Source organism: Halichoerus grypus, chromosome 9 (genome assembly GCF_964656455.1).
Source record: "Halichoerus grypus chromosome 9, mHalGry1.hap1.1, whole genome shotgun sequence".
In the NCBI taxonomy this organism is placed as follows: domain Eukaryota; kingdom Metazoa; phylum Chordata; class Mammalia; order Carnivora; family Phocidae; genus Halichoerus; species Halichoerus grypus.
Genome location: NC_135720.1, coordinates 70,777,005 through 70,910,209, shown reverse-complemented (window position 1 = coordinate 70,910,209; position 133,205 = coordinate 70,777,005). Strand labels below are relative to the sequence as shown.

At 37.5% G+C, this 133,205-nt stretch overlaps 2 protein-coding genes across 5 annotated transcripts; one reads left to right on the top strand and one right to left on the bottom strand.

The window, feature by feature from the left end:
* Positions 1–37,108: 37,108 nt before the first annotated feature.
* LOC144379064 (uncharacterized) lies at positions 37,109–39,397 on the bottom strand. The gene is made up of 2 exons (XM_078055021.1): positions 38,659–39,397; positions 37,109–38,281 (listed from the first exon to the last, which is right to left on the bottom strand). The coding sequence occupies exons 1-2, from the start codon at positions 39,119–39,121 to the stop codon at positions 38,259–38,261; spliced, it is 486 nt and encodes a 161-aa protein (XP_077911147.1). The 5' UTR covers positions 39,122–39,397; the 3' UTR covers positions 37,109–38,258.
* ZNF292 (zinc finger protein 292) lies at positions 38,817–130,262 on the top strand. Of its 4 annotated transcripts, none has more exons than XM_078055020.1 (10): positions 38,817–38,928; positions 41,866–42,032; positions 42,528–42,724; positions 86,743–86,897; positions 87,088–87,166; positions 89,392–89,527; positions 104,144–104,346; positions 110,533–110,669; positions 112,985–113,126; positions 121,431–130,262. In XM_078055020.1, the coding sequence occupies exons 2-10, from the start codon at positions 42,029–42,031 to the stop codon at positions 128,580–128,582; spliced, it is 8,205 nt and encodes a 2,734-aa protein (XP_077911146.1). In that variant the 5' UTR covers positions 38,817–38,928; positions 41,866–42,028; the 3' UTR covers positions 128,583–130,262. The 4 variants fall into 4 exon arrangements, with proteins under 4 accessions (XP_077911146.1, XP_077911145.1, XP_035950725.2 ...); XM_078055019.1 differs by lacking the exon at positions 38,817–38,928 and adding an exon at positions 39,426–39,608; XM_036094832.2 differs by lacking the exon at positions 38,817–38,928 and adding an exon at positions 39,426–39,834.
* Positions 130,263–133,205: the final 2,943 nt, after the last annotated feature.

Here is a 133,205-nt window from a genome sequence, read left to right as displayed (position 1 = left end):
AGACTAGCTAGATATTCACCAAATGTCTTTCCCCTTCCTGTGCACCCAAATAAACTACATTGTCCCGACTTCCTTGCACCTAGAAGTGGGATCATACGATCACTCTTTGGAATGAAATGTGAGAAGGGATGTGTTACTGCCCCATCATGGAAGTTAAGAGGAGCATGCCTTCCCCACGGGCTCTCGCTTTTCCCCTTTGTGCCACCTGGATGATGCCAGGGCCTTTGAGGTGACACATTGAAGCTGGCAGGGCCGCAGCGTGGAAGGAGCCTAATCCTGAAAGGTCTGTATAGAGGAGACCCTCCCCCACATGTGATGCACAGCCCCATACCTCCCCACCTCCCGTTACTGACTGCATTGATTTGTAAGGTGAGCCAGAATTAAATCGCAATTATGATAAGTCTCTGGGTTTTGGGAGATTGTTTATTAGACCGCTGGGTGTTGGCCTACCTACTAAATCTACATTGCCTTGAAAAGAAATTCCCACTACCACTATAATTCACAATGCAATGTCCAAACAATGTTGTTTCATGTCCTTTTGTATTAGTTGCCTATGATAGGAGCCTGTGGATCTTAACCTTTTTGGAGTCAAGGACTTTTTTGAACCTGATAAAAATTCAAAACCCTCTCCCTTGGAAAATAAATGCATATGTACTCAAAATTTTGCCTAAAATTTCAAAATGTCTTAAGAACCTCAAGAAGCTCATCAATAGATTCCCAGCTCAGATCCCTGCTATTAGTAGAGTGTATTAGAAATGTAGAGGGGCTCTGAACAAGTATTAAATGTGTATTATTCCAAGCTTTCCAATTGTATTCATCATTCCTTCATATACAGCTGCTCTGTCATATTCATGCCTGTGATCTTTGGATTTTAAAAATGCAGAAAATTAAGTGTTTCAACATTGGTATTTCTCTCCCAAAGCAAAAATGTCAGTGTAACAGTCCCAGTGCCAAACATCAATTCTGTGACCATGCCTTTTGATTTCTGGATCGATTGTGAGCAGCCTCTGCATCAGAACCATCAGCAATGTGATGGTCAATATTTTATGCCAGGTACTGTGCAATTGCTTCTGGAAACAGAATCTTAACTACCTAGCACAACCCTTGAAACCTTTTCAATTTTGCCTTGTCAAGCTCCCTAACTTTGCTGTCATCACTCTCCTACATCACTATTTGTTCTTTTATTTTTGTTCTTTTAAAAAAAAAAATTTAGTGATTTGAGAGAGAGAGAGGGGGGGAGAGAGAGCGCGAACGCACAAGTAGGGGGAGGGGCAGAGGCAGAGGGAGAGAATCCCAAGCAGACTCCCCGCTGAGAGCGGAGCCCATGCAGCACTCAATCTCACGACCCTGAAATCATGACCTGAGCTGAAACCAAGAGTCCCATGCTCAACTGACTGAGCCACCCAGGTGCTCCAACTTTTTGTCCTTTTAATATCACAGTGATCATGGTGCACTGAACCTACCATGCTCTTCTAAGTCTCATGACTTTGCGTGCAATGTCCTTTCTTTGACTGTCCAAAAACTCCTATTATCCTCTAAGATTCAGCCCTAGCATCACCTTTCTGGTAATCATCCCCGGCCCGCCCTCTCCTGAGGGAAGCATCCCCAAGAGTGCTCCTACCATGTTGTCCAACCCCTGCCATAGTCCTCATCATACACGGTGAGGATTTACTGCTCTGCTTCCCATTGAACTGTTGGCTCCTTTGGGGTAAAGACAATCTTCTATTGCACATTCTTTATGTAGCACAGTGCCTGACACAGGCTGAAGCATACCATCCATGTAGCATGTCTATGTTCCAGACAACATTAGGGACTGAACAGCTGTGAAGTTGTTTTGACTTGATTAAGCTATTAAACTCCCTTGAGTACTCTCAACAGCTAAGATTTCTTTATCGTAATATGACCAGTTGATAAATTAAAGGCAAGGATTCTAATATGTTGGCTTTCTGGGATATATATATTCTATAGATAGAAAATACATAGGTGTATATTCTAAAAAGAACTTTATCACATATATAAAAATATAACATTATAAGATGTAACTCTATATTCAGTAACTTTTATTGAATGTCTCCCACGTACCAGACACTGTTCATCCAGACACCGATGATGGACAAACCAAAATTTGTACATGAACAAAATATGTATGATCCCTGCCTTCCCAGTGCTTATGGTTGTATAGGGGTAATAAATACTAAATAAGCACAAATAAGTATATACTTACAAATTGTAATAATGTTCTGAAGGAAAAGAGGAGACAAAATGTGAAACAAAATTTAAAGGAAACAAAATTTAGCTGGGAAACAGGTCAGAGAACTTTCAGAGTTTTTTTCTTCAGATTAAAAAAAAAAAATCCATCAGAAAGAAAGATGAATTAGCCACATTTCCCTCATTCATCCTTAGGTAATTTAACATTCATATTTCCTTAACAAAGGGAATTTTGGACCCTGAATTTTGGATGTATAGCTTCTCTTTTATGTTCTTCTTTTTTTTTTTTTTTTTCCTAAATAGCCCATGAAAGATTGGTGGTGACTTCCTGGGGAGCCCTACCTTAAGCTTTCTAGTGAGCCACTCCCTAAGATTCAGATGTATTTATCCAAAAGGAAAAATTCTCTCTAAATGTATTTAAGCACAGAATTTGGGTGTGCTGAAAGGTAGCAAATTTAAGATAAATACAGAAAAGGTTTTGGCTGTATCTCTACCTTGGATATAGTTACAGATGATATCATGTTTATTTCCCCCTGCTTTCTTTCAAATCGAGTATTTGGATGAAGATGAAGTGATTATTTTTCTCCTTTTCCATTCCTTTACATAGTTTACCTAGAAGCTATTTACTCTGGGGATTGGATGGTAAAATTTAAGGCCCTGGAAAGGTTAAAGGATCAAGACTCTTTTCAATTCTATGGGTGGGTTCTTCTAAAATTCAGCATTGCTGCTTTAAGAGCAAGTTTGCTCCTCTCCGCTCTTATCTATGGATTGCTGCTCACATACAGGCCACATTCTCCCAACAAACTGGACTCTCCCAGCAAGCAGCTTGATAAAGATCGCAGGAGTCAAAAAGCCATAAATAGTAACATCTGAAACACATTGGACGATGCTATTGGCTTCTTATTCCCTAAAAATGATTAATCTCCTTAGTTCTCTTTTTTTTAAAAAAGGAGGAAAGAAATAACACACACATACAAATTCATCTTGGATTACAACAGGATCTAAGTTTAACTATCAGATAAGATTGTATAATGAGGGAAAGTTCTGGGGCCAAGTTGTTCAAAGTATAAATTTGTGAGTTAACCTGTGGAAACTCAGATCTTGGTTGATGAAACCATCATCATTATCATCACAGTTAAAAGTGATTTCTGAGGGTTAAAACCCAGGCTAAGCAGTTGATATACATCACATTACCATAATACAATCATAACAATTCTGAACGAAAAGAACAACCCTGAGAGATAGGAAATATTGTCCCCATTTTACAAATGAGCGAGACACTTAGAAAACTAGAAAGCAGTAGAGCCAACATTTGAACTCAAACCCCGACTTCCCACATCCTAGGATCTCTCCGATTAAGATTCAGTATTGTTTTTATCTGTTGCATATTGACTTTAAAAGCTCAACCTAAATGAATAAAAGAGTAGGAGCACAAGATTTTGTGACTGTAAATTGTCAAGCCTGAAGCATTGTTTTTGAATGCATGCTGCTTTGTTTACCTTCAATAACTCTACACATCGTACTTTAATCCCCCATTTTTCAAAGGGCAATTCTTTAACCTGATAACTTACTACATCTTCCATCCAATGTGTATGCCAATTCTGTGTTTTTTAAACTAATGCTGGCTTTCTCAAACCAATGTTTGCTGTGAAGAGCAGGCATTCTTTAGAGAAAGCCATTTCCCTATTAACATTATTAAGCTCTCCAATTATCTTGTGGAGAAATCTATTACAAAAATGTATAAGTGGGGGAGGGGAGGAAGAAAAGATGTATTAGTTGAAAGCCAATAGTGTATCATTTCCACCTCCCCCCCCCCCATTAGGTCCAACAGCAATTCCTATTGATTCAGCCTCCAGATTGGGCAAATCTGTTCACCTGTGTGTGTCTCTCCCCACCCCCACCCCCACCCCCACAAAACCCTACCAGTCTGTTCTTCAGCAGTGCCAATGCTTTTAAAGCACAGCCCCATCCACTGCCCACTTACAAGCCTTTCATCGCTGTCCTTGCCAACTGGGTAATGTCTCAGCCTCCTCCCATGGTCCCCTGAGCCCTGAGGGGTCCGCCTGACTTAGGCTCACCTCTTCAGCCTTCACTCTGTGCACCTGTTCTTGGAACATACCAGTGTCTCTCTTCCCTTTGCATGTGCTACCCTGTTAAACTTTAACTTGCATTTTGCTTGTCATTCCCACCACCCATCCTTCCCTTTCAGGGATGGAGTGAGACCATCCATCCAAACCTTTTCACACTGGCCCAACTCTGTCCTTCTCTGTTACCTGACCTTCTACTCTCTCCATTGTTGTCTACTCCAGCCATGTCCTTCTTGCTGATTCTGGAGATAGCAGGCAATTTTCCACTTCAGGGCTATGCCTTCTGCCCCGAACACACTTTCCTCAGACACAGCTCATCCTCTCCCCCACTTCACATCTGCTCGGGTGTTAACTTCTCAGTGAGGCCTTCCCTGAGCATTACATTTAACACCACATCTCCTTGCACCTCCTACTCCTCTCCTCTTTTGTTTCTTCCCAAGCAGCCATCACCACCCTCTAATACACTCTATCACCTACATTTTTTTTTAAAAAAGTATTAGTTGAAATGTATGGCATTACACTATGGTTACAAATTAATCCTGATTTCTCAATGGCTTAACATAATGCAGATTTATTTCTTGCTCGTACTACACATCCATCACAGGCCAGCAGGAGTTTCTACTCCACTCAGGGACCCAAGCTAAGGCCCCACCGTTGTGCAGATGCTCTGTATGGAACATGTGACATCGTTGATCAGAAGAAAAGAGAGACTGGAAAATCATACATAGACTTTTCACTGCCTCAGTCTGAAGATCACTTTTGTTCCCATTCCATTGGCCAAAACTAGTCACATGGGCTTACAAACTATAAGGAGACTGATAAATGCAGGAGCCCAAATGGAACATTTAGTGAACATTACTGTCTCTGCCACAAATAATAGTTTTCTTGTCTTTTATTCATCCATTTGGTCCTTTGAGAATAGAATAAATTATTGGTCAGGTTACATGAACTCAAATAGAAATCTGTTTTAAATTCTGTTTTATGCTCATTTAAAATCTATATATATTAGAGGTAGCTTGAGAATAAGAGTCTGAAAAAAAGAAGAGTGGTTCTTTTTTTTTTTTAAGAGTGGTTTCTTGATGTGTTAGCTAATAATTTCCATTGAGGCAAAATGGGAATCTGCAATGGCTTCCCCTTTTGATATTTTTTTGCCCTTGTGATTTGACACTTTTCCATGATCTGGATACACGACCCAACTATGAAGAAAAGAAAGATAAACACTCTCTTATCTAGATGATATATCTCTATTCAAACGTTCCAAGATTGGCTTCAAGAAAGAATAACCATCACTTCCCCAAAAAAGGGTAGAGACCAAGTATTCTAGAATTAAGGTCATTATTTTTGTTCAAAATCACCCAACATTAAATGGGTTCATAATTTAAAACTCTGTAAATCTATTTATCGATATTTCACAATCAGTTTAACTTAATATGTTCACCAGGAAATTATATTTCTTAAAGGTATACATCCTCTGAATCCTTCACTAAAATAGTTCTATGGCCAAGGCCAGTGTCTAGTTACAGCTGCTCTAAAGTTTTTCTAGGATGAAATAACTGGACATGATCAGGGTGAAGTACTTTGACCTTCTGAGACCGCATTTGTCTATGTTTTAGAGCTCACCAAATACCACTTTTGGAGAAGAATTTCACCCTACCTAAAGATGCTGCCATAGCTATCATTGTGCAGAGGTGAGATGGCCGCCTTATCAGACCCCTACATTGTACTTGCGACCACTATGCTGTTAAATACGAAAGCCTGTGTCTCTATGCATTTGCATCACCAGAGAGTCTGTTAGATTTGCAGAAACTGGGGCCCTAACTCAGTAAATCAGAATCTGAATTTTTAACAAGATTTATATGTCCAGTAACATTCAAGAAGCACTAAACCACATTCTTAATCTTGGGTCCATGGATCCCTGGATGGGCCTCAGGAAGACTCTAAATCCCTTGAAATTATACTTAAGTGTTGTGCTTTGTACATTTTCTAGGGAGAAACCCCATGACCATCATCAAATTTTTGAAAGGTTTTGCTTCAAACATATTCACTTAGGGCTAAGGCCTCTATCTGTAGATTTTCTTTTTTTTTTTAAGATTTTATTTATTTATTTGACAGAGAGAGACACAGCAAGAGAGGGAACACAAGCAGGGGGAGTGGCAGAGGGAGAAGCAGGCTTCCCGCGGAGCAGGGAGCCCGATGCAGGGCTCGATCCCAGACCCTGGGATCATGACCTGAGCCGAAGGCAGATGCTTAACGACTAAGCCACCGAGGTGCCCCTATCTGTAGATTTTCTAAAATATTTTCTAAATTATTCTTTTTTTTTTTTAAAAGATTTTATTTATTTATTTGACAGAGAGAGAGACAGCGAGAGAGGGAACATAAGCAGGGGGAGTGGGGAGGGAGAAGCAGGCTTCCCGCCGAGCAGGGAGCCCAATGCGGGGCTCGATCCCAGGACCCTGAGATCATGACCTGAGCCGAAGGCAGTTGCTTAACCAACTGAGCCACCCAGGCGCCCCTCTAAATTATTCTTTTGTCTTGACTAAAGAATCAGAGGTTTATACCTTAACCACTTCTATTAGTTATTTATTGCTGCATAACAAATTACTCCCAAATTCAGTGGTTTAAAATCTCAGTTTCTATGGGTCAGGAATCTGAAAATGGCTTGGCTGGGTACTTTGACTCAGGATCTCTTGTGAGGGTGCAGTCAAGCTGCTGACCAGGGTTGTAGTCCTGTGAAGGTCAACTGTGGCTGGAAAATCTACCTCCAAGCTCTCTCGCATAGCTGTTGGCAGAAGGCCTCAGTTCCTTACTGCCTATTGGCTAGAGACCTTAGGTGCTCACTCAAGTGGGTCTCTATATAACCTGCCTGATCCTCTCAACTTGGGGGGCGGGGCGGTTTGCAGTGCCTCTCCCCAAGTGAGTGAGCCAAGAGAAAGACAGAGTGAAGGAGGAAGCCACACTGCCTTTTATGACCTAACTCCAAGTCCCGTGCCATCACTTTGGCCTGATTCTACTCCATATCACAATGTTTTTGTAAAGATTAGTTGACATAATGGATGTAAATAAATACCTTAGTCAAGTGTTTCTCACATGGTAGGTTCTCAGGAAGTGTAATCATTTCACTGAAGGCTGCTATAAGGAGCAATCCTATAAAGAGCACTGTTATAGAAAACGTAAAGGCATTACTGAGGACATTGTCCACTATGCTCCTCAGAAAGCTCTTCACAAAATACTGGGAAAGGATTTCTATTTGGTCTCAGTGAAAGGAATAGGCGATCCATCTCCTAGACATTGTTAGTTAGATGATTGTGTCCTTCCTGTGTTGGCTGGTAGAAAGTATTTAACCACATCCATGGCCTGACCTAACAAGGGAACAAAGACTCTCTCAATAAGCATTTTGTGCTCTACTCTTACTACTTAGTTTACATTACTTTCCTACCCTACTTTCCTACCCTATCTACTCTGGTCCCCTCACATATCTAAAGTAATATTTTATTTTGTTTTATTATATATAGTTTTGTAAGCTGTTGAAAACTTTTTGGAACCATGCAAGGTATAAAATAATCTTTCAAATTTCACTAATAACAAAGAATACATGAATTACAGGAAATTTGACTTAGTACATTCTCTCCATAGTATGAAATTTAAACATTTTTAGTAGCAGTTACTTACTGATGAAAGCTATGGAAATTCTCCCTCCCTCCAAAATTCACAAAAACACAAAAAAATTTAGCAGTTTTAAGGGGCTTATGCACTACACTAAAGCCCATCCTCAAGTCCCAGCTTTAGAACCCATTCTCTGCAGGGTTTCCTTGATATGTAATTCAGAAGATTCCTCTTCCCCAAACTCCCTACAAGTAAAGCACAGTCTTTAAATGGGGTCTGCATGACCCTGGGAGTACTCTAAGACTTTTCAAAGGATAAAGGGACATGAATAGCTTTAGGACCATCAATTTTCAAATCCTCAAATTCCATAGGCATTCTTTTCTAAACTTGATCTGCCTGAGAACACATCACAGTCAAGACATGTCTGTTCTCCTTTCCCAATTTCCCTTTCTTTTCATAATTGTATTTCTCACATTACAGAATAAAATCATGTCTCTCATGCAGCCCAGAACTTGCCATATTGTATTGCCCTGAGAGTAAAAACCACAGAGTGAAAAATAGGGAGAATTCAAAATATCTGTATTGATGAACCAACTTTAATTGAGATACTGTAAGCCCACAGTATACCTTAGCACCTTTCTCTGTCTTAAATCTATTGCCATTAAGAGTGAAAGAAGGTGCTAGAAATCTTTGTTGAGATGTTTCAATTTTATTGTTTTAAGTAATCTCTATACATAAGGTGGGGCTCAAACTCACAACCCCGAGATCGAGAGTCCCATACTCTACAGCCTGAGCCAGTCAGGCACCCTGAGATGTTTCAATTTTGGATCAATAATAGAGTGGGGCAGCAGAAGTCATGGCAATTTTTGCTCAAAGACCTTATTACCTGGATCATCTACATAGTATTACAAAGTGCATTGCCCCTGAAAATAGATTCTGCTGAGAGCAAAACAAAAGAATCTTAGTAAAGCAAAGTAACAGTCTTTTCTTTCTTTCAGTAACAAACTCCTAGCAAAGCTCCATGACTTAATCTAAACACTTACCCCTAGCATTAGAATTAGGAAGGACAGTGATAGTTGATAGGATGCATATTAACTCATACATTTGATTCAAAAAAGAAATCAGATTTCTTCTGATAGAAAGTAAGCGTGATTTGGCTCATTGGTTAGACAAAAGGGCTGGTGTGGCCATTTTACATATTGGACATTTTTCATAGATTGAATGAATTAACCTGAAACTCCAAGGACTTTACCCCCCTCCAAAAAGAAAAAGTAAATCACAAGATAGAATATATTTGCAAAAGTGAATTGACATCAATAGTTTCTCAATTTTTCCAACCCTTACTGAATATATTGAGATGCCTGTAAGTGCACGAGTAAGAGTAACTAATACTCATTTGATAAATCCTAGTGAAGCCTCTTTGGGAGACTTCCAAGAAACCAAAGATCTCTAATAACTGAGTAACAAATACTTTGTAAGTTAGGTGGTTTCTAATTCTGTGCTTTCAACAAAATTGAAGGAGCCCCTAATCAAGTTGTCATTTGTAATATTTTTAGCATATAACCTGAAAGACATTTTTAAAATTGAGTAATATTGTCACAATAAAACTTCTTCCATTCCATTATTTATGGGAATAAAGATTTCTCAGAGCTTACCTTATTAAAATAAACAAAAATAGAATAGAACTGATGCTGAAAATCCCATCCTGTAGTGATAACAGTTACCCATAGATGCACCTAAAATGTGAGTGGTAAGCGTTGCCACACCATACAATTGGTGTAAAAAGTAAATAAAATACATGAAAAGGACTTAGGCAATGTGTGGCACAAAATGAATGGCAAGACACGTGAACTGTGACTATTACCATGATCGTCATTATCATCATCGCCCTTGTACTTGGCATAGAGTGGACACTTGTGAATCACAGCCATCTCTACACACATTGCCCGAATGTTTTGTGTCAATATTTATCAAATCATAATATATGTATGTTGCTTTGGTAAATTGGCACTAAAAATATTTTTTGCGGCAGAGAACGGTGTTAGGATTATCTACTAAAGATTTTTGAATATTGAAATATATTTCGTTGGGATAAAATTATGTGGGAAATGCAGTAGAAATGAGTTTGAAAAGAAAAGGCGACAATGTAAAACTCCTTTACTAAAGAAGAGTTCATATATATTTTTTAAATGGCTTATGATAGATATCAAATTGGTATAGCATTTGCATTACGTGTGATACATTTAAAAGAGTGATATAACCATTTTAATTTAAAATGTCAAGCTTAGAATATGCAGGAAATTACACACTTTGCAACTACTTAAACTTATAATGGAAATTTTTTAGAACCTAAAAAATGTATTGACTGGGCACATATATAATGAAAATATTATGAAGACCACTGCCCTGGAGCTCTGTCTTTGATTTTCCACTTACTCTATATCACCTGCTTAGTCACACTCATTGTTCAATTAGCCTCCTTATCATCAACTTTATTTTTATTTTTTTTTTAAAGATTTTATTTATTTATTTGACAGAGAGAGACACAGCAAGAGAGGGAACACAAGCAGGGGGAGTGGGAGAGGGAGAAGCAGGCTTCCCACTGAGCAGGGAGCCCGATGTGGACCTCGATTCCAGGACCCTGGGATCATGACCTGAGCCGAAGGCAGACGCTTAACTGACTGAGCCACCCAGGCGCCCTTATCGTCAACTTTAACTGTTAAAGGGAGATTCTCTGAGCAGACATCTCCACGCATTTGCATTTTAGTTTATACTTCCAAATGTCTGTGGAACATCTCCAGTTACTGTTCTAACAACCTCATGCACAACTTGTTCAAACCAAACTTATTTCTCTTCCAAATTCTTATTCTATTTTTGTTGGTATATGTATTTTTAAGTTACAAGAAAACTAATACAAATGGAGCTCATTTTAGAAGAGAATGTCCTGGCTCATATAACTGAAGCTTTCATTAAAAGGGATAGTTGGACTGGCTTCAGGGCTCAAACCTTGTCTTTGGAGCTCCGGATCCCTCCATAGACCGATTCTCCCTTCCACTGTGTGGGCACTAGTCGCAGGGGCCACATGATCCAGCTGGCTACAGCAGCTCCAGACCTCACAGTCTCTGAGTTCTTACTCAGCAGTCAAGAGTATCTGCCTTTCTCCTCAAGAAAGACTCCTACTGTCTTATGGGCTCCTTGGGGATCGGTCACCCCTAGATGACTAGGGCCAAGGGAACTGAAGGCCTCTCCAGGATGGAATCACCTGAATCACCAGCCTCCACGTCTCAGGGCCTGATGGAGTCCAATACATGAGAACTACAAGGACTGAGATTCTGAGAGGAGAGATTCCGAAACAAAACTTGAGGGCTATGACTAACTACAAGGGAGTTTAGATGCCAGACCACAACTCCATTGTCCACCCTACAACCTCACTTCCATTCCAACCTCATTCGCCATCTTGCTAATAGTATCACCACTTTTCTTGGGATTGTTTTTGACTTTTCCTCTTGTTTGATCCCTATACTCATTCACTCAGAGTGAAGGCTGGGCAGGCTTAAATACCACCTCTACTCTTTCCTAGCTCCGTAAATTTGGACAAATTTGCTTCACTGCTCTTCTTGTTAGTCTTTTCATCTATAAGATGTGGATATAGTATCTTTTTCATGGAGTTGCTGTGAGAAGTAAATAAGCTAATTTAGGGGTGCCTGGGTGGCTCAGTCGGTGAAGCGTCCAACTCTTGATTTCGGCTCAGGTCATGATCTCAGGGTTGTGAGATGGAGCCCACCTTGCGCTCTGTGCTGGGCATGGAGCCTCCTTAAGATTCTCTCTCTTCCTCTCTCTCTGCTCCTCCCCTGACCCTCTCTCTCCCTCTCTAAAAAAAAAAAAAAAAAAAAAAAAGGCTAGTACATATAAAGCACTTAGACAATGCCTGGCACATAAAAGAAGTTCTATGCAAATTTATTATTATTATTATTATTATCATCCACTACGCTTGGCACAAAGGTTACAAAGATTAATAATGGAGACACTTTAGCACATGCATATCAGTCCCTGCCTAGTCCCACACTGCTTTTCTAGCTTTCTTTTCAGTTACAATCCGAGATGGAGTTGCCCTGCAAGGCTCTTATCTACTTTCCTCACATTCCTTGTATTTCCTATCTTCTGCTTCTCGGCTTTGTTCACTCTATTCACTTTTCCCGAAATGTTCCTGCTTTTCACGACTGGGTTTACCAGGGTTTGGTGTTGGTATTTGTTTCTTTTGCTTTGTTAAAGGCTCAGGCTAAAACAATTACAGGTCAGGCTGCAGCTTTTGAAGCCATAAAGACATAAAGATCTGACTTCTAGTAATAGTCCACGCAGGATCTTTTTTAGCAGCATAATTGGGATCTTGTCGATGAAGAGAGAATGCTACTGGTGAGCAATAAAGTATACACTTTATCATAAAAGCTGAGCAGAATGTGTTCTTCACTATTTGGGGGCAAACTGGAGTTTGATGGCATGAGTTGGCATTCTGGGATGAATAAGCGAAGCAATCCAGAATTGAAACACCCTGGACTCCTGACCATCTGTGAGGCCCAAACAGGTGCTAATAAGATTGCCTACCTCCTCAACCTCATCAAAGACATTTGATAAACTTGTGGAACATTTGAACATGTCCTTCTGACCAGCATCACAAAGCAAGATTATTCCAGAGGTTCTGGGCACACCTGGTCTCTATGAGGAAATGCCTTCATAGTCCTCTCCTATGGGGGACTCCGTATCAGCCCATCTACTCTATACTTTGTCCAACCCAGATTCAATGACCTCAGTTATCATGGAAAAAGTATAACTTGGCATACATCACTCCATAGTTCTTAGCCAAAACTGAGTTTTGGCTTAAAAAAAAAAAGTCATGTAAGTTCATAATTCCACAGCCCTATGTCTGAAATCTAAAAATCTCTTAAAACTGAAATTTTATTCATAACTCTGTTGGCAGTAAAACCTGACCCAACTTAGATTCATTTGGCAGTAAATCCTGGCCTGAACTGAGGAGACCATTTATAATCTTTATTTTACTTTGTGGGAATATTTATGTTTTGCTGAGAAATGTTGGTACACTTGTTTTGAGTTACTTTCCCAAACTGTACTAAAGAGAGGTACCATATAGTATTATATTCTCTCTCTATATCTAAATCTATGTCTATAGCCTCTGGTAGAGCTGGGGAAAGTAACTTGTAATCAAGTAATCAAGCACCCCAATATTTCTTAGCAAAACATATATATACTTTTTCTAAAATTAATACATTTTTTAAAATGTCTGTGAATTCTGAAACACATCTATCCCCAAGGGTTGCAGACATGGAATTATGAACCTGAACAGATGTGAAAACAGTTACCAAATACAATCTTCCTTTTGCCATGTGTTTGACCTATTAGATAGGGACTGGGGTTGATTGAGGCTGAGTCTAAAAACATTTTAAATGAGTAATAATGGGCACCATACAATTAATTTTCATTTACCATTTCCTGCTGGCTAGAAAGTTTTCCAAATCCCCTTCACTTGCAGTCTCATGGAAATGCTGGGAAACTTGTTCCACTTCCCTGGAGATGGTACACATCCTAAAAGTTATCTTTTTTGTACTCCTGCTTCTTCACCCAAATGCTAAAGCCTTTCTGCTTTTATTACCCGGGACTTGTACTCTTGTCCCCAGAATCCCAATGTAGGCCTGAAGGGAGGCCCCAATTCACCTGTCCTTTAGAGGCATCCCAGTATCCTTTGTTCTAACAGAGGTAGCAGGCTGGTTCCAACGTCTGGCTTATTTTTTTCCATCTTTGTCTAACTCAAGATTTCTAAAATCCTGCTCTCCTCATCTGCCATCAACACTTTTGTCATTTTCTTCTTTTCTGTTTTCAACTCTCTCTTTCTTTTATTGCTCCCAAAGTAATTGTGCACCTATTTTGGAAATAAAATTTTCATGATTATCAAAATGCACATAGAAATAAAAGTGGGTACACTAGAATTTTGTATAGAAGGAACTTGCACCTAGGGAAGGATTGCTGACCCTACAAGACTTCAGATATAATTTCTAGACACCACTTTCATGCAGACAGCCCTGATTCCGTATATGCAGCATAGATAATAATTTATGGAATAATGTGACTTTCCCCCAGAGGCGAGACTGATAATTCTTGCTCCTGACATATGAGTGGCTTAAATAACTCAAGCAATTTCCTCCTGCACATGCCTTCACAGGCAATGCAAGCCGTTACCAATCTGGGATTAGTTTAATCATTCAGTCTGATTATCCTGAAGATTCTCTACACCACACTTTTCCAAGAAGACATTGCTACAGAGTCGGGCATTTTCTCTGGTAGATGGTTCCAATCTTCAGTAGTCAACTCTGCTTTTTAGGTTTCTACTTGTTAAACTAGAAGAACATATCAAGCAAAAAATCTTGAGCTCTGTGTATGCAACAATAATTAGCAGCACAGGATTATTTCTCCGTAAGACTCCCAGAGAAAGTCTGTAATCTGTACAAATTGGAACAGCATGGCCTGAACAGAGGAAGATGTGAGACTTCCTAATCCCTGAGACAACATGAAGGGCTTCTCTGTCACTTTTGCGTACTTTGTTCTCTAAGTGATCTTCTCTTAAATAAGTAACAGTTGGTATGTCTTTGCCACTGGCATTTTATGACTAGACTCAGCTCTGGCACGGATGGACGTGATGACATGTAAGTGGTAAGAAGCAGTGGTTTATGTGCATCCTAATGCATTCCTGGAGACTAAAAGTCAATAACCACTTGACATTCAGAAAGTGTCCTCAGGCCAGCGAGCCCAATTCTTCAGCCTTGGTTTGTTCAGGCTGCCATAACAAAATACTTGACTGGGCTTAAACAACAGAAATTTATTTTCTCCCAGTTCTGGAAGCTGGAAGTCCGAGATCGGGGTGCCAGCCTGGGTTCTGGTGAGAATCCTTCTCCTGGCTTGTAGACAAGCCGGTGTCCTCACATGGCAGAGAGGACGGGCTCTGGCATCTGTGCCTAAAGGGGCACTAAACCCATCACAAGGGCCCCACCCTGATGCCCTCGTCTAAACCTAATCACCGCCCCAAAGCCCCATCTCCAAACACCATGACATTGAGGGTTAGGGCTTGACCATTCATGGGGATGGTGGGAGGGACACCATTCAGCCCACAACAACTTCATAATACCTCTTCTGAGTGAACAATGGAATAGTTATGCAGAAGCTAAGCTTTGTGGCATCTGAGAAAATCCCCCAAACTATAGTGCTTGGTTCTTCACATAAGCCGCAATGCACTCTCTAGTTTGAGGATTCTATTAGGGAAATTTACATTTCAGAATAATTTTTGCAGTTTTTTGACATTCCACCTGAAGACTAGCCCCAGAAAGAAAAACAGGGAGCAGTAAATTTTCCCTGGCCCTCTTTCCTGGTGAAGTGGTCTCCTTGCATATCTGCATCCACAACTGAGTCTCCACAAAGGCACTCCTTTGCCCCATTACTGGATTGGACACGTTGAAGGGAAAAGGAGTTGTCATTTACTGTTCATTTTTAATTCTTCTCAGTTTCTGTACGGCCATGCTTCAGTGATTGGGTTTAACCTACAGGGGATTCCAGGAATAAAAGACTATTTGGGTTTTTTTTTTTAGATTGCATTTATTTATTTATTTATTTATTTATTTATTTATTTATTTATTTGCCAGAGACAGAGAGAGAGAGAGAGTGCACAAGCAGGGGGGTGGCAAACAGAGGGAGAAGCAGATTCCCCGCTGAGCAAGAAGCCTGATGCGGAACTCGATCCCAGGACCCTTAGATCATGACCTGAGCTGAAGGCAGATGCTTAACCAACTGAGCCACCCAGCAATCCCTAAAATATTGTTCTTTTGAAGACCTATTCCTTCCTTGCCTGGCTTTTGTGTTTGGGGTTTGTTATATTTTTCCTAAAAACCAATATGTCTCCACTTCCCACCCAAAACCTATCTCCTTCATGAAACTTATTTCATTCTACTCTGAATTTTTCCTTTCTCTGGCTCTTAAAACATGTGTTATGTGGGTTGCACAATTACTTTCTCAAAAATTTTTGAAAGTAGTCAGGACATTCAATAAATATTTGACTGATTCATTGACATTCTTTATAAATAGCTCTAGTCTATTAATTACATACCCACGGTGTACAGTTTTTAAAAAGAGAGAGGGAGCAGGGGAGAAAGCAAGTTGTGTGCAGTTGGACTTCCTCCTTGGAGTCGCTTTATTGTTTCTGCCACCCAAAGCATCTCATCTGATCCCTAGGGCCCCCTGGAGGAAGACGGGACACCAGACACACCCACTCTTGGATACCCAAATTTCTAGGATCTGGAGAGTCTATTAACATCCCTCCCCTAACCCAGAGTTTTGTTTGAAGAGATGCAGACCTCTTTCCAGGGGACCTGTCACTAACACCTGACTACTGTTTACTTTCCAATGTTGTGTTCCTCTCCCAGTGCAGGATGATGTTCCTATGGGGGTTTTGTTTTGTTTTGTTGTTTTGTTTCCATTGTTCTCATGTAGGAACAAAGGGAGGTTGGGGCAGAGTGGAACTCACTTATCAAGGATTCTTTCCAATCTTTCCGCCTTATCCTTGGTCCTGGAAATTTGAACTGAAAAAGCAAGCAAGCAAACAAAAACCAGAAGTTGCTGCCTCAACTCTCTGGTTCAGTTGTCCTTGGGGCAATGATGGCCTACCATCCAGTAGTGTGTTATTGGGGAAGAGTTAGGGGAACCAAAAAAAAAAAAAAAAATAGAAGGGGACCACATCCATTCATATTTTGAAACATCATCTAGTTGCAGATTATGGTAATTTGGTTCAATGTCAGTGGTACTGCAATAAGTATCAAAGAACTTATTAAAATGATACTTCCGTAGGGCGCCTGGGTGGCTCAGATGGTTAAGCGTCTGCCTTCAGCTCAGGTCATCATCTCCAAGTCCTGGGACTGAGCTCCACTTCGGGCTCCCAGCTCAGCGGGGAGTCTGTTTCTCCCTCTCCCTCTGCCTTTCCCTCTGCTTGTGCTCTCTCTGTCTCTCTCTCTCAAATGGATAAATAAATAAAACAAAATGATACTTCTGGGAAACAAGATTTTGTAATAAATTTAAACACTATTTTTAAATGAATCATAAAATTAAATTTATCCTGGATTCCTTCATATTTCCCCGAGTCTTAGCTCAGGCAACAACTTAACGCTATCAACAACCTTTCTCCTATGAAAGTCCATGTGCAATTTATATCTATAAAGTGGAATTTTGATCTCTGATTGCTGTGAAAGCAGTGAGTTGCTTTCAGCAAAGGTGACATTTTGCCCCTAATCAAGTAAGAGAATAGCTGTGTAAGGAGCTGTTATCTTGGTGTGAAAAAATGGAGACTGTGCATCTCTGACAAGGAATGTATTTGTAAGTTGTTGATCTCGGGGGAGATTTAGAGGAGGAAGTTAATATTTTCTTGCTAAAATCTCTATCACCATGAACTGTGAACTAATTGTAAATAATGCAAAGGCTTGTATGAGTGAAAATTATCTGTATACAAAGAGCTGTAGGAAAGTAAATTTAGCTGCTGAAGATATATGTTATAAAGGCTTTTTATTAAAAAGTGGTTAATATTACATTCTTCTCCCAATATTTTCTACAGTCTTATTACCACTAGTCAACTGTTTACAAGAGAAATTTATTGCATTTGTTGTATTCTTATTAATCTTTTTAAAAATAAATATTATAGGGGCGCCTGGGTGGCTCAGTCGTTAAGCATCTGCCTTCAGCTCAGGTCATGATCCCAGGGTCCTGGGATCGAGCCCTGCATCGGGCTCCCTGCCCTGTGGGAAGCCTGCTTCTCCCTCTCCCACTCCCCCTGCTTGTGTTCCCTCTCTTGCTGTGTCTCTCTCTGTCAAATAAATAAAATCTTTAATAAATAAATAAATAAATAAATATTATATTGTTTTTCATTTCGTCATTTCACAGCTATTGTTTTTCCACTAAGCAATGATTTTTACCATATGGCTGAAATCAATAGACAATTCACAAGTAATATACATAGGTTTATCATCAATCAAAAACCCCAAGGACCTAACATAGTACTTAGTAAATTGAGTCTGAATTCATCCTTGCTATTATTGTCTCTTGTGAAAGCTTTTTTAAAGGTCCTGGTTTGTTTTACTGAGAAAATAATGCAATTCTCAATGCTAATTGACAAAAATTTGAGGAAATATAATTCAGAAAAAAATTATTTACTTCACATAGCTGGAATGTGAAAATTTGGAAACTTTGTCTTCCATACTCGCTCTGCCTCTGGTAATACAGCGCAAGGTGTTTTGAGACTACTTTGATTTTCTGCAATTTTTGTATAGAAAGCCTTCACTTAAAAAAAGGGTTGGAGATAGAGTGTTTGCTTTCCAGGAAGGCAAAACCAAACTCCTCTCTTAGGAAAAGCTATATGAAACCATGAATTTCTTTGGGTTATTTGATTATACCACCTGCCCACAAGTCAAGACACTAAAATGAGAGAAACTAAAAACTTAAAGGGCCGGGGCACCTGGTTGGCTCACTTTGTACAGCATGTGACTCTTGATCTCAGGGATGTGAGTTCAAGCCCCATGTTGGATGTGGAGCCTACAAGAAAGAAAGAAAGAAAGAAAGAAAGAAAGAAAGAAAGAAAGAAAGGAAGGAAGAAAGAAAGAAAGAAAGAAAAGAAAGAGAAAAGAAAAGAAAAAAATTAAGGATCAAATTATTAAAGTGATTGTAGCACCTAAATTAGAATATGATATTGAGAGTAGAATGGGAAATACATAATTAAAATTAAAGAAATTTGAAAATGTGGCTGTGGGTGGGTACACATATCAAAAGAATCTAACTAGCACTTAGAGGTCCCGGTAAAGAAAACCGGAAAACTCCAGATACAGAAAATATGGAGATAACAGAAATCAACTGTTCCTACGCCAGGACCTCCAACTTTTCATACATCATTTTCCATGTCTGCAGAGTGTCTGGGAATTCCTGCTTCCTGTGTATAGTATAATCCTCCTTAGTACGGGTACCTAGTCCCTTATCATAGCCCATCATAGTCCAATCTGCACTACTTTGGGTTCTGGAACCCACCTGCAGGTTTCTCCCACCTGCCAGGAAGAATTTCATGGTTGAGTGTTTACCAATGAATAATTTCTCACTTATATTAACATGGCAGGGCAGTAACAGTGTATAAACACTCTCTCTCAATTTAAAGAACTTACTGCAATGATTTTTACACATCATCCTCATGAAATTGAACTCGGCGTTATTTGGAATGGCAGTACGCATGTATGTGCACACAAAAGTTATAAAGGAAACTTGCCAGGGAATGTTTCGATAGTAGAGAGAAAGAAAAGAAAGGAAGGGAGTAAACATTTTGGACAGAATTAAATTTAACAATTAACTATATGGACACCTGGGTGGCTCAGTTGGTTAAGCGTCTGCCTTTGGCTCAGGTCATGATCCCAGCGTCCTGGGATCAAGCCCCACATGGGGCTCCCTTCTCGGTGGGGAGCCTACTTCTACCTTTCCCTCTGCTGCTCCCCCTTGCTTATGCTTGCACTCCCCCCCCCCGTCAAATAAATAAATAAAATCTTTTTAAAACTTTAAAAAAACACAACAATTAACTATAAATCTCTGCAAGATACTGGGAATTTTGTAAATTAACCATAAACTCTCTGGGCTCACAAATCATTCTATAGTCATTCTGACCTCTCCATAAAAGCTGTCAGAGAGCTAGCCTTCCCCTTCTCCTGCCTTTTGGTTTAGAAATTAGAATCAGAGGTATTTTGTTGAAAAGGACCAACAAACCAAAAGGGGATAAGGACCATTAGAAATTTGCAGTTCGGAGAAAAGTCAGAGCCAGAAACTTCTTGACTTCTCTATGGCTAATATTATCTCTGGCTATATAGTAACCCATAAAATGTTAGAAGCAAAATTAGGGTAACAGTTATCCCTTCAAGCTTTAGTTAGTATTCCTTTAGAATAGGGTGGTTTTTGGAAACTTAAATGCTTGCAACTGAAAACAGCTTTTATGAATAAGAATAAGGTAGACACTTACCAGATCAATACCTTGTTTTCAAGGGGCCAGGTTCTCATTCCATGTAACTATGGAAATCAGATTACACAGGAAGGCAATCTTCTCCAGAGGGAGCTGGTTACAGGCGAACTTTCTGATACTGCCAATGAAATGAAAATTCTAGATCCAGCTATGTTCATTAAGTCCAACACACTCTAACAGGCATATACTCATTTTAGTAAATTTTATTCTGGTAAAGGGAAACAAAGCACAAATAATATGATTGAAAGACTTGTCTTCTAAGTATATGCTACTGAACAAATATGGAAACACTCTCTACATCAAAATCCCTATTTAACTACCTCCAGCAGAAACACATTAGCAATTGATTTAGATAAATCATTATCTGAGCCAAATTACTATCCTCTACCCGAAGTATGTCTATTTTCAAGTTTCAAGTTTTCCTCCTCATTATATTAAAATTGACCAGTTTAAATACTATCTTCCTTTTATGACCTAGCACTTGTGACTGCTATAATAAAGTTATCACAAACTTGGTGGCTGAAAACAATGCCAGTTTGTTATCTGATAGCTCTGGAGGTCAGAAGTCCTAAATGGGTCTTCCTGTACTAAAATCAAGGTTTGGACAGGTCTGCACTCCTTCTGGAGGCTCTAGGACAGAATGCCCTTTCTGGCCTTTTCCAGTTTCGAGAAGCCGCTGCATTCCTTGGCTTCCACCTTCAAAGCCAGCAATGGTTAGTCAAGCTCTTCTCACATCAAATCATTCTGACCTCTTCTGCCTTGAATTCTTGCACATTTAAAGGACACTTGTGACGACATTAGCTCCCCTCAGAATAATCACCTATCTTAAAGTCAGATTAGTGACTGTAATTCCATCTGCAACCATAATCCTCCCTGGCCTTGTAAGCTAACATATTCACAGGTTCTGGGGATTAGAGCATGGACATCTGTAGGTGAGAAGGCATCATTCTGACCACCACTGTATCCTAATGTTTATTGTAATTTATCACATCCTCAAAGACTCATTTTTGGACTAAGACATATTTCAACTTTTAAAAGATCTTTATAGGTCATGCTCTGTTACAGGTTGGATTGTGTCCCCCAGAAATTATGTCAAAGTCCTGACCTCTGTTACCTGTGACTGTGACCTTACTTGGAAATAGGGTTTGTGCGGATGTAATCGGGTTAGGATGAAGTCATCAGGGTGGGCTTTACTCCAGTATGACTGGTATCCTGAAAAAAAGTGAAGAATGCCTTTTGACACATAGATACATAGATGAACCACCACAGAGACACATGGGGAGGATGCCATGTGATGGCAGAGGTAGAGACTGGGATTGCAAACCACGCAACGTCAAGGACTTACAGCCACCATCACCAGAAGCTAGGAAGAGGCAAAGAAGGATTCTCCCTCACAGGGTTCAGAGTGAACATAGCACTGCCAGCATCTTAATTTTGAAACCCTAGCCTCCCGACCTATGAGACAATAAATTTCTGTTCTTTTAGGCCATGCAGCTTGTGCTATTAAAGCACTTCTGTCTTACAGCAGGCCTAAGAAACTAATGCATACTCTCTGTTCTTATCACCCCCATTAACTCTGTATGGATACTTTCTAGTCTATCAGCATCTTTCTTCTAATGGGCTCCAAAGTACACAAAGCTTTACTCAAAATGGAGTTTTACCAAAGAAGAGTTGAGATGACTTCTTTCATTTCTTCAATGTTCCCTGATTTAGACATGTTCAAGTATTTCCTTCATTTTGTGGCAAAATTTTCCATTGCATTGTGAGGTCCCCAGTCAAACCTGTATTGTTCACTGCATATTAAGTAAATTATCAATTTAACTTCACTTTTAATATCAGCACTGTTTCTAGCAACCTCACAATAGAAATTTTCAGCTCTTTCCATAACAACTTATTGAAGGGGTCTATGCAACGATGAGAAAATACAAAAATGATAAAACACTACTCAGGCTCTAATGACCAGATTTTTTGATACATTAAATATCTTTGGAGCATCTGACCCTGAAGAGACATTCTCTGAGAACTGCCCAGCCACATAGGGTGGGCCCTGGCAACCAGGTTTTTCTGAGATGACCTGACCTGCTGCTGTGACTGACTGACTGACTTAGAATGAGCACTGACCTGATTCTCTTTCCCCGAAATTTGGAAGTGGGATGTAAGGCTATTTGATCTGTGTGTGGAAGCAAGTGGATGGAAATAACAAGGCCTGAATGGAGAGATGTGTTGCTCCTGGGTATAAGGAGGAGTTGAGAAAGTCAAAGTGCAGGGGCAGAAAACGAAGCCCCTAGGTCCCCAAATCAAGAGCGTTTGAGAGAGTGCCTTCCACGGTCCCTGAGCGCTTTCCAGTTCCTGGCTAGCCCACACTTGTGAGTTAATAATTTCCTTCCTTTTTACTTAACTTACTATGAAGAGTGTAGGTCATCTGTAACTAAGAGAACATTGACTAAGACAGGGGAAATCACATAAATAGCTAGAAGACAAACTAGAAAGTAAGAAACATCTCAGATAAACAATATGTGTACAGAGAACAGTTCAGAGACTAAACTAAAGACTAAAGAGAGTTTTAGAAGGTCGATAAGTGGGATTCTGAGCTAGAAAGGTAGGTTAGACCCGAGCCGTTTGGCTGACATGGCACCATTGACAGTTTGGAGCAGCAAAGTGACATGATAATAACTGTTAACATTTATCGAGTGCTAATTATGTGCCAGGGATAAGAATTTCATGTGCACATTTCCATTCAGTTGCAACAAGTATAGGTTGTGGGAATAATTAAAATCCACAATACAAATAAGGAAAGAAGGAATGAGAGATAAAGTGGCTTAACCAATCCCCCACACTTAGCTCACTCCAGATTTGGGGTTCAACTCTTTTAGATTGTCTCATCTCAAAATCAGAGTTGTACTTTAGAAGGACAGCTCTAGCTGGAAATCCTTAGCACAAAACAGAAGAAGAAGCAGATGGTAAAAAGACAAATTAAGAAAACTTACCCTAGGAGAGATTTAGGAGAGCCACTGGGAATGACATTGGGAATGGAGAAGAAAAAGGATACAATGATTTCTTTGGCACATCTGAACAGCTTATGGCAACAAGGAAAAGGTAGGAAAAAGTAAAAGCTGAACTCAAGGTTTGGAACCTAAAGCTTGGAAGGATAGTAATGCCCCAAACGGAAAGAGGAAAGCAAGAGCCTGGGTGAGAGCAAAGGTGGGAGGGGACCTTGATGAGTTCATCCGGGGATTAAGATGCCAACCAAACATCTAGGTGGAGCTGCCCTACAAGCAGGTGGATGTGTGAAGCTAAAGCTCAGGGGAGAGTTCAGATAGGAGATATTGATTTGGGGAATTATCTTCATAAAAATAAAAGTTGAAGCCATGAACATGGATGAGATTGCCAAAGGAGAGGATATAATGAAAAGGTTGATAGCAGAATACTTAAAGAAAATAAAGGCAAATATTTATATAATCTTGAAAAAAAAAGAAAAGAAAAGGTTGATAACAGGAACTTAAAAAACATTTAGCAGCCTGAAGAGTTTCTAGTGAGATCAGAGATCTAATATAATGGAATTACATTATATCACTGGAGGCAAGAAAAAAGAAAATAATTGGTAATTCAGTATCTTAAGCAACGAAGATGCAATTTCAGATCTTAAGGACCTTAGAAGATACATCCCCAAACTAGAAACTTAATAGTGCAAATGTGGCTCTTTCTGGGCTTGGTCCTAGTTTGTGGCAACATAGCTAAACACACCAAGGTCAAAATCGTCAGCAAATAGAGGACCCATTATGGTGCCTCCCTCCAGAAAATGGCTCGGAAAATTGAAATAAGCCAGCATGCCAAGTACACTTTTTCCTTCCGTGGCAGTGAAGTGAAGAGACCAGCTGTGGGGATCTGGTACTGTGGTTCCTGCAAAAAACAGTAGCCAGTTGTCCCTAGACCCCCAACACCACTTCTGCCGTCACGGTAATGTCTGCCATCAGAAGATTGAATGAATTGAGAGACCGACAGAAGCTCCACCATTTAAAACCATGCTAACCATATCACAAATGGGTGAATGTAGGCAACAAAATTACATGGTTTCTTGTTAAATTTATTAATTAGATGTTCTGATTTGCATTGCATTGATTTTGTTTTCTCAAAAAAGACTTGGAAATTAAAATCTTTTTAAGTTTTATGGGGAAAAATCATGGTAAATGTGTCACAAAGCAGTTATTCTCCAAAATAATTGTAAAAATAAGGGCTTTATGAGATCAGAGGTGGAAGTAAGGAGCTTGAGGTTCAATTCATGAAGGTCTTCACTGCAAGTTTCTGGGCATCCTACACTACACACTCAAGGCACATGTGATCATCTGCAGTCATCTTTAAGAGAATGAGGTGCTTTACTTTTACTGTGCTTTTGGAGCGTTTGGAGTAACTGCGAAAATTCTCAGTGCAAAAAAGAAACAAAACGAAACAAAAAACAAAAAAAAACCTTACACAGGGAAGTGATGGTAATCAGTTACCCTTTTAAAAATAGTCTTTTGCTTCCCCCATAAATAGTGCAAGTATATGAAAGACGCAAAATACTCCAAAAACTGAGTTTGTCATAAAACTAGTTTTTAAAGTTTCTAGTTTTATAACCTCAAATAAAAAGTACAGAGCAGTTTCTAATAATCCCGTGAGGAGCAATACAGACTGATCATTTGGAAGTTAAAAAATCATGTTTTGACTTTAATCTTGAAAGTTCATTTGAACCACATCTGGTTCATTTTTAAGTCCTGGTTTTATGCGTTTGACAGGAAGCTCGAGCAAAAAGAAAACAAATTTCTAGTGGTTTCTCCTTTCAGCTTTACTCCCCTGCTGTGTTGTGCCAGTCAGTACTCTGCAAGAAATGATTCTTGCTTTCTAAATGATGCACCAAAGCTGCAGACAGTTGAGTGCTTATAAATGTTCTGTTACTTTCTACACTCAAAATAGGGCAGAGCACCAAAGAAGGAAATGCTACAGTAGAATGGAAGGGACAGCAAGATTTGAGCATCCTGAAGCAAAGGGGAAAGGAAGTTGCCTCCTTGTTTCACGTTATATTTCATGCATAAAATAAGTAACTCTCCCTAGAAATCAAGTCACTTACCTTTGTCACTAATTCAAAAGAGGAATAATATACCAGAAAGCTATTCAGTGGGCAGAAATATCAAATAAGAAACATTAGCTCCATCTTAATATTCTTCTATTGACTTAAGAGTAAGGTATTCCCTTACGGGTATATTTTAAATCTAACTTAAACAATTCCAAGCACAGTATACTAAGGGAATTCCATATTAATGTTACGCAGAGCTAACAATTGCTTAAAATACCATCTGATTTTAATTGATTATATCCTTCTGAAATTAATAGGAGCAATGAACAAGTCAAGAGATACTCAATTTGACCCAAAATTTAAGAAATGCTCGTTAAAATGGGATACTATTTTTAAACTATGAAATTGTTTTAAAAGCTTGACAAAACAGTTCCACTAGGGATTTAGAGAAAACAGGCTCTCTTCCACTGTTGATGGGACTGTAAGTTGGTCCAACATTTTGGAAGGGCAATTTGGCAATGTGTGAGTAGATTAAAAGCACACATTGATTTTGATCCAATAATTCCTTGTAGGGGGAATTTATCCCATGGATGTTTGCTTGCTCAGATAAGTAGATATATGCACAAGGAAGGTCACTGCAGCACTTTTATAGTAATATAAAAAAGGAAATAACCTAATTGCTCATTAATGATATAAATAAACTATCTTCATTTATACCATGGAATACCATACAGTCATTGCAAATAATGCTGATATGAAAAAATTTCTAAATGAATTGTTAAGAGAAAAAAAGCAAAATAGAAAAATGCCTGAGTTGTGTGAGTTGATTTGTTTAAGAAAGTGAAGTGGTGATATACATGCAAATGCTTACATATGCAGAAGAAAATTCTTAAGAATAAATAAACTGTTATTGAGTTCAGTGATGGACTAGAGGTCAAGAATGAGGAAGATTTTTTAAACTCTATGTCTGTCTTTGCTGCTTGAAAAATATGTGCAAACATGAATTATGTTTATAATTTTAAAATAAATGGCACCTAATCAGTAATAATAGAAACTGCTGGAATTCATAAATCAAATTTTAAATTAAGTCTTCCTTCCCTTTCCACTTACCCTTATGTGTATTTTTAAAATGCATTTTATCATAACAGATAAACACCGGGAAAGTTTTGAACTCTCTTCCTTCTAACCTTGCACACCCTTTCTCTCTTTTCTTTTTTTTTTTAAGATTTTTAAAAAAATAATCTCTACATCCAACGTGGGGCTTGAACTTACAACCCTGAGATCAAGAGTCACACACTCCACTGACGGAGCCAGCCAGGCACCCTCTGATAGGGCTCTTAAGAAGTAATAAAGTTATTCTCAACAAGTAACCTCACTAGAGAATGTATGAAGAAGGGGTTGAAAAATGCACATTTACTGAAAACACATCAATTATGTGCCCAGCATTGAACTAAGGGCTTAGAATCCAAATGATTCACAAAACAAAGACTTTTGATAATTAGAATGATCAGAACAAATTATGAAGGGTTAGCTATAAGTTTTTAAAAAGTGGTTTGTGTTCATTGGTGAGTGAAGGTAGAAGGAAGGTGTTTAAACATTTTTTACAAAATTGGTAGGGTTACCTGGCTGGCCCAGTGGGTGGAGCATGCAACTCTTGATCTTGGGGTCTTGAGTTCAAGACCAATGTTGGGGGTAAAGTTTTTGTTTTTCTTTTAAGACTTTATTCATTTATTTGACAGAGAGAGAGAGAGCACAAGCAGGAGGAGTGGCAGGCAGAGGGAGAGGGAGAAGCAGGCTCCCCGCTGAGCAGGGAGCAAGATGTGTGTCTCTATCTTAGGACCCTGAGATCATGACCTGAGCCAAAGGCAGAAGCTTAACCAACTGAGCCACCTAGGCGCCCTGGTACAGTTTACTTAAAGAAAGAAAAAAAAATTGATGCAAGGGCCATGAGTTGGAGGGAAGGAAGGAAAGGCAGAAGTAGACAATCATATCTATAACAGTATGATCTGAAGGCCCCTAAAGTATTAGTTAGAAATGCAGGTTTCCAGGGCCCAACTCTAGTCTACTGAATCAGACAAACTTTCTAGAAATGTGGTCTGGGAATCTGCATTTAAGTTAACTTGTCCAGTTGATCTTTACTTCACCACAATTTGAAAGCTTTTCTCAGATAATTCAGATCCTGAAGAGTAAGTCTTACCTGCACCCAGAAGTAGTCTCCTCACATTAATTTTCTCCTTAGATTTCCAAGAAGATAGTAAGGGCCCATATTAAGCTGTGCATTGGACATTAGTTGGTAAACTCATGGTGAAGAAATTGAGAAAAGAACCAGTCATGTTAAGAAAACCATTGGGTTGGAAATTTAGAATCTCTCAAGAAGATGATTAAAAAAAAAAATCAATATTGTGACAAAAACTAAGAGCAAAGACAAAATTAAATTAGACCTAAAGCACAGATTAAGTTCGTGAAAGAGAAAGCTAGAGCCCACATGTTTGCAGTTCCTCTGTTACAGTGTAACAACTGAGCATATATCTTGTCCTCTTTGGATAGTACTTGAGTTACAACTTTTGATTATAGACAATTTTATTGTTCAAGTATAGATCCCCCAAATATTTGAAAGACAGTTGTAAATAAGCTCCTAAAGTTTGGAGGGCATATGTTCTCCCTGCAGAGTCTAGGACATTTTAAATAATGAGGATAAGTATAAATCCATATCCATAGGACTGTAAAATATAAAATGAACTGAATTTGTTTCAGTGGGCATTTATTGACTACTTACTATTACCTTGTGATGTGCCAAAGGGTATTAGAGAACTGAGGCTGAATACAAAACACAGTCTCTACCCTCAAAGGGTTTACAGGCTCCTGAGCAAGGCTCATCTATAGATTAACTGTAATGAAAGGCAAAGTGACAGATTCCAAACCAAATAGAGTAAGTAGCAAATCAAAGGTATGAGAGTTTGAAGAGCTGTTATTTCTGTATGGGAAGGGCAGGTAAGAGAAAGCAGAACAAATGAGTCAAATCTACTCTAATGATGATGTTACACCCAGACTTCACTCCACCCAAGCAGACCAAGGAAGGCTTCACAGAGGAGCTCTGGTTAGAAAGGAACTCAAGAGGATGGGGATGTGGGGACAGAAATAGTAAGAGAACAGTTTTGTAAAGGTATGAGAGAGGGTAAGTGCTTAGTAGGACTGATTCTGCCCAGTATATGAATAGAAGACTAAATACTCCAAGTGATATTAGCTGAATTATTATTATTGTTTTATTGAAGAATATGTCTGTAAGATTCACAGAAATCAGCAAAACTTCTTAAAGCAAACCTTTTTAAAGTTGATGTCCTAAAATGGGACAAGACCTGTGCATTTCCAAGTTCATCCCACTTTGACAGGCCTATTTTTAAAAATCCAGATGCTATGGGTGAAATAGCTGAAGGGCATTAAGAGGTACAAACTTTTAGTTATAAAATAAAGAAGTCATGGTGATGATGAAAAGTTAAGCATAGGGAATATAGTCTATAATATTGTGATCACATTGTATGATGACACATGGTGACCATACTTATTGAGGTGAGCACTGAGTAATGGATACAATTGTTTAATCAATATGTTATATACCTAAAAGTAATATAACATTGTACTTCGATCTTATTTCAATAAAAGAAAGCATTAAAAAAAATCCAGATGCCTGAAAGGGAGCAGAATTTGCCACCTCAAAATGTGTCTCTTTAACATGAGGTTTATTTTATTTTATTTTCTTCTAATTTAAATTTAATTAGCCAACATACAATACCTCATTAGTTTCAGATGTAGAGTTCAATCATTCTTCAGTTGTGTATAACACCCAGTGCTCATCACATCACGTGCCCTCCTTAATGCCCATCACCCAGTTACTTCATCCCTTCACCCACCTGTCCTCCAGCAACCCTCAGTTTGTTTCCTATAGTTAAGGGTCAGCATGAGGATTATTTTAAACTGATTATTATTATAAACTGATTAAGAAACAGCAGACACAGGTAAAGTTCTGAAAACTGAGTAGAAGTCACTCTTTTGTAAGAGATATTTATATTTATGAGGGAAATCTCTGTTCCTAAGGGTGTCTCCCTCTCTGTGCCAGGAAGAGGGCAATGACTCAATCTCTAGAAACTTTTTTTTTAAAGATTTTATTTATTTATTTGTCAGAGAGAGAGAGCACAAGCAGGGGGAGCAGTAGGCAGAAGGAGAGGGAGAAGCAGGCTCCCCGCTGAGCAGGGAGCCCGATGTGGGGCTCAATCCGACGATTCCGGGATCATGACCTGAGCCGAAGGCAGTCGCTCAACCAACTGAGGCACCCAGGCGCCCTCTCTAGAAACTTTTATCAATAGAGAAAACAAGACTGAAATCTGCATTACAACCATACCCTGGTTTGGTGTGCTTTTCCTGGTAACTCCCATAACTGACTCCCCCCACCCAACATCTTCTTTTGTCTTTAGCTGAAGATGATATTTAAGGTGATGGCTTTGGCCATTTGGGGGAGTTACCCAGTTTTCCAGGATCTCTCCCATGTATACAGAAAGTATATATAAGGGAGCAAGAATTCTTGTCTGCAGAGGCCACTTTTAGGCAACAGGCTTGAGCAAAGGAAACCCGATGGAGATAAAAGGGCCCGCAGCAACCATGGGACTGAATGCAAACAGGCTCATTAGGCAACCCACCCTGAAATAGCCATAGGCCCTAGTAGACCAATGGGCAACTTACAACCTGGCACAGGAAGCAAAAAGGGAAAATTCCATATGTTCCCATGGCTCCTCACCTTCCCCCCTTCACTATAGCCCTTCATCCCTGCCTCCTGGCAGACAGTCTCTCCTTTGCTGTCCTGCCTGTTGCTCTCCTGCATTGTAGTCAATAAACTTCTATCCCAGGGGGCGCCTGGGGGGCTCAGTCGTTAAGCTTCTGCCTTCAGCTCAGGTCAGGATCCCAGGGTCCTGGGATAGAGACACACATCTTGCTCCCTGCTCAGCGGGGAGCCTGCTTCTCCCTCTCCCTCTGCCTTCTACTCTGCCTACTTGTGTGCTCTCTCTCTCTGTCAAATACATAAAATCTTTAAAAAAATTTTTTAAAAACCTTCTATCTCCTTTGTTCTGCCTTGGGTACATTCTTTCTCCACCCATGCCACCAGGCTCCAAGCAATCGGGTTACCCCACATTGTCCGCTCAAAGTTCCTTCTAACTGGACTAAGATTCAAATTGACATAAGACAGATTCACAGGAGAAAATCAAATTTAATAGGCGTACACACAGGGAATTCACATAGACAAGGAAATTCCAAAGACAGTCAGGCAAAATGAGGCAAACATGTCATTCTGAACTAAGTAGAGGGAGTGGGGGTCTGGGATTTCAGAGGAGAGGAATGCACTTCACAGGGTGATAAGAAGAGCAGATGCTTGGTAATTAGATGTTTGCCCTGCCACAGAGATGGGTCACTCAGATAAAATTTACATCTGCTAATAATTCTTAGTCTGAAAGACCCCCAATTTAGATTCTTCTGTGTGGTTAAGAGAGGAAAAAAAGTCTTCTGAGCCCACAAGGTCTCAAGTGCTTTCAGCTCAAAATAATCCCCAGGCCAAAGTGGCACATTCAGGGAGGGGCCTGTCCTGAACCCCTTCATACACATGTTACTAAACTTCATTTTTCTCCTGTTAATCTGTTTTATATCAATTTAATGATTAGGCCAGACAAGGAACCTAGATGGTAAGAAAGGAAAACTTTTCCACCCCTACGGTTTTGGCAAGCCAGGTGGGACCTTCGCTGGCCAGACGCTGTTTGCTTTAGGGTTGCTGCAGCTGAGAGATTCTGGGACCTCTGACAGAAAGCTGGCGGAAGGTAAGAATTCTTACCGCATCAGTCTCCCAGACCTCTGCCTGCAGGGTCTGGTGGAAGTGAAAGTGATGAGAGTCCTTTTTTATTTTTTTATTTGCTTTGCTTTTCTAAATTTATATGAGCAGAGAAAATATTTGTGGAACTATTTCCTTGGGTATAGTGACTCTGGTAAAGATTTGTTTTGAGTACTCTTGGTTTTTATTGATCCTTTTCCTCCCAGAGACAGTCAAAGTTTTTCTTAGTTTCTGTCTATTGTGTTATTTGTCATCAAGAGGAAAACCATAGGGTAAAATGTAGGCATAGGCGTACCTCTATACATGCTGTTCGAGCCTGCCTCAGGCTGGCTGTTCACGGTTCTCAACAGACCAGCATCTGTCCGGACAAACTTGACTGTAGGTTAATGCGCACATGAGGTGAAGGCTGTTGCTGCTAAGGGGCATCCTGGAAGCCAAAGCCACTAAATTGGTGGGCACAAATGGAGCACTTAAGAGCGGTTAGAGTGCTTGCCACCTAACCCAAACACCCCCATATTAGGATAAGTTGGTCACAGAACACGTTAGACTGACACAAGGCCATCCACCAACCCCAAAACAATTTCTGTGCAATGAGACACTTCGTAAAACACCATGCAGTCCCTCTAAGGTATTAGTTTGACTTCAAGAGACCCAAGGCTTAAAGTTGCTAATGTGCATATCAGAAAAACTGGATGAGGCTTCCTTTAGTCTTCTGTGTCTTGGGAGCATGGCTTTGTGACCAGAGAGAATATTCTCCCTACCAACTGTAGGATGCATGTACCCGTGTCTGTTTGGCAGGCAGCCCAACAGGCTGTGGATCCAAAAAAGAGGGGGAGTCATGGGAACCTCTAATTTATAGCCTGTGGGTCAGAAGTATGGTAACAACCTGGACTTGCAACTGGCAGCCACATTCTGTTTGTCCAACTGTGCCAGTTCTCAGGGGAGTTTGTTATAAGGGGTCCTGGTTCATAAGGGACCTTTGTTGTCTCAACCTCTGCTGTTTTGTTAGTGCTGGAAAATTCCCATTCCAGTAGTGCCTGCCCAGTGTCACAGATTAGCGGGTCTGTGACTGGAGGCATCTCAGCATCTCACATTCTCGTGGGAAACTGGATACACTGCACTACACCATTCTTACCACCTGTGCCAATGAAGTCTGACTTCTGAGGCTACCTCTGGGAGTGCGCTTTCTGAATCTTGTGAGGGCTGCATCTTTTGCACTCTCCCTTGGGGACACTTCTTGTATCTGTGGTTAAGCCATAAAAAGGCTTGTTGGTTTCAGTCATTATTAAGATTAAAATAAGTTCCTTCTCATCAATGGTTGGATGATGGATCCTTTGAACTGGACAAATTTCTGTATTTAAATTTTTTTTCCGAAGAGCTTTTATCCTAAACAATTGTCTTATTGGTACCCATGGAAAGACCAAATTGAAAAGCAGATAAAAAGGATGATGGCTAGCCTTAGGGACTGACTCCCTTAATAAGGTGGAAGAATAGAAATTAAACATTTTACAAAAATTAAAGTCCACATCTAATGTAAATTCCCCTTGTCCACTCTCTCATACACCCCTTTATCCCCACCTCCATCCCTGATCCTCCAGAAGATCTTTTATATCTCTGGGTCCCTGGTTTAACCCCCATTTCAAAATCTAGCCCCATTGCCCCAGCAAAGTCCCTTACATACCTAAAACTCTTCCACCTTCCCCAGAAAATCCCTTAAATACCCAGCTGCTTGTTTTGTTTTGTTTTGTTTTAAGATTTTATTTATTTATTTGAGAGAGAGAGAACTTGCCAGAGGGAGAGGCAGAAGCAGACTCCCCACTGAGCAGGGAGTCAACACCACTGCTGCCAATGGGGCTCCATTACAGGACCCCAATCCCAGGACCCTGAGATCATGACCTGAGCCAAAGGCAGACTCTTAACCAACTGAGTCACCCAGGTGCCCCCCAGCTGCCTGTTTTGACTTATCTTTCTCTACAAGATTTTTTTTTTAAGATTTTATTTATTTATTTGACGGAGACACAGCGAGAGAGGGAACTTCCACAAGCAGTGGGAGAGGGAGAAGCAGGCTTCCTGCCAAGCAGGGAGCCCGATGAAGGGGCTCAATCCCAGGACCCCGGGCCCATGACCTGAGCCAAAGGCAGACCCTTAACGACTGAGCCACCCAGACGCCCCTCACTGCAAGATTTGTAGAGAGCACTCTAGTCTGATTTCCAGCCCCAGGGTCCCAGGGTACACAGGTTACTCATGTAAACATTAAAAGTCAGGAAGTGAATTTAGCAGAAGCACCTGAGACTGGAGGTAGAGCTCACACTGCTGTTTCTTACAATTCCTCCTACTTTCCAGGGCTCTGTAATCACACTGTACCAACTTCAGCCTTTCCTATACAATGTTCTTTGTGGATGTATCCTGGACCTCCACTACAAAAAAAGTAATATCCCCTGGACAGCAACAGATTTTCTAAACAATAAAGCCCTTTTAGAAGACCCCACCAAATTTAAAGGGGAGTTGGAAAGATTAGTGGTCAATCACAAGCCCACTCAGAGGGACCTAGATTGGCTGTTAAGGGGTGTTCTTCCCTGGCAAGATTATGCTATAGTTATCAGACAAGCCAGATGGCTCCCTGGGGGAACTCCCCCTCACCCCCAAAGGAAACAGATGACCAGAATCTCTTCCAGGCCCTTCTACAAATGACCAGGAAATAGCTCAGCTGGAGGCTGATAGGGGCTTGATAGGAGCAATATTAGAGGCTTTCACCCTAAAGTAAATTGGTCTAAGTTTAAGTTATGCATTCAGAAAGAAGAGCATCCAAAGGCCTTTGTTAAATGTTTTATACAGACTTTTTAAAGACATAAAACATTAAGCCCGGAAGTTCTAGAACAAAGACATCTTTTTAAATTCCCATTTTATTTGCAATGGAAGTCTTCCTGGTATAAAGAAACAAATTGAAGATAATTTAATTGGATGGGCAGGTCATCCCCTTGATATTCAGGCTGCAATATTAGTTCTTTTTTTTTTTAAGATTTTATTTATTTAGCCATGAGGGATGTCTGGATGGCTCAGTTGGTTAAGCATCGACTCTTGGTTTCAGCTCAGGTTACGATCTCAGGGTTGTGAGATCAAGCCCTGCATTGGTGCCCAAGCTTAGCGTGGCGTCTTCTTGAGATTCTCTCTCTTTCCTTCTCCCTGAGAGCAAGAGAGAGAGGAAGTACAAGCAGGGGGAGTGGCAGGCAGGGGAGAAGCAGGCTCCCCACTGAGCAAGGAGCCCGATGTAGGGCTCGATCCCAGGACCCTGGGATCATGACCTGAGCTGAAGGCAGACGCTTAACCATCTGAGCCACCCAGGCGCCCTGCAATTCAGTTCTTTAAGGAATTGGAAGCAACGGTCTTTATCTTGCAAATCTCTACAAAGCCAGAAATATGGTTCTAGAAGCAATTCAAAGCTTACTATTCTCACCAATCCCAAAACCCCTACTCATCTCAAAATTCTTGTAGCTATTGTAAAAGATCAGGAAATTAGAAACACAAATGTCTTGCACCTAAGGAAAGGAAAAACTTAAATAGTAACTAATGTAGGGGCGCCTGGCTGGCTCAGTCAGTAGAGCATGTAACTCTTGACCTCGGGGTCATTAGTTCAACATCCACATTAGGCAGAGAGCCTACTTAAACAAAACAAAACAGTAATTAATTTAAACCTCTGATAATAGGCAAATACACCCTCAAAACTCCTACTGTGAGGCCTTGCCAAGTCCGAGGACCCAGAAGGGGTCCTGAATGACCAGCCAGAAGGGTCCTTGGCTATATGCAGGATAGAAATCAAACTTGAGCCAGGAGGAAGTGAGACCAGAGTTTACTGATGATATATGAAGAGAGAGCAGATAGAGATGGAGAGGCTGGGAGACTCAGAAAGGAAAAGGAGAATGAGTCTTGTTTTTGCTTGGGGTCTGGTGTTTTTATTGAGAACAGTCATCTGGTGTACGTGTCTTCTTGGGCATTCAGGAACTGGTCGAACAAAGACAAGTGCTCAGCTGTCCTCCATAAGTCACTTATGCCCTAAAGCCAGGGGTCTTGGTGTCAGGGTGTCTGTAGTCAGTGGTCTTGGAAAACATACTTGATAACCTTGCCTGGTGACTCCTTAGATGTTATCTATTACGCTGGAAGTCCCCAACAAAAATCATTAACTCCTTGACCTTTACAAGGAGGACATACATTAAGGCAGGGGTGCAGGTTCTAGCAAGAATAGAAGCAGGAAAAGGAACAAAGAAAAAAAAAACCAGCTTTTTTTCTTTGGGTCCCTTCAGTTTCCTCTCTCACTATATTGGAGAAAACTTGGATAATGTCTCTGTGCCTTTGTGATGTGGATTTTCTACTCCCATCTTCTCTGGGAACTAAGAACCATTTTTTTGAAATGCAAACTTTAGGGAGAAGTTTCTCATCAGAAGAAATACAAAGGGGGTAGGTATTTAGAAAGTGGGCTAATAAAAAATCTTAAATGTATTCTTCACAAATATTAGTAGAAAAAGCTTTAGCCATCTTGGGAGGTAAACTTAATTTTTTCCATTTGCCAGAAACACAGCTTGGATCCAACTTCTATTTTATAAACCAGTAAGTTTTGCATTATTATGCCCATCTCACAGCCAAAGTTTATTTTACTTTATTTTTTTAAGATTTTATTTATTTATTTATCTATTTATTTGAGAGAGAGAGAGCATGAGCAGGGGGCCAGAGGGAGATGGAGAGAGAGAATCTCAAGAAGACGCCACGCTAAGCTTGGGCACCAATGCAGGGCTTGATCTCACAACCCTGAGATCATAACCTGAGCTGAAACCAAGAGTCGATGCTTAACCAACTGAGCCACCCAGACATCCCTCATGGCTAAAATTTTAAAACAAAGCTTTAAGATTTCTTTGAGTCTGTCTATATGTTTATGTGTATCTGTGCATGTATACACATGTTATAGATGTGTGATATTTTTGTTGCTAAAATTAATTCGTTGGAGAGCTCTATTTAATTGGCTTAAAAACAAGTTCTCCTAAACGTAATTGTTGGGAACAAATTATTTAGATAGATGTAAGTAGAATAAGAGTTACAGATAAACTCTTTAGCAACAATTATATTTCAAGGTATGTGTTCTTAGAAACAGTTTCTCAAATCTCTTCGGTAACTTGAAACTTTAGTTTTGCTAAGTTAAAATAAATGATGAGATATTGATTGAATATCTAGATCATTTTCAAATAAGATAAAATATAGTGATGGTAGAAAGAAAAATTAGAAAGTAAATGTAGAAAGTAAAAAGAAAAATGCCTCAGTAGGAATTATAATGTGTAGATACCAGATTTTAGTCCTGTTAACTCCAGTCATGTTAATTGTCTTTGAGGTTTTGGTATTTCCTATAAATTGGATGGATCCTAAATTCTCCTAGTTTCCTCATCTGGCTACAATCTCCAAACTAACTTTTCCAATTTTCTCCCATCCTTTGATTTGGAATCACTGAGAACTAAAACTGTCCTTCACCCCGAAGCCCTGCAAACTGAAACTAGACACCTGATACAAATTTCAGAGGAATCAGGGTGCTTGGGTGGCTCAGCCTGTTAAGCATCTGACTCTTGAGTTCAGCTCAGGTCATGATCTCAGGGTATTGAGATCGAGCCCCAAGTTGGGCTCCATGCTCAGCTCGGAGTCAGCTTGACTTTCTCTCTCCCTCTCCCACTGCTCTTCCCCATCCCTGCCTCCATGCTCTCTCTCTCTTCAAATAAATAAATCTTTTTAAAAATTCAGAGAAATCGCCACAATAGCTGATATTTAGACAATCTTCTTCATGCTTGTTGCTGTATGGTCCTCTTAGAAAGTTTATTGGTACACAGATGATATAATCAGAGGCATTCAAACTGCAAACCAGGAAAATCTCTCAGATTGTCATTGCCTCCCCTCACTCCATCCGAAGATGCTTCCAACCCTGACAACTAGAAATCCTGACTGACTGTCCCCTGGGCTCAGACTGATTTATAATTTGCTCCAATCATTAACCTTTGCTTTTCTTTTGTTTCCACAGAAATGGTTCTTGTTAATTACCTGATTGCTTGCATAATATAGGCCTAACTTTGGGATCCCACCTAGACTGCCTTCTGAAATGAGACGCGAGTGTTTAACTGAACTGACCAATTGTCAGGACTAAGAGACAGCTTCAGTGAGATGGAGCAACTCAGGCTTCTTGATTGTGAAATTTCTTATTTAAAGTTTCAAAGGTGGGACTAAAGGGCGGCAGAATTTATTACCCCAAAATGTGTCTCTTAGCCTGTGGATTATCTTAAACCAGTTATTTTTTTTTTTTAAGATTTTATTTATTTATTTGACAGAGAGAGACACAGCGAGAGAGGGAACACAAGCAGGGGGAGTGGGAGAGGGAGAAGCAGGCTTCAGCCCGATGCAGGGGCTCCATCCCAGGACCCTGGGATCATGACCTGAGCTGAAGGCAGACACTTAACGATGGAGCCACCCAGGCGCCCCTTAAACCGGTTATTTTTAAGAAACAGCAGACACAGGTAAGCTCTGAGAACTGAGTAGAAGTTACTTTTTTTGTTTTTTAAGATTTTATTTATTTATTTGACAGAAAGAGACACAGCAAGAGAGGGAACACAAGCTGGGGGAGTAGGGGAGGGAGAAGCAGGCGTCCCGCGGAGCAGGGAGCCCGATGCAGGGCTCCATCCCAGGACCCTGGGATCATGATCTGAGCTGAAGGCAGATGCTTAATGACTGAGCCACCCAGGTGCCCCAAAGTTACTCTTTTGTAAGAGACATTTATACTTATAAGGGAAATCTCCATTTGTAAGAGTGTCTCCATCCTTCACTGTGTCTGGAAGAAGGGGATGATTCAACCTCTAGAAACTCATATCACGAGAAAAGACCAGGACTTAGATCTGCATAACAACCATACCCCGGCTTCCAGTTTTCCCGGGTCTGTTCCAAGGATACAGGAGGTATACATGTTATTGAACTTTGTTTTCTCCTGTTAATCTGTCTCATAACTATTTAATCACTAGAACCTAGCAGAGAAAACATTTCTGACCCTTCATGCCACAAAAGTAATACTCTCTGATGGATTTCCAATGAGGTAAATGAGATAGTGATTAAAACAGAAATATAAGAAAAGAAAGTCACTTTCTACATTTCTCTCTTTGCTTCTTTGGAGAGATACTGTGAACTAACTCAAGGATTCTATACAGAAACAGTGCATACTATTTTCATGCTTCCAAATTTTATTTTGCTTTAGTGATTATTTTCACCTTGGTTAATTTATAAGTTTGAATAATTGAGGCTGTATTAAAAAGCATTTCCTTAAGGTGTTGTTCCTCTTTCTCATTCATATGTGGCTTTTCCTCCTGTGGAAAGAAAAAAAATTATCCAAATAGGCAATAAAAATATCCCTCCTCATTTAATTACCTGTCCATCTTCTTTCTGGGACAACTCAAGGACTAAAATTAATCCTCCTAAATGTGGGTCCTGTGTCCCGGTGCCTTTGGAATCATTTCAGCATGTGGAACAGCACCTGCCTCGTGTTTTCAACATATTATTTTACTCCCCTCACTGTTCCTCTCAAGAAAAATGTCTTCCTTGTCAAAGTGTGGTATATTTTTAACCGATGCCAATAGAGCTTCAAACCCATGCTCCTTCTTTGTGTCTCTGGGCACGGCAGTGGTTCCCAGACTCTGGGGATACTTTCTACTGGACCGAACCCCAGACAGACTCCAGCCCTCACCTCTGAGTTCCAGGAGGCGGCCTGTCTGGGCCGTTGGCCCAGCTCTTTGGAAGAGAGCAGGTTGAGCCTGCCAGAGACCAAGCAGCAGTGCCCGCATCGCGGCCTCCGCAGAACAGACTGGAGCATCCCCTCCCGGTCGGTTTCCGGAGGCCCAGCGCCCCGCCGCGCCCTGTTGAGGCTCCAGCATTTCTGGGCCTGGAGGCCCCCCGGCGGCCGCTGCTCCCGGGCCAGGAGACACAGCCGCTCTGTGGACTTGATCTGCAGTGCTAGGTGGGAAAGCCGCCTTGGCCAAGGCTTGGTCGCTTGCGCGCGGGCGGCGGCGGCGGCGGCGGCGGCGGCGGCGGCGGCGGCGGCGGCGGCCCCAGGACCGAGGACGCAAGCGCTCCCGCGGCTGCCGGGCTAGCGAGCGATGGGCCACGGTCCGGGGAGCCAAGTCTGGCCTCCGCCGACTGGAGACCCGCATACAGGGTCAGCGGAGCGGAGCCGAGCTTTGGTCCGGCTCTGGTCCTGTGGACCTTCTCGGCCGCGGGTGCCCAGGGAGAGAGCCGGGGAAGGGAGAAACAGCCACTCGAGAGCGGCACGCTGTCTCTGCTACCTCCTGGCCTTGCGCTCTCTCCCTGCGTGTTGGGGTGGGGGCCCGGCTGCGGTGGTTCTCTGCGCCCGTGGTGGGAAGGACCTGCCCGGCCTCACCCCTCCGCGATCCGTTTTCTGCCAACACCGCGCTCGCTGCATCCCTGGCACGGCCCTTGGCTCTGTTAGCAGGCACAACCCAGCTCCCTTCCTGCCCCTGGGCCCTGCTATTTCAAGAATTCTAGCGAAAAAATGTGCACTGGCGAGGTGCAGGCCTGGGCAGGCAGGGCAACTCGCGAAGCAGGCAGGCACAGGTGGACTGAAAGCAAACACACCTGTCCCCTAAAGGTTTTCCCAGCTTTATTGATCGCAGGAGTGGGGTAAGGGTCTATTCCGGTCTCTCAGATTTACTCTGAAATAGAGCCTCTTGGGAGTGAAAGTCCATATGATTAGATCATGTCCATAGCAGTCGCGCTGTGCCCAAAATGGGCACGGGCATTCGCTGTGCAGACACTGAGCTCCCCAGAGAGAAGGATTCTCTTGGCCCTAGGGTTTATTCTTGTTTCTCGATGGAACAGGCCTCCGAATTCCCCCAGGAACGTCTCAGTAAGTAGGGGTGTGTGTGCGCGTGTGTGTGTGTGTGTGTGTGTGTGTAATGATTCTGTAATGAACTGACAGTTTGGTATTTAAGAACAAATGGACTTAGGTACAAACCAGTCGTGTACTTGTTGATACATGTTTTCTATGGATAAGAATGAGATTTCTGAGATCTCCACGACCTCGTAAGGGAGAGTATTTCCAATCCTTCTCATTTAATTAAAAACCTGTACTTTGTTGAGATTCTGTAGACATTCTAGTTAGCACCTCAGACTATTGTGTTCTGAGTTGAATCTACACACATTTTCATAATAGAACACTTGTCATGTTGTAAATAATGCCTTTACAGGTGACTCTTCATCACAATTGTAAGCTTCTTCAAGGCAGGAATAGTTTTTATTCACCTTTGATTTTCCCAAACCAAGCAGTGCATGTGCATAAATACTCAGTAAATGATGATTAAATATAACACCACTCACTCCTAGTCCTTCCATTTCCTGTAGGCTCTAAAACAGAGGAATGGGGAGGTGGAGCTCAAAGATAACGGATAAAAGTGAAGGACTTAGACGTTCATGATGAGGGACATTTGCAAGACCTTAAGAGTGCTCAGAATCAATTTGCTAATCAAGTCTCCTTGGTTTTAGAGCTATCCTGGGCAAGAGGTGGGAATGACCTACATTCTCAGGATATTTTTTTAAATCAGTATTTGGATATATTTCTCTTTTCATGTATTTTCCTTTCTTTTTTCCGTTTTTCTTTCTTTCTGTAGATTAGGTGTGGTATAAGCCATTATACTTGAACTGAAAATATGCCTTGGCTAAACTTTTGATATCTATTTTTTTGATTTACTGGTACATTTGGCTAATTTCATATTTCTCACTTTTTATATTTGCACCATCATCCTAAAATAACATAAATTGGAGAAACCTGGTTTTGGGTGTCTAAAATACTTCACTTGGGAAAGTGAGCTGCAAATATTAAAATCTATTAGCTGTCTTAATTGTTGCTTTTTCAGCTATCAGTGATACTTTAAAAAATATACCCACTCCTTAGCCTTTTAATGTACTCCCCAGACTCTTCCATAAGTAGATATTTGAAGAACTTGTCTTGTTAATATGTAATATCACTACACATGTTGTACTAATATTTTAGCTGATACTGTTTTTCATAAGGGATTCAGTTGTGCTCACTCCCCTTATACACTGGCACTTAACAGATGTTGCTACCACTGATGCATTACAAAACATTCATTCTGGACAACATACTACCTAGAATATTTTCTGTAGCTGCTAGACATCTCTGGAAGAGGATGCTGCACACAATAGGAATTCTTATTTTAAATTCTTGTACTAGAAAAATATACTTCACTTGGAATGATAGTGAAAAGACTAGGTGCCTGATCAGTATCATTGTTTCTGAATTTCTGTAGACCATTCAGTTTTAAGAAAGATAAGCAGCTTGTCTAATTTTCTACTACTAACAAAATATTCATTATTCTGAACATTAGGGTTAAGGACTTGACTTTTTGTTGTACCTCTTCTACTGTTTTGTTCAAGTGTCACGTATTCATTCCTTTCAGGTAACCATATGAAATATGGTTGAGAATGCCATCTCTATTTGCAGCACCAGGAAAAAAATGCTGTTGAATTTATAATTCTTGGTAACCTTGCTCTTTTATTTTAGCATCAATTTCCCCTCCTTCGTTGTGATTTTAATGGAGTTCTTATTGTTTTTTTTTTTTTTTTTCTTGACCTACTTTCTTTTCAAGAGCTTTCATGTAGAGTGTTTTCAGTGATGGTGATTTCTGTAGTGTATAGGAGAAAGTCTTAAATCACAGTGAAACAGATTAGTTGGCTATCACTTAATTTAGAAATGTTTTCGTGGTTTAAAAATCATCTGGTTACAACGTCCACAATTTCATAGAGCGAAATCTTTTAAGCTGTGCTTTTCATGAGTTCTCTCCGTTTTCCGGACTGAGGATTTGAACCTCATTCTGCTCTGATCCAATTGTTATTTTTCTTTGTTGCCTCCACCCCCTAGAGATTGTGTTTCCAAGGGGAGGCGTTCTTGGGGCTGAAGAGGAGAGCCTAGTGGGATGAGATCTGGCACCTCGGGAACTAGATCCCTCCTCCCCCGCCTGGTGAGAAGGCAGAGACAATTTTGACAGTTCGTAGTCCCGCTTTGGCTCTCACGCTTGCGGTCCATGGGTAGGTTTTACCTTCTCCCTTTTCCCCTGTTCTGGCTTGCCTACAGGCCAACCGCATATGCAGCCATTGCCCCGGCCCACCCAGAGCTTTCTCTCACCCATCCTCTTGGGGAACTGGGGCAAATGTCCGTAGAAGACTTCGGGGACTGGGGAAAGGGACGCCGGAATCGGGACACTCGAGAGGGCAGCCCCTCCCCAGGCTTTCCCCCACCCCCAGTCGCGGGGCCCACGTGACCGAGAGCAGGCCTCCACCGGCCCGCCCCTTTCGGCCGCTGCAGCCCACTTCCCGCTCTGGGTAAGTAAACCGCGGTTTTCCGCACCGCCCCAACCCCGCCCTCTTCCTTTCCCCTTCCCTTCACCTCCCTCGGGCTCCCTCGCGCCACTCTCCCCTCTCCCCCATCCTCCCCACCAGGCCCTTTGTACGTGCTCGGCGGCGTGCGAGCGCGCCCGGCACGTGACCCCGCCGAACGTGGCATTGTGTTATCACGTGACCCAGGTGCGTACGCGACGGAGCGGGGTGTGAAGATGGCGGACGAAGAGGCCGAGCAGGAGAGGTTGAGTCGTGGCGGAGGCGGTTGCGTCGCGGAGCTGCAGCGCCTAGGCGAGCGGCTCCAGGAGCTGGAGCGACAGCTGCGGGAGAGCCGCGTGCCGGCCGTGGAAGCGGCCACGGAGTACTGTCAGCAGCTGTGCCAGGTGAGGGCGCCTGGGGGTCCCCTCCCCCTTTTCCCCAGCCAGAGGGGGAAGAGGGCGAGCGAGCGCCTGGGGGCTGAGCGGTGGTCGTCTCTTCTTTGGCATCGTTGGCGCCGCCGCCCAGGCGGGAGCGGGGAGTACGAGGAAGGCGCCTTTGTGTGGCTGCCGTTGTGGCGGTTGTTGTCGGCAGCTCCCGACTGGGGGAAGGGAGTTGTGGTCAGGGCGGAAAATCCCCCCTCCCCTTCCCTTCCCCGAACTCGGGACTGCGTGGTCCCCGAGGCCCAGGAGATGTAGACGGCCGAGGACTGAAGTCCTCTTTTCCGCAGGGAGAGGGTAAAGGAGGAATGGAGGCCAGGTCTTCTTTTTCCTCCTCCTCTTATTGTGCACTGGGGATTACCGCGCCCCCCGCCTCTGCGCCTCTGGTTTCCCACTCCGACGGGCCTCCGCCCCCACTGGTTTGATTCCTTTGCTTCCCCCTGCTTTCATCCGTCCCGCCCCCGGCCCCGTCCTCGCTGTCTCCCGGCCTTTGTTGTTCGAGTTTCGCCTTAGGACTGAAGGGGCCTTTGTTGATGTTCAGAGGAACAGTCCCCGCCGACCCCTTCTAGCTGGCCGAGACCTTCTGGGGTGGGGGCGCAGAGGTTGTCCCTTCCTGCCTTTGCTTGCTTGGTGCACCGCTTCCATGGTAAAGGTTGCTCTCCTCGGTAGAGGAGAGGAGCTCTTCCCTGTATCCTGTGGGGCGGCTTTCCAGAGTCTGCTTCTCTTTTGCTTTCACCCTTCGAGGAGTACGGTTTCCTCTGCGCTTCCTCCCCTGTCTCCCCACCGCCCCTATTATTTGGAGCCTTCCCTATTTGGCCTCCTGGTGAAACGGAGGTTCTTGAGGATTGAGGTTCTTGTGGACCGGTGCTCAGGGCAGTTTCAGACCTTTCCTTCTTTTCTTGAACAAGGACACTGCTTTCCAGTAACTGCGTTCTAACCAGGATTTGGAACGTTAAAAGCACTGTTTGCTCGATAGAAATCGGAGAGTTTGGGTCTACATTTGGACCTGATTACAAACCCTCCAGTTAGTTTGAAATTTCAAGGAGCTGCTGCTGGCTGCGGTGAAGATTTTGGTTAGATTGTCGTCTCGAGGAGGAAAAAGACAATTTATACAGGTCACATTTAGAGTTAACTTGTCAATGTATCATTATAGAGAAGTTGTTTTGGAAAGATAATGAGCCTAAGGCCGAACAATGGGTGGACTATTTTAGAATCCCCGAGTAGATTACATTTTCACTTAATTTTTAGTCTTCAGAAATCTTTCCTTTAGAAGATCAAGGATACTTGAACCCATACAAAAAATTTTTCCATTAATGTATGCACGTTATTGTCACTAATTATTTGATAGTACTTCATTATCTTAAAAAAAAAAAAAACTTTGTGAGATCAAGTGGTGACTTGTGTAGGAGTCTATGCAATGTGAAAGCTCCCCACTTAAGGTAATAGAGGTCTGATGAATACCTATGGCAGAATTAGAGATTCCATCATTCCTTTGAATCCTTGTTTTAAAGAATTGTTGAAATTTGCCATTTTGACCTACCCTGGCAGCGCCAACTCATTGTTAATTGGTCTTTTAGATATAAAGATTTATTTTGGTGTAAAAGAATACTTGAAGTACCCATAAAAGGAACTGTTTCTTTTATAAGTAAAGTCTGCTTTAACCGGTGAAAAGTATTAAAGTCTAGCTTTGCTGAAAGATACTTTTCAGATAGCATTATCCACTGATGGGTTTAAGGCTAATTACCGTAAATATTCTTGGCGAGCAGTATTTATAAGCAGGATTAGTGATTCTGGGAAAATGGAAATCTCATGCAGGTTGGACTTTTTTGAGTGTATGGAATATCATAAAGTTGTCACTTTAAAAAGTATTTTTAATGGATGAAACACCATTGTTTTTTTTATCAATATAAAAGGAATTTACTGTGTTTTAAGTGATTAGTTTTATAACATGTATATAGTTTTTATTGACCAGTGCTACAGGAAACAGTAATAAAACATGCTGGGTTTCTGGATTTCAAGAATAATGAACTATTTCATGCATTAAAATCCCACAATAATTTAAATGTATTTAAAAGTAATCTCCATTACTTGAACAGTTACAGAATGTATCTGATACTTGATCCCCTCTATAACAAATGCTATGGGGTTTTTTTTTTGTTTTTTGTTTTAATAATCTGTTTGTTTTAGTGATTTGGTCAAGTGGGCAGTAACTTGAAACAATTGTTTCTTTAAAATTGTATCCTAGCCATTATTACTTAACGTTCGGATATGAGTTGAGCAAAGCAGTGGTTAACAAAGAATTTATTGGAGCAATTTAAAAACAGTACTGGAAATGCTAGGAGCCAGAAATTATGTCTTGTTTCTAACCTTGAGATTAGCTTTTTTCTTTGTAAGCTTTTTCTGTAAAACTGTGATATTCACATGCTTCAGAAAGGCAAAGATGAACAATAATTGTCAGTTAGTGGGTTTCAGACTTAATATTCTGTACCTGTTAACACTTAGTGCTTGTGTAATCCTTATTGTTGCATGTATTTTAAAGAATGAATTAGTTTTAAAAATGAACTAGTTTATATTTTGAATTTTTACCTCAGCAGAAGATGAGTTTCTGGAGAATATAGTGAAACCTACAAAAGAAGAAGTTGCTTATGCATCCTAGTTTATAGATTTTCTTTCTTTTTGAATGAAGTACAATATAACAGATTTCTTGAGTTCTGAGAAGTAAAATAGAAACATAAAATAAGTTTTTCTTACTGTAAACAGAATTGTTTTGTTCTTTATATTGTGTTGGAAGTACGCCCCACTTTTACTTGTTTACCTGAACATTTGCTTGAAGTTAAGTAGGAGGAGGGGAGGGTGGTAGAGGATGAGTATAAGGGAGTGCCTGTCAAAAATCTCAAATTTCTTTAAATCTTTACAAGCTAGCTTTAATCTGGGTAATGTAGATTACTTCACTGATTTCCTTAAAATCAACTTAGAATAAGAATATAGGATAACCAGAAATAATTTCTTGGATTTATTTGTGTGAGGATCATTACTATACATAAAAATTGATTATAATTGGAACTTCTTGGACTATTTATTGTATTAGACGGGGTCAGTATTCACTCACTCACTCAACATTGTTATTGAATACCTACACTGTGGGCCAGGCAATCATCATCATGGTCCCTGGCTTCAAGGGGCCTACAGTCTTTGAAGGAAGGTAGACAACTACTAATTGTTGTAAACTGTGATTTATATCTTTTATTTAGGAGATCAGTGCAGTACAGTGAAAGGTTATTTATTTGGGAGTTTAAACAGAAGCATTTCAATAGAAGAATTGTTCTAAAAGAATTTTAAAATAATTATTCATTTAAAAAGTTAAGCCATTGTAATAGTTGAAGAACGGTTTGTCAGGACATAGTATTTGTTGACAGCATTATATGCAGGACTGGATGACTGGTTGATTAATACATGAGTTGTGACTGGTTTTGCTCATTTATCTTCTGGTGGCCGATAATTGTTTTAAGAGATTGAATGGCAGTTTTGGAAATATGTTTGTATCTTGCACATGTGCACACATGCACACACTTATTTAATTCATATAAGCAATGTGTCTCAACTGCCTAGTACTTTTTCCCCTGAAGTTCTCTCTTCAAGGGCATTTGAAAATACGTGGGGTCAGTTGTTCTGTCATTGCAGTGTCTGCAGATGTGATACTGGCATTTAGTGCCCGTGGGCCATGGATACTAAATTTTCTGAGGTGATTAGGATAGTCCCACCCCATTGAAATGTATTCCTCTGCCTAAATACCCGCAGTGTTCTTTTGAGAAACACTGAACAGAAAGAAAAATAATATATTAAGACTTTTTTTAGTTATAATCTTTTCATGTTAAGATAATATAGTTATATTAAGAAGTGTAGCTAATCTGGAACAGGTCCAGGTAAATGCTGTTCAACCATATTTAAATTCACACTGAGCTTGAGAGGTCAAGAAAATTTCTACTTCCTTAGTAGAAATTACAAGCAATTACTTAAACAATTACTAAAACAATTCAGTTTTACTGGGGTAAGAGGGTAGCAATTTCAGCATTCTTAATTATCCTGATTAAAGCACAGATTTGACCTTTTGAGATAATTAAAATTCTGTATTTTTAAGAAAGCATTTAATGCAAAGATTGGATTTAGATGTTAGCAGGAGATATAAGATACAGAAGACTCTTGTATATAAAATAAGATTTAAATAAAATTTCAAGATGACAGTTGAAGAGGTGTCAAAAGGCAGTGTATCATTAACAAATTTATTTTTTATTCTGTTTTTTAATTGAAAGTGTAGTATAGGGATGCCTGGGTGGCTCAGTTGGTTAAGCGTCTGCCTTCCGCTCTGGTCATGATCCGAGGGTCCTGGGATCGAGCCCCGTATCTACCTGCTGCTCCCCCTGCTTTTGTGCCCTCTCTCTCTCTGGCACATAAATAAAATCTTTAAAAATAGAAGTGTAGGTGTAGTGTACTGATTTTTTTTCTTTTCTTTTTTTTTTTTTACAAATTCAAACAGAGAAAGGGCATATAACAAAAACTTGATCTTCCCATCCCAGACCTCCTGTCACCCCCAACAAAGATAGTCCCTTAATAGTTTTTTATCCCTCTTTCCAGAAATACATGTTTGCTCTTTTTAAAAAATTAAGATGAGGACACACTGTACAATGCATCTTGCTTTTATTTACCAAAAAAATATATCTTCGAGATCATTCCATAGCTCCTCATGTAAATCTGTGGCCTTTTTTTTTTTTTTTTTAAGATTTTTATTTATTTGACAGAGAGCGCACATAAGCAGGGGGAGTGGCAGGTAGAGGGAGAGGGAGAAGCGGGCACCCCCTGCTCAGGGGGGAGTCTGCCTCTCCCAGTCCCCCTGCTCAGGCTCTCTCCTTTCTTTCAAATAAATAAATAAATCTTAAAAAAATAAACCGTAATAATTCCAGTTTATGGCTGTGTTTAATCAGTTAATTATTGGTGGCTATTTAATAAGTTAATTTTATGTAGAGTAATTTCAATAAATTGTTCAAAGTAGGAGGTAAGCATTTCTGGCTGGGATATCAGAGAAGGCTTTACTGAGATAGGATTTGAGCTGGACCTTAGTGCTTTTATTAACTGATGCCTTATTGAAATAAGAAGAAAAATCAAAATAAAACTGTTAGGAGAGCTTCTGAGTATTTAAATTATAAAGTTAAAATATTTCAGAATATATTTTTGTTTCATCTGTTTGGTACGAGTTGATTGTTTTACCTGCATCTTCTGTTTAGCTTTGTTATATGGCAAGTGTTTTGAAAATGCTCACTTTCCTCAAAAAAAAGCTAGACTTTTTTTCTTTTGATTATTAGAGGGTATCTTAAGTTAATTTTTAGGACACTTCAAATGGGAAGAAAGGATGGCTTGCTTGTTAATTAGTGATAATTACTTTAGGTATTGAGGGAGTAATAAGTCATTTAAACTTTAAAAGTGTAGGTAATGCTCAAGGGAAATAATTTTTTAAATGCTCATAATTAGTATGATTGCATATTAGAGATATTCCACTTTCCAGAATATGCTTATGCCAATTTTAGCAAAGGAAGACTTTACCAAATTTTGCTTGCCTCCTTCTTGACGCTTCCTGGTCCTAATTTGAAATGGAGGAAGATAAGATGTATTCTGCAATTGCCCTTCATAATATTTTATATGACTAACCTGCAAAACCAAGGATTTTTGAAAATATATGTTCTTAACTATATGAAGCTGCTGCTGTATTTATTTTCTTTGAAATTCTGTCAAAGTTGAGAAATTACCTTACTTTTTTCCAACTCCCACACATAAATCCAGTTCATAAAATTAACCAGTCACTATGGGAGGAGCGTCATTTATAAAATGGAAAGTTTGTTTTTTATTAATGCATTTGTTACATACCCCATATAACTTTTTAACTATATATTGTTTCCAGGAACATCTCTTGATTCATTATTTCTTTTTTAGTATTGAGAGTTGCACAGTGTGCCTGAGAAGAAATATGTTACCTTTTTCCCCCTTAACTTTACATTACAAAAACTTTATGGGGCGCCTGGGTGGCTCAGTTGGTTAAGCGACTGCCTTCAGCTCAGGTCATGATCCTGGAGTCCCGGGATCGAGTCCCGCATCGGGCTCCCTGCTCAGCAGGGAGTCTGCTTCTCCCTCTGACCCTCCTCCCTCTCATGCTCTCTGTCTCTCATTCTCTCTCTCTCAAATAAATAAATAAAATCTTAAAAAAAAAAAAAAAAAAAAAAAACCTTTATGGTCTGTGAGTATGCATATTTAGCCAAGAAGATGTGTTAAAATTCAGTCAGTTACATATATTTTTTCTTAATTTATTCATTTTTTAAAAGATTTTATTTATTTATTTGTCAGAGAGCACAAGCAGGGGAAGCAGCAGGCAGAGGGAGATGTGGGAGGGAGCCCGATGTGGGGTTCTATCCCAGGACTCTGGGATCATGACCTGAGCAGAAGGCAGACGCTTAACCAACTGAGCCACCCAGGTGCCCCTTTCTTAATTTATTTTAATTAGGTAATTAAATTTGTCATGTGGGAGCACTAAAGGAGCTATGGAGAATTATGGAGATCTCTGCCTTCAGAGCCCTTACAAATTTGATGCATATGTTAACAGTTAAGCAATAGTATTAGATATTAAAGTATCTAGTGATAAATAACAGTAAGTGGAGTGTAAAGAGCATTTTGAAGTTAATTTAATAAAAATTGATCAGGAAAGGAAAACACTTATTTACATTGAGTCTTGAATCAATTTGGATAAGTAAACAGAAGTGAGAAGGGTGGGAATAAACACTCAGAAAAATGGAACAACTTCAAACTGGCATCTTGGAGAAAAATGTCAGGGGTTGGGTCGAAAAATAGGGTAGAAAAGATAGATGAGAACCAGAGTAAGGGTTTAGGATCCGAAAAGGAATTTTAATTAACCTTTTAAGTATAGATAATATATGGTTACATTGCTTAAAGACTCACCCTCCTAAATTTGGGACATTGAAACACACAAAAAGAAGTTCAGAATGTTACAGCCTTAGGTGTTTGTGTTTTAAGTAGGCTCCGTGCCCAGTGTGGTGCTTGAACTCACACCCTGAGATTGAGAATCACACGCTCTACTGACCGAGCGAGCCAGGCACCCCCAACTTTGGTTTTTCTTGAAGTATCCTGTAGCAGTTTTATTGTGGTGTAACAAACTACCCCAAAACATAGTGGCTTCAGAACAGCTGTTTTTTTGTTTGTCTGTTTGTTTTAAGTAAACTCTACCCCTGATGTGGGGCTGGAACTCACTACCCCAAGGTCAAGAGTCACATGCTCTACCAATGGAGCCAGACAGGTGGCCCAGAAGACTAGCTGTTTTTATTAATGTTCACAAATTTATGGGTCTGTTGGGTGGTTTGCTGTCAGCTGGTAGGTTGTCTGGGATGGAATGGTCCCAGATGGTCTCACTCATTTGTCTTGTTGTCAGGTGGGTTGGTCAAAGTTCCTCAGTTGGGTTGGCTCATCTGCTCCAGTCTTACCATCTAGTAAGGTTACCTGGGATTTCTTTACATGGCAAGAAGAGAACAAGTTCTCTTGCACAACTGCTTTTTAAGCTCTGCTTGTGTCATGTTTGCCAAGGTCCTTTTGGGTACAAAAGTGGTAAACCCAGCTTCTTTGGGGTACAAGGAAATGTGATTCTTTCTATAACATAACAATCTACCACATATCCCAATTCTCTTTATTCCCCACTGCAATGTCAGGCACTTTTATAGGTCAGATTTCAATTTTTCCTCTCTGTAGCCCTGCCTCTACTTTTTTTCTTGTCAATCCATATTCTGTAATCAAAGCACATCTCTTTGCTCCTTTTCTTTTAGATTGGCTAAAGGTTTCCAGTCCCGTTTTCTAATCTCAGTCTCTAAGTAGAAGAAGGGTGTCTCCACTACATCACTCAAACTTTGGGAAATTTGTAGAACAACCTCTTTATTTACAGTAGTTTTACCTTAATATTAAGTATGGTCTCAGTTTGGTGTTTTATGCTGTCTGAACGTTGTGTAGTCCAATAATAGCATCCTAGGTCTTGTCCTACCTTCAGCCTTCTTTTTTTTTTTTTTTTTTGTAACTGGTGAACTTGCTTTTAACCTTACTTTCAATTTGTGAAAGTCCCCAGTATCCTGCTTTTATCTTTCTACCTAACTGGCAGTCCAATACTTGTAACAGTGTTTCTCAAGTTTGAGTTTGCAGAAACCCAAGAGAGTAAGTCTAGATCTTAGAGTTACAAGTTTTGACTCAGCTTATAGTAAGATGTAACTTTTTTTTAACTTCACCACCTAGTTGTTACACTGAAACAAAAATATCACAAAACAGTACTTATCCTTACTAGGTGTGTGATGCGTTCTGTTTTATTTATTATTGTTTTGCAAAGCTGCTCTTGATTTTATAGTCACTGAATAGTCATAACCAACAGTTTGAAAAATACTACTTATAGGGGGATCACTGTGCTCCGTTTAGTAGTAAGCAGAAAGGTAGGCAGGCAGTCCTAAGTTCTAAGGTGACCTTCTAGTCTAGCTGATTCAGAACATTCTTACAGTTTATTTAGGAGGAGCATCAAAATTAAAATACAGTTTTAAATTTCTTACTGTGAATGCTAGAAACCCAGCATTATGGCCATGGAACCCAATTTGAGAAATTCTGGTGCATAAGATAACATACAAATTTAAGCCTCAGCCACGGTCTCTGCTTGCTCTGTTTACTTTTTTACCATCCTTTCACTGTTCAACAGGAACTTTCTGTTCCATCTAAATTGGTCTCTTCATTCCTCACAAGTATCCCTGTTCGTTTTACTTACTTTGTGATTTTGCTTAGAGGAGCAGTGTTATGTAGTGGAAAGCCAAATGGATTTGATTTCAGATATGAGCGCCTCTCTAATTGGACAAGATCTTTAGCTTATGCTTTCTTTTGGAGTTAGAGGCTTTACTAAGATTGAAGATGAAGAGAATTAATGTTCAGAAAGAGAATTAATGTTCAGAACTGTTAGATGCTTTACTAACAGTGAATTGTTTATTCTGAAGACCTGTGAGATCATAGGATTAAATACCATTCAGTTTGTTTAAATATCTCACTTAATCCAAATTGCCTCCTAGGATCTCATCATTACTATATAATAATTGTTTAGTATGACACTGAATCATCAGAAGATGTTAAATTTTATTAGGCATTTGTTTAGGAAGACAGAGATATTTGGTTAAATGGCTAAAATGAAGCAGTTCACATATCTGGACAATGTATTCATATGGAATATTTGGCATCCTTTTTGATGCCTGACATAGGCAACGTTATATATTAACTTCATAATTCTCAGATACAGGTTTTATATTTAAAAAGAGGTATCTGAATTTAAAAGTGGTAATTAATAATTGACTGGATTCCCATCCCAACTTTATAGGGCTATTAGAAAGTTAGCGTATTAGGGCGCCTGGGTGGCTCAGTTGGTTAAGCGACTGCCTTCGGCTCAGGTCATGATCCTGGAGTCCCGGGATCGAGTTCCGCATCGGGCTCCCTGCTTGGCAGGGAGTCTGCTTCTCCCTCTGACCCTCCTCCCTCTCATGCTCTCTGTCTCTCATTCTCTCTCTCTCTCAAATAAATAAATAAAATCTTAAAAAAAAAAAAAGCGTATTAGATATTTAAATTAATTCCTGTGGTAATTTTAGTTTACCAAAGTTAATTGAAGCAGATATTTGTGATTTTTGAGAGAAAATTATTTTCATTAAATAAGAATGATTTTACTGCTTCTTTTAGATGAGCCATTATCATCAAAATGAGGCATTTAGAATTTTTTCTCCAAATTAATAGCTTACATTTTGTATTCTTTGTATAAATATTTGTACATATTCTTGATCTTTCCCTAATTTTTGCAAATATGGTCTCAGACAATAAAAAACCTGAAACATTGTATGTTTAACTCAAAAGCATTATCATTTTGTCAATTTATATTCTGAAAAATACAAATTTTTATTTTTAATTTTTTGAACAAAACTTTCACAAGATTATATTTCAAAAGAATAAAACAAAGTTTAATAAAATACTTACTAAAATTGATACTTAGGTTTGATCTTGTGACTTACCACAACTTATCCAAACCATATTTGCATGACTTTATTTTTTTTAAAGATTTATATATTTCAGAGAGAGAGTGTGACTGTGCTGCGGCGAGGGGGGTTGGGGAAGGCACAAGGGAGAGGATGACAGAGTGTCTTTAAGCAGAGTCCATGCTGAGTGCAGAGCCCAACTTGGGGCTCCATCTCACAATCTGAGCTGAAACCTAGAGTCCCACACTTAACTGTGCCACTCAGGTGCCCCTGTATAACTTTATTTTAAAGCTCTATTAGGGAAATTAAAAAAAAAAAAAGTTACTTGCCTAAAGTGGGATATTGCATGTAACAGCAGATACTATGAATAAAATTTATATCCTCAAACAAATTGATCATGAACTTCATGGTCAGCATGAAGATATTTTATAGGAAACAGTTCTGAATGCTCGTGTCATAACTGCTCTTTCTTTAGTAATTAAGAATTCACCCTATTATGTAAAACTGAGTATGTTGGCAAGTCACACTTAGCATATTCAATATTGTGACCTATTTATAAAATATTTCTGAAAAGGTGACCTGATGTTGCAAATGCTGCCAAAGAGAAATTATTTTTAACACCAAAAAGACCTTTGAGGATTTACTTATCTTGAATGAAACCATTTGTGGTGTTTGACTCCCCGCCCCCCCCCAACCCTGAGAATCGTCTTTTATAGATCTTGTTTTACTTAATGGAAAAACCTACTCTTTACATTCTTTCTTTCATACATACTTTGCTTGACAGCCCATTAGATACTGTGAATTAAAGTCTTGGGATTCTAAGGACACTGGTTTTAATTTTCACAGAATTATTATGACCCTTGATATGCTACTTAAAACTTCGCTGCTTTATCCTTGAAATGGAAATGGTACATTGTGAGAATTGATCAAAGACATAGTTATTTTAAATGATTGTTATAAAGCAGCATTTTCATATACACTTAGAGACTACTTTGGAATACCTTTGATGTTTTATATATGATAATGACCTAGCATAATCTGAAAACAATAATTCTGTCAGGTTCAATGCCATCTATTATCATCACCTTGAAAAATAACATTAGAGTACTGATCTACCAACTTTTTTGAAGTCTCTATTTTAGAAAAGGTGGAATTTTATTTCATAATAGTTTATAAAAAATTCTTTTGATTTTGGGGGTGTGAGCAGGAGAGAGATTACTTGATGTGTGGAATGTACCAGGAGAAGATTATTAGTTTTACAATTGAAACCTTTCCTTTGTCTCCAGAATTTTAAACATGGCATTTGAGAGGCTGGGATGAGAGAAGGTAGTATTACATAGTAACTAAAAGTACAGATTTTGAACTATGATTCGAATTACAACCCCCTTACTTCCTTATGGACTTGAGGCTTGGTTTTGTGTCTGAGTCCTCATCTACAGACTGGAGGTAATATCTGCCTTAAAGCTGTCATGATTCAGGTATGATGTTTGCTGAGCACTTAGCATGTTATGATGCTGGAAGTACACAGTAAATGCTAGCTATTAATACACTTAAGAGGACTAGATCTGAAATTTTCCCTCGTAAAAGAACATTAATCTTAGTGTTAGTAAAATACTCTTTATTGTCATCTAGATAGTGGTTTTAAAACTTAAAAAAAATTAAGGGAACCCCTTCCCTTTACCCCAAAGTCTTACTTGATATCTTGATGTATAAAACAAAGTTACCTCTGCAGAAAAGTTTGAGAAGTACTAATCTAGCATATAAGAATACCATTGCCAGAGGTTGTAAAGGGAGTTCAAGCATACTTTTCTGACATTATTTTCTTCTTAAACAGGTGTGGCTTTTTTCCCTATTTTTCTTCATTTTACTGTTTTCTTCTCTGTATTTTGGAGAACATAATGAATGTTCTTGTCTTAGAGACATAATAAAGCCATCACTGAGAACTTTCATGTATTTTATTTAATTTTTAAAGAGTTTTAATTGTGCTGCTTACTTTTGTTTTACATACTAAGGCACATTAAATAAACTCGTTTTTTGGGTACCTAATATTTAAAATACATTTATTTCTCTGGAATCATGGCACTGACATATATATAGTATGAATAAGGAAATGGTACCTTATCAGAGGAACAATAAATGTTAAATAATAGTGAAACTTATGCACACTTCCACAAATATACTCAGTGCTAACATTTAATTCTTTTTGAAAGTTCATGGAGAAGACCTGCACCATTTTACACATTCCTCCCAGTCTTGATCTCTTTTTCTCTGCATCTTTCATTTTCTTCCTTAGGTTTCCAGAGAAGTGGCTGTTCCCTGGAAAGTGGATCTTTTTATCTGTGCAGCTGATTCCCCATCCCCTCAGAGAACCTTTCCACTTTTATTGTGTCTTCATCATTTTTCTTTCCATCACTCCTGTCCTTGAGCCTGTAGGTGTGTGTGTGTCTTTTTCATCTTTTTGCTTTGTTAGTCATTTATCTTCAGATTTCTTTGTTTTCTTTAAACCCTTCTTTCACATATGAGACCTTTCTTACCTTATACAGGGGGCGTTTTAAATTCGTTTTCTAATCTTTATTGCCATGCATCTTGGAAAAGTACCCTATTTATTGTCTTCATTTCTTACCTTCCATTGCAGTTTGGATTCTACCCCTCACCATACTAAAGAAGATGTTCTTTTAAAGGTCACTTGTTCAGCATATCTGTAATACTTTTATTAACTGTAGATCCAAGTAGCAATCCACCAGCTCAGATTACTTCATTTGCTGCGTTGTTTTTAAGAAAATGTAATTGTCCAGAATTTTAAAATTACAAGCTTTCATATTGAAATATGGATGTTTGGCTTATCTTGGAAAGTCAGAAGATCTGGCAGTATTGCACTCATTCATGGCTACAGGCTGGAGTGGCTGCCTGCTCAGCCCCTGTTGGCATTTTAAAGTGTTTGTGATCCCATCTTAAGTTTATCTCCTTTCAGCTTATTTACACGACTCTCCTAATCTCTTACCTTTGTGACTGCTCCTTGGTCATCTCCACTGACTCTTCCTTTCACCTGCTGGAATAGCACAGTAATTATTAGCTAAAATTAATATATTTAAGAAGACTAGATCCAAAATTGCAGAATTTTTTTGGTGGCATTTCGTCAAATGTGCTTTTCTTCCTTGCATTTTATGCGAATGACCCTCAGCCATTTTTCTCACCTTATCATCATGTCTGAGATTGGACCCTTACCAGAAAGTGACTCATGATGCCCTGGTTGATAATCCATGCTTTACATACTAATCTTCAGCAGTCATCCATTCTGACAGCATCTCTTGTTACCTGGTCTGAATAGGATTTCCAGTATCTATCCATTCTTTTAGACCTTACTACTCTTCTTAGCTCTTAGCTCTTGGCTCCTATTTACAGCCACCTATGGAACTCTTCCTCATGGAGTTCAGTAGGTACTTCTAATTAAATATGTTTGAAATTGAACTTATCCACTCTCCTTTACATTCCTCTACTCCCCACCAAACAGAAAGCCTGTTGGTATTGGTGACATTGCCCCCACTCACACTTACATTTAGGTTTTGAAACCTTGAGTCATTTTTAGTTCCTCCTTCTTTCACCTCCACAACCTAGTCACCACGTTCTGTTGATTTTATTCATGCACTGCTTCCTCTAGCCTTCTGTGGCTAGATGACCTGGCTTCATGACCTTCATGACCTGGTTCCCAGGGCACCAGCCTGGCTGATGGGGGAGCCATATTCCTTACTTCTCTATAGCCTTAGAACTTTATGTTCTGTTCTTATACTGCATTTTTCATATCCTCCCTCATGTCTGTGCTTTGGCTTTAGCTTTTTCCTTTAGTGTTTCCTCCTTTTATCAACCCCATGTCTATACATTTCTTTCCCTTAATCTGTGCTAAAATTATTAGGTATTAATTTCTAAGGAGGCCTTCCTACACTCCTAAATGGATTTAATGACATATTTCCCATATTTATATTAGACTGTATGTTTTTCTGGCTTTTATCATAGTTTCTCTGTGTTATGATTGCATTTGTCTCTTCACCTTACCCCCAAATTGGAGCTCCTTAAAAGCAGGAGCCAGGGGGCGCCTGGGTAATTCATTTGGTTAAGCATACAACTCTTGGACTCTTGGTTTTGGCTCAGGTCATGATCTCAGGGTCATGAGGTTGAGCCCTGCCCTCAGTGTGGAGTCTGTTTGAGATTCTCCCTCTTCTTCTGCCCTTCCCCTCTCTCTGTCTCCTAAATAACAAATTTTTTTTTTATTTGAGAGAGAGAAAGAGAGAGCATGAGCAGGGGGAAGGGCAGAGGGAGAAGCAGACTCCCCACTGAGCAGGGAGCCTGACATGGGGCTCAGTCTCAGGACCCTGAGATCATGACCTTAGCCGAAGGCAGATGCATAACCAACTGAGCCACCCAGGCACCCCTCAAATAAAATAATAAATAAAATCTTTAAAAAAAAAAATAAAAAGCAGGGGCCATGCCTTATTTTACTGAATCATAGGTAATTGAATATTGTTGGATGTTTGTCTCTTCTTTTTCCCTTGAATAGGTGGTTTTAATTATTGGAGGGGAGAGTAAATTTTTTGCTTATAAGAGGCTGTTACTTACTGAAATTGTTTGTTCTGACCACTCTTATTTCATCTCAGTTCTAACATTGGGTATCTGTTTTCGGGCAAGGATTGAGTTTGGTCAAATAGAGTTCTTATAAAGCAAACATGAGTACATGATCAGTAGTAGTCAATAGCTTATATTTATTAAATGCTGACTATGTGCCAGAACTATTAAAAGTGTGTATGTGTGTGTGTGTGTGTGTGTTAGAGAGAGAGAGTGAGTATGTATGTTGGCCGGAAAGGGAACGAGATTGAGAGGGAGGAACTCCTTTAATCCTCAACCCTCTGAAATAGGTAGAGTTGCTATTCCTATTTATATATGAGATTGCTAAGGGACAAAGCAGTAAAATAACTTGTCTAAGTCAAGTAACAGGATTTAATGTTTAAAAAATAAGCAAGAGGGGCACTTGAGTGGCTCAGTCGGTTAAGCATCTGACTCTTGGTCTTGGCTCAGGTCTTGATCTCACGGTTGTGAGTTCAGGCCCTGCATTGGGCTCCACGCCGGGTGTGGAGCCTTTAAAACACCACCACCAACAACAACCAAACAAAAACAGGAAAAGCAAAACCCAAACTAAGTAAAACATTTTTTTCTTTTTTGGGAGGAATATGTAGGTGTTGTTTTTTTGAAAATTGTTTTAGGTTACAGAAGGAATTTACAATAGTAAACTTTAATAATTTGAAACTAAATTTATCAGGAAAGCAGAACAATGAATATAAGCATTTTACTATTGTAGTGAAGATTAAGTTAATAGCCTTCTTTAAGAATGTGTTAATTAGGGTTCTTTGTTTAGCAGTGGTGGGAATTTTATTAGTTTTGAATTTATTTGAGTAATGTATAAGTCTTTTAAAGGTAATCAATACATATTTATGAACTATAATGGGAGCAACTTGTTGAAGAAATTGGTTTCTAATCTCCACATAATAACTCTTTTTTCCTCCACATATAAGCGAGATAATTTCTTTATTTTATTGGATTAAGAAAAAAAAATCTCGGGGCGCCTGGGTGGCTCAGTCGTTAAGCGTCTGCCTTCGGCTCGGGTCATGATCCCAGGGTCCTGGGATCGAGCCTCACATCGGGCTCCAGCCTTGCATCGGGCTCCCTGCTCGGCGGGAAGCCTGCTTCTCCCTCTCCCACTCCCCCTTCTTGTGTTCCTTCTCTCACTGTCTCTCTGTCAAATAAATAAATCTTAAAAAAGAAAAAAAAAATCTGCATTTGTGGTGTGTTTTGTCTCTTTTATTTGGCACAAAGAAGTACCTAAAACTCTTGGAGAAAAATAGGGTCATTGTCGCATCAGTGATCTTTATGCAGCTTTTAATTGGGTATTCAACCAGTAAACATTTGAATATGAAACCTCAGTATAGGAGTATCTAATTATAAATTGTATATGTTTGTATACACAGTAGTCCCCCTCTTATCTGTCCTTCGTTTCACTTTTTGTGGTTTCGGTTACCCATGGTCATTTGTGGTCCAGAGCAGATGATCTTCCTTCTAACACAGGTCAGTAGTAGCCTAATGCTGCATCACAGTGCCTATGTCATTCACTTCACTTTATCTCATTGGGTAGGCGTTAATTAATTTCATCCTAAGAAGAAGAAGGGTTAGTATAGCACAATAAGATATTTTGAAAGAGTGTGTACACACACACACCACATATATGTACTATTACAGCTTATATAGTTATTTGAGTCTGTGTACTAAATTAAAAATTTATGTTTTAGATAAATTCAATAGAACAAGAAGTTTTTTCTATACTTCACTGTATACTTTCTTTGGAAACCGCTGGTTTATAGTGCTATGAGTAGCTGATGTTTCTGAGATAAATTATTAAATAACTGCCTGATTTATTTTTCCCATTTTCAGAGTGTACTGGAGATACGACAGCAGTGACAGCCGATTTTAATTACTGTCTTTTAGTCAAATTTAATGTAGTGTATATTTCCAGTTTATTGTTTCTGTCATGCTTTACCCTTTATGAAGATACCTGAGTATTAAGTGTCCCAGTTACCAGATTCCCTCTCAGCTCTGAATCACCTCAGTTACTTGCTCTGCAGTATTGGAGTTTGACCCTTTAAGCATTTCTTCTTTGATTGATGTTTAGCTTTGTTAGTAGAGCATACTGAAGGGACACTACACAAGGAAGGGGCTTTAGTTTTGGTTTCTTGCTCCTACTGCATGACTGCTAGTAGGACAGATATGGAGACATCCAGTGGTCCTCTGCCCCAGATTGAGTGCCCACAGTAGACACACTCTTGGTGAGCTCACAGCCCCAGCCCCAACTTAGTGACCATCTCACCATAGTTCCCCTGACATGTACATTGCACACCCCAAACATCATGTCTCCTTCCTGGAGAGCCAGCAGCTAACACCCCAACTCCCCCTGCAGTTCTTCTTATACCATAGAGAGTTGTTTTCCATGGCCCTCCCTGTTTAGGCACTGCTGGGTCAGGTTCTTAGTGTTTCCTAACTACTTATATTATATTAGCAGCAAGACTTCATGGAGTAGATGAATAGGGCAAGTAAGTTCAGGATTCCAGTTGTGCCATCATCACTCTGGTTTTTAACAGTTATTATGTGAGTAAGTTACCTTTTTTTCATTTAAGGGACCTGTGTTGAATTTCTCATCCTAATAAAAATAGTGATCAAATTTTTAGGTAAAAAGTGCTTACATATAACAATTTGTCAATTCTTTTTGACTTAAATACATAAAAAGTATTGTGAATTATGGGTACAGGTCAATCGTGATAAGTATCAGTGAACTTTTTTTTTAAAATCATCTTGTCCAGGGCACCTGGGTGGCTCAGCTGGTTAAGCAACTGTCTTCGGCTCAGGTCATGATCCCGGAGTCCTGGGATCGAGTCCTGCGTCGGGCTCCCAGCTCAGCGGGGAGCCTGCTTCTCCCTCTGACCCTCTCCCCTCTCATGCTGTTTCTCTCTCAAATAAATAAATAAATAAAATCTTTAAAAAAAAAAATCATCTTGTTCAGTAATTTACTTGACTAAATCTCTGGATTCCAAGGCCTGGCCACTTAGTACTGGAAAATACATACATCCATAGCCAAATCTACAGCTGAAGGGCTGTTGGATAAACCTATTCCGTGGACAAATGTTTTATATTTATTGGTGACCAAATACAGTTTGGTTCTGGATTAAAAACTACTGTCATTACTTAACTGTTTGTCTCTGCCAGCAGTGACAATAAATGTCTACAAACCCCAGGAATATAAAGTAAAACGAATGACTTAGGTAGGGAAAGAAAATGAGCAACTAGAGTTCCCACCCAGATTCACTAATTGCTGACTACCTCCTTATTACTGCTATGTGGGAATTCTGGCCTAGGTTTGCTAGATCTTCTGGTTTCTCAAGAAGGACTAGAAATCCAGATTCTTAGTATAAAATCACAATTTTGAAATATTGGCAACTAATTAAAAATGTCTGGGGGAGAAGCACCCCCATACACTGTATGAGCCAAACAAAACATGTCTGGGTAATTTAAATTTATTCCTGGATATTTTGAGCAATCTATCGTTTGCCAGAAACAGGACATGAAAAACAACTCCTCCCTCAGAGTGAGTTTTGGTTCTTTATGATTCCATCACAGTCTGTGTGTTTCCATTTTTCATTTGCATCCCTGGGAATTGTAGTCTCCTGAATGCATCTGGAAAGAGAGGTGTACAAATAGCCAATAAGGTAAGGTGAGGGAAACAACTAGGTTGCTTTGGTACCTAATTTGGAATAGATCTCTAAGGTAAAGTTTCCCATTGGCAGATAGGTAGAAATCTCTTAACATCTTCCTGGTCGTCTTCTCCTGCTTTGTTTAATTTATCCTGAGGCCTGACAGATATTTAGCCAGTATTTTAACTTTCTAACTATTTAAACATTGTGTATATCCAAGTGTGATTTAATGAATATCTCAGTGGAAGGATGGAAGAGAGCCAGTCAGGTAACTCTAGCTTGCAACCACGTTAACTTGCAACTTACATGATTAAAATTTTAAAAATATACTTATGTTAAAATTAGTTTATAGAATGTCAACATTGCTTAATTTTTTGCATTATCTGAGAAAATTCTCAAGTTTAGATTAATAATGGCCAGCTGTATTAGCTTCTGATTATTTTAGCAAGTTTAGTTCACTGTGTTGAAAGAGCCAATATCAAGTTTGATAACCAAGTAAAAATAGCCAGTATCAAATATGAAAATGAGTATAATAATGAAGGGTTTTTAAAAATACAAATCTTAGGGGCACCTGGGTGGCTCAGTTGGTTAAGCATCTGCCTTTGGCTCAGGTCATGATCCCGGGGTCCTGGGTTAGAGCCCCTCATTGGGCTCCCTGTTCATTGGGGAGTCTGCTTCTCCCTTGCTCTCTCCCTTTTGTGTTCTCTCTCTCAAGTAAATAAATAACACCTTAAAAAAAATACAGATCTTAAAAATAAATAATTATAAATACGAATCTTTTTGAGGTAGGCTCCACATGAAGCCCAACACAGGACTTGAACTCAGGACCCTGAGATCAAGACCTGGGTTGAGATCAAGAGTCCGATACTTAACCGACTCAGCCACCCAGGTGACCTGACAAATCATTTTTTTTAAATAAATTTTTTATTAAAATAGTTTTAAATTTACAGAAACATTGTGAAGACAGTACATTGAATTACCAAATACCTCACAGTTTGTTTCCCACATTAGTCACATCTTGCATTAGTATGGTACATTTGTCACAGTTAACCAATATTGATACAGTATCATTAAAATCTATATTCAGATTTCCTTAGTTTTTATCTTAATGTTTTTTCTGTCAGGATCCCATCCAGGATGCCACATTAACTTTTAGTTGTCATATCTCCTTCGGCTCCTCTGAGCTGTGATGATTTCTCAGATTTTTCTTATTTTTGATGACTTTAAGTTTTGAGGAGTACTGGTCAGATATTATCTAGAATATTCCTCAATTGGAATTTGTCTAATGTTTTTCTCTTGATTAGGTTGGATTTATGGTATTTTGGAGGAAGACCACACAGGTAAAGTGCCGTTGTCGTCACAGTCATATCAAGGGTGCATATTACCAACATGACCTAACTGTTGATCTTCACCTTGATCACCTGGCTTTAGCACTGTTTGTCAGATTTCTCCACTGTGAAGTCATTCTTTTTTAGCTCTTTCCATACTGTACTCTTTGGAAAGTCACTGTGTACATACAGCCCACAATTAAGAGGTGGGAAGTTATACTCTACTTCCTTGAGAGTGGAATCTAGGTAAATTATTGGGAATTTTTTTCTGTAGGAGGTTTGTCTCTTCTCCTGCATTTATTTATTCAGTCACTTATTTACATCAGTATGGATTCATGGATATTTATTGTATACTCTGGGTTATAATCCAGTATTGTATTTTCTTGGCCCAAATTGTTCCAGCTTTGGGCATTGGGAGCTGTTTCAGTTGACTCATGTATTCCTTTGACATAGCTCTTCACCCCAGTCCGTGTGTGTGTTTTGCATGTGGGTGTGTTTTAGCACAAGTTTTTTTATCTAGAAGAAAAATTTTAAAATACAGGTTACGTTTTATGTACTAGTTATCCCTCCTTTTTTACACCCTTGCTAACCCTAAAACCCAGTAATTAACAAAATTCAACTACTGTGTCAAGATAGAAGATCCTAGAAAATTTTGAAGTTCTCAAAGCAGTGAAGAATGCCCATGCTTGCTACAGGGAAATTTACCGGGAAATGGAGCTTTTAGGCAAGTGGATAGATATTTTTAAGAAGAATGAAGAAAATGGGGCACCTGGGTGGCTCAGTCGTTAAGCGTCTGCCTTCGGCTCAGGTCATGATCCCAGGGTCCTGGGATCGAGCCCCGCATCGGGCTCCCTGCTCAGCGGGAAGCCTGCTTCTCCCTCTCCCACTCCCCCTGCTTGTGTTCCCTCTCTCGCTGTCTCTCTCTCTGTCAAATAAATAAATAAAATCTTAAAAAAAAAAAAAAGAATGAAGAAAAAATTCCTTCAAGGGAATGTTTAAATAGCTAAAAACATCTTTAAAGCATAAGTTTTACTTTTGATCAACTTTAATAGTTTTTGGTGATACAAAACTCATTTCCAGTAATTGGACTTTCATATATAAACAGCTTGTATAGTTTGATTTACTAGGAGCCAGTGAAGTCATTGGTTGGGGTGGGGGGGGGGTGGTCACAACTCTCTAGTACATAGTATTAATACTAATTCCGGTTTTTTCTTCACTGTTTCCTTTTTTAAGTTATAAAAATAACATTCTTGTTATTTAAAAATCCAAGCAATACAAAGGTTATTATCTTCTCCATCCTGTTCCCCTCTTTACTCCTGAAGTAACTAGTTACAAAATTGAGTATCTTTCCAGACATTTTTCTGTGTATTCACATAAGTATAATTCATTCGTATTTTTATGTTCAAGCTTAAAAAGTGGGATCATGTATATTGTTCTGTGCCATACATTTTTTTTCCACCTTATGATAGATATATCCTGGACATCATTCCATATCAATAAATTCAAAACTACTTCATTCTTTTTATTTTATTTTTTTAAATTTTTAAAGATTTTTATTTATTTATTTTTTAAGAGATTTCATTTATTTATTTGACAGAGAGAGAACAAGCCGGGGGAGGGGAAACAGCAGGCAGAGGGAGAAGCAAGGAGCCCAATGCGGGGCTCTATCCCAGGACCCTGGGATCATGACCTGAGCCGAAGGCAGCCTCTTAAATGACTGAGCCACCCAGATACCCCTTAAGATTTTATTTTTTTTTAAGTAATCTCTATACCCAACATGGGGCTCTAACTCATGACACCAAGATCAAGAGTCACACACTTTTCCAACTGAGCCAGCCAGGCACCTCTACTTCATTTTTTTTAAATAAAACGTTTCATAGTATGGACATACCATAACTTATTAAAGTGTCTTCTATTAGTGACATTTATGTTATTTCCAATATTTTGGACTACAGGAAATGTCAAAATACCCTTATATCTCTATTTTTGCATGTATGTGACAGTATTTGTTTAGGATTATTTTGTGGAACCAGAATTTTTAGTTTAGCAGTTATGCCCATGTAAAATGTTTGTATTGCCAGCTTGACCTCCAGAAGACTGTACTGATAAACATTCTACAGCACTGGTCGTTTTTAAAGTTTTATAATTTTTGCTATTTTGCAGGGTGAAATGGTGTTTCCTTGTAATCTTTTTATTTCTGGCAACTCTGGAGGTTTAATTTCTTTTTCTTACACATACGCTTTGCAATGAAGAAGTCTTTCAAAAGTTTTGATTTTCCATCTCTGAATCTGGGTATTGAGCGTGCTATAGTAAAAGTAGTTTTCAGATAATTTCTATTTTAGAAGTATTTTTTAAGCCTTCTGTCAGGTACCTCTGAATTATAGTTAATGTTTTTTTAAAAAGTAATATGATTTTGAACCATTAATGTTTAAGCAATGTTTAATATATGTTGATTGGTATTTTTCATTAGTTTCAAATTATTTCTGTAAATTTGATTACTTATATTAGAAAATTCAGACAGCCAGGGATCTATGACTTAAGTGACACTAATTTGTTTAAAATTTGTCAAGTCTGCTTCCACAGAACAATCCCAAACAAACTTTCTCTATATCCTCACCAAAACTTGGTATTGTCTTTTTAATTAAAGCCATTCTAGTGGATATGCAGTGGTTTCTTGTAGTTTAATTTGCATTTCCCTGATGACTAATGATACAGCATGTACTTTTTAAGCCATTTGTTTTCTTTGACAAACTGTCCATTTAAAACCTTTGCCTATTTTTGAGGGGTCATTTGTCTTTTTATTATGGAGTTGTAATAGTTGTTTATGTATTCTACGTTATCTGATAATATCACTTAAAAACATTTTCTTCCAGCCTGTGCCTCTTTTCATTTTTTTAACTTTTTTTAAAATGAGAAATGTTTTTACTCTCCGTTTTTTTTGAGGTATAATTGACAGATAAAATTATATATATTTAAGGTGTACAAGATGATGATTTGATATATACATTATGAAATGATTACAGTCAAGTTAATTAAAACATTCATCACCTCACAGTTGCCAATTGCGTGTGTGTGCGTGCGTTGAGAACGCTTATGATTTACTCTCTTAACAAATTTGAAGTATACAATACATATTAACTCTAGTCATCATGCTAAACATTAGTTCCCCAGAATCTGTTCATCTTATAACTGAAAGTTTATATACTCTTTGGTCAGCATTTCTGTTTCCCTCACCACCACCTCCAGTCACTGGCAACCACCACTCTATATTCTCTGTTTCTGTGAGTTTGACTTTTTTTTAAAGGTTCGGTGTATGAGTGACGTCATTACACTATTTGACTTTCTGTGTTTGGCCTGTTTCATTTAGCATAATGTCCTCTGGGTTCATATATATTGTAGCAAATAGCAGGATTTTCTTTTTTTTTTTATGGCTGAATAATATTCTGTGTTGAATATATATCACATTTATTTATTCATTTGCCAACAGTTAGGTTATTTCCATATATTGGCTATTGTGAGTAATGCTGCAGTGAATATGGAAGTGCAGATACCTCTTTGAGATACTGATTTCATTTCCTTCGGGTATATACCCAGAGGTGGGATTGCTAGATCATGTGGTAGCCCCATTTTTAATTTTCTGAGAAACCCCATACTGTTTTCCATAATGGCTATACCAATTTACATTCCCACCAGTAGTGTACATGGGTTCTTTTTTCTCCACCCATCGTCAACACTTATCTCTTATCTTTCTGATACTAGGTGTGAGGTGGTATCGCATTGTGGTTTTGATTTGCATTCCCTGATTAATGATGTTGAGCACCTTTTTATATACCTGTTGGCCATTTGTATCCTTTGGAAAAATGTTTCCAGGTCCTTTGCCCATTTTTTAATTGGATTTTTTGTTGTCGTTACCAAGTTGTATGAGTTCCTTATATATTTCAGATATATATATTTCCGGTATCAACCCCCTTATCAGATATATGATTTGCAAATATTTTCTCTCATTTCATGTTTCCTCTTAATTTTGTTGATTGTTTCCTTTGCTGTACAGAAGCTTTTTAGTTTGATGTAGTCCCACTCCTCCATTTTTGCTTTTGTTGCCTGTGCCTTTGGTGTCGTAGCCAAAAAAAGTCATTGCTAAGACCAGTGTCAAGGAGTTTTGTTTTGTTTTCTTCTAGGAATTTTATGGTTTCAGGTCTTATCTACATTTATGTCCTCAATATATTTTCAGGTTTGTTTTTGTGAATGGTATGAGATAGGAGTCCCAATTTCATTCTTTTGTATGTGAATATTCAGTTTTCTCAAGACCATTTATTGAAGAGACCATTTAATGAAGAGACCATTTATTGAAGAGTCTTTCCCCATTGTGTGTTCTTGGCACCCTTGTCAAAATATTAGTTGGCCATATATATATGGGTTTATTTCCAGGCTCTCTATTACATTCCATTGATCTCTTTGTCTGTTTTTATGCCAGTGCCATACTGTCTTGATTACTCTAGCTTCATAATACAGTTTGGAAACCAGGAAATGTTATGTGTCCATCTTTGTTCTTTCTCAGGATTGCTTTGGTAATTTGGGGTCTTTTGTGGTTCCATACAAATTTTAGGATTGTTTGTTCTTTCTCTGTGGCAGATGTCATTGGAATTTTGATAGGATTGCATTAAGTATGTGGATTGCTTTGGGTATTTACAGACATTTTAACAATATTCTTCCAATCCATGAGCATGGACTTAATCTTTGCATTTACAGGTTTCTCCCACTATCCAGAGTAGAGCATTCTTACGAAACTTTTCATAAGCCAAAATTGTGTAAAGTGAAGAAGCAATTACCATTTCATAAAAGCAAAAATCCTCTTCAGATTTCTTTCAGTTAGTGAAAACAGGTACTAATGTAGGTCTTCAGTAAAAGCCTAGTAGCATAAAGCGAACTTTCAGATAACGGGAAAACTGTATCTTTTGCAATTTCTTTAATTGATGTCTTACATCTGATTTTTGTATTTTGGTTTCATACCTTGCAACTTTACTGAATTTGTGTCTTTTCATTTTTTAATGGCATTTTTTGAAGTGCAAAATTTTTAATTTTGATAAAATCCAATTCAGCTGTTCCTTTTTATAAAGATCACACTTTTAGTGTTGTATCTATGAACTCTTATCCTAATCCTTTGTCACTAAGATTTTATCCTACATTTTCTTCTAGGAGTTTTATAGGTTTGGCTGTTCATTTAAGTATGGTCCATTTTGAGTTAATTTTTATATGTGATGTAAATGTCTCATTTCCTTTTTATGCATGTGAATATCCAATTGTACCAGTACCATTTGTTATGTTGAGAATGGATCACATCCCTTCATAGCTCAGCTTATGTTGATTAACATTTTTCCTGGGAAGAAGTAACTTTTTAATTTGTTTTAAATCAAAGCTCCTTGTGGATCATTGAGTATAATGAAAGTGACTAGGGGAAAACTGGTTTCTAATTAATTTTATTGCCATCCAGGATAGTTATTAAAAGTTACAGAAATGAAAGAAATTGAGCATCTTTTAAGCTGGGCTACCTGCAATTGTATTTCATGTTCTAAGGTAAGTATACTAGTCCATTTGGGCTTCTATAACAAAAATACCATAAACTGTGTAGCTTAAAAACAACAGAAATTCATTTCTCACAGTTCAGGCTGGAGAGTCCAGGATCAGGGCACTGGCAGAATCAGTGTCTGGTGAGAGCCTACTTGCAGTTCATAGACAGTGCCGCCTTGCTGTGTCTCACATGGTGGAAAGGGCAAAGGAGTTTTCTTGAACCTCTTTTATAAGGGCACACTCACATTCATGAGGGCTCTACCCTCAAGAGACCTAATCACTTCTCAGAGGCCCCACCTCCTAATACCATCATCTTGGGAGTTAGTATTTCAGCATATGAATTTTGAGGGGCGCGTGTATTCAGTCCGTAGCAGTGGGGATATCATATATGTGGCATTGGCCCACGATAGACATACCCAGTAGACTCTGGTACCTTTTCTGGCTGAGCCCCAGCAAGTTCAGATTGAAACTCATGCTGTTGTTATTTATGGCATCTTGACTCTGCTTCTTTGAATATGGTTATGTGCAAATGGGTTTGTAGGTTCCTGGATATACTAGGGTTAAATTCTGTGTAGAGGGTGTTTGTTTGTTTGTTTTTTCCCCCTGCAGGATTTTGGACCTCCTGTGTGGCATTTAGCTATATGTTGGAATAAAGTCATCCCTCTAGACTTGAGCCATATGCTTCCCTTCACTATGACTGTTTGACTATTGGAATCATGATATAAAGGTACAGGTCTGCCAGACATATGCCCTTATGGTTCTTGGAATATAAATACAAAGTCAAAATTGTCCTTTTTAGGGTGCCCTATGTACAGAAATGATTATATAGCATTATGAGAATTAGTTCATTGGATGGGATCTAAAAACATTCCTACTCTAGGTTATGTAGTAGGCATTTTTTTTTTTTTCACTACTTCCATTACATCGAGTTTCATAGGAAGTTAGTCACTTGTGAGCATTGTGAATAGTTTAGTATCAGACATGTTCATATTGATCCAATATTGACACCCTCTACACCAAGAAACTGATCTGGTTGCATGTGTAAGCCTTCCTTATTGCAAAAGATACACTCTACAAGAACTGGGCTATGTCAGGGTAGGGAATAGGAAATTGGAGATCATGATGTTCATGCCACCTAAGTGCTGCAAAGAAAATAGGCCTTGGAGTCTGAGAAACTCTGGAGAGTGAGTGTTTATAGCATCTATATTGAAGTAAGATGATAAAATGATCTTGGATTTCATTTTAAGTAAGAGACTCTCCTGAATTCTCGTTTAGGAGAAAGGTATATAAAAGCATCCTCAGAAGAAAATATGGTGATGGAAAGCTCAAACCTGAGATACAGAGGCGGACTTGGGAGTTTAAGTGATGTAGATGAACATCAGTTCTTTAAGTCAGACTTCTGACAAGCTTGGTAGTTGGAATTCTCTTGGACCTCTTATGTATTTGCATTGTCCGCCGTAATGACATTTTTATTTTTCCTTTCCAGTCTTTATGACTTTCATTTCTTTTTTGAATTGCACTTATTAGTCCTATGGTGTTGAATAGAAACAGTGGTAGCAGGCATTTTTGTTTTGTTTCAGACTTTAAAGGGAAATGATTTTAACATTTCACTTTCACCAATTCTAGTCAGAGGTACCTTTTACCCCAAAGTCTTCCTGGGATTTTAGTTGATCACAATTTTATCTTTATACTGGATTAGCCATCTAGCTAATTGTTTCTATCCTTGGCCCATTTCAGTTGGATTGTGTGTGTTTCTTTTCTTTTTTTTTTTTAAAGTGATTTGTAAGAGTTATTTTTATGTTAATGAATATATTAATAAGTATTCTTTGGGAATATGGATTCCAGATATTTCTTCCCAGTTCGTGGCTTTTCATTTGATTTTTTGTGGGGTTTTGATGAACAGAAGTTTTACATTTTAATGTTGCTGCAGTTGTCATTGTCTTCCTTTATGGTTTTGTATTTTGTGTCTTATTTAAGAAGTCCTTCATTTTCCCTTCATTTAAGAAGATATTCTCCTCTTATGTTTTCTTCTTACAGTTTTAAAGTATTACTTTTCCCGTTTTTGTATTCGATCCATATAGGGTATAATTTTGCTGTGTGCTGGGAATAGTTGTAATTTTTTCCCCCTGGATAACTGGTGGTTTCATTGTTTTTTAAGGAAGAGTCTGTACTTTACTCACTGTTTTTTTTTTTTTTTAATTTTATTTATTTATTTTAAAGATCTATTCATTTGACACTCAGAGAGATTCAGGGGGAGAGGCTGAGCCAGGAGCCGGACATGGGACTCGATCCCAGGACCTAGAGATCATGCCCTGAGCCGAAGGCAGACGCCTAACCATCTGAGCCACTCACGTGCCCCTACTCACTGGTTTCTAATGGCACATCTTTTATGTACCAAGCTCCTATGTATACCTAGTAGCGCTCTTTTAAAGCTCTGATTCTCTTCTATCATCTGTATCTGTACCAATATCACATTCTCTTAGTTTATCTTTAGGATAAGTTTTGCTATCTCATTAGGGCAGATACTGCCACCTGGCTCTTCAAAATTGGTTTGTCCTTTTGTATGAATCTTAAAATCAACTTACCAAGTTATATGAAAAATCCTATGGGGAATTTCATTGACATTGCTTTGATTTTATAGATTAAATTTGGGTCACATTGCCATCTTTATTAATTTTATCTTACTACATCCATGAATGAGGTTACTTCATTATTCAGGCCTTCTTTTATGTCTTTAAGTGAAGTTTCATATTTTTTTTCTGACAAGATCCTAAAAATATTTTGTTAAATTTATTCCTAGGTAGTCATGGGTTTTGTGAGTGGTATTTTTTTAACAGTTATGTTTTCTACTTATTTACTTGTGAACAGAATTGATTTTTTGCATTGACTTGATAACCCTGCAACTATACTGAATTCCCTTCAACTTCTTACGTATGCATTGTCTGCAGTAATGACATTTAAAAAAAAAATTTATTTATTAGAGCGTGTGTGCGCACACCAGCAGGGGGAGGGGCAGAGGGAGAGCGGGGAGAAAGAATCTTAAGCAGGCTCCATGTCTAGTGCGGAGCCCATAGTGGGGCTCAATCTCAGGACTCTGAGATCTTGACCCGAGCAGAAACCAAGAGTCAGTCACTTAACTGACTGAGCCACCCAGGTGCCCTGATAAGTGATTTTTTTTTTCCTATCCAGCCTTTATTACTTAAACTTGTTTTCTTACTACACTGATTAGCCCTACAATGTTGAATAGAAGCAATGATAGCAGGCATTTTTATTTGGTTTCTGACTTTAAAGGGAAATATTTTTAACATTTCACCTGTAAGTATGAGATTTGCTGTGGGTTTTACTGAATACCCTCAGTTATGTTGAGGAGCTTTCCTTTTATTCATTGTTGCAAAGAAGGTTTTATTTTTTTTCTTTACCTTGAATGGGTTGCATTTTTATATGTTCTTTTTTGAGTAATTATTGAAATAATCATATAGTGTCCCCTTTAAATCTATTATTATGGTAAATTAGTAAATAGATTTTTCTAATTTCAAACTGTCCTTGTATTGCTAGGATAAATCCTACTGGGTCCAGAATACTTTTTAAAAATACATTGTAGCCATTCTTTCCATCCCGAATAACTCAGTCCTTATCTTTAATCCATTGCTTAGGGTGAAGTAGGTAATCTGGGGATGGGAGCAGGGGTGCTGCATTGACCCACAGTGAGTGTTAGAGCCCAGATTGGGCAGGGAGGGTGTCTGCACAGAGTAGCAGCTCAGTGGGGCAGGAGTCAGGGCCCAGTTAGGATGACATATGCTTCATAGGGAGATGGCTCACATGGCTGTGTGTGGAGATTTAGAACCCAAGTGTAATGAGTAGAGAGCATCCATGAAGGGGGAAGGGAGCAGCCTGAGGTGGGGCTTCACAGCCAGACCAGGGTAAGGGGTGCATTTCTGCAGAGGGGCATTTCTGTCAGAGCCTAAGCAGAGGAGAAGGGTGGTTGGGGGAGGGTGGAATTACCTAGAGAGACAGCCAATTCCAGCATACTAAGTCAGAACCCAGAAGGAGGGCAGACCCTGCTTTAATCAAGTGATCAAAAGGAATGTCCTAATGGGACAGACTGAAATCAGGTACCATTTAATACAATGCGATACAATGAGAAGAAATCACTATCACTTCTGTGGTATTCCTGCTAAAATGCATAACATGAATACAATTACAGGAAAATACCAAACCCAAATTAAGGGACATTCTACAAAATAACTGGCCCATAATCTTTGATAGTATAATGGTCCTAAATAATAACTAAATACATTGCATGGTTCTGAACTCTATCCTTTTCTCTACAAGGAATGATTGGGATAATTGGCACACTTGAATGGTGTCTGAGAATTAAATGGCATTAACTTATCAATATTTATTTCCTGATTTTCATGGTCATACTCTGTTGACATAGGAGGTCCTTGTTTGTAGGAAATACACACAAATATTTAAAGGCAGTGGGGCATTAGGTTGGCAACTAACTTCCAAATGGTTCAGGGAAAATTTTTCTCTGTACTGTATTTCCAACTTTTCTGTAACTTTGTGATTGTTTCAAAATATTTTTAAAATTTTTAAATGTTTATTGTAGGATTTGATTTAGTAACATTTAGGATTTTTTTTTAAATTTTATTTATTTATTTGATAGAGAGTACAAGCAGGGGGAGTAGCAGGCAGAGGGAGAGGGAGAAGCAGGCTCCAATGTGGGGCTCCATCTCAGGACGCTGAGATCATTTCCTGAGCCAAAGGCAGACGCTTAACCAACTGAGTCACCCAGGCGCCCAACATTTAGGATTTTAAAATCTCTGCTTGTGAGTGAGTTTGCCTGTGATTTTCCTTTCTCATGCTACGTATGCCCAGTTTTCAAGTTTATAGTAGCCTCAAACAATGAATTGGGAGAGTTTTCTTTCCCTCCATTTTCTCCTTTTTTCCAAAAGTTTCTATAATAAAGAGATGATCTTTTTTCTAACAGATTGCAGGATTTTCCTGTAAAAATTTGGTGATTTTTTTTATTTAACTGGATTCAGGTTCTTTAGTGGGTAAAGGACTGTTTCTACTTCTTTTTGAGATAGTTTTAGAAACTTTTTCTAAAATACTTCCCATTCAGATTTTTAAGCTTTTTCATTAAAAATCAATTAAGTAAAAAAAAAAAAAAAGATTTTTAAGCATTTCAAATAAGAAATAAGGTTATTTAATGTATTAAGAGTTTAAAAATTGTATTGCTTCTGTAGTTGTGTTCTCTTTCTCATTCCTAATTCTGTATTTGTGCTTTGTGTTTTTTGGGTTTTTTTTTTTGGATAAATTTCGTCAAAAGATTTCTTTTTTAATCTTTTCAAATGATCAGTGTTTGGATTTGTTGATCCTTTCTCTTGTATCTTTAGTTTCTATTTCATTTATTTCTTATCCTTTTTTTACTTTTAAAAAATTATTGTACTTTGAGTTTATTCTGTTCATTGTCTAAGTTAAGTTGGCTTAAGTTGGCTACTTAGTTTTCACAAATTTCTGCATAATCACAAAAAATCTTTTTTATTACAGAAAAATTACAAAATAGTACAATGGATACCTTTCACAAGATTTGCTGGTTAACATTTTGCTCTATTTGCTTTGTCTCACACTTTCTTTTCTCTTTTTCCTGGATTTTTAAAGTTAGCAGGCGTCATGACATTGTCCCCCTTCTATTTTTATATCCTAAGGCCAAAGGCAGTCATCACACTTGGGAGATTTAATATTATTAATTCTGCTGGTGGTTTTATACAGTATATTACATATACTGTAATTAGATAATATTAATGTTATCTAACATTAATATTATCTAATTACAGTATATGTTTAGACTTCTGTATTTGTCCCAATAATATCCTCTCTAAGTGTTTTTCATTATATCTTTTCTAATGCAGTCAGTTTTGCTTTATCACTATGTATTTCTAGCAATCACCTTGTTGTGCAGAATTGCACAACAAAAATCACAGGGTTCATGGAGAAAATGGGGTTAGAGGCATAACATTCAAAAACTTCATGTCTCTCCCTCCATCCCTTCCTCCCTCCTTTTCTCTCCTTCCCTCCCTCCTTTTCCATCTCTCCCTCCTTTCCTTCCTCCCTCCCCTCCCCCCACAGAGAACCTTATAAAAACAGTAGTACTGTTTTATATACATTTAGTGGTTAGGACATACATAAGTACTAAAATGAATGTGGTACTTGACCTTGAAAAAGACCTGAAGTTTGCTTGTGGAAGTAGGTGTCAAAAGGGATACAGCTTTCGAGTTACTGTGAGGTGGTGGAAGGAGAGTTCTCTGACATTGGACGGAAAGTGTAATACCATGTGTGTGTAGTGTGGTTCAACACACCTGGTGAACTGAGATAGATGGTACATGTTTTTAGTTGTGTGTATTTTGCATATTCCTGCATAGCTCAGTTCCACTGGGTTCAGTTTTCAGCTTTTACCTGATGTTTCTCACCAAAAAAAATCACACATAAGCAAGTGGGAAATTCATGTCTTGCTCATACTGTGTTGAAACAAATGTGTCGGTTTTTTTTTTTTTTAAAGAAAAAACTCTATAGCAGAAGTTGGAGTATAAACATTTGCATCTATAAATTTCCCTTTTTAGATTGCTTTAGCTGCATCCTACAAATTTTGATACGTTGTGTTTTGCTATGGTTCAAGTCTAAGTATTATTCTCTGATTTCTGTTATGATTTCTTAGCCATGATTTAGAAGTACTTTTAAAGATTTTCAAGTTTGTAGTTTTCCTTATAGGGTATTCTTGTGATAATTGTTTCTAAATTTATTTCACTGTGTTCAAAGAATGAAATGTATGACATTAATTGTTTGTGTGTTTTTGTGTGTGTGTGTGTGACTGACTGGTTTGTGGTTAGTTTTTGTAAATATTTTATTTGTGTTTGTAAAGAATGTTCATTCTCTAATTGTTTGCCATTTTCTGTAGACTTACTGCCTTAGCTGAATTTTCTGTGTATGTATTGCTAATTGAATCCAAACTCTTCCCTCAGTTGTGTAAATCTCCTCTCAGCTTATTCAGGCACATTAGGTAGTTTATCAAGTTCTCTTGAAGAAATTTCTGCTAGAACCATTAGGTTGCAGTTATTCTTCAGGCCTGTTACACAGCTTTCTTCTTGGATCTTCATCACCTCTCTCTTTGTTAGATTACCTTCTTGGATATCATTCTCAGTTCTTTCCTGCTTTATTCTAATTTTGGCAAAATTCCCTCTTCAGTAGCATCCTGGAAAAATGTGCTTAGAAGGTGAAATTTTTGAGAACTTGCATGTCTGAAAATAACTTTGCTGTCTTAATACTTATGATGGTTGGATAGAAATAATTTCCCCTCAGTTTTTAATACAGTGCTTCATTTTCCTTTGGCTTCAGTGCTGCTGTTGAGAAGTCTACTATTTCCTCCTTTAAGCTTATTTTGATCCTCTTTGTCCTTGAGCTCTGAAATTTTATGAAAAAGTACCTTGGTGTAGGTCTACTTTCAGCAATTGTGATGGGCACTCAGTGGGTCTTTCCATTAAAATACATGTCCTTAGATTCTTGGAAATTTACTTGAATTAGTTCTTTGATTTCTTCCCTTCCATTTCTCTGTTTTGACTTTCTGGAATTCCTGTTGTTAATTATGGGGCCTTGAGCACTGTTCTCCACATTTTCTTGTCTTTTCTCTCCTATCCCTTTTATTTTACTTGCTGGCGACATTTCCTCAGTTTGTCTTCTAGCTCTTTGAGGATTTCATTTCTATTATGTTTAATTAAATCTTTTTTTCTAAATATGATATGGTGTTTTGTTCATAGGTCTAATATATTCTCTCACCTTTGAGGACATTAATGATAGTTTCTGGATTTTGTCTTCTCCCATAGTCTCATAGTCTCTGCTTCAGGTTTCTTTCTTGTTTTTTGGGGTTTTTTGTGGTTTTTTTTTTGAGTTTGTGTTGTGTGTGGTTTTGTTTTTGTTTTTGTTTTTTACCATTTGTTTTGATCTCTCACTATTAGATGCTTTCCTCAAATGTCTAGTTGGTCCTTGGCTGTGCATATTTAAAGATGTACTACTGAAAAAGTGATTCAGAGCTCCAAGCCCCCAAATGGCGTTTGTTGTCTTCACCATAAGGGAACCTAGCTGGGTTTTTTTTTCCTGGGAAAAGCCTGGTAGAATATTTGGGTCTTTTCTCTTGAGTTCCCAGAGAAGGACTCCACTAAAGGCTCTGGAGGTTCTGGCAATGATTTTGGGAAGAGGACTTGAGAAAGGGAGCTGCCTCTGTCGTCAGTGTGTAAAGTTGACTTAATGCCCTGTTATAAAAGAAAGATACCCCCCTCAATTGTGTATAGACACCTTTATTATTTTTTTTTTTTAAAAAAAAAAAAGGAAAGAAAGAAAGAAAACTTCTCTACAGAATAGCTTCTGCTGGCAATAGAGAGGAATAGTTCCTAGCTTGGGTCACCTAACTGTGGAGAGGGTCTAGGAAATCAGAGAGGCTTAACCGCTTAAATAGACTTTCAACCAGTCCTCTTCCTAGACCCACCTTGACCCGCATTTCTAGAGGCACCTAGTGCTCCCAATTCTTGAGCCCTTTGGTGTTCCTCCAGTTAGTGTCTTTATGTAAAGTCTCCTTAGGAGTCACTTTTAGAGTGCCACTCTTCTATATGCTTTTAAGTGTTTAAAATTTTGTTTCTCTTTCCTCCATTTCTATTTTCTTAGTTTATGTGGCCTTATGCTACTTTATTATTTTATTTTATTTATTTGAGAGAGAGAGTGCACATGTGCACAAAGAAGCAGACTCCCCGCTGAGCAGGGAGCCCAACGCAGGGCTCCATCCCAGGACCCTGGGATCATGACCTGAGCTGAAGGCAGATGCTTAATCAACTGAGCCACCCAGGCACCCCTGCTACTTTAAAAAATTTGTTGTTTTAGTGAAATTTGGAGAGAGCAAGGTGCAATAATGTGTGTATCCAGTCCACCATTTTTACACAAAACCTTAAAATTTTAATAACTTCGAAATTTGAAGAGCATTACACACCAAATGCTCAGGGAGTCCAAAGGGTCAAAACTATAAGATGGTATTTGCCTTCTTTCACTTGTGTACAATGGAGTCTTCCAGAGGTTACAAGATGTGTGATATTGCAACAGATTAAATGCAGAAATAGGTGAATCATGTTTTTTCTAAGTCAAACACTGAAGAAATTTAAAAAATGTAAAATAATGGCATTCATTTTACTAATTTTTTGAAAAGTTTTTTCACTAAAAATATCTTATTTGTAGTAACGTGATAGGTTTATTGTTGTTTTTTAAAATCCATTAAAAAATGTATAGTTTAAGGGCGCCTGGGTGGCTCAGTCGTTAAGTGTCTGCCTTCGCCTCAGGTCATGATCTCAGGGTCCTGGGATCGAGCCCCGCATCGGGCTCCCTGTTCTGCGGGAAGCCTATTCTCCCTCTCCCACTCCCCCTGCTTGTGTTCCCTCTCTCGCTGTGTGTCTGTCAAATAAAATCTTAAAAAAAAAAAAAAAAGATTGTGTTTTAAAAAAATGTATAGTTTAAAAATCTTAGTTTTCATTTCAAATATGGTATCAATGGTTATAAACCACATAAAAAACAATCTCTGGTATCCTCAGTAATTTTTTTTGTTTTTAACTTTTTTTTTAAATTTTATTTTATTATGTTATGTTAATCACCATACATTACATCATTAGTTTTTGTTGTAGTGTTCCATGATTCATTGTTTGCATATAACACCCAGTGCTCCATTCAATACATGCCCTCTTTAATACCCATCACCAGGCTAACCCATCCCCCCAACCCCCTCCCGTCTAGAACCCTCAGTTTGTTTCTCAGAGTCCATAGTCTCTCATGGTTCATCTCCCCCTCCGATTTCCCCCTCTTCATTTTTCCCTTCCTACTATCTTTTTTTTTTTTTTTTTTTTTAACATATAATGTATTATTTGTTTTAGAGGTACAGGTCTGTGATTCATCAGTCTTACACAATTCACAGCTCTCACCATAGCATATACCCTCCCCAGTGTCCAGTAATTTTTAAGAGAATAAAGATTCATGAGGTCAAAACTTTTGAAGGCTTCTACTCTAGACAATCCTAGATATAAATTGGAACTGAATATAACAGTATAAACATATCCAATGCTCCACTAGTCTCAGCTTTACATGGAACAGTAATGTGATTTAGTCCTCATGCTCATTAAATTTAACACTACTGTAGTTTTATTCAAAATTCTTTTGTTTTCTCACCTAATAATCCTTAGAGGAACAAAAGGAAGCTGCTGGAAGTTAATCAATACTGTCTTTCTCCCTAGAGTATATATGTTCCAGTCTCTGCTGACTTAGATAATGAGAAATAAGTTTAAGAGCCATAATGTTAAAGTGTGCATTTTTATTCCCAACGGGGTGAAAATGGGCTCTTCAAGAGAAAAACTTAGATATTATAATAGTTTGTGACCCATAAACAGGTATACATCTGGGTATTAAAATTTCATTGGAGATGGGGGATAATTAGGGAAGAAAAATCAAAAGTTTCCTTAGGAAGGGATGATAAGGAAAAAGAGGTTGCAAAACACTGCTTTGGAGATCCTGTTAGAGCATGATCTGTTAACCTTTCTTTTACTTACATTTCTTTCTCTTCTCTAAGCTTGCTCCATAATGCCACAGAGTAGAAGCTGTAACCACAGATACTTTGTAGGGGTGCAGTAGGTCTCTTAAAGAGGGAGACAACTAGTTGAGGCTTGTAGCAACCAGAGAGTTTATGTCCGAGGACCTTGGCTTATCACTCAGTTCCAGCCAGTTATTGTCATAGTGGAATATGGGCCCAAAGTTGCCAGAATTCCTAAATTTTTTAGAAAGAAAAGCCAGAAATCCAAATTTTATGGAAAACTTATTTTTAGGGGCTCCTGGGTAGCTCAGTTGGTTAAGCGTCCGACTCTTGATTTCAGCTCAGGTCATGATCTTAGGTTGTGAGATTGAACCCACCTCGGGCTCCATGCTGGGTGTGGAGCCTGCTTAAGATTCTCTCCCTCTCCCTCTGTCGCTCTCCCACCTTTAAAAAACTTGTTTTTAAATATCAGAAGCTAATTTAAATAATTTAAAAATAATAGAGCAATCAAAACCTCTATGAACCACTGCTTTAGGACACCCCCACACATACCACAGTAAGTGTAGTCTCTTCCACCATGATAAAATGTCTCCAGAATATGACTCTCCTACAGCATCCTGAACTCAAGAGTCATCTTGCTCCTGCTTGAATAACTGTGGTAGATCCTCTTGTCCCAAGAGGCTAACCTGTCCTGTTTTGGTTAACTCTGTTTGATGGCTCTGCCTCAGAGGAAGCAGAAATATATCTCCTTCAAACTTTAACCTAGTGGTCCTGGTTTGTTTTGGGAGACCACACAGAATAAAATTTACTCTTCTCTTACATGATAGGTCTTCAAATTTGTGAATTTGACTGTGAATCAAAAATTTCTCCAGAAATGTAGAACATAGAATTTAAACCCTAAAGTCAAGCTGTTAGGGTTTGAATCTCTTCTCTGCCTCTTAACTAGCTCTGTAGTGTTGGAGTTGTTACTTTAATCTTTTTGTATCCCAGTTTGTCCAATTTTAATATAGTACTGTAATTTATTTAATTGCTAATAGGTATTACATGTAAATCTCTCAAAACAGTGCCTAGTCTGTAGTAAATATTCAGTAAATGTTATTATCCAGGTTAAGCATCCTTAGTTCCATCAATCATTCTTCATATAACACAGTTTTATATTTTCTTGCCATATTTAATACTTTACTCATTAATGGAAGCAATCTGGTGCCTTACAGGAAGACTTTTAAGTTTCTTTCCCTAACTCTTATCTTCTATACTATCCCCTCACACCTCTCAAAACCAGATCCAATGACTTTTATCTTTGTTTATATGTATATATAAATATATGTTTATACATATATATAAATATAAATACACATACATATATGCACACATACATTCACTTCATTCTTGAGGGTATGTGGACATAAAAACCAGTAGACAACCAAACTATAAGACTGGCTTCTCTCTCACTTTCCTAACAGAACCCTGATTTTATTCACACAGTTTCCTTCCTCCACATGGCTTTACGCTTCAGAGAATCAGGCCCTATCTCCAGCCTTGGAGAGTGGGTTCTGATTGGTTTAAAAGTCAACCAGGGTGTTCCATGATGTCTGGGTGATTTTTGACATAGGTGTGTGATGCAGTTCTGGCCATTGAGACCTGAGGAGAAATCTGATGGGAATTGGGTTTGGGTTTCTGAGAAAGGTTTCCTTGTTCCTAAATGAGATGCACATGAAGAGATAGTCTCATCTTTCTGGTTACTGCTGAGTCTGGGTAAGAAACCTGTTTCACTGTCTTAAGGCCTGGGGGTTGGGTAGGGTACCACCTGAGGAGAGCAGACTGAAGACATAGGTGCGTTCTTGACATAGGTGGGTTCTTGAAGACATTGTTTTTATTTGTTTGTTTGTACTTTTTTTCTTTCAAGTTTTTGCTTAAATTCCAATTAGTTAATATACTGTGTAACATTAGTTTCAGGTATAGGCTTTAGTGATTCATTACATACAACACCCAGTGCTCATCACAATCTTGAAGACATTGTTGAGCTACTTCACTAACCAATCCTGGAACTGCCCTTCCTCTTAATTTCCTTTTTTCTTGTATGCTGCTTTGAGTCTGACTTCCAACTAAAATAAGCTGAATCAATAAAAAGGTTATTTAATTCTAGTATGGCTGGCAAATTGGATACATAGTACTTCATCTCATAGTTATGAGGAATAATTGAAGTAATAGAGGTAAAAGGTACTTTGTAGTTAGAGTAACACCACAGATATATAGTTCTCTTACAGTATGCAACCAGTATTTGTGGTAGACAGAATGTTTCACAGAGAATGAGGGTGCTTGGCTTTGCTAATTACCAATTCTATTAATAGTATGCAGGTCACTGGACCCTTTAATCACTAAGAATTAAATGATCTTTAAGGTCTCTTCTAATTCTGTGAAAAGAATAGGAGACCATTCCGAAATTTCCACCTAAAAGCCCTTGTATAGATTAAGGCAGGAGGTATAAATAAGTAAATCTTTTTTTAATTGAAGAAAGCATAATTTTATTAACCAGTTATGTTGGGGATACTTCAGTTTCACAGTGGTTCTCCTGAACTTAGTGCCTTGAGAAACAGGGGAAGCTCTACTATTAACACACTTACTGGCTCTAAATATCAACTCTCAAAGCTTTATATACATAGATATTTTGTTTTTTAACCAGCTTTTTAACTTACTTTCTTATATGGAATCATTATGAGTATATCATCACTTTTCTCATATTATCTCAATCTGCTGTCATCTTTCTACCCTCTCCCTAGTTACATTATTCCCAGACTACTAAATAGCCACCTGAGTGGACTCTGTTTTCACCAAAATCTGCTTCCTCTCCCTCTTCCTCATCTATAAAATGAGGTGAAGAAAGATAGTTCTTTTTTTTTTTTTTTTTTAAGATTTTATTTATTTATTTGACAGAGAGAGAGAGATCACAAGTAGGCAGACAGGCAGGCAGGCAGAGGGAGAGGGAGAAGCAGGTTCCCTGCTGAGCAGGGAGCCCGATGCGGGGCTCCATCCCAGGACACTGGGATCATGACCTGAGCCGGAGGCAGACGCTTAACGACTGAGCCACCCAGGCGCCCCTGAAGAGAGAGAGTTTTTTTCTGGTTCTAACATTCTGTGATTTGTCAGTTATTTTTCTCATCAATCCAGACTCTATTAAACCCAAAAGAATTCATCTTTGGTTACCTATTAGAGTTAAGTTTAAAAACTTCTTTCATCTGAGGGACAGTAGAACTGAGTTCATAAAGGAAAGAAATAATGTATGAGTACCCTTTGCAGAGCTAGACATATCAAGAAATGTGGGTCTTGGGAAAAATGTAGGTACAAGCATACCTTGGAAATATTGCAGGTTCAATTTCAGATCACTGCAGTAAAGCAAATATCACAATAAAGTGAGTTAAATGAATTTTTCGGTTTCCCAGTGCACATAAAATTACTCTGTACTGCAGTCTATTAAGTGTGCAATAGCATTAGGCCTAAAAAATACGTACTTAATTTTTTGAAAGATTTTATTTTTAAATAAACTCTACACTGAATGTGGGGCTTGAATTTACAACCCCAAGATCAAGAGTTGCATGCTTCGCCGACTAAGCTAGCCAGGCACCCCTGTACTTAACCTTAATTTAAAAATACTTTATTGCTAAAACATATTAACCATCATCTGAGCTTTTAGTGAGTCATAATCTTTTTGCAAGTGGAGGGTCTTGCTTCGATGATAGCTGCTGACTGATCAGGGTGGTAGTTGCTGAAGTAGGAGTGGCTGTGACATTTTCTTAAAATAAGACAACACTGAAGTTTGTTTTGATTGACTCTTCCTTTCACTAATAATTTCTCAGTAGCATGTGATGCTGTGTGATAGCACTTTGCCCACAGTAGAACTTATTTCAAAATTGGAGTTAGTCCTCTCAAATCCTGCTGCTGCTTTATCAACTAAGTTTATGTAATATTCTAAATCCTTTGTTGTCATTTGAACAGTCTTCATAGCATCTTCACTGGGAGTAGATTCCATCTTAAGAAACCACTTTCTTTGCCCATCCCTAAGATGCAACTCCTCACCTCTTTTAAGTTTTATCATGAGGTTGCAGCAATATAGTCACATCTTCAGGCTCTACTTTTTTTTTTTTAGTTGTTAATTTAATCTCTACACCCCATGTGGGACTCAAACTCACTACCTTGGCCGAGATCAAGAGTCCCATGCTCTTCTGACTGAGCCAGCCAGGCACACCTTCAGGCTCCACTTCTGATTCTAGTTTTCTTGCTGTTTCCACCATATCTGCAGTTACTTCCTCCACTGAAGCCTTGAAGCCTTCAGAGTCATTCATGAGCGTTGCAATCAGCTTCTTCCAAACTCCTTTTAATGTTGATATTTCGACCTCTTCCCATGAATCATGAATGTCCTTAATGGCATCTAAAATGGTGAACCCTTTCCAGAATGTTTTAAACTTACTTTGCTCAGATCCGTCAGAAGAAACACTGTTTAGGGCAGCTCTAGCCTTATGAAAGTATTTCTTAAATAATAAGATTTGAAAGTTGAAATAACTCTTTGATCCATGGGCTGCACAACAGATGTTGTATTAGTAGGTATGAAAACAACATGAATCTTGTACATCTCCATCATAACTCTTGGGTGACCAGGTGCATTGTCAGTGAGTGGTAATATTTGAAAGGAATCTTTTTTTCAACAGTGGGCTTAAAATTTTCAGTAAACCATGTTGTCAACAGATGTGCTATCCCTCAAGTTTTGTCCCATTTATAGAGCTCAGGCAGAGTAGATCTAGCATAATTCTTAAGGGCTCTAGGGTCTTCAGCATGGGCTTCACTTAAAGTCATTAGCTGCATTAGCCTTTGACACAAGAGTTGGCCTTTTCCTTTGAATCTTTGAAACCAGGCATTGACTTCTCCTTTCTAGCTAAGGAAGTCGTAGGTGGCATCTTTTTGCAATAGAAGGCTGTTTTGTCTACACTGAAAATCTGTTGTTTACTGTAGCCACTTTCATTAATGATCTTAGCTAGATCTTCTGGGTGACTTACTGATACACCTTACACTTTTATGTTAGAGATGGCTTCTTTTCTTGAACCAACCTCTGCTAGCTTCAAATTTTTCTTCTGCCACTTAACCTCTCTCAGCCTTCATAGATAGAAGAGAGTTAGGGTCTTGCTCTGGATTAGGCTTTGGTTTAAGGGAATCTTGTGGCTGGTGACCTTTTATTCAGACCTCTAAAACTTTATATTAACAAGAAGGCTGTTTCACTTTATTAGCATGCGTGTGTTCATGGGAGTAGCACTTTTCATTTCCTTCAAGAACTTTAACTTTGCATTCATGACGTGGCTGTTTGGCTAGGAGGCCTAGCTTTCAGCTTGTCTTGGCTGTTGACATGCCTTCCTCATTAAGCTTAGTCATTTCTAGCTTTTGATTTAAAGTAAGAGATGTGTGACTCTTCTTTCACTTGAATACTGAGAGGGCTCTTGTGGGGTTAATTGCCCTAATTTCAGTATTGTCAGGTCTCTGGGAATAGGAAGGCCCAAGGAGAGGGCGAGAGATGGTCGGTAGAGCATTCAGAACACACACAACATTTATAGATTAAGTTCACGGTCTTAGATGGATGCAGTTTGTGGTGCCCTAAACAATTACAGTAGTAACATTAAAGATCACTGATCACAGATCACCATAGCAAATATAATGATAATGAAAAAGTTTAAAATACTGTAAGAATTACCAAAATGTGACAGACACAAAGTGAGCAAATGCTGTTGGGAAAAATGTGCTGATAGACTTGCTCAATGCAGGGTTGCCAGAAACCTTCAATTTTTAAAAAACGCAATACCTTTGAAACATAATGAAGAAGTGCAACAAAATGAGGAATGCCTAGATATGTATGTACATATATGTAGAAATGTATGACCTTTTTTAGAGTTTCTTTTGGTTAGGAGATAAGAAAAGGAAGAAGCTTATAATTTCAAACCCATTGGGAAAGTGGTATGTATGCTATATTTTCTCTTCTTTTCCAGCAAAAATTAAAACTCTTCTGGAAATTGATTCATTACTGCTAGAGGACTAATAGGGGAAACCTAAGCATTCAATCCAATCCATGTTAGAGTAGAAACATTTGCCAGGCATGAAATTTCCTAGACATCTAAACATGTTTTTCCAGAAAAAAAAAAATATTTAATAACTGTGTATAAACAGGTGCTAGCTAAAGTAAGAATTATATGCACAGTTGGTGTTAATTCTGAAATTCTTGAAGATGTGAGGTCATCCTCTGCCACATCACCATAAAACGCCCAAGGAACACATTAAAACCAGCATTAAAAACAGAACATTATACTCTGTTTCATTCCTAGAAATAGATGATTACCAACAATCCCAAAATGCAGATCTTTCTATTCATTTGGTAGGTTTGGTTTAGATTTTATAAGTTTTTTTTTTTTTAAGATTTTATTTATTTTTATTTGAGAGAGAAAGCACGCACAAGCAAGCGTGCGTGCACATGCAAGTCGGGGAGGGGCAGAGGGAGAGGGAGAAGACTCGGAGGCTAGATATTTATAAGTTGTGTTGAGGGATTTTTTCTTTTTTACTGCTAACACGAAATACATGCTCTTTCCCAATACCATTTCTCTAACTCTCCAACACCAAATAGGTGTCCTACAATTAAATTCTGACAGTAACTACCTGAACTTAGCATCAAACACCCCCTAGGTTAAAGGGCTCAGTCCCACAAGACTGCCCTCACTTCAGATGTCAGTGGCAAGTTTGGGTCTCCAGGTTACCTGCACTTCTGTCCAACTTGGAGAGAATCAGGGTCTGTGAATATATGACTGCTCAGAGAGTGAGTTGTTATTATGCTGCTCTTTAATTTACCAGCTTACCCTTTCTAGTCCTTCCTTATTCTCTCTGATCACTTACTACTGTTGCAGGTAGTAGAGAGTACAAGGCAGTGTTTTGAGTGTTTGATAGCAGAATGTAAGTTCTTCCTTCCTCCCTCCTAACTTTCTAACTTTCTTCCTACCTTTCTACCTATCTACATATTTTTTAAAAGTTGTTTCTCTATGCCAGAGAGGATATAAGCCCTCATGGAGTTTTCATTCAAGATACCCTCTTTTCTGGGAAAGGGTACCTGAATGTCCACATGTGGGGAGAGGAGTCTTAAATCTTGAAGTGTGAAGAGGACCAACTATGGCAGTTTTCTCTATTATAAAAACAATTAGAGTCCTTCTTTATTTAGTATAATTATAGAACCTTTTTGATAATACTTTTTAGTAACTCACTATTTTAATAGTGTAGAGTCTTAAATGTGGGTGTCTTTAAATGCTGCTGCCAGTTTCTTCCACCTCTTCCTTCTATAGGATAAACAGCAGGGGGTTGGGGGGTTGTCTTTTTTTGTTTGTTTGTTTACTTTTAGTAATTCTGATAAGGCATATTTGAAATATTCATTAAGGGATAAAGAGTTTTTATTTTTAAAAAATAAGCACTTTATTGCAAAAGTTACTTCACCTTATCATTCTTTAATCTTTAATATACATTTTATGTATGTTGAAGTACTTTAGATGATTTTTTAAATGATAAAGGTTGTCATAAAAATAGTGATAGGTTGTACTATTATTTTTTTATTAACTGAAAAATTACATGTCTTCTGACTACATGCAATTTATTTATTTTAGGTGTTGAATTTTATGCTCCTTATATGAAAAATAGAAACAAAAATATTTGAAATTCTTTACTGCATGCCTTCTGGTCAAGCTGGTCTAGGTATCTTCTTTTTAAAATAACTTTTAAATCTTAGGAGTTTTGAGGTGAAAGATGTCATTTTGATAGAGAAGAAAGAAGATAATGCTTGCACTACTTACATCCTTCATGAAACGATGCTGTTGTTGGAAAATTAACACTAATCTTTTCTCTTACAGAGAGCTGTTGGAAATAAGACTGTGACTTTATTACTTTTAATATTTTAATTGGTGTAAGCTGCTTTTTGTTTTTAAAAATAAAAAATGTTATTTTTCAAAATTTCTAAGGGAGGAAAGAAAAACAGTTGATTAGCCTGTGTATTTTGATTTACATTGGATACTTTTTATTATTCCTTCCAAAACAGACACTCCTTGAATATGCAGAGAAATGGAAAACTTCAGAAGATCCTTTACCTTTATTGGAGGTATACACAGTGGCTATCCAAAGTTATGTTAAAGCCCGACCTTATCTTACCTCTGAATGTGAAAATGTAGCATTGGTTCTGGAACGCTTGGCATTGTGAGTAGACCTTTGAGTAAATAAAAAATTAGATTTAGCTTTTTTGTTTTAATTTGGTATCTCAGTCTTATGATAGTTTAATTTTAAATAGAATAGTTATGGGGTATCTACTGATACTAGGATTATTTATTTTATTTTACTTTGAATTTTAATAAATATTTGTATCCTTACCAATTTTTTGTTTTTTTAGAAGCTGTGTTGAACTTTTACTGTGTCTGCCTGTTGAGTTATCAGATAAACAGTGGGAACAATTTCAGACACTGGTGCAGGTAAGAATATTTACCTGTTAGATTTCATTTAGGTATATCGTATATCCTTTTCTTTATTCTTAATAAATTATTTGGCTACACTTTAAAACATCTAGGGAATAACAAGCATTAATTGCAGCTCTTGTTAACACTAATGTCATGCATATAGTAGATGTTCATAAATGTGTGTTAAATGAAGATATACATTTAGATAGATTGGTTGAATATTGCACAGTTCTTTAGGAGCAGTTAATTAGCACTTTGCCAGACCAGTAAGGGAAAACAAAAGAAAATGCCCTAATTTGTATTTAGAAACAGTTTAATTGCTGAACATCTGCAATATGCCTTACACGAATTTAATATATCATTTAATTCTTATGAAAACTTTGTGGGGGTAGGTATATTTTTCCCATTTTAAAGGTGAGGAAACTGAGGCTCATACTTTAAAATATTTATCTACCCAAATTTATACAGCTAATATTACAGAGTAGTTGTTTGAATCAAGGTTCTTTATTCCAAAGTCCATGCTTTTCTCCTATAACTGAAAACACATGCTTTGTCTCTCTTATTTAGTGTTGTTATTCTACCTTATAGAAGTACTATGCAATTTAGTACTTAGTTGTCTTGGAGTATTTTCAAGAATGTTAAACTTTGTTTCAAGCACTAGATTGTGCTGTATATACTATAGCTTCAAGTAAGTTTTGATTAATTGATTAACTAAAAAGAATGTTTTTGCTAGCTAGTTTCAGAAAGTATTTCTCTTTCTCTAGCCAGAGTTCATAAAATATTTTTGGCTTGATGTTTTTTTTCTGTAGGAGATATATTAAAGATAATTAGTTTCAAATTTTAGAAGCATGTGAAATAAACTGTAGTTAGAGAAGTCAGCTTTGTTATTTTAATATAAACCATTAAAATCTTCATCAGTTGCAAAATTCTTGAAGGTAGGTTTCATATCTTATTACTATTATAGGATTCCATATAGTGTCTTACACATAATACTTAACTGTTGAAATGAAGGTGTCTTGTCTTGTCATGTTGCAACTAACTTTTTGATCACGCAATTTCTACTTCAGCATATCAGTAACTCATGTCTTAGGTTGTTTTGCCAGCAAGTATTTATTTTTAGGCAAATAATTATTTTAGAACTTTTCATTGTTTGGCACTCTATCCCAGAATGAATTAAGTTATTTATATACAAATATAATACTGAATTCCTCATGCTATTTTGTCAGCATATGATAAACTTTTAAACTTTCCTTTTTGAAACAGTAGCACTAGGTGATACTTTTTCATACAGGTTAATGAGAAGGAAGTAACTCTTTAAATCCTTATATGGTAGCTTTTAGCAATTGCTCGAAGAAACTTTCTTAAAGCACTGGAACTTGTTGCAGTGGGGAGACTTTATGGTTTTGAGGAATAGACTAAAAACATAGCATGTAGCTTTAAGAGTTTCCATGACACTTTGCTCTCATTTCAGAGCTTCGTTGGGGTTATTTTATACCTGCTTAATAGCATATGTTTCATTTTGCCTGTGTTTTACTGTTTTAACTTTCTTTACCCCACTAGAGGATAAGCCTCATAAATGCAGGGACCAGTTGCTCTCTTCCCTAGTCCTTTGCCCGTAGAAAGTCCCAATAAACTTTTTCTGAGTTGAATAAAAACCATTGGTCTTTTGTGTCTTGAAGAATATGCTAATTGCATGAACACTTGGAAACAACTAGTAAGCAAGTTTTAGTGTCAGTTTTAAATAGAATATTGCCAAGGCTATGTAATGAATAAATGAAAAATCATGCATTTAGTTGTTTTCATAAGTCCCTTTTGTTGGAATATGTGTACGTTGTCACTTAGGCCTTGATGCAAATCTGTCCTTTATTAATGATAGAAGTTTTTTTGGAAAAAGTTTTTTACTAACACAAACGATATAAAATGTGTAAGGTCTTTTATGCTTGGATATTCTGATAGCTTCCTTCAGAAGTAACTTTGCTCTTGGTTTAGATTTTGGGGGAAAAATAATTTTGACTTATCGCTAGAAATACATTGTATTTATTTAAAATTTACAGTTGATACAATTCTTGAGATTCATCTTTAAGAATCAGAAGTAAAGGAATTCAGCACTTTGTAATGTGATGTGAAATTTTAAAGATAAAAATCTTATTTTTCAAAAGTTTAGTATTATATTTAGAGCCTGATAAGCTTGCTTTTAAAAATCTGTTGTAATTCTTTGGATGTTTATTTAATATTTATAGGTAGCTCATGAAAAGCTGATGGAGAATGGCAGCTGTGAATTGCATTTTTTAGCTACTCTAGCTCAAGAGACTGGGGTGTGGAAAAACCCGGTACTGTGCACTATTCTTTCCCAGGAACCATTGGATAAGGATAAAGGTAAATTTTCTAGAGAGAGAGAAAAAAAAAGAATCATTAGATTAGAAAAAAAATAAGTACTTAAAATTGTTTTGATAAATATAATTCATCTCAAGATTTCCCAAAGAAGGACCATTTAATTAAATTTTAGCTGAGGTGCTTGAGGCCCTTCACCTTTATTTTATTTGGGGGAAGATGTATTTTTAGGATATTACACAGTCTTAGAGTAACAGAAAAACTAAAATTTTTTCCCAGCACCTTTTCAAATAGAGGAATTCCCTCTGCAATATCCTGACAGGTGGCAATCTAGCTTATATTTGATAACCTACTTGACAGATGGGGAAGCAGAAGTAGGGTAGTTAAATGATTTTCCTCAAAATAGAGAAGAAATTAAATCTAGAACTCTCAAGTCTTCTGTCTCTAAGATTAGTACTCTTTCTCAAACAGCTTATCGCTCCATCTTATTTTATTGTTTGTTATTGTGTGAGCTTGGGCAATAAAGATCCCGGTTAAACTCAAACTGGCAGACACTCTGTTGGAAGTAGATGGCTAAATCACTAATAATATGTATAACACTTAATGTTCAGAGCTCAAAAATGGTATATACCATGAAGAAGAGCACAATTAATGTCTTTGGTACTTTTCTTGAAATTATTTAGGAAAGTGCCCAGATTTCACTCAAACTTTTCCCACGGTATTTAACTAAAGAAGTAAATAAACTTCTTCTGTTGTTTATTGCTGCTTTGCTTGTTGATTGATGGCAAACTTTAGCTTTTTGCTATGTGATAGCAAATGGTGAAGGCTGAGAAAGGAGTGTTAGGTCCGTTGCTTGTGAACTCTGTGTACGTTGATATTTACTGAAAGGCTTTCCAGACATTCTCCAGACTTCTCTTCAAGCTGGTTTTTCCTACCTGGCTCCCCTCTTACCATTTCTCCATGCTTTCCTGATAGTTCTAGCAATGTTACCTGTTCCTTAATTTTCACAAGCAAATTATTTTTAGTACCCCCCTTCCATCAAGGATATCCACAGATTAACTACAGTATTCTCAAGACCTTGGAGAAATGGGGAGTGGACTCTCATTATTTAAATTAATAATAAGAACAACATTTAAAAGTTGAGAATCTTGGATTTTTTTTGCCTTTGGCATATTAATTATATTCCCACAATACTAATACCACTATGATTTTGTTCTTATAATCAAATTATACTTTCTAATCTATTCAGCTTTTGGAAATACTGGATGTAATATATTAATAATAATATCAGATTACATTGTATAGTTCCTAACAGTTTGAAATGTGCTTTTATATTCATGGTTTCATTTAACCTTGATGATCCTGTGAAAAAGGTAGGATCTTTATTATCCCTATTTTACAGATGAGAAAATGGAGGCTCAGGACGATTGGTTGTCTTTTCTATATTACATTGCCAGTGTTGTGAGGCAGAGCCAGGAATTGAAGTCAGGACTTCTCTCCTTTTTATATCATGCCCTGTTGCGCCTAGCCTAATAAAATCGCACCTAGCTTAAGTAAAGAATTAACTCCTTTTTTCTGTTGTCAGTTTCTGAAGAGCATTTTTGCTAAAACTCAGACATTACACTAAAACAGGAAAATGGAACCTTTACCTTAGCAGAGATTTAAAATTTATTTTAAAAGAATATATCCTCAGTTTCCTTACTTGCTTTAATGTGCCTAACATCGTTTCTGTTAACAAAGCCTCTGCCTATCTCTGTGCTGCTTTATTTCTTGTTCTTTGCCTGACATAGCTACTGGAGTAATTTGGACTATTCAGCCAAGAGCAGTTTCTTACAATAGCAGTGGATTGTAGGTAGCCAGACTTTAATACAACTCAATGAAGCAATCAGATGTTAAATGACAGAGATTTTGCAGCCATAGTCTTTACTTGGTCCTCTGCTACTTAGAATGTCTCTTTGATGGGAGTCATTTTATGGATAATCACAAAAGCTAGAAGTGTATGTTTATTACCTCTTTTGAAAAAGTTGAAGGAATTAACATTTTACACAAAAATAATAATTTATTTACATTTTCAAACTTGATGATTCAAAAGGATGGGGAACTTGTAGTTTTAAATATCCAGCCTCTTAGTTTAACTTAACTACAGCAAGTTTGAAGAGAACTAGAGCTTAGAGAATAATGAATACACTTCAGGAGGCTATGCTCATTAGTTTGTTTATAGTGAAGCCTTTGGAGGTTTGATACAGTATTTGAACAGTAATCTACTTAATCCTGAACTTTTTTTTTTTTTTTTTTTTTTTTATTGACTGAGTTTGGACTCACTACAACCCAGCTAACAACCCGAGAAATGCTCTTTGATTTGGGGGATTGAGGGTGGGTGGAAATGCTGATTTCACTTTAAGGTGTTAGCATCCTAGAATAAAGTAACTCTAATAATTAAATCAACATAATTCAAGTAGATGGCCTTTGAATATCACAGGAACTTTAAGCTTACATATTACTTGTACCTTTCTTTGGTCATAATCTCAGGATTGGAAAGACAATGAATGCTTATTTTTTTACCCAATTTTAACTCCTTTCTAAATATCACTAATAAATTGGCCTTCTCTTAAACACCAGTTTATTCGCTAGAGAGGTGGTTTGCTGTGTACTTCAGTCTGTTCTTAACCTATGATTAGAAAATCTTCACTATGAAAATTGTGAAAACTACGTTCTTAGAATTCCATCTTTTGGATTTAGTGCTACCCCTAGAGCCATGTCAAACAAAGTATAAATCCCTCTTGCATGCCATAGCAGTTGAGATTTTTAAAGATTTTAAATCTAAATCACGATTCCTGGGGTTTTTTTAGTGCGTTTTGTTGTTCTCTTTAATATGTAATTCTCAGAACTTAATGTGTACCCTAAATATGATCTGGCCGACTTTGAGGTCTTTGGTACTCTCATTTTTCATCCTAACAATTTATACGTTGTGTTACTTAAGATGACATTAAACTTTTTGGGTAGCCTATCATTCTCACAACTCAGTGAGATTACAAAAATCACACAAAAATTTTTAAATATAAATACTACCCTTATATTACCAACTACATTTTTATGCTTTGTCTTTTGGCACATGAAGCATTGCTTTTTTTTTTTCCCCTGCTTAATTTCACTGTTAGATTGATTCTGTGTATGCAACTTTTCAATATTATTTTCAGTCTTGATTTTGTTATTCAAGGTTTGTCCTTACCAGTTTCCTCTTACTAACATATTCTGTTGACATCCAGGTCCTTGAAAATAACCATAAAATGGTCATGTCCAAAAACCTAGCCCCTGGGATACTTACAGAAATCTTCTTGCCTTCAGGCCTTTAATCAATACTCTTTGATTATGGTTGTTTGTTAAAATATGCCTGTTTTTCCTTATGTCTGCTCCATGGTTCTCCTTTTTTGTATATAAGGATTTGATGAAAGACCATAACACCATAACAAGTATTTGGCTAGAGTTCTTTTAAGTAATAATATTTAATATAGGTTAGTATGACCTGATTTATTATTTTTTAAAATGAACTTTTTATTTTAGAATAGTTTTAGATTTACAGGAAAATTGTGAAGAGTTCCCATATACCCCACTACCAGTTTTCCTTACTCTTCATATCTTACATTAGTATGATACATTTGTCACAGTTAATAAACCAGTGTTTATACTTTGTTATTAACTAACTTCCATACTTTATTCAGATTTCCTTAGTTTTTACATAATGTCCTTTTTCTGTTCCAGGATCCCATCCAGGATACCACATTACATTTAGTCGTCATGTCTTCTTAGGCTCCTCTTGGCTGTGACAATTTTTCAGACTTTCCTTGTTTTTGATGACCTTGACAGTTTTGAGGAATACTGGTCAGGTATTTTGTAGAATGTCCCTTAATTGGGAGTTGTCTGATGTTGCTCTCATGATTAGAACTGGGCTTATGGATTTGGGGAGGAAGATCACAGAGGTAAAATGCCATTGTTATTACATCATATCAAGGGTACATACTATCCACATGACTTCTCATTTTTGATACTAATTTTGATCACCTGGCTGAGGTAGTGTGTCAGGTTTCTCCACTTTAAAGTTACTCTTTTTCTCCCTTTCCATACAGTACTCTTTGGAAGGAAGTTACTACATGCAGCCCACAGTTAAGAGGTGGAAATTTAAGCTCCACCCCCTGAAGGGGGGCAGTATCTACACAGATTATTGGAATGTACACAGATTTGTCTTTCCCCCATTTATTCAGTCATTTATTTATATCCGTATGGACTAATGGATATTCATTTTATACTTTAGTCGTAATCCAGTACTATTTTATTTATTTTGTTAACTCAAATTGACCCAGCTTTGGCCATTGGGAACCCTCTGATTTAATTTCTGTGTCCCTTTGACATACCCCTGTCATTATGGATTATGTTTTTTATTTGAGGTACTTTCTTGCTTTCTGGCACTAAAAGGTACTCCAGCTTATTTTGCATATTTCCTGCCCCAGTCCTTGAATCAGCTGTTTTTCCAAGGAGGCCTTGTTCTTTTTTCTTAGAGAACAGTAATAGAAACCAAGACCTGATAACTGGGTGTGTTTATTGCTACTGAAGTGACATTGCTTCTAGGGTGTCATTACTTCTAGGACCTCTCAACAGACAAAGCAAGAAAATATATGTAGGTATACTAATCTGTGTGTAGACACATCAGTAAATATTTCCATATGTAACCAGCTGTATTTATATCAAACTAAATAGGAGGGTTCATGCTGATGTCTTCCAGTCATTCTAGTCTTGTTGCTTATCTGTAACCTCTCACTTCAACAGAATGTCCTATAATTGGAATCATGCAGTAATATAGTCTTTTCAGACTGACCTCCTACCATTGGCCATCTATATACTTAATTAATTAATCAGTCTTAGTGTACATGTATAGTAGTTTCAGAATTGATAACTTATACCTCTGTGGAAAACAACTTTACTGATTAGAATACAATGCTTATGTACAATTTCTCTTGCCATTTTTCTTATAGACTCCACTCATCCAAAGTTAGTTAGGTGAGCACTTTATTTCCCTACCTCTTTCAGTGAAGTTCTTTCATAACATTTGTAATACAGTTAGATTTTTTAAATGTATTTATTTATTTATTATTATTCTTTTTGCCGTATTCTTCATTTCATCCTGGGCTTCCTCAACCTCCTAAATAATTTTTTAAAATTTGCATACCTTAAGATTTCTTGTTTGTGCTGTAAAGTTCTATAGGCTTTGACAAATCCTTAGTACCATGTATCCACCATTACAATATCATACAGGTAGCTTTCACTGCCATAAAAAAATCAACTATCTTTACCCACTGAACCCTCTCCTGAACACCTGATAACTACTGATTTGTTTACCATCTCTATAGTTTTGCCTTTTCGAGATTGTCATAAAATTATAGCCTTTTGGCCTAGCTGCTTTTACTTGGCAGTATGCATTTAACATTCATCTATGTCTTGAATACCTTAACAGCTCATTCCTTTTTATTGCTGTATAGTATTCCATGATATTATGTGTGGTATGAATATACCAGTTTCTTCATTCACCTATTAAAAGACATCTTGTTTACTACCATTGCTCTTTATGATAAAGCTACTGTAAACATTTGCATTTAAGTTTTTGGGTGGACATAAGTTTCACATGAGTTGGGTAAATATTAGGGGTAAGATTGCTAGATCATATGGGATGACTATGTTTTGCTTTGTAAGAAACTGCCAAACTGTTTTCTAAAGTGGCTATACCATTCTGTATTCTCACCAGCAGTGAATGAGAATTCCTGTTGCTCTAGACCCTCATTGAGTAGTTGGGATTACCTGTTTTGGGAATTGTAGCCATTCTAATAGGTGTGTAGTAATACCACATTTTTGTTTCAATTAGCATTTCTGTAATGACATAAGATACTGAACATGTTTTCATATGCATATTTGCCATCTGTATATCTTTGGTGAGGCATCCCTTTAGATTTTTTTTTTCCTATTTTTTGATCAGATTGTTTTCTTATTTTCTTATTGCTAAGTTTTAACAGTATATTTTGGATACAAGTTCTTTATCAGATATGAGTTTTGCAAGTATGTTCTTTCAGTCTGTGGCTCATCCTTTTTCTTAACAATGTCTTTCACAGAGCAGAAATTTAAAATTTTAATGAAGTCCAACTTACGAATTTTTTCTTTTGTGGATCATGTTTTTGGTGTTTTATCTAAAAACTCATTACCACTATGTTAACTATACTGGAATTAAAATGAAATAATATAAAAATAGCAATACATACATATGTACATACATACATACTCATTCATTACCAAACCTAGAGTTCTGTAGATTTCTCAAAGAAGTTTTATAGTTTCACATTTTACATTCGGGTCTCTGATACATATTGAGATAATTTTTGTGACAAGCGTAACTTAATTTATGTTTAGTGTATCTCTCGCGGCTCTTAACACTCACATATCTTCTGAACAATCACAAGCCATGTTTTTAATATAATTAATTTGGAGACTTATTCAGGATTATATCTTTTGCTCAGCCCCATTTTGAAAATAACTTTTTCCATCTGTTTCCATTTGCTCCATTGTTCTGCCCTTTTAAATCTAAAGCTTATTAACAGAACCACCATTAGAGGAATTCTCCTTTTTCTCTGTCATCATAAATAATACATAGTTAAACCCAAGTAGCAGTCTTTTCTCCAGGAGTTACCCACCTCTGCCAATTTGATTGTTCTCAACATTTTTGGTGAGCTAGGGGTCATCTTGGGTTCTAGCTTTAATAACATTTTGCATAGGTTAGTACCAGGTCTCTAACACTTATGGTGCATGCATCATTGGTCCTGAGCCTGCTTTCCATTTTGTACATGTCATCATTTTACAGTCTAAACTCTGAGAGAGCGCCCTATTACAGTCACACTGAATTCCTTCAAATCTGTCCCTTATTAAACTTCTATATTGGGATAATTTGCAATTGTACAAGTTATATTTTGTTAGCTTGCCAGTCCTTTCTTGAATCTTAAGCCCTGCAGTTCTCCCTCCCTCCCCGGAACCTCTTATTTTTCAAAGGAAATTTCTAAAGCTTAACCTTTACCACAGTACTTATAAATCCTTAAGAATTTTGTGAGAAAATAAGTCTTTATTTCAGTAATAAACTTTGCATTTAAAAGTGAAGGTGGAAAAATTGTTCCATTTTATCAGATATTAGCATACGTAAGATGTAATATTTTGAAGGGAGGGGAGATGGGAGGAGAGAGCTGGTGATAACTCATACTTTCCAGGTAAATGGGATGAGGTCAGATCTGATTGCATGCAGCTGCATTTAGTTTTGGATAGTAAATCTCCACAGTTCCTTCACCCTGATACTTTTGGTATATTTTTCGTGTGTGTATATATAGCTTTATATGTGTATACAGAGAATGCCAGAAAAAGTGACTCTGAAAATTAGACTTAAATCTATTGACAGTTATTTTGTGTTAGGACATTTCTTATAGAAAGTCAATAAAAAGAGCACCTTAAAGACTATATTAAGTACTTTTAGAAATACAGTTGGCCTAACTTGTTTCTCTTTGGTTTTGTTTCATTCTTTTCTCTTTTCTTCTCTTTCCTTTCTCTCCCTGTTTCTTTCTTTCTTGTTTGATTTCCCTTTTTTTGCCTTATGTCCTTCTCTCTTCTGTGCCCTTAATTGACCTTGTCTTGGCATAAAAAATAAGTGGAACATTTTAGATTTTATTTTTAAAAATCACTTCTAAATTAGACTGCCTTTTACTTACATATAACCCTTAGATCCTTGAGGATCAGTGACTGGATAGAATTAAGCTGATAGAATTTAACTGTAGTAAGCCTATAGAAGTGTTCACTCCCATTTTAGACTGATGACATATTTGTATTTAACATTGATTATACTCTTATATAATTAAATATAAATGTAGTGACCCCTAGATTTTCATTTTTACTAAAAATGGTTTTAAAATACACTCATTGGTTTCTTGAAACATCTTGAAGCATTCTATTTTAATGAGTGTGTTTTATAATAAAGTTACATGGATAAATATGTCAACTTAATTAAGTTCAGAACTCATAATGAAATCTTACTTCACATGAAAATTTTAGTGTTGCATACTAACTGGGTTCATCTATGGCATGGAATTTTTTTAGTCTAAAAAAAAATTTTTTTTTTTTTTTTAAGATTTTATTTATTTGAGAGAATGAGTAAGAGAGCAGAAGTGGGGGGTGGGGAGGGGAGGCAGAAGCAGACTCCCTGCTGAGCAGGATCATGACCTGAGCTGAAGGCACATGATTAACCAACTGAGCCACCCAAGCACCCCCAGTCTTCAAAAATTCTGTTTTATAGCAACCATGTCAGAAAATCAGTTATGATCATAAAGTTTTACCATAGTCAGGTAATGACCATAAAGTTTCAGATTTAATGAAAAAGCAAGCAGCGTGATTTAAGAAATTCTGAAATCTTTTAAGTAAAAAATTCTATTTCTTATAAATGTAACATATTCCCTCAAGAAAGGGTGAGGGGTAGGGTGAAGATTAAGACTATTCCGAATTGGTAATTTGGACACTGAAATATAGATACCTAGAGCAGTGGTTCTCAGTCCTATCTGTGCTTAAATTACCTAGAGAGTTTTTAGACTGAAATTTCAGTAGTGGAGGGCTGCCTCTGACCAGAGTCTCTGGGTCTGAGCCCCAGGCATCAGTACTTTTTAGAAGATCAACATAATTGTGCAGCCATGGTTAAGAAACACTTACCTGCAGCTTGAAGTGTTGTGTTTTTATTAAATTTCTAAATTTGGGTATTTGTGACTAACAGTATTACATTGATTTTTTAAATTTATTTTTTATTGTAGTAAAAAACACATAAGAAAATGTATCATTTAATCATTTTTAATTGTATAGTTCAGGTAGTGTTAAGTATATTCATATTGTTGTAAACCATATCTCTAGAACTTTTCATCTTGCAAAACTAAAATTCTGTAACTTTTTTTTTTAAGATTTTATTTATGTGAGAGAGAGAGTGTGCATGAGTGGTGGGAGGGGCTGTGGGAGGGGGGCCAGCAGATGCCCTGCTGAGCATGGAGCCTGATTCGGGGCTCAGTCTTAGGACCCTGAGATCATGACCTGAGCTGATGTCAGATGCTTAACTGACTGAGCCACCCAGTCTCCCCAACAATTTTTTTTTTTTAATTCTATAACGATTCAATATCAACTCCCTCTACCACACCTCTCCCAGCCCCTGGTTAACCACCATTTTACTTTTGGTGTCTATGACTTTGATTACTTTAGTTACCTTTATAAGTAGAATCATATCATATTTACCTTTTTGTGATGGGCTTATTTCACTTAGTATAATGTTCTCAAGGATCATCCTTGTTGTAGCATATCCAACATATCCCAGGATTTCTTCCTTTTTAAGAGTAAATAATACTCCATTGCTTGGATATACCACATTTTGTTTATTCATCTGTTGGTAGACACTGGGATTGCTTCCACTTCTTGGCTCTCGTGAGTAGTACTGCTATGAACATGGGGGTGCATATGCATATCACTTGAAGACCCTCCTTTCAGATCTTTTGTGTACATACCCAGAAGTGGAATAGCTGGATCATATGGTAGGTAGTTCTGTTTTTAACTTTGAGGAGCTTCCAGATTGTTTTCCATAGAAGTTGCACCATTTTACAGTCCCATCAACAGTGCACAAAGGTTCCAATTTCTGCACATCCTCACCAACACTAATTTTCTGGGTTTGTTGGTTTTTGTGGGTTGTTTTTTTTTTTTTTTTTGATAGTAATTATTTTAATGGGTATGAGGTGATACCTCGTTGTAGTTTTGATTTGCATTTCTCTGATGATTAGTTGGGTACCTTTTCATGTGTTTATTGGACGTTTGTATATCATCTTTGGAGAAATGTCTGTTAAAGTCCTTTGCCCACATTATAATAGGATTATTTGATTTTTTTATTGTTCAGTTATAAGAATTCTTTATATATTCTGGATATTAACCCCTTATCAGATATATGATTTGCAAATATTTTCTTCCTTTATGTAGGTTGCCTTTTCACTCTGTTGATTCTGTCTTTTTGATGCATAAAAAAAATTAGGTTTGATGTAGTTGTAGTTTACCTCTTTTGTTTTTGTTGTCTGTACCTTGGTGTTACATCCAATAAATCCTTGCCAAGTCCAGTGTCTTCAAGCTTATCCTCTTTGTTTTCTTCTAGGAGTTTTATAGTTTTGGGTCTTATATTTAGATCTTTAATCCATTTTGGATTAAATTTTTATATGGTCTATGGTAAGTGTCCAACTCCATTCTTTTGCATGTGGACATGAGTTTTCCCAGCACCATTTGTTGAAGAGACTGTCCATTTCTCATTGAGTGATCTTGGCACTCTTGTTGAAGATCATTTGACCATATATGTGAAGGTTTGTTTCTGGCCTTTTTGCTCTATTGTATTGCCTATATGTCTGTCTTTATGTTAGTACCACACTGTTTTGATTACTGTAGCTTTACAGATTATTTTGAAGTGAGGAAGTATGACACTTCAAACTTGTTCTTTTTCAAAATTGTTTTGGCTATTGGGAGTCCCTTGAGATTTCATATGAATTTTAGGATAAATTTTTCTCTCTCTGCAAAAAACATCATTGCGATTTGACAGGAATTATATTGAATTCTTAGATAGTTTTGATAGCTGGACATCTTAACAATGTTAAGTCTTTGAATCCACAAACAGGGATCTTTCCATCTACTTGTCTTTAATGTCTTTCAGCCGTGTTTTGTAGATTTCAGGGTACAAGTCTTTCACCTTCTTGGTTAGGTTTATTCCTAAGTATTTTATTTTTTGTTGATCCTGTAAATGGAATTGTTTTCTTAATTTCCTTTTCAGGTTGTTCATTGTTAGTATATAAAATGCAACTTATTTTTGTATTTTAATTTTTGTATCCTATAACTTGGCTAAAGTCATTTATTCTAATAGTTTTTTTGTGGAATCCTTAGGGTTGCCTACATAAAAAGATCATGTAATCTTGTAGTCAGAGTATTTGACTTCTTCCTTTCCAATTTGGATGCCTTTTCTTTCTTTTTTTTTTTCTTGCCCACATGCTAAATTGTTTTTAAGAGAAAATACAAATTGTATTTTTTAAAAAGGAGTAGTTGATGCAGATTCAGGTAGGCCATGGTGAAAAGTTTAGAATTTACTCTTTAAAGGCAAAGGGAAAGCATTGGAGCGTTTTAAGCTGGGAGAAGATGTGATGGTTTAAGAGTGGATGCAGAAGACTAGCAGAGTGCTACAAAGTGGTCTGATGGATTAATGAGGGCTGGGAGGAGTGGATGAATGGCAGGAATAGAGATGGAGAAAAGTGAATGGGATGGAGTATTTAGGCATTAGAAGTGACAGAATTAGGTGGTGGATTGGATGTGTGGGTGAGAAGAAGGCACAAGAGAGCATTTATAAAGCCACTGTTAGGTTCCTGGCTTGAGCATGACTAAGTGAATTGAGATAATACATATTGTGGTATAGAGATTTCTGTATGCAGAGTCTGAGATGCTTGCTAAATAGCTAGTTCAGAGATGCTACAGAGGAGATTGTGTGCAAATATGGCCATGGAAATACATGCCCAGTAAATAAGTTGACTCCATTTTGAAGGAAATCCAGGACCTTGTTAGTCTAAGCTTTGGTGCATAGGACATGCTCATTTAATGTTTGTATAATGATTTATCACAAAAATTCAACTTATATATTGTAATATATTTAAAGTTAATTATCTTTAATATAGAAATTGTATTTTTTAATATGTAAGTGATATTCTGTGAGAAGCAGCCATTCTTAATTGAACTGGCTAAATATTGATTTACATTATCATTTTATGTCGTTCAGCTCTCTTGATAGGCTCGATTGTGGTAAAACCTGCTTTTCTGTTCAAGTCCATAAATACAGAGAAAATAGATTAAAAGACTGCACACAAGTAAAATTAAAGATATTTTTATTTTTCTGGGATGTGGGAAAAGCAGGGTAGGGAATGAGATGTGATGTGACTAGCTACTCAAGAATAAATATAAAACTTTTTTCATAAGTCTGGCAAGCCCTAAAACAGGTAGCCTTTGATGTGATATTATAACACTGTAAGAAAAAGCATGTTCTGGATTGGAGAGAAGTAGAGAAAGATATTAAAGGAATGGGAAATGGAAAGCAGTGCAGGAGAAATGGAAAAAGGCCAGGGAGAGTAAGCATTTAGCAGGTTCTGAGTTGAGTATTAAAATGTAATCTGTGGGGGCGCCTGGGTGGCTCAGTCCTTAGGCGTCTGCCTTCGGCTCAGGTCATGATCTCAGGGTCCTGGGATCAAGCCCCGCACTGGACTCCCTGCTCCGCGGGAAGCCTGCTTCTTTCTCCCTCTCCCACTCCCCCTGCTTGTGTTCCCTCTCTCGCTGTGTCTCTCTCTGTCAAATAAATAAATAAAATCTTTAAAAAAATAAATAAATAAAATGTAATCTACTCTTGATCTGTTTGAATCCTGAGCTTTCAGAATACATGATTGTTTTCCTTTAAAAGTTAATCCTACTTCACAGCTCTTTACTGCTATAAAGTGCCATTCTAATTAGAAGTAGACACATTTAATGTGAATTTGGCTTTCTCATCCCATGACTGTATTAAGCTGGAAGTCAAAAGACCCATTATTCTGGTCCTGGTTCTGTCATTAACTGGCTTTATGACCCTAGGAGGTTACTTACTTTCTGTGAGCCTCAGTTTACTCATCTGTCAAATGATGGAGTTACAGAAAATGATCTGTAAAGTCCCTTCTGCTCTAATATTCTATATTTCTTTGGAATCAGTTTTGCCCTGAGTGTGGCAGTGGTTTCCCATCATTAAAAAAAAAAAAAAAAAAAAATCTATGTTTTTGAAATTTTACAGTATTAACATATATTCTCCTATATATTGAATTAGCACAGAAATTATTTTGCACAGTTTGTCATTCTAATTTATATGTTGCTATTTGAGATTTTTAGGGACTATTTGAGATTCTATTCAGTATCATCGGTTTTGTTAAATACTTGCCACCTTTAAATAATTTCTTTGCCATAATCCTCAGAATTTGTTGATTATGAGTTTTAGTGGGAGTATTTTAAGTAATTCCCAGACTTTTTATTGCTGGATTTTCTCTTCTGAGAGAATTATTGTATTAGGAAACTAAAGCTATTTTTTAAGTCTATGATTTATTTATAGCGAGAGCAACTTTATTTTAACTTTTTTTTTCAAGTTTTCGTTTAGAATCTTCCCTGATTTTGGTTTGGCAGCAAACTAAATGGTGAAAAGATACTTGCAGTATAATTGACCAAGTGGGATCATGTGATACTAAAAAAAGAAAAGTAATACCCTGTATATGTAAGACATCTAGTCAGAGGCACCACAGAGTTAGTATTTATCTCTATTCAATCTTTATTCTTTTTGATTTAACGTGGCAGGGAGTAGAATAGAATAGAGAGTGGCAGGTACAAAGGTCTAGACTTCAAAAAAAGGATGGAATTTGGGATCCTGTGTTGAAATGCATACATGTTCATGGTTTGAATACTGAGGAGCCATGATTATAGTGTATCGTAGAAGAATCTTCTCACAATGGGATGCAGTGCAGGTAGATCTAAAAAATAAAAGCCCTAGAGGGTCACAGATATCTAAAGAAGGAAGAACATCTCTCATTCTCCATCTTTTAACCCACAAATTACTTACTAGACATATCTTCCAGTCTGTTCATAAGTAGAGGAATTGTGTGCTTTATTTAGAGTATTTAAAATTCTATTACTAAAAGCCTTCCAAAGGTTTCAGGCTAGCTATCACCAAGTAAATTTTTAAACATGATTTTCTCATTCTGATAAGGAAAATAGGGAAGAGTTTAAATTTGCACTTGTTAAAATTTAAAGTCTCCTTCACAAATACAAAAAAATAAAAAATTTTATTTGTAGTTGATCAAACAAGTGTTTGAAGATTTGAACAGAATAGAAATGTATTATGTGTATGTGGGTCTTAAGCAAATGTTGAGGTTTATCGGTTGATGTTTTAAAAATTACAAACCTACAGAAGTTTCAGTAGACTCCCCTCCCCCTTATTTATTTTTCTGTAGATGTTTAATTTGTTCGAAAACATCTATTAAAACAAAGTAGACTTTGCCTTTGTAAAATAAAAAATACATCATCAGTACTGAACACAATTTTAGTTGAATCTCATCTTCTAGAATATCCAGTGGTTACCAGTATAAGTGTGTAATGCCCCAGCACTGCAGATTTCCAGGGATGCTAACTTCTGATATTCAAGAATAAATGCTATGGGGAAAAGAATTTAGTGTAATTTTAATAGCTTGGACTATTAGAATTCGATGCAAAATTATTTTTGTCATAAAGAAGTTAATTTACCTCATTCTAAATGGTACTCTCAGGGGTAAAAATATTTAATGCAACTTATAAAAGTTAGCAATATAATTTCCTTTTGCTTATGAAGTCAGGTATTTTATAGTGGCATGACAGTAATAGAAAATTGCAAAGCAAAAAAAAGAGTATTAGTTCCTGTGCTTTAAAAAAGATATTCCTTCTAAGTATTTGTATTGCAAATGAATTATTACCAAATGTTAATAATCTATTATGTCTTGTTTTTTAAAGTGAATGAATTTTTAGCTTTTGAGGGTCCCATCTTGTTGGATATGAGAATTAAACATCTAATCAAAACCAATCAGTTAAGTCAAGCAACTGCTCTAGCAAAGCTGTGTTCTGACCATCCAGAGATTGGTACAAAAGGTAGTTTTAAGCAAACTTACCTTGTTTGTCTTTGTACATCATCACCAAATGAAAAGTTAATCGAAGAGGTGAGTATGTTTTCTTTTGTTAGTAATTATTTTTAAAAGTATTTTTAAAAGTGAAGAGGTTAATTTTCAATTAGATTAGAATGTCTTTGACTTCTCTTAGAAAGTGAGGGACTGTTGTCAGTCTTAAATTTTAGTATGCTTTGGGGTAGTGATTCTAAGCAGCTTTCAGAGTTATATGTAAACTGATTTCACCTAGCTTCTTTTTAAAATTGAACCTTTTTACTGCTGTGGTTAAATTATGGGAAGATGGAGGTGGCTTAACAATTTAGTAGGGTGTTTTTATTTGTTAGCAGTTGGACCTTAACTTCAGTTTTACCTGACTTCAAGATACTTGTAAATCTAACTGGCTAATTTAAGTAACTATAGAATTTATGTGACTTCCTCCTAAAAATATGTTCTCTGTTTTATACACACACACACGCCTAGCGTATTCAAAAACAGAATGTATTCCTAGGGAGAAGTCATATATATATAGCCGGTATCTATATATATATATTAAGATCAAATTTTTATTTGCATATTTAATGTAAAACTTTATTTTTTGTGAGACATGATTTTTTTACTTCTAGTTTGGCATAAAGCATAGTATTCGTGTATTTGTTTTATACTACAGAATTCTGAGATAGAATCATGGTCCAAATGGGAATTTGCATTTTGGAGGACTCGTAATTCCAAAATGAAGTTGGAGACAGGGTAGGAAAATTAAAAGTTGTTGATCAAGAAACAGGGAATATGTATTTAAATAATTTAGATAAAGAAAACTATAATGTGTTGAACAGTTTTGATTGAGCATTTAATGCACACAGTTGTCTTGTATCTCTAATATAAGTATCCTTCAACCCCAGAGCAATAGAGAGAGGAGAAGAAAATGACTGAAGGACACACTTAAAGATGTGTAACAGGAAGAGTTGAGATACAAACCAAGACAATTAAGAGAGCTTGCATGATCAGCTGAGTAGACAGATACTGTAATCAGTCTGGAAGAAGGATAGCCTCAGACAAAAAGCTGAATGCCCACATGAGGTTAGAGTTTGTAATTATAGTGGTAATTGTATGATTTTTTTTTTTTTTTTTTTAAAGAAAATGAAGAGGGAGATGGTAGGCTTGGATCAAGATTAGAAATAAGGTTGTTGTGGATGGTGAGGATAATGAGAGTACTGGGAAGAGTGATGTCTGGCAATTCTTAGGCTGAATAGAATAGAGCTCAGGGCTGTAGCCTAGGAAATTACATCATTAGTTTAGACATATAGAAGATTGAAGTTTTCTTATTAGTTCAGAATAGCTATGTAGACAGTTAATTGACAGACATACAAAGTTTCTTGAGATAGCTTTTGAAATGTGTTTAACAGTTTTTCTAAAATTCTTAAATTATTGTGTTGCTGCTACCTCTTATTTTTCAGCTCCATAGTAAAGCTTTCATTAGCAGTTCATTCCTTGCCCTTATGTCAGTCTGTCCATTCATCTATCCTCCCTTCATCAAATTTTTATTAAGTCAGTGATGTGTGCTGTCTAAGCACTGGGGGGTTAAATGTGAGTTAAGGCATAAGTCTTGGCCTAAAGCAGCTTAGCTTCTAATAGGAAACTATCTAAACATAGGGTCATTAGGCGAAGTCCCTGTTTGAAGTTGAAGACTATGAATTTGTAATCCCCAGGAAAAATCTGTATTTCTAACTCTCTTGAATAATCAAAAGATCTTGCAGTACTGAACCTAAGTTCCCTTTTGGTTTAATTTTTCATAGTTGAGTAGCAACAGCCTAGCTTGCTCTGGGAGATCCTCAGGAAAATTCTGTGTGAGGGCCCCAGGTATCTCTGATGTCATATAAAATGATTTTTTTTCCTTCTTATATTAAGTAAGCAGAAGTAAGGCATTCCATGTTTTTAAGCAGAGTTCACCAAAGTCTCTGTACCCTATCCCAGAAACAACACTAGATCATAAAGTGCAGAACAGGACAGGATATGTATAAGTCTACACATTCCTTGTTAAAAGTCTTCTTTTGCTTAGAAATTGTTTGGTTACTCTTTTATGTTCCTATTAAAAATATATAGAGACTTTTTCTTCATTGTTCCATGTGAAGTGGGTTAAGATTGGCTGTCACCAAGGCCTGTATTATTTCTGCCCCAAGGGAAGGTAGTCAGTTTGTTTGAAACAATTGCCCAAAGATACTGCCCTCTTCAGAAGAGGTGTGCTGTCTCTCACACATTCATTTGCTTTTCCCTGTCTGGTTCTTATAAGCATTTGACTTTTTTACCCATTCCTTGGTGTATGGTAGGAAGAGATATTGGAAAGAGTCAGCCATGGCCTGGATTCTGTGATCCTTTTGAGGAAATCCTTGTCCAGGGGAGCCAGTAGACAAGGAATCTACTAGGATTTTCCCAGGATCCTTTCACTATAATAGAAATAGCAGCTAGCCCTGGTAGATGGCCAAGGAATGGGGCTGAGAGAGGAGTGTTTATCTGGCTTCTCTGGAAGGAATAGCTTGGCCTGTATTCTTGGTATAGGTATAAAACAAAGTGAGCAGTGTTTTAGTATTTTGGATCTATTTAGAGCCAGTATTTCTATTGGTTTTGTCATTAAAATAAACATAGAATTTTTTTAAAAAGTAAAATCCTCTCTCTCTAACCATCCCTTACCCATTTAATACTCCCCCAAGTAATCATTCAGTTTGAAATTTGATATGTAACCTTTCTCATATTTTTCTATGCACATACATGTATTTTTTTTATATGCTTCAAGCATACATATGCACAGCCTGACCTGCTGGTCACTTTTTCCCCATTTATTATGGACATCCTTCCATATTGTTCATTTATAAATCAACCTCATTCTTTCTCATGGCTTCATAATTCCATAGTTCGGATTTGTAATATTTTTAGTCAGACTAGGGGACATTTAAACGGTTTCCTTATATATACATCCTTTCATTCTTGTCAGGGGTACACTAGTAGGACAGATTTCTGGAAGCAGAATTGCTGGATGAAGGAGTCTACACATTTTAAATTAATAGATAGAGCCATACTATCATCCAAAAAAGATTATGCCAGTTTATACCCCCATAAACAGTATATGAAATTTCCTCTTTCCTAACATTGGAGATTGTCTTTTAAATTTTTGCCAGCCTGAGAGTTAAAAAATAGTAACTCATGATTTGATTTTATGTTTTCTTAGTATGATAGGTTTACCATTTAGGTTCTGTTTTCTTTTTTTAAGATTGATTTATGTATTTTAGAGAGAGAGCTAGTGGGAGGAGGGGCAGAAGGAGAGAATCTTTCAAGCAGACTCTCCACGGAGCCCAAGCATGACAGAGTGGGAGGGGCGGGGAGGGGCAGGGGCTCAATCCCACGACCCATGAGATCATGACCTGAGTCGAAACCAAGAGTCCAACGCTCAACCAATTGAGCCACACAGGTGCCCTCTAAGTTCTTTTTTAGTTGGAAAGCAATTTTATGTTGATCAGCAAGACTTCTTAAAATGTGATTACAGCCCATACATTTTAAAAGTACACTTGGCAATTGTATATAGAATACTGATGAAGTATTCTGTATTTTTTGAATACCTGGCATAACGAGCCATACGAAGACATAAAAATCATTATTCACATTCTTGAAATGATTTTTCTGTTTTACAGAGGGAGTTAGCATAATATGTCTTTAATGTTGTTTTAACGAACAGATCATTCTGACTTTGAGAATTTATTCACAGTTCCAGATTTTCTGGTGTTGAAATTTTTGCTCATTTTTCAAAGCAATAGAGAAAAGATGTCTATAATATATAGTCATTATTTAGGTATATACTGGTAATTCCTACTTTATGCTGCCTTGGATTTAAAAAAAATTCTTGTTCATTGATAGCTATATTTGATTTGTATTTCACTTTCATGGTTTGAATTCAACTATCCATTAGTTTAAATATGGTTTCATTTTCCCTGCCATTCTCTTTAGTGTCCTATTTTTTCGAGAGGACCATCTAGTGGCAAACCAGGGAAATGAAAGCTATGAAGTACACACTAAAAATTGTTTTCCTAGTATACCTATAAAAAGTGAGGTTTTCTGTATTACTGAATATGGCAGATGTTTCACTTGATATTTTGTATATATGTGAAATAAATATATTGAGGCTATTTTACATACAAATATATATTTCTAATTATTAAGTGTAAGCTAATAATGTAGGTAATATCATTGGGAAAATAAGTTTCCTTATATATAATGTACGCATTTTGCATCATTTGAGCATTCAAGAAGAGTGGCTTAGGTTTTAGAAGAACAACAACAAAAGATGAGATTCAAAACAAATCAGACTTTCAGGATATAAGATTTTTTATTAAACCTGAACATGTAAAAAAATCAGTATTTAGCAATAAAGGGCCTCAATATGCTTATGCATGGGGAATTCTGGAAAGAGCACAGACTTTGAAGCTGCACCTGGGTTAAAATTTTGATTGCCACTAATTAAGTAAGCATGTGACTTTGAGCAAGTTAACTTAAACTCTTTGAACCTTATTTCTAAAAAGTTAGTAGTAGTATCTACCAGGCAAGCTATATGGTTAGCAATGCTATTTCTGAAGAAGCTGGCCCTAATAATAAATAGTAGCTGCTATTATTGTTATTATTAACATGAAAAAATAAAACTTACGGGTTGACTTCTAACATTTGTCTACATGTGTGTATCAGGGTAATTGTTTAAAGTTAACACAGCTTGTAATAAAAGATAATGTGATGAAATTGAAAGAGCATGTTTAATGTCAGTTAGACAAAATTTGATTTGTAGCTCTACCACTTAATTAACTGTTGCAACTTGGGCAAATTACATAGTTTCTTTGAACCCCCACATTCATTGTGTATAAAATGTTAATGATAATACCTTCCTAGTAGGAAATATATGATTAAATAATAAAATATGTCTGATAATGCACTTAATGTAGATATTTGAAAATATTTAATTGTATGATTATATATTGTTCAGCCCTTTTTTTTATTTGTTTAAGTGGGGTCTCTTAAAGATTTGTTAGAAAGAGTCAGATGGAGGAGTAATGGAAAGAGCACTGCACCGGGGAATTCCAAGACTTAGGTTTCAGTCTTAACTCTGCCACTAACTTCATTATTCCTGTAAGAAATCATTGTTGTTAAATACACAGACTCAGAGTTGGGTCTTTAGAGTTTTCTAGCCCAACTTAATGTATAAAATGGAACCTCTGAATCTATCCTCATGCAACCTTTATCCTCCTCAAAGATTATCCTCATTTAGTCACTTGTTCATCCTAAACACTTTACATTTTACACACACACACATACACTTTTCCTGTACTCAAACGTTGATCAGGAGAGACAGAAGATCAACAAGGAGGGGCATGGTTATCTCTGTGGTACATGGGTGCCAGTGGTCTGTATTGGTCTTCATTTTTTTTCCCCATTTGTCATTTATACCATGTTGGAATTAATCTTTTTGTGGAACGCCAGTGATTTGTGGTTGTATGCTGTTTGCTATATCCTTGTCTCACAGCAAATGCTTATAGAGATCTGTTTATGTATTAAATGATTGTAATGTGGTAGTAAATTTTAATTTCTCAAAAAATAAGCAGTAGATATACATGTATAATTAAATGAAGAAGTTGCCTTCATCTAGGTTATACTTATGCATGCATGACTGTTGACAGGCTTTGAGATGGAATGAATTTATATGAAAAGAAAAATAATGGAGATTTATAGAACACTGAGGTGAGCTTAACTTAAAGGTGGTATAACTACATAAAATGTTTCATAGTATATTTTTTTCCCCTCAGATGAATAGACACTTTATTAGTCTATATCCAGTAGACCTTTCTTTGCCTTTCTGCTGATGCTAATGATTTTTAAATTACCAGATAAAAGGGGGAAAAATACAACTTTTCTTTTTCAGTATCATAGACCTGATTAATGGGTAGAGGGTACTTATAATTAGGATTAGTCATTGCAAATAAGTAAATATTTGTAAAGTTCATGAAAATAGTTGGTTCTCTGACTTGAAGAAAGATTATTTCTTTACTGCAGCCCAGTAATGACAAACTATGAATTGATAGTATATGAGTCAATGAGGTTTTACTGATAAAAATGATCTGTAAATATCTAGTGAAATTCTAAAGTATATTACTATATATCCTAATAATAAAACCATTTTATGGCATGTTTTCTATATCCTTTTTTCTGTAGATTTCAGAAGTTGATTGCAAAGATGCACTAGAAATGATTTGTAACTTAGAATCTGAGGGTGATGAAAAAAGTGCTCTTGTCTTATGTACTGCATTTTTATCACGTCAGCTCCAACAAGGAGATATGTACTGTGCTTGGTGAGTTGGTTTTATTTTGTAAAGAAAAGTTGTTAAATAAGAATACAAGATAGGTTGTGAGAATTCAGAGAGCTTAAGGATGTATTTTTTAATCCTTTAAAATCTTACCAAAACAAAAAGCTTATTTTCAGTTACTACATGCTGTGCAAACTGATTATCAAGTAGTTCATATTATAACTTCAAAATTTTTTTATATTAAGGACAACTCCTTAGTATACCAGTAATGATTGTATAATGAATAATAATGATCAGGAAATTTTTAGATGTTAGAAGATGAAAGAAAGGTTTATTTTGTCTAATGCCACAATTTTTTCAGATATGTAAGCCATCTGTGATTGAATGTGTATATTTTTTTCCTCTGCATTTTACATACTTTTAACTACATAACTAGCTTAGTCATTCATGTATGGAAATACAGTTTATTTTCCATCTGTGAGATATCATTCTATTTCACTAACTTCTTGAGTGCACATTTCTTTATATGGTACATTTTCAAGTGTGCAAAGCCTGTTATATTCTTTTGGGAACATACAACTAATAGAGATGTTGACTTCAACTGACTCAAAAAATCTTAAGATCAGCTGTCTTAAATTAATGTGTTAGCTAAAACTGGCAATTTATCTGGTCAGTGAACAGCGTTATTAGTCTTCAGTGTTGTGTTGGTAGTATTGGAAACACAGAATTTAGTTTACAACATTCTGACATTTAAGAATTTTTACCAAATGACATATGACATACAAATCCCATGAATATGGGACAGGCAAACTAAATGTGTAATTAAAGAAGAATAAAGTTCACAATTATAAAGGTTTTCTGAGCAGTTACGAGTTTTGTTGTGAAGGGAAAATCATATATGCAGTACACAGAGGATTGATATAAAAGGTGGGTAGAAAGATTCTGAAGGGAGAATAAAAAGCATGCATTTACTGAGGAGAAGTAGATTTTCCATATAACATAAATATTAGTAGTGACTAAAAATTTAACTCTCACACTGCTTTAAAAAAGTCATCAAAGTCTGGATTTCATATCATCAAAGGCAATCTATTACAAGCTCTTAAGTAGGAGGGCAAAAAAATTTATGTTTAAGAAATGCTGTGTAATACAAGTACTTGAGAATGGATTGGGGTCTGAACAGTGAGGACAGAGTTGGGGGGAAGAAGTGGCAGGACAGAGTTAAGCTAGAAAAGTCAACTAGAAAACTAGTTAATAGTCCAGCTGGGAAGTTATGAAGGCTTCCTTATGGATGTAGGATGGGTTGAAAAAATGTTGAAGGTAACAGTCTTTAGGATAATAGAAAGCAGAGACTTACAGGGTCATTGATAATGATGCATTAAATTACAAAGATGGTGAACTGGAAAGAATGTTAATCATCTTTTTCATATATTAAGTTTCAGGTTTCAGAAGAGATCAAAGTGGAGAAGTCTTACAAAAAACTAGAGAGGTGAAAGTGGTCAAGACTGGAGAGACAGATTTTGAAGTCCTCAATATATAGGTTAAAATCCAGTAAATGAGCAAGTTACTCAAGTGGGTGGTGAAAGGGCAGAGTTCCTAGGAGTGCAAACTGAGGAAATAATAATAGGAAAGGCCTGTACTGAGGAGAATACTTGATGAAAAAAAGTTGCAGCAAGGAAGAAGATTTTTGTGGAAATTAACCACGGAGGACAGAAGAGAAATAGGACGATAGGTAAAAGGGAGGAAAATTCATCATTTCAGTAGGATTATTTTCTGTGAAAAATAGATTCTAATTGTATTTGAAATAAATTTCGAAGTTCATTTTTCAAAGTGTCTTATTATTTCACCAATTGGACAGAAATTAGTTAAGTTACTTTTGAGTTCTGTGTCATCATTGATTGTTAACATTCATCTAATAATAATTTTAAATTTAATTGACCAATTAAATTGGTCAGTTTTCAGTTTCAGGTAGAAGATAAAATTAAATGCTTTTAAAAATATGCCATTGATCTATATATGCATTTTATATATACACAAACACATTTTGTGCTTTATTACATAAATTTCAAATGTGGCTCAATTACCGTTTGTATAACTTGTTTAAATGAGAGGTGCTTTACTAGTAACAGGCAGTGCTTCTCTCTGACATTGAAAAATATTAAAAGAATGATAAATCAAAATCTGATTTTATTTAGTCTAAAAAATTGGGAAATATTTTGTATTTTGTATCTAATTTAAATTTAATTTCCACGTGTAAAATTGGAATCTAAAACCAGTTTTAATTTTAAATGTAATGACTGGACCAACATAGTCCATGATTATTATATTATGGCTCCAACTTATTTTTTATAAATTTTTTTTAGGGAACTCACTCTCTTTTGGAGTAAATTACAGCAAAGAGTAGAACCATCTATACAAGTGTACCTAGAAAGATGTCGGCAACTTTCTCTGTTAACCAAGACGGTATATCACATTTTCTTCCTGATTAAAGTTATTAATTCAGAGGTAAGAATAACCAAGCTATTTTTCTATATTAATTATCTTTAATAAAAAACTATTATTTTGGCACCTCTTCCAGTGACTTTTGTTCTTTCATTTAGAGTTTTGAACATTGCTTTTCTTATTAGTCTTATAATAGGCATTTGATATAGAAAAACTTAAAAATACAAATGAGAGCCAGGGGTTTGCCCTTGAGCTAAAGAAAAGTATCATTCTACAATTTTTACTCCTAGGTGTTAACACTATTTTGATAATTTGGCTTTGTAGAAATTTAGAAAGTATAAAGAGAAATACAGAGATAGCTTCCTTTACTAGCAGTCTGGCAGATTACATTATCTAAAAATCCTTCTTCTACAAAATGCCCCAAAATACTTGATGAAATAAAATAAACATTTCTTTTGATGTATAGCATCTAAGATTGCAAGGGGATTAGGGGAAATCCATAGGCCCAAAATGAAGAGGAACTTAAAAACTGGAGCAGAAAGCTTAAGCTGCTGCTGGGTGTTGGGATATGTTACTACTTGCAGTAACTAAGGGGTTTGCACATTGGGACAGGAGATAGCTTTATGGGGATAAAAGATAAGATTTTGGGCCCTCTCAAGTTGGGGATTGCAGCTGAGCTCTCTGGCCCCCAGCCCCACCTGGGAAATCCTAGAATTTCATTGAAAAAGTAGACCAAAAAAATACTACTTTTTAATACAGATAGATGATAGGGAAGCTTGTGCATGTCCTACTGGGCTGTGGGTCAGAGAAGGAAAAATGTTTCCCTTAAGAAGTTGTAACCATAGGTCTACCCCTCACACAGATTTGGGGTCTAAATTTACCCTATTTAGGAGCACCTGGGTGGCTCAGTCGGTTAAGCGGCTGCCTTCGGCTCAGGTCATGATCCCGGGGTCCTGGGATCGAGCCCCGCATCGGGCTCCCTGCTCGGCGGGGAGCCTGCTTCTCGCTCTCCCTCTGCCTACTTGTTCTCTCTCTCTGTCAAATAAATAAATAAAATCTTTAAAAAAATAATAATAATAAAAATAAATAAATAAATAAATTTGCCCTATTTATATAGTCTAGAAATTCCCATGCTGAGTAAGTAATGTTTAAGAAGGTAAAGAGTGGAGTACTGGGCTGGTAATACCTGGCAGAATGCAGAACTTCTTTGGAGGGACGTATACTCAGTGCAGGATCCTCAGGTAAGCCCCGCTTGAGATGAGTTCATGTCAGGAATTATGGAACATGAAACAGTTTCTCATGAGGGAATTTTGGCAGAGAAAAAGAAGAATAGGATTAAATATACAAGGATAGACACTATAAATTATGTATATTTAAATACATAGGGGCCCCTGGGTGGCTCCGTCATTAAGTGTCTGCCTTCGGCTCAGGTCATGATCCCAGGGTCCTGGGATCGAGCCCTGTATTGGGCTCCCTGCTCCGTGGGGAGCCTACTTCTCCCTCTCCCACTCCCCCTGCTTGTGTTCCTCTCTCTCTGTCAAATAAATAAAATCTTTTAAAAAAAAAAAGACACAAATAAATTTAACCATCAAGATTTATACAGCAGGGGCGCCTGGGTGGCTCAGTCCGTTAAGCAGCTGCCTTTGGCTCTCATTCATGATCCCAGGGTCCTGGGATTGAGCCCCATGTCGGGCTCTCTGCTCAGCGGGGAGCCTGCTTTACCCTCTCCCTCTGCTCTCCATCTGCTTGTGCTCTCTCTCTCTCTCAAATAAATAAAATCTTTTAAAAAAAGATTTGTAAAGCATATGAAACAGAGTGGTATGAATGAATTTCAGTAGAGAAATAGAATTATTTGCCTAACACTTTAACACAATTATGGAAAGTTCTATAAAATACATATATTTAAAGATTTATTTATTTATTTGAGAGAGAGAGAGAAACAGCATGAGAGGGGAGAGGGTCAGAGTGAGAAGCAGGCTCCCTGCTGAGCGGGGAGCCCGATGTGGGACTCGATCCCAGGACTCCGAGATCATGACCTGAGCCGAAGGCAGTTGCCCAACCAACTGGGCCACCCAGGCGCCCTTAAAATACATATATTTAAAGACATAAAATAATTAAAGCATGAGAAAGACACTATCAAAGTGATCAAGCAGATTTTAAAGTCAAAAGAACTTTTAGAAATAAACATAGTCATTGAAATGAAAACACTTATTAATAAGTAGATTAAACAGATTAGATAAGAGGAAAGTGATAAGCAGAGGTTGCAAATGTGTTTCTAATTATCTCAATTGGAATCCACATTTTACAGATTTTTTTAAGATTTTTTTATTTATTCATTTGAGAAAGAGAAAGAGAGGGAGCAAGCACGAGCAGCGGAGAGAGGGAGAGGGAGGAAACAGACTCCTCACTGAGCCAGGAGCCTGACACGGGACTCGATCCCAGGACTCTGGGATCATGACCCAAGCTGAAGGCAGCTGCTTAACGGACTGAGCCACCCAGGTGCCCCAAAATTAATTAATTTTCTTATAGTAACCCTTATAGTATTAATGCAGTTGGTTTCCATTTTAAATGTACACAGAAGACATTTTCCAAAGTAGCTGCCATTGCATAGAATGGGGGTGCTAAACTGTTTAGAAATCCTTAACAGGGATGCAGCATGATGGAGAGGGAGAGAGAAAATCTCCATCACAGGACCCTGAGATCATGACCTGAGCCAAAATCAAGAGTCAGACGCCTAACTGACTGAGCCACCCAGAAACCCCAAGAAGTATTTTTTAATTCATCTGTAATTTTTTTTTTGAAAGGAGACTGGAGGATACTCTCCTGTCCCCCTTTAAAAGTAACTTTTAAAATCTGTAGTTGGTCAATAAATCTTATATATATCTTCACTTTTTCTCTTGAAATAATTTTTTTTTTTTTAAGATTTTATTTATTTGACAGAGGGAACACAAGCAGGGGGGAGTGGGAGAGGGAGAAGCAGGCTTCCCGCGGAGCAGGGAGCCTGATGCAGGGCTCGATCCCAGGACCCTGGGATCATGACCTGAGCTGAAGGCAGATGCTTAACGACTGAGCCACCCAGGCGCCCCTTGAAATAATTTCTTTTCAGGAGAATAGAATTTCTCTTTTCAGGAGTAAAGAACAGGAGTGGATTCATCTGCTTTCTAGTTTTTTTTCTACCAACCTTGTTAATTCATTCTGATTTTTCATTTAATATATTGTAGTGCTGTAGTTAAAAAAATGAACTTAATAGTAAAATTTCTTTTTTTTTTTTTTTAAAGATTTTATTTTATTTATTTGACAGAGACACAGCGAGAGAGGGAACACAAGCAGGGGGCAGTGAGAGAGGGAGAAGCAGGCTTCCCGCCGAGCAGGGAGCCTGATGTGGGGCTCGATCCCAGGACCCCGGGATCATGACCTGAGCCGAAGGCAGACGCTTAACGACTGAGCCACCCAGGCGCCCCTAATAGTAAATTTCTTAAAAAATAACTGTGCAATTTTAAAATATAGGTTGTGCCACTGCTTTATGTCTAACTTGAAGAGCAGTATAGCAAAGTGGAAGGAGCTTGAAACTAGAAGCCAGACAGATTGGGTATAAATCTCGACTTTCTCTTGACCACCTGGTAACTCTAACCAGTTTGTATTTCATTTGTTACTTAGATTAATCAAGGAGATTAGGTAAAAGTGACTCTCCTCCCTCAACCTTACACCCCTCTCACGAGGAGATTGTGTTGGAGAGGCAAAAACTTGGACAAGAGCTACACTTTCCATTATGGTAGCCAGTAGCCACATTTTAGGTGCTCAGTAGCTCCATGTGGCTAGTGACATATTGAATAGCATAAAGAATACTTCTGTCATCACGGACAGTTCTGTTGAATAGTACCTTTCTGGAGAGACTTTTTTCAGAAGTAAAGTCCATAAAAAAACCAGTTAAAAGCATGAATAATAGCTTAGAAAGTTGGTCCAGGGGAGCTCACCTATTCACAAGAATAACTTGCAACTTGCTAATTAAGTACTCTGCCCCCAAAATCTTGTTTCCTATTGCAAAAATGTTTTTCACTTTGTTTTTTACTTTCTGAAATCTGATCAGAGGTTTTCTTTTTTTTAAGATTTTATTTATTTATTTGAGAGAGAGAGAGAGAGCACACGGGAGAGAGCACAAGCGGTGGAGAGGGAGAAGCAGGCTTCCCATCGAGCAGGGAGCCTGATGCGGAGCTTCATCCGAGGACCCTGGGATCATGACGAGCTGAAGGCAGCCGTTTAACCACCTGAGCCACCCAGGTGCCCCTAGAGGTTTTATCTTAAAACTAGAATCATAGGGGCGCCTGGGTGGTGTCTCAGTTGGTTAGGCATCTGACTCTTGATTTTGGCTCCAGTCGGGATCTCAGTGAGAGCGAGCCCTGCTTTGGGGCTCAGTGGGGAGTCTGCTTGAGATTCATTCCCTGTGCCCCTACCCCCAGTGGCATGCGTGCCTCACACTCTCAAATAAATAAATATTTAAAAAACAACAAAAAGTAGAATTATAGATTATTATTGTTTTAGGACTAAAAGAGACCTTAAAGTTAATGCTCTAGTGACTAGGTCCTGGTATAACTCCTTATTTTTCACATGATGTAATTTAGTCTCAAGGTTAGTGATTTGGGTTAACTGGTAGCCCTCTTTGAGAATTCCAGGAGCTATTGAAGACTGTTGGCTGGTTTATTCATGCTTTTTCCTAGACCCTTGAAATTAAAAGTTGAAAAATACAGCCCTGCCCTTAAGGCTTTCATAGTCTACTAATGGAGACACACAAACAGTTGTAATATGGTATGAGTCTTTCAGTTTTGGTGGAGTGCTAAGACTCCTGTGAGAGCACATTGCTTAGCACAGTGCCTGGTATAAAGTAGTGCTGAATGAATAAAAGAGGTGGGCATTCTAACCCACTTGTCTGTGTTGACTCTGAGTGAGGGGAAAGTGTTCCTAGTAATAGAAAAAGCATAGAAAGTGGTGTACAGAAAAAACTTTTCTCCTCTTTTCACTACTCACTGAATACTTTGGGTCATCAAATGTGTGGGGATTTTCTCCACATCAAGCAGATCTCTGATTCTGTGGACACCAGCTGGGTATCCTACAACTTAAATCTAGCACTGTTTACCTGGAGATAGCACAGTCCCATAAGACTGCCACACACACACCCCTCTTCAGATGCTAATCACAAGTCTAGTTTGTCACCTGTGCTTCTGACCCAACTGGCTAAAATCAAAAGTTCCCACAACCTCCTCCTCAGATTTGATTAATTTGCTAGAGTGTTCACAGAATTCAAGAAGACAGTTTACCTACTAGATTACTGGTTTTATGAAAGGCTACAACTCAGGAAGAAGCAGATGGAAGATATGCATAGGGCAAGGAGCAATCTGCATTCCCAGATCTCCACATGTTTACCAGTGCAAAAGGTCCCTGAACCCCCCTTCTTTTTGTGTTTTTATAGAGGCTTCATTACATAAGCATAATTGATTAAATCATCAGCCACCATTGGCGATTGATTCAGACCCCAGCTTTTCTCCCTTCCTTGGGGGTGGGGGTGTGGGCAAGAGCTGAAAGTTCCAACCTTCTAATCACAGGTTTCTTCCCCTATCAGCCCCCGTCCGGTGGTTATCTAGGGGATTTCCAAAAATTGCCTCATTAACATAAACTCTTTTGTGGTTAAAAGGGCCTTATTAATAATAGCACCTTTTCACAGTTTAAGGCTCTGGAGCTATTTCAGGAGCTGGGAACAAAAGATGCCCTTACAGCTCTTATCACTTAGGAAATTACAAAGGTTTTAGGAGCTATTTGCTCGGAACCCTGGATGAAAACCAAAATATGTATGTATGTATTATATGACAGTATCACAAGTGGTATCAAGACAAATGAGAGAATGGCGTATTTGAGGAATTACAATTAGCTCAGTTTACCTGGTATATAGGCTGTTTGGGTAGGGCAAAAAATAAAAGATGAGTCTAGACCAGATGAGGCATTATTAAAGATTGTGAAGGCCCTTTTGTATTCTCCATTAAGAATATACTTAATTCTGAGGTACAAAGGTAACCATTTAAGAATTTTAAAGCAGGGTAAGACGTGATGCTGTGTGTGGATGGAGAGGGCTAAATAGGGTGTACATGGGAGAACTAATCAGTCTGTAAGCCTCGGGTAGCTTGGGGCCAAGTATACTAGGCAGTCAGAGGAAAGGAACAGAAAAGTGGGGGGTTACCAAAGATAAAACCTTGTATCTTTCAGAAGGTTGCCTCATGATGGATCATTGTCAGTCGGGGGTGAATCTCTATTCCTCCTCTGAATTTTTAGCACTTAGCTTTCTTCTGCTCCTGTCACTCTTAAATTCAAGTTGGTGTTATCAGTAACTTTTATTAACTAATGATATGAATTAAGTAGATTTTTATAGGCTAATTGCTTAATCACATATTTATGGGAACTTACTAATTCAAATTCATCTTTAAAAACACTTGTTATATACCTAGCAACAATTTTTAATCACAGAGATGGAAACTAACAAGAATAAAAACTTTGTTATAGTTTTGTTGGCATTAAGATTTCACAATTACAACATTAAGATATTTTTAAAGCAAATTTATTCAAAGCCATTTGCCCTTAATGAGTTGAAATGCACCCTTGAATCCAATAGCAGACTGTATTAGAATAGAACTGTTGAGTTTCTCTCTGAAATAATCTTAGTTGCATTTTATAAACAGTAAGTAGAATTTTTGAATCTGCTTTTGTTGTTTATGAAGGGATCAGCAGTCACATGACAGAGAATAGTTACAGTCATCTTCCTCAACGCAGATGGCATCCACAAAACCTGTTTCCTGAATCCTTTCTTAAAATCATCTCTTTCTCCATCATTTCCTGAATTCTCTAAATAAATACAGCCTTTTCCAGAATTCTCGTTCTGTACATATTTACTAGTCCTTCTGGTACATGTCTACATTATCACTTGAGATCATCTTTATGGTTGACTTGACCTTTGATTTCTCCAAGACGTCCTCTCTCTAATATGCACCTTTCCTCACCACATGTCTTTTTTTCCCCTTCATATTATGACAGTGACCTAATTATCCATTATTAGTAGTAGCCCCTAAGGCATGTAAGAGAGGTGCAGATATTTTGCTGTAAAAGTTTTCTGGCTCAGATTTATCTCAAAATAGTAGAAAATAACTATACAGGTTTGACGTAAAAGCTGGAGACAACCATGTGGTCCCACTTCTTTCCCTGTTGTCGTTTCCTCACTGTCACTTTTAAAAATAGGTCCTGTATCTATTCTTGTCCATTTTCTTCTTGGTCTTTGTGCCCTTGCTTTTCCTAAAGTCAGGCCAATTTAGTATCCTCCCCTCACTTTCCTACTGGACCACAAATCTAAGCTTCTGTTTTAGTAAAATATTTTATTTCCTTCTTAGCCTGTGAAAATACAGACCCTATCAGCTTTTTTTACTTATTTCTTTTCTGCCTTTGATCCTGTATAATACATATTCCATTCCCATGAATGTGGCCACATCTTAATAGCTGGCTTATTTCTTATATTTATGTTCTCTTAGTCCTTTTAAAACCCACTTTTATCTCTTTACTACATATATCTTCAGATGACTCTTAACCTTCATTACTGCTATCTTATAATAATAGTTCAAGATACTTATTCAAAAGGAAAAACATTTATTGTGTCTCCTTGTACTTCTAATTTTTAAGATAGTTCAACAGTGAGGTATGTGATTTGGCATTTAGCCAATGTATAATAGAACTAGAATCCCCCCTATGAAGGATCAAATTACTTCATTCTGTTAAAAATGAAAATCTCCTTTCATTACTAGTAAGTTAGGAAATACAGGAACTTTCTCAGTTCTGTAATTGGATTAAGAGGGTTTTTATTTCAGAAGGATTGTAAATACAAACTTAGGAAATAAGATTGGTGATAAAGTTGATATTTATTGATTATTTCCTTATGTACCAGTACCATTGTACTAAACTGTATCAGATACTTTAGATGCATAATATTCATTAATGCTCACAGCAGTTTTATGAAGTTTAAATGCTATTTTGATCTTTATAAGTGGGCTGTGAATGGTTAGAGAAGTTAATAACTTCCAAGTTTGCCTAGCTATATTAGATCACTTTATACCCAGGTCTTCTCTTTGTTCCCAATGCTTATCCTTTTTCTGCTATTCTTTACAGTTCATTTTACACACACATGCATACACAAGGCTAAGCTACAGTGCTTTAGAGGAGGCAACATTTCATATGTTGCTGCAAAATTTGAGAATAGCAAACGTCAGTTTCAAAATTACTAAATTCACAAACCTGTGTTAGTATAGATTAAATTAACATTTCCTATTTGCTTTTTCACAGACTGAAGGGGCTGGACTTGCCACCTGTATAGAATTATGTGTAAAAGCCCTTCGTTTGGAATCTACAGAAAATACTGAAGTGAAAATATCTATTTGCAAGACCATTTCGTGCCTGTTGCCTGATGATCTGGAAGTTAAACGTGCTTGTCAACTGAGTGAATTTCTTATTGAGCCTACAGTAGATGCATATTATGCTGTGGAAATGCTGTATAACCAGCCAGACCAGAAATATGATGAAGAGAATCTTCCGATACCAAATTCTCTACGCTGTGAGCTCTTACTTGTATTGAAAACTCAGTGGCCCTTTGATCCAGAATTCTGGGATTGGAAAACATTAAAACGACAGTGTCTTGCATTAATGGGGGAAGAAGCATCTATTGTGTCTTCGATAGATGAACTAAACGACAGTGAAGTTTATGAGAAAGTAGTGGACTACCAGGAAGAGATTAAAGAAACTTCTATGAATGGACTTTCTGGTGGAATTGGTGCTAATTCTGGCCTTCTTAAAGACATCTGTGATGAAAAGCAGAAGAAGAGAGAGATAAAACAATTAAGAGAGAGGGGATTTATTTCTGCTAGGTTTAGGAATTGGCAAGCCTACATGCAGTATTGTGTGCTATGTGACAAAGAATTCCTTGGTCATAGAATAGTACGACATGCTCAAAAACATTACAAAGATGGGATTTACAGTTGCCCTATATGTGCAAAGAACTTCAATTCTAAAGAAACTTTTGTCCCTCATGTCACATTGCATGTTAAACAATCTAGTAAGGAGAGACTAGCAGCTATGAAACCATTAAGAAGATTGGGGAGGCCACCTAAGATCGCAACTACCAATGAGAATCAGAAGACTAATGCTGTGACCAAGCAGGAACAGCGGCCTATAAAAAAGAATAGTCTCTATTCAACAGACTTCATAGTATTTAATGACAATGATGGTTCAGATGATGAGACTGATGACAAAGATAAATCTTATGAACCAGAAGTGATCCCAATCCAGAAACCAGTACCTGTTAATGAATTTAATTGCCCTGTAACTTTTTGTAAAAAGGGCTTTAAGTACTTTAAAAATTTAATTGCTCATGTAAAGGGCCATAAGGACAATGAAGATGCCAAGCGCTTTCTTGAAATGCAAAGCAAAAAAGTTATTTGCCAGTACTGTAGACGGCATTTTGTAAGTGTTACTCATCTTAATGATCACCTACAAATGCACTGTGGCAGTAAACCATATATCTGTATACAGATGAAATGTAAGGCTGGTTTTAATAGTTACGCAGAGCTCTTAACACACCGAAAGGAACATCAAATCTTTAGAGCAAAGTGTATGTTTCCTAAATGCGGCAGAATTTTTTCAGAAGCTTATTTACTGTATGATCATGAAGCACAGCATTATAATACCTATACTTGTAAGTTCACAGGTTGTGGTAAGGTTTATCGTTCTCAGAGTGAGCTAGAAAAGCATCTGGACGATCACAGTACTCCTGAAAAAGTGCTGCCTCCTGAAGACCAACATACTTCATCTGGAGATTGTGTTCAGCCTTCTAAAGTGAATCCGAACACAGAAGTGAGCATCGAGAAAGAGGGGTCTATGCTTCCCTCAGAAAATAATATTGAAAACACCTTACCGGCAGATAGAAGTGATGCTTGGGATAAAAGCAAAGCAGAATCAGCTGTGACCAAACAAGACCAGATTTCTGCATCAGAGCTCAGGCCAGCTGATGGACCATTGTCAAATGGTTTGGAAAATCCCGTGACTACTCCTCTGCTTCAGGCCAGTGAAGTAGCTGTATCCATTAAAGTGTCCCTCAATCAGGGGATCGAGGATAACTTTGGAAAGCAAGAAAACTCAGCTGTGGAAGGCACTGCTGAATCACTGGTCACAGACTTACGTACACCAGTTGGAGATACTTGTAATGATTTGTGTCGTCCAGGTTTTCAAGAAAGAAAACAAGATTGCTTTAATGAAGCCCAGATTACTCAGAATTCTTTAGTAAATTCAGAAACCCTCAAAATAGGTGACCTTACCCCACAAAACTTAGAAAGACAAGTGAACAACCTGATGACCTTTTCTGTGCAAAATCAGGCAGGCTTTCAGAACAGTTTACCAGCTTCCAAGTTTGAATGTGGAGGTAATGTTAAAACATCATCCAATCTTTATAATTTATCTCTTAAGACATTGGAAAGTATCACATTTGTTCCACCACAGCCCAACCCAAGTAGTTCTTTAGGAACTCCATCAGTGCCTCCAAAAGCGCCAGTTCAGAAATTCAGTTGCCAGGTTGAGGGATGTACTCGAACCTATAATTCTTCACAGAGTATTGGGAAACACATGAAGACAGCACACCCTGACCAGTATGCTGCATTTAAAATGCAGCGCAAAAGTAAAAAAGGTCAGAAATCTAACAACTTAAATACACCAAATAATGGAAAGTTTATTTATTTTTTGCCATCACAGGTGAGCAGCTCTAACAATGCATTTTTTACACCACAGACCAAAGCCAACGGGAATCCTACTTGTTCAAATCAGTTGCAGCATGTCTCGCCTTCCATTTTTCCAGCTCATTTAACAAGTGTGTCAACTCCACTGTTGCCCTCAGTGGAAAGTGTCATAAATCCAAATATACCTTCTCAGGATAAAAATGAACAAGGTGGTGGTATTATATGTTCCCAAATGGAAAATTTATCAACTACTACCTTGCCAGCACAAATGGAAGATCTAACCAAAACAGTTTTGCCTTTGAATATTGACAGTGGCTCAGATCCTTTCCTTCCTCTACCTGCAGAAAGTAGTTCAATGTCTCTCTTCCCTTCACCAGCAGATAATGGGGCTAATTCTGTTTTTTCCCAACTGGAAAATAATACAAATCATTTTTCCTCACAGATTGAAGGAAACACTAATTCCTCCTTTCTAAAGGGAGGTAATGGTGAAAATGCAGTTTTTCCTTCACAAGTCAATGTTGCAAATGACTTTAATAGCACCAGTGCCCAACAGTCTGCACCTGAAAAGGTTAAAAAAGACCGTGGGCGGGTCCCAAACGGGAAGGAAAGAAAACCCAAGCACAACAAAAGGGCTAAATGGCCTGCAATTATCAGAGATGGGAAATTTATCTGTAGCAGGTGTTACAGGGCTTTTACTAATCCCAGATCTCTGGGTGGACACTTGTCTAAGCGATCTTACTGTAAACCACTGGATGGAGCAGAAATTGCTCAAGAACTCCTACAGAATAATGGACAGCCTTCTCTTCTTGCCAGCATGATTCTCTCCACAAATGCAGTAAATTTGCAGCAGCCGCAACAGTCTACCTTCAGTCCAGAAGCATGTTTTAAAGATCCATCATTCCTGCAACTTCTTGCTGCTGAAAATCGCTCGTCAACATTTTTACCAAATACATTTCCTCGGACTGGTGTGACTAGCTTTAGTACCAGTGTTAGTCAAGAAGGAAGTGAAATTATTAAACAGGCTTTGGAAACTGCTGGCATTCCCAGTACATTTGAGGGTGCCGAAATGCTTTCTCATGTTCCAACAGGTTGTGTTTCAGATGCGGCACAAGTAAGTGCAACAGTGATGCCAAATCCAACTGTGCCACCCCTGTTGCAGACTGTATGCCACCCAAACCCCCTGCTGACAAACCAGAATAGGACCCCAAACTCCAAAACTTCTTCCATTGAGGAATGCAGCAGTTTGCCTGTTTTCCCAACAAATGACTTACTACTGAAGACTGTTGAAAATGGTTTGTGTTCTAGTTCATTCCCTAATTCTAGTGGGCCATCACAAAATTTTACCAGTAACAGTTCACGTGTTTCAGTTATAAGTGGTCCTCAGAACACGAGGTCTAGTCATTTAAATAAGAAGGGAAACAGTGCTTCGAAGAGAAGAAAGAAAGTTGCTCCTCCCCTAATTGCACCTAATGCTTCCCAAAATTTGGTAACAAGTGACTTAACAGCAATGGGACTTATAGCAAAGAGTATAGAGATACCAACTAGTAACCTCCATTCAAATGTAATTCCAAATTGTGAGCCTCAGGGTTTGGTGGAAAATCTAACACAGAAATTAAATAATGTTGACAATCAGTTATTTATTACTGATGTGAAAGAAAACTTTAAAACCAATCTTGAGTCCCATACCGTGTTAGCTCCTTTAACATTAAAAACTGAAAATGGTGATTCCCAAATGATGGCTTTGAATTCGTGCACGACTTCAATAAATTCTGATTTGCAGATTTCTGAAGACAATGTTATACAAAACTTTGAAAAGACTCTTGAAATTATTAAAAGTGCTATGAATTCTCAAATACTTGAGGTAAAAAGTGGATCTCACGGTGTTGGTGAAACATCACAGAATGCTCAAATAAATTATAACATTCAGCTTCCTTCAGTAAACGCTGTACAAAATAACAAGTTACCTGATTCTTCTCAGTTTTCTTCCTTCATAGGTGTCATGCCAGCAAAAAGTAACATTCCTCCGTCTGAAGTATTACATAAGGAGGATCAAATACAGGAAATTTTAGAAGGCTTGCAAAAATTAAAATTAGAAAATGACCTGTCCACTCCAGCACCCCAGTGTGTACTAATAAATACATCAGTGACACTGACTCCCACTCCTGTTAAACCAATTCCAAATGTCACAGTTGTTCAGCCAGTTTCTGAAATGATAAGCAACATTCAGTTTAGTGACAAAGTTAATAAACCGTTTGTGTGTCAAAACCAAGGCTGTAATTACAGTGCTATGACAAAGGATGCTTTATTTAAGCACTATGGTAAGATTCATCAGTACACTCCAGAGATGATTCTTGAAATTAAGAAGAATCAGTTGAAATTTGCTCCATTTAAATGTGTAGTACCTACCTGTACAAAAACATTTACAAGAAATTCTAATCTCCGGGCGCACTGTCAGTTGGTCCATCATTTTACAACAGAAGAAATGGTAAAGTTAAAAATAAAACGGCCTTATGGAAGAAAATCTCAGAGTGAAAATTTGTCAGCCCCACGAGTTACACAAGTAAAAAGACAGCTAACTATGACAGAGGAAAATAAAAGGGAATTGCAGCCCGCTTTAGACTTGGGAGCAATGAAGGAAAATGCCCTTGGTAATGTAGCAGTGATCCCAGAAAAACAACTTGTAGAAAAAAAAAGTCCTGAAAAAACAGAAAATTCCTTGCAAGTGATCACAGTTACTTCAGAACAAGGTAATACAAATTCTCTCACAAACATACAAACCAAAGGACGGAAAATTAGGAGACATAAAAAAGAAAAGGAGGAGAAAAAACGCAAGAAGCCAGTTTCTCACTCCCTTGAGTTTCCAACAAGATACAGTCCCTACAGACCTTATCGATGTGTTCACCAGGGTTGCTTTGCCGCTTTTACTATACAGCAAAACTTAATTCTGCATTACCAGGCTGTACACAAGTCAGATCTACCTGCATTTTCTGCAGAGGTTGAAGAAGAAAGTGAAGCTGGTAAAGAAAGTGAAGAAATTGAAACTAAGCAGACTGTGAAAGAATTTCGATGTCAGGTGAGTGACTGTTCTCGAATTTTCCAAGCAATTACTGGCCTGATACAACACTACATGAAACTTCATGAAATGACTCCTGAGGAGATTGAAAGTATGACTGCTTCTGTGGATGTTGGGAAATTTCCATGTGACCAGTTAGAGTGTAAGTCTTCATTTACCACATACTTGAACTATGTTGTTCATCTTGAGGCAGATCATGGAATTGGGATAAGGGGAAGTAAAACTGAAGAAGATGGCATATACAAGTGTGACTGTGAAGGCTGTGACCGTATATATGCAACTCGGTCAAATCTCCTCCGACACATTTTTAATAAGCATAATGACAAACACAAAGCTCATTTGATTCGGCCAAGAAGATTAACACCTGGTCAGGAAAATATATCAAGCAAAGCAAACCAAGAAAAGACAAAGTCTAAGCATCGGGGGACAAAACACAGATCTGGAAAGGAAGGAATCAAAATGCCTAAGACGAAACGAAAGAAAAAAAATAATTTAGAGAACAAGACTGCAAAAATTGTGCAGATTGAAGAAAATAAGCCTTATTCTCTGAAACGTGGAAAGCACGTATATTCTATAAAGGCTAGAAATGATGCCTTATCTGAGTGTACAAGCAGATTTGTGACCCAGTATCCATGTATGATAAAAGGGTGTACATCGGTTGTTACAAGTGAAAGCAATATAATTAGACATTATAAATGCCATAAATTATCAAAGGCATTTACATCACAACACCGTAATCTTCTCATTGTCTTCAAACGGTGTTGCAACTCACAACTAAAGGACACTTCTGAGCAAGAAGGTGATAAGAGTGATGTGAAAAATTCTGACACATGTGTATCAGAGAGCAGTGATAACTCCAGAACAGCTACAGTTCCACAGAGAGAAAGTGAAAAAAATGAGAAAGATGAAATGGATGAGCTAACAGAATTATTTATTACAAAATTAATAAATGAAGATAATGCAAGTGTGGAGACCCAAGCTCATACCTCTTCAAATGTAAGTAATGATTTTCAGGAAAATAACCCCTGCCAGTCAGAAAAACAAAAAACAAGTAATTTGAAGAGAGTTAATAAAGAAAAAAATGTCTCCCAAAATAAAAAGAGAAAAGTTGAAAAAGCAGAACCAGCATCGGCAGTTGAGTTAAGTAGTACGCATAAAGAAGAAGAAACTGCTGTTGCAATTCAAACCACGGAGGAGCATCCTGCATCTTTTGACTGGAGCTCATTTAAACCAATGGGATTTGAAGTATCATTTCTGAAGTTTCTTGAGGAGTCTGCAGTGAAGCAGAAGAAAAATTCTGACAAAGACCATCCAAATAGTGGAAATAAGAAAGGATCCCATTCAAATTCAAGAAGAAATACTGATAAGACTGCTGTGACTAGTGGAAATCATGTATGTTCTTGTAAAGAAAGTGAAACCTTTGTACAGTTTGCCAATCCATCACAGCTTCAGTGCAGTGATAATGTAAAAATTGTTTTAGACAAGACTCTTAAAGATTGCACTGAACTTGTGTTAAAACAACTTCAGGAAATGAAACCTACCGTCAGTCTGAAAAAACTTGAAGTACATTCAAATGATCCAGATGTGTCTGTTATGAAAGAAATTAGTATGGGTAAAGCCACAGGTAGAGGGCAGTACTGATAACTAATGTACTATAAATACATTATTTACGGTTTTATTTTAAGTAGGAAGCCATCAAGCATGCTAGAGTTGTGAAACTTTCTCATTAATTTTTGTTGCTGACATGAATTAACCTGGCCAAAAAAAGGAAAAAGAAAAAAAAAAAAACACATGACATTTGTCATGTAAAACTTTTTTTTTATCCCTATGGGACTTGAGGAACAGAATCAATACTTCAGTTATTGTAAATAGTTGAGCTACACCTCAAATTTCTATCAGCCAGTTGCCCTTTCCATGAACTAAATTGAATTATCTGTGTGATTGTTATGTTTCACCAGGTCACTGCTCATGTAGAACAGTAGTCTGTAGATATCTTTTTTGTACATATTTATTACTGTAAATCATTTGCTGCCACCAGCAGTGTGTAAGTCTAAACTATTAAATGACACATTTATATTTGGAATTTTAATTTTTAACTAAGTGATCAAGTTTTTAAAACTGTTCTTTTATTGTTTTAAATTAAGAATTTTTTGAACTAAAAGTAGAAACTCTGCCATGGTTCATTGATTTTTTACATAAAACATTTATTTACAAGATCTCAAAATTACTTTTCACAAAGTAGGCACATTATATCAACACCTTGCTCTGCTTTGTAAATTTATCCTCCAGGATTTTGGGATGGTATTCATGTGAAATTATAGCAGATTCTTTAGCAGTTTCCTATAGCTACAGGTTTTTTTCAGTGCTTCTAATTGGATATAGTTACTATGATTCCATGAAATATAATGGAAATGTGAATAAAGAATTTACTACATCAAAGATTTTAAACATTTGGTATTAAAAAAAAAAATCCTTTGTGAATGTGATAGAAACTAGTAGTGTGGAGCAGTGTAAATATTTGAGGTGGTGATTTGTGAAGTAGCCCAGTATTGCCTTAAATAAAATCACATTTCATTTCTTGTTTTATACATGTGATCTTATAAAGTTTTTTTTTTTTTTTTCCATTTTCTGAGATTTATAGATTGGTGTATAGCTTTAAACTGTATAAACTTTTGTGGAAAGATTTTTTTAAACATTTTTATAAATCTTAAAATTGGTATCATCAAAGTGAGCCCATCTTGTGTTTATAAAATGCAAGAGTCCTTAACATTTATAATTACATAGATGAAACACTTTCTATAAGGAAGTTGGATGTTTTGATTTTACTGTTTATAGATGTTAGATTGTACAGATTTGTATTTTCCCACCACATCTAATGATACTTTTTTCATTAGATTGGTCTTCCAGAGCAGTATTAGTTGTTATAATTGATTATTTTGGTTATTCAGTATATAGTTAGCTCTTATAGTTTAGCTTTATTCACCATATTTATACTGTGGATTCACGGCAGAGATAGAGGTTATTTCAGGAGAGTTTATTACCTTCATTTGAAGTCCAACTAAAGTCAGTACTGGAAACAAAAGAAAACATCTTTTGAATTTACTTTTGTTTCTGTTTGCCATAAATAGTAGCATTGATTTTTGACTTTGTGTTTGTTATAAACCAGTTGCATTCACAATATTATTAGCCTGAGATATTGACAATGTTGTAATAATATGAAAATGTGTATATTCCCTGTGCAACATCAGATTTGCAGGAAAAATGAAGCACTTAACTGAAATTGCTGGTACTCTGAATAAATAAGCATGGTCAAGGAGTGAATTATTTTCTTTTGGAAAATATTTTTTTAAGTTTTATTAAAGTATTATAGTTTTATTTTTAGGGCCTAATGGGTTATATTGAATAGTTGGTTTCACCTCCTTAAGGTTTATTACCAATATGCATAAAACTTGACACATTAAAATCCCTTCCCTTTGGTAAGCCCACTGTTATTTATTAAAATAAAAGTTGTTCTTATGGGTAATTAATACATGTTTTTTTCCTAAATTAACAGTAACTTAACTCTGAATAATTTTAATATTAAATTTTTGTTAACAACTGAATGTTTCCGTACAGTTTTCTTGGAAGTTGACCTAGCTCTTAAAGATAGGCATTTGGCAAAACTGCCCTAAACAGTACAGTAGCAAGGAGATTTATTTCTGGTAAATGTAGTGATGAGCCACCGTTAAGTGAAAATACCATTGTATTGAGGCATTTCTTTTGCTCATTAGCTCAAGAAAATTGACCCTTAGACATTTCTGTATTGTTCTACATGTCAGAAGAAAGTTTGCCAACACTGAATTAATTTTTTTTATATTCCAGGTACTGTTTGCTAAAAGTAATTATGGCAGAGTGGGCTTTTTAGCATGGAACAAAAATCAAGTTATGGTATAAAATATTAATTTATAGAACAGCATGTTGGTAAAATTTGATATGGAATGTAATGCCTAAGTATTAAAAAAGTAATCTTAAAGTATATATTTTTCATGTATACTTTTCCTCAGTCTATTGTCTTGAGATACTTTCTTCCTACAGCCTTCATTTGCCTAGGTTTTATCATTTAAAAATGGACTTTTTTTTCCCTCTTCTAAACCCAAAGAATTTGAATCTACAGATCAGAACGTATTCAAAATGTATCGTGAAGTGAAAAGGTAACAGTTTGGGAGATTTTCAGCAATGTTAAATTCAGCATAAATTATTTTAAAGGGCTAGACAGAGATCGAGTTTTGGCAAGGCAATTTTTTGATCATTGGGTAAGCAAACAGTTGCTATAGCTATTAAGATTACATAAATACTATAGCTAGAGATATCAAAGAGGGAATGCTCTATTGCAGGGATGGGTGTTTATGAAAGTCTCTAGAAAAGTGATTCGTGAAAGATGACCAGTCCTCGGATGGTCATAGGGGAAACGAATTCTAGGTATGGAGGTATGATGAAGCAGCATAGTGCATTTGCAGTATTGCAAGTGGTTTATGTGGAAAGATAGGGGGTTGGAGAAGCTGAAGAGGAAATGAGCCAGATCATGAAGGTTCTTGTATGCCATATAGTTTTCAGTTTTGATTTATTAAGTGGTTCCTGAATGCATTTAAGTTCAACAGTTTCACCAGATGCCAATTTTAGAAAGATAATTGGTATTATATAGAGGATAGATTGGATATGTTGGAAGTTAAAAGCAGGGAGACTTGAGGCAAAAAATGGTGGGGGCCAGAAGAAAAGATGTTAACAGAGTTGAGAAACAGTAGAACAGTAAGGCAACCTTTTTCAAAATGTTTATTGTAATGAGTTACTACCAGGTTGGAACTTCTGTCATCAAAGTTTTCTAAACTGCATGTTCTAGCTCGCTCTTAAAAGAATCCAGTGCACAGCAGTATATTAAAGACTGAAAGTTCTGTGCACAGAACATGTTAACTGTTAAATGGGAATTTTTCAGACTTAACTGACAATGAAAATATTTTTCTTTTTTAATGTTAATACTCAGATATATCCTACCAAGTGTTCTAGGGAGCACGTTTTAGGAAACACTCCTCTGAAATGGCATTCATTAAACCAGGGCTGAGAATCAGCAGGTGTGTGCACCAGTGCAGCATGTATCATCTGTTTACAAGTGGTGATTTTTCTGATTGGCCAATTTATCCATTCCAGTTGATAAGTTTCACATGTCCTTTTATAACAGTTTTTAATTTTATATTGTTTATTATCTGTGCCTCCCAACACTACCTACCTCTCAGTGAACAAAATGATAGTATCTGCTTTATTTCTCAGTGGTTTTGCTCATTAGAGGTGCTTCATTTCAGTGATCTGCTCTCCATAAATGGAAGCCCTACATGTATCACTTCCATATTTGGAATTCAGATTCCCTTTGTCCAGCCACAAACTGCTAGCTTACCTGCTTGGGATATCTCCACTAAAAAATACTTCTACCTCATCTCAACTAGTCAGTTAATCCTACCACCTGCTCATTATTCATCCGCTCACCCTGTCCTCAACTTGTCCTACTTAGAGACTAGATCCAACTGTTACATGCACTCCTTTGCAGGTATCCTCAGATCATGCCCCTCTCTCTGTCGTGATCTAGAACAATTTCAAAACCTGTCTGCCTTTGAGCAGTTGAGTGGGAGGAAATTACTACAACAGGCAAGTTTATAATCTCAAAGAGACTCAAAACTGGCAGTTTTTCTGCAGTGTTACTGTAATACCTTGCTTCCACAAACTTAAATGATTTCCATGCTTTTTTTTTTTTTCCAGTTTTCCTACTCCATCAATGCGCTTTTAATCACATTTGCTGAGAAAATAGAAAAACGTGACTGGAATTTTCTCCACTTTTCACCACCAAATTTATAAGCCCATCTACAGATCTGCACTCTTACCAAAAATCAATCCTTCCTCACCTCAAAAACTTTGAATTAGCTACTCTTTTCATCAAACTTTCTCCTACTAGATCCTTTCAACAGTCTATATATGTGCCCTAGTAGTTACTATTCTTAAAAAAAGGGGGTGAAGGGGGCGCCTGGGTGTCTCAGTCGTTAAGCGTCTGCTTTCGGCTCAGGTCATGATCCCAGGGTCCTGAGATCGAGCCCCGCATCGGGCTCCCTGCTCCGTGGGAAGCCTGCTTCTCCCTCTCCCACTCCCCCTGCTTCTGTTCCCTCTCTCGCCGTGTTTCTCTCTCCCTCAAAATCTTCTTAAAAGGGGGGGGGGGGGCGGATATGGGGAAGGCGATTCCATCTA

Coding starts and splice junctions, on each gene's coding strand:
- LOC144379064 (XM_078055021.1), bottom strand. CDS start 39,121: ATGCGGGTCTCCAGTCGGCGGAGGCCAGACTTGGCTCCCCGGACCGTG. Junction 38,282..38,658: donor CCGCCTCCTGGAACTCAGAG/GTGAGGGCTGGA, acceptor TTCTTTCCACAG/GAGGAAAAGCCACATATGAA.
- ZNF292 (XM_078055020.1), top strand. Junction 89,528..104,143: donor ACCATTGGATAAGGATAAAG/GTAAATTTTCTA, acceptor TGTTTTTTAAAG/TGAATGAATTTTTAGCTTTT. Junction 113,127..121,430: donor TTAAAGTTATTAATTCAGAG/GTAAGAATAACC, acceptor GCTTTTTCACAG/ACTGAAGGGGCTGGACTTGC.